Source organism: Emydura macquarii, unplaced genomic scaffold, assembly GCF_026122565.2.
Source record: "Emydura macquarii macquarii isolate MOO-44397 ecotype Brisbane River unplaced genomic scaffold, CSIRO-AGI_Emac_v2 contig_1790, whole genome shotgun sequence".
NCBI classification, from domain to species: Eukaryota; Metazoa; Chordata; order Testudines; family Chelidae; genus Emydura; species Emydura macquarii.
In genome coordinates, this window is record NW_027131927.1 from 24,135,572 (window position 1) to 24,279,750 (window position 144,179).

The following is a 144,179-nucleotide window of genomic DNA, read 5'->3' on the forward strand; positions in this document are numbered from 1 at the left end:
CTAGCACCACGCTGCTCACCTGTCTGCTCTATACTGGGAGGTGAAAAGGAACAATGCATGGAAGCTAGTGCTGCTCTCTCTGAAGTCAGTGGGAGTTTTGCCTTTGACTTTAATGGGAGCAGGATTGGGACCATGCAAACCAGCTGGTGGCAGAATGCAATGGCTAAAGCATAAGGGTGATGCACCCTTTATGAGGCAGCAGAGCAGCATCATACTGGAATCACGTCAGATCTGACACTTGGTCATTTGAGCCAGTGCAGGGCTAATTTGATACTTTCGAAAAAAACTAATATTTTAAGAATGGTGGTTTTCCTGTCTGCTCCAAATTTAAAGCGCTGCTTCAGATTTTAGCTCCCATTACTAGCACACATTCGCCAAATGGATTTAAACCTGAAAAACAACCCACATGCCATTGTCACAGGGCTCAGTGCTGAGACAAGCAACAATGGGTTATGCACTGGAGAAACAAACTGATTCTGATGGACTGATTGATTTTGCCAACACTGACCAAAGTGATCAGAACAGAACTGCATTAGCAGGATAAATATTACAAGATAAAAATAAATCAGTGTTTGAAAAAATACTGGTGGCTGTAGAGAAAGAGCTGTAGCCTCTTTTTGGGAGAGAAGCGAGTTATTTGCAGTTTAATCCTTAGAACCCTAAATTGATGGAAGCAGATTTTAGTTGGCTTCTGCCTTCCCCTCCACCAACATTCCCACCTCCTCTCCCTTCATCTTGCAAATAACACCACTCCCACCCTTTTCACCCTATTCTTTCACCTGTTCTCATGAACACCACTTGCCTCTTCCCAGCAAGCAAAGCCCCTTGCATTCCATGGCTGCAGCCCCTGCACTGCCAGCTCTGTTACCTACCTTTGCTCATGCTCAAGCCCTGGGCACCTTATCCTTAGGGTCTGGCTATCCTCCCCTGCTAGCTCTCAGATTGGGATCCAACAGCATGGGAAGGCAGGACAAGTAATGAGCACAGGTAAGAAGAAAAGAGGCAAAAGTCTCCCCCTTTTTGTGGGAGGTGGGTCTGGGGAGAAAGCAGTGGTTCCAGCACGTCAGCTATCCTGTCAGACGCCAGAAGATATCAATTCCTTTGATTCTTGAATGTCACCATATCTTCCCCTTCTCACCCTTCATTTCTGTGATGTTTAGTTAATTACCGTATTTCCCCATGTATAAGATGCACCTTTTTTCGAAAAATTTGGGGTCTAAAAACTGGGTGCATCTTATACAGTGGTTTTAGATTTTTTTACCGTAATACATTTTTTTTCAAATTTCAGGCCCCAAAATTAAGGTGCGTCTTATACATGGGAGCATCTTATACATGGGGAAATACGGTAGGTTCTAAATTTACCTTCCTTGAGAAGAGGCACCAATAAAAAGTAAATAAAGAACAGGATCCAAAATGAGAGAACAATATCAGCCGTGGTGATATTTAGTTTAAAAATTAGCAATCTGTATATAGCTATAGTGGAAAATGGCCAGAAAGGAGGAATGCAACTAAATGTCACCAAGGGCATAAGCTGAGATAACTTCAAGAGAGAGCACATGAAGAAATGGGATCTGGGGGACATTAACAAGAGAGGAGGAGGAAGAAAGATTAAGCTTGGGTTCCTTGAGGGCCTGGTCCAAAGCTCAACAAATTCAGTGAGAAGACTCCTGTTGACCTCATTAGACTTTGCATCAGACCCCTAAATATCTGTCAGATAGCTGGAGTGCAGAGTCAGAAAAAACATGTGACAAAGAAGAAGTGTGTGATTCACAGTCTCAAAAGCAAGTCAGGAAGGGTAAGCACAGACGTGAGGCCTTGTAAGCCAGTAACAGCTCTGGTGAAGGCTTCCTTGGTAGAAGAAACAGGACAAACAATGGGTTAGGAGGTATCAGCAGCAGAATGCTGAGTGACATAAGGAAGAATTCCAGAATGAGCAGGCTCCACACAGCAGGTCAGTTCAAAGCCACTCAGTAAAACCCTCATATTCAATGAACTGACTAGTGTGTCAGACACCCAATGCTGTTGACAAACAGATTCTTCTTTAGTAGCAGAAGCTGTTGGTTTTGCACCAGGTGCATCTGAGTTCTATCATCCTCTTTTTGTTGCAATCAATTTGAGAGACCATCATTGCCATATACAGAGGTACAATATGTTGTATTATGACCTTCTACATTGTGGCATGATACATTTACCTTCAGAAATGAAACAGTTCTATTACTTGGCTGACAGCATTGGAAAAAGCCATACCTAAAACAAGTCACTTCCTATAGTGTTGTATATGGATGTCCTTACTGTGTAAACACAGTGAAGGAAAGATAAGTAATTTAGAATGCAGAGTGGAGAAGCATAGACAAATGTAACTGCAAAATAGAATTGTCCAGTATTTCCTTTTAACCTAAAGTTTATTTTCAGACAGGCCATGCTTATTCATGCTTTTCTTTCACCTCCAATCACATAGGAGACAGATAACGAAAGCACCAATGACAGCGCTGGTGATGGTAAAGGTGGTGATACTGGAAGTGGAAATGGCAGCGCTAAAGGTCATGCCAGTAGTAATCCAAGTGCAAGCAGCCCGAAGAGTGAACCCAGCGGTACCAATGAGAAGTCTGGCAATGTCAGCAGTGAAAGTGGCAGTGAAGATGGCAATGAGATGCATGATTTTAATGATGAGCTCATGCAAGGTGATGGCCCCTCTGACAGCTCTGAATCTGATGGCTCTGTCAGTAGTGAGACAGGTGAGGGTGATGATTCAAACTCTGATAGTGAGAACAAGGGCCGTGGCCAGACAGATGATACCAGTGATTCCAAGGAGTCAGGCAGTGAGGATCATGAAAGCACACCAATGAGAGAGAGAGAGGGTACAGATAGTGACAGTGACAGCGAATCAGACAGCCGCGAGAGTGACAGCGAATCAGATAGCCACAAGGGTGACAGTGAATCAGACAGCCGCGAGAGCGACAGTGAATCAGACAGCCGTGAGAGTGAGAACAGTAGTGACAGTGACAGTGAATCAGACAGCAGTAAAGGTGACAGCAAGCGCGGTAGTAGTGAGAATGCACCTAATAGTAATGAAAGTAACGGTGACAACAATGGAAATGTACCCAATCCAGAAATTCCAAATGACAGTGAATCTGAGGAAAATGACAGTGATAGTAGCACAGAATCAGAAGAGGAAGACAATCAGAGTGCAAGTGAATCACAAAGTGATGGCAGCGATAGCAATGGCTCAGATAGTGATATTAGAACCGGGGAAATGAAGACCTGGAGTGATACTGACATTAATTTATGGCAAATGGAATATCTTGAGGTAGGAGGGAAGAAAAGGACTTAAACAAAACACTAAAATTACCCAGACATTTTCTGAATGGTAATAAAAGAAATGAAGCAAAATTGGAGCAAGGGTAGAAGAAAAATGTATTCCCTCAATGCCATGCAATTTAGTAAATAAATGAAGACAAATCCTGTATGCCTTTGGTAAAGAAACTTTTTGGTTGCTGTTATTTTATTAAATTAAATTGTACAGTTTAGTCAAATGAAAACTAATGAATGTTTGAAATGCTGGGATGATTTAGTCAAAGTATGATCTACAATAACTAAGGGCCTGATTGTGATACTTCCACTTACCATGAGTAGTGCCACTGAAATCATTGGGGCCACTCATGGAATAAGGTGCTGTCTGACATGCACCAGTATCAGAATGTGTTGCTAAGTTATAATACTTGAAGTCTTATAAATTGTCCCTCAGTCTAGGATAAAGTGCACATTGCAGGTAATATTATTATTATTAAACATGTATATTGCAAATAGTTAGATAACACACACACAACTTACCGTGTGATATTCCTGTATGTTGCTGGTAAACACACATTCTCCATTTAATGACAAGTATATGTAACTTCCCCCTTTTAATCCAATCATTTCAAAATTGCATGTTTTAGAAGATGAATGATGTACTGTTATCTGTAAAATAATTTTGTTTAATATAGTCTGTTTACCTTCTTAATGAGAAGGGGTCTTGGTCTTACTGGTTGTGTTAAAAGAATGGCATAGAAAGTTTGTGGTAAAATCAAAATTCTTGGTGTTTCATTAACATTAATCATTTTACAACACCTGAAAGTGCGCTAGGCACCTCAGAATGCAGATAAGAACACAGTCCCATCTTAAAACGTAAGGCCCCGATCCTTTAAATATTACTATTAAATATTTCTTTTAGGACAGAGCCCAAAGGCCTATGCTCCATTGTACTGGGCTCTGAACACATACAGACGACACAATCCCTGCTCTTAACATGAATTGTCCCCTTAAACTCAATGCTATTACTGTCCCACACTCTAATTCAGGAGTACAGGAGTCAGGATTTTGGCTGCCTTCACCAAAAGGGAAGGGCCACCAGGACTGTTCTCACCCTCATAAACCATCAGAGTGGTTTGGAATATCCAAACCAAATGGGTTGTTTGAAAGACCATCTCATCCTTTGTCTAGCCCTGCACTTAGGGTTTGTTCCTGCTCCCATTAAAATGTAGCTATTGGCTTAAATGGGACCAGAACAGGGTCTTTAATGTATGATTTACTCTGCAACCTGTTCACATGAAAGTAACAGGCCATTCATTCTGTGAGGTACTAATCACTCTCAACTCTTGTTGATCTCAGTGGAAGTTGATGGTGCTCAGTGAGTCGCAAGGTCCAAGTGGAGGCAATGGCTGATATGAGCCCATAATGCATATAGCTAACAATGGTCTGAAGATATCCAGGTCTCACTGGAATAAAAAGGAAGGATGCAAGGAGTATTTTCAGGATGGGCAATGCTCATGTCTATCACTTGCTCAGATAGTGACATTTTAACAGAAGACATTATCAGATGTTTGGAGGTTGAGTTAAATGCAGGTTCAACCTAAAAAAATACCATAATTGTTTAAGGCACAAAAAAAAGGTTTGTGACATGAAGCCACGGAGTGTAATTTTATTTGAAGTTCAGAGGAAATGACATCCCATATTATCTATCATAACAGACAGACAATTAAAAAACAAACAAACAAACACAAATCAACGAGAAAGGAGGAATGCCATTTATGGAAAAAGGAGTGAAAACACAAAAGATTTGACCCAGTGTCTAGGGAAGTCAACTCATGTCTTTCCACTGACTTCACTGGGCTTTGGATCAGACCCAGATGGAGCTAACACAAAGGAAAGCCAATTGTACAATAAAAAGAGGAGAGAAATAAAGGGAAAGAAAAATCCAGTGCCTAGAATAACTGAGTTCCAATCCTGATTGAGGGCTCTAGGTGCTACTGTGGTGTAAACAACACTACAGTAAATTCACTCCAGTACAGAGGGGTATCCAATTCATTATTCACCACTTCAACTGTTTTGTTTAGTCCAGAAACCCAATACCCTGCTTTCTTCTCAGTATGGGTATCTCTGGAATCACAAGGAAGAAGTCCTGCCCCAGGCTGTGGGGGAAAACAAGATTTATTTTACAACGTTATTTTAAAATTTCACAGCTCTCTCTGCTTATGTGTCAATAATTAGAAACTATGAACAGAGAATAATATAAACAGAAAGAATATGACTAATCACCTAATAATTAACACTTATTCAGCACTTCTCATGTTCAAAGCATTTGACATTCATTAACTAATTAATCCTCAGAAAAAAATTATTAAGTAGGTAAATATCATCCTCCTTTCAATGATGGGGAAATTGAAGCAGAGAAGATTTAGGGTAAAATTTTCAAAAGTGCCTAAGTCTCAAAGTAACTGTGGCCCAGATCCCCAAAGGTATTTAGGCTCCTAACTTCCAGAGCAATCTGATTCTTTGAGGATCTGGGCCTTATACACTTAGGAGCCCAAGCATTACTGAAAGCCCCATTTGAAAATGTTACCCTTAGTGACTCACCCACTTGACAAAGGATGTTGGTACCAGAAGCAGGATTAAAATCCAGAAATAAGGAATTTCTGACTTCCCGCCCCAGATCAGCTAATAATAAAAGACTGGCAGAAATCCCCACCACTGAAGCTGTTGTATGGCTGCTTGCTCAGAGGGATTCTTGCACACAAAGCCGGGATTCCATAGCACTGTGGGAAGTGAAACAAAAGTCAATACAATTTAGAGCTACATTCAGTTTTGGCAGAGTGCCGATAGTGTGTTTCCCCCCATATTTCTGCTTCCAGATTTGTATGCCTTTTACTTTGCACAATAGTTTTGTAATGTGGAAACTAAAGACTCAATTCTCCATTTGTCCCAAGAGATCATCAGTGCACAAATGGAAGAGAAGTTCAGGAAAGTTATAAGTGCTCCCTACCAAAGGCTTTTTCACTGGCAAGAACAGTTCCACCCAATAATAATATTTCATAGACAGTAATTTCCATTAGACTGGAAAGCTCAGTGCAAATGATTGAACTGTGTCGTTTTGGAAGTGATCACACACAATAGATGAGGAAGGAAAATATATCTCAAAAATGACTTTGGCTCTGACCCTGTTCCCACTGAAGCTGATAGAAAAACTCCCACTGACTTCCATGGGAGTAGGATATTGTGTTAATTGCAGTTTGTTTTTATTTGCCACACTTTTTATGATCTTACACAGCTTCTGAGAGACATGGAGCTAAATGCCTGGAAAAGTTATTTCAAGTGCTTTCCCTCAGTGATGTGCTGCTAATCTCTTAACACAGGACTCCTACAATTTCTTTCCGCATGGCCTGTACTAAACCCAAAGTGCCATGGGTAAATGCCATGCAGAGAGATGGACTGAGGGATAGGGGGAATCTATTCATTCCTTTTCCCAGTTAAACAAAAATGCCTTCTCATAAAAAAGAAGGGAAGTGACACTACTTGGCAAAGTAAACTTCTAAAGTGCATTTCACTGGAATTGTTTATACTTTTTCCTGAAAAAGAAACCTAGCCAAATGCCATTCTTAGTTACATCTTTGTAACTCCAGAGCAAAGCTGCTGAAGTCAGCAGAGTTACTTTGGACTATTGATGTTAAACCTGAGAGTTGAATTCAGCCTACTGAGTATACTGAGAGCATAACTCAACATTGTGTAGCGTGAAGTTGGGGAGAAGGGCAAGAACTCTTTGGGGGAGTTTGGAGATATCCTTCACTAGGACATCACTTAAAAAAAACTCCTGCAATTTGATGAAATGTGGTCCAATTCAAAGGTGAAATATTTGCACTTCAGGCATATTTTTATGAGCTGAAGAACTAAGTCATCGCCAGCGGGGATGAATTAGCAAAGTCCAAATGAAGACAAGGAAACCATTCCAATCTTCCTTTCAGTTTGGTGGCAGAAGAGACTCCCTCACAACACATCACTGCTTTTCCCATTGAACCCTAAAATCCACTTACTTGGAATAAACCTGGATAAAGAGCTAACCCAACCAAAAGGCATGTGTGTTTGGTATTTACTTACATTGGCTAAAATTTTTATCTATCTGCCTGCCTGCCTGCCTACCTACCTATCTATCTGCAATACTAATAAAACAACAGTACTAATAAAATGTAACACTATATAGAACTTTCTATAGTCAATCTATTTAAACCTCATGACAACACAGCAAGGCAGATAGTATTATCATCCACATTATACAGATGGGGAAATTGAAACAAAGAGGTTTTAGTGACTTGACAAAAGTCAATGTCCAATCCAGGATTTGAACTCAGGAATTCCTGGCTCCCAGGCCCAAGTACAAACCTCTAGAGGATGATAAAAGAAGGGAAGAAAAACACCATCACCCAAATTGCTGTATGGTTTTCTCTAGCACATGCATCTATTTGGCTCAAATCTTGTTTAGCTTTTACTTTCCATAAATAAATTTAGGGCCTGATCCACAGAAGGTGATGGGAAAGCGCCCAGTGAGTTTGACAAGATTTGGACCAGGGCCTCAGTTTCCAGATTTATTGTGTAAAGCCGGGCCCCCCACATGGGGGGGGGGGGGAAAGGAAGGGTACACTTTCCTGGGACCCGGGGGGGCTGGCCCAGGTTGCAACCCCCATGGGTATGTGTGTGGGAGGGGGCTTGTGTTACAAGTTTGTACTGGGCCTGAAGAAATTATGCTTGGGCCCTGGTGTAAAGATAGCACCTGTGAAACAAAGAGATTTCATCCTGATCCTTTTCAGCGTGTTCTCACAGTGTGGTTAAAGACATACAATTCCTGGAGCATAAATGTACAAACTGTCTGCTTGTATGACCTGAAAATATACATTAACAGGAAACAACCCCTGCCTGAGTATGACAGGGATCTGGCCATGTGTGTGGGTGATACTCTCTCTAATTGTTTATACCCATAACCCTGTATGTATGTGAATGGCATAAATTTAGAAACCAAAATAAAGCCTTAGCAAGATCTTTCATTATATGAACACTAGTCTAGTCATTTTGGAACCACAAAAAGCTTTTTTTAGGGAAAACATCCCTCTAGAGGCTAACGGAAGTGTGGGGGTGCTGGATTCCCGGTGACACCTTATGACATCATTCACCCTGTGAGAGTGCTGATTGGTCACCACATCTGCAGCAGAGTTTAAATTCATGCACTAGTAGAGGAGTCTCCAGCTACCAAAGCAACACGGTGATACAGGTAATTAACTGATCCTATGCCTTTACGAGATCCAAGTGCAAAAGCTAAGAAGTCCTGAAGAAAGCCTGGGTGACGTGCATACAGAGGTAACTATTTTAATTTCTTTGGTTTATTCTGCCAGTGTAGTAAGTGAAAAATGAAACAGCATGTACATGTTAACAATTATCGATCAGTGGTTTAGAGAAAAGCACAACAGAACATCTCAAAGAGGAAGAGGAGCAATCGGCAGATTATTTTCTTAGGAAAAAGCAAAAGCTCATCTCTCACTTTCAGATCTGTATGCACTTATTTAAGATAGTAAAATAATGTAGTGTTTCCTTCCTAGAGCACATTTATCTGTTTGTTTTTGTGTCACATGTTTATCTGATTTACCCCGTGTATAAATCTGTGAGTAAAAGTATTTTTATATGTGAGGCCTTATACTTCTGATTTTTTCTGCCTTGGGGAAAAAAATCCAGCTAATTTCTGACAGAGCTGTGATGTTAGATTATTCCATGTTTAATAGACTCTATGCAAAAGGATATATCTGAGACTAAGACACTGTGGAGCAGATTCTGCCCCCTTTACTTTCATTGCCTAACACTGTGCTCCACAATCATTGTGTAGTTAGATGCTACTTAGTGTGAGTCAGGCAGAATCAGGCCCTCTGTTAGTTTAAAAGAGTGAAAATGTGTTTACTTACTTCTTGCAAAGTTCATGGTTTATGTTGCACCCGAGGGTTTAATTTTGAAATAAAATGATTACTTAAATCCACTCCTAAATCTGTTCTTTGTGAAGAGTTAGAGTGATTCAGTGAGACTGGATTTGTACCTTCCAGTGCTTAGCTATCCCATTCTAGAATTTTGATTGGGAACCACAGATGATTTTGTGCCAGGCTCTGTGTGATTTTCTCTACTATTAATTTAGGATGAAAATGCAAGTGTTAAGACAAGGTACTAATAACATTAGACAATATTGGTACTGTGGCCATGACCTTGTGGTACTAAACTTTTTAACAAGCTGATTATTAGCATTGGGTGGCACAGCCGTTATGGAACTAGCGGATGACAAACTATTTTGCACTCTGTCATTAAAGTTTAATCAAGAAAAATCTGCACTTCACTAGGTATCGTCTATTCCAAACCAAAATAAAACCTAAATTTGAAATTTAACTGAATCTTTATGGCCCAGCTTCAAAAGCCACTAATGACTTTGGGTGCCAGACAAGAGCACGTTAAAGGGGACAGATTTTCAGAGGACAGGTGCTCAGCACTCTTTCCAAATCAGGCCCTTTTAAGGTGTCTCAAATTGGGCACCAGAACCAATGGAAGCTTTTGAAAATCTTACATGCTTATAATCAATCATCCTGAATTGTAATTAGGAGCATGTATAAATACCTTTTGTAACATCCCTAACTTCATTGCAGTTACAGACACCATAATCAATATGAAGATAGTATTCCTGTTAATCTTCCTCTGGGCTGTATCCTGGGCTTATCCTGTAAGTACTTATTATAAAATCATTAAAACCCCAATGCTCCGCATATTAAGTATGCTCAAGACATTCTGTACGACTTCTGTTCATTCATAATTTGTCTTTTCAATATATGTAGGTCCCCAGCGTTCACAACACCCATTCCAGGAGTTCTGAAGAACAGGGGGTAAGTAGATTATCAGGTGTTTTTCAAAAGACTCTATTTCAGCAAATAGCTTGTGAAACAGTATTGTAAAGCAGACCTAGTTTCTGGTTAATTGTGCTCAAAACACTGCTTTAAAATAGCTATCACATCTCTATATACATTTTTTCAAAGTCATTTAAATTCATAAAGGTTTCAGCCAATTCTACATACACCCTCCCTGCCACACACACACATGTGGAGATGATAACTGTGATAAATTGCAGTGCCATATGATAAATGAATACGTTACATGCTTTCGGCCATCTCAGCCACGTGCTGCCCACTAATCCATTCCCACGGGATTTACTGTAACAATCCAAAGATCTGAACAGCTTTAGATAGCTGCCATTTGAAATTGGAATACTGGCAGAGGAATGTTTCTGCCTTCACCACCCAAATATGGAATTTCTCCCTGATCTTTCCCCAACGCAAGGCACAGGACAGGCAAAGTTCAGCCTTGGACCAGTAACTATTTTTCTAGATGTAAAATGTCACAGCTTTGAAGTTTGGCAGCTCCCAAACCTGCAGCGCTACAAATGGGAACTTTATCTACTGGAAAGAAGGAAGTCCCATCTCCCCCGGTCAGCAACCAATCATTTCCTCTGGAAGCTTATACTTTCTAAAAGTTCTAAAAATTGGAACGGGTATACTCCAAACCACTAGTGGTTTTGGTTTTCCTGAGCCCAAAAGCCTCCCACAGTTTCACAAATCTCTACCAATGACATTTAAGATTATAACTCTGAATCCTTTCTGGATATAATTTTGAATGATCACTTTTTTGTAAAAAAAACCAGACTAGTTCATCTGAAATGCCAGCCGCATCTTTGGTAACTATAAGAAAAACAGTCCTTTATTTTATTCAAACTTAAACTGAAATTACTTCAATATAAATAGTCTCAGAGTGCTCCAAAATGCATGAGCTTTTATTAAAACAGAGTCATCAACACACACCTCTCTTTTACCCAATAGAAACGGCAAAATGAAGCATAATCAAATGTTTGGGGTTTCTTGCATAAGGCAAGCTGTAGTTCATTCGAAACAGATAAAAGCAGTGCAGAGGAACAGATAATTAAAAGGGTTTTCAGTGCTTTCCTGACAGACAGCCAAGCAGTAATAAGCAGTTTATTTTACACGAATGGACATAGTGTGGCCCTTACAATGGCATCAGTAAAACTGCAATAACATTTGCTTAATCGAAGTACCTTTGTTTCACCTTTTGTCCAGGACACAATAAGCGAAGAAAGTCTGAATGAGGAGGCAGATTCTGTTGGCAACAATGATGAAGATACCGACAGCAGCTCTAAAAGCAGGGAAGAAATTGGAGGAGAGGACTCCATTGCTGATGAACATGATGGCATCGTACAAGAGACTGATGAAAGTCATCTAGATGATGTTGACACAAATGATGTTGATGAAAGGAGCACTCAGGACACTGAAGATGATGACAGTTTCAGAATTAAGCAGGTTCAGCGTAAGAATTGGGCTTATCATACAGATTCTGGTGAACTTGATGATGTGGAAGAAGTAGATGAAAATAGCTATGGAGATCAATCGACTGAGAAAAACTCTCTGGTAAGTATACATAGCTCTCCTGTATGAGGCTCAGTTTCCTAGCAGATAAAATGATTCTTTTGCCAGTTGTCTGAGCAGAAAAAGTGGTTAGCAGTCTTAATTCAATCTGCTGTAAACACAGGGCTACAGCATAACACATCACAGATAATTTGCTGTAAATTAGCAGTTATCAGATCAGGCTCTGTTTTCAAGAGACAGGATTGTGCTAACTGAATTTTGGATAACAAATTTGGTTTTGGGTAAGTGTATGGGAAATAAGAAAAAGAATATGTCTCATCTGGCATTATAATGGGATTAGTGTGTCCATTAAAGACAAACAAATTGGATTTATTTGAAATTCATATATATGCAAAATTATTGCAGGAGAAATTTGACAACATGGAAAAACATAACCAAAATATAAAATTGTGTAAAATTTTATCTGAAATGAAATCCTACCCCCTTTTCTTACCACTAGATTATAATCCTTCCCATTCAATCACGTGAAAAATGTTGTCTAGATACCTAATGGATCTGTATGTATACGGAAAGCATTATTTTCTTATATCTTTACTGTCCAAAGCATAAAAACTCACAACTTATCCATGGGCCAGATTTTCAAAACAGCTCAGTATCAGCAGCTCCCATTTTTTATTGCACAAATGGGCCTGAAATCAATTACTATACATTTAAATCCAACACTGGTCCAAGATTTTCCAAAGAGTGCAGCACCTAGCAGCTACTATGGAGTCCATGTGAAAGCTCTGGCTTTTTACAGAATGGTGCAATGGGCTATATCACTGCTTTTAGTGTTTTGGACCATTACTGTAGAATACTATAGTAGTTTTATTAAGGCACATGCAATTACATGAAGAGATGGAACAAACAAAATTCCTGTGTCCAAACACCGGGAACTTCAAAAGAATGTTGTGGCTCGAGCTATATTACATCACATCATGTTCTCGTTATAATGAGTATGAGGGACCTCTGTCATCCCAAACCACATAATGCCATAAACTAAAATTCTCCACTCTCCTGCCATAAATCCATTTATGACACACATTTTAAACTAGTGGATTACTTGTTTACAGTATCTAAACTGAATTCTAGTAGAGCAGCAACTTCTAGGGGGATGTATTTTTAAGACTCCTAAAATTTTAACTGAAATAACATGACCATTATTATTTTATTTGGTGGTTTGAAATCTGATTTGTTAGATATACATTTTAAGGCATACTGGACCAAATTCTGCTCTCAGTTACACCTATGTTACATTACAACTTTTGATGGAGTAGCATGGGTATAAATGAGAATAATATTTGGCCTACACAATTTAGTAAATGAATAGCATTTATAAAATACACAAAGGAAGTGTTTACAATAATTTCTCTTTGCTGCATGTATAGGAGGATGTAAATGAGATTCCTGATATTGACAGCAATGACAATGGAGATCACCATTGGAGGGACAGCAGAGTATCAGAAGAAAATGATGACATTGAAAATGATAGATTTCTTTATAACTCCAATGGACTCGACTCTAACAACGGGGACAAGCAAAGAAGTTACCTGACAGATGAGGAAGATGAGAGCGGAGATGACACCTTTGATGAAAATAATGAGGAAGATGTTAATGGGGCAGACATTAGATACACTGTACGTCCCACTGGAATAGATGAGCATAATGCAGTTGCTGATGGAGATCTAGATGGTGACAGCAGAGCTCCTGCTATTGGGAAAAAAGATAGAGACAGTAGCAGTAGCAGTAGCAGCAGCAGCAGCAGCAGCAGCGAGAGCAGAAGCCTTGATAATGGGGAGGATGCCAGTCGCTTTTCTGATAGTGGCAGTAATGGCAGGCATCACCACAACAAAGGAAATGGAGGCAGTAGTGCCAGTGCCAGCAGTAGCCAAGAGGAGAGAGATGATTTTGATTATGAAGGAATGCAGGGTGATGACCCATCCATCTTTGAGAGGGATGGCAGCAATTCCCACATGATTCATGGTGTCACTCATTCTAAAGAGAGCAGCCAAGAAACCAGTAGGGAGCACGGCAACAGCAAGCAGAAAAGCAGCAATAAGTCACTGAAACACTCCCAGAGCCATGTGTTCCAAAATGGCGGCGACACTTTAGAAGAGGATGATAGCGCAGAGCACGATGACAGCAAATCCACTGATGCAGATGACAACTCCAGAGAGGACAGCAAGTCCACGGAAGACAACAGTAGTTCTGAAGAACATGTCGCCAGCCACTCCAGGGAGGATGTTGTTAGCCAGTCAAAGGAAAATGTCACCAGTCGTTCCAGGGAGGAAGTCACCAGCCATTCAAGTGAAGAAAGTAGGGAATCCCAAGAAGAAATTGAGGAAAAGTCCAAAGACATGGATAGTAAATCAGATGAACATAGCGGGAGCAAATCTAAAGAAGGGCAGGAAGACAGAGACTCCCAGGAGGATGGCAGCAAGACATCAGAAAGTGACAGTGAATCCACAGAAGACAAGAGCAAATCAAGCGAACAGAGTAAATCCACAGAGGACAGCGTGGAATCAGAAGATAAGAATGATTCTATTCACGATAAGGATGGACCTTCTCACAGTAAATCGGTTGAGAGCAAAAGTGCTTCACAAGAGAGCAATAGCAGTGAAGAGGGCAATGCCAGTGATTCGAATGAAATCAGTTCTGAAGAGCTGCAAGGCCGAGACAGCGAGTCTGCAGAAACTAATGATAGTGAATCCAAAGAAGTGGAACATAGTCACTCTAGAGAAAGAGACAGTTCATCCAGAGAGCACACTGCCAATTCAAGCCAATCAGCCAGCCATGAAGATGACAGTATATCAAGGAGCATTGAAATTGAAAGCAGAAAGCTAATGCTTGATGTTTACCACAACAAACCCATTGGTGATTTTGATGACAATGACTGCCAGGATGGGTATTAAAATGTACATTAAAAATCCAACTATATATGACTTGTTGGGGGAGAGATAGGGAGGGAGGGCAGGGAGGGAAAAATATTTTAATTTATTTACCATATAGACAGCATGAAGATCAGCTGTTCCATCTGAGAAATATTCTGTGAACAATAAGGGCATGATGATTCTGTAGGATTTCACTATTTCAGCTGGTGTTTGCCCAATGTGAAAGGAAATGAAAAATGATACTTTAAATATGAAAAGGATAAATCTAAGTGAGAAGCTGATTTATGATCCTAGAACTGAATTAGTACCCCCAAAAAAAAGGAAAAGCTAAATATTAGTTAGGAAAAGTGTTTGCAATCTAAATCAAATCTTGTATTTTTCAGTGAAGATTAAGAGATAAAGCTAACACAGAGATGTGTCTATGTTCTCCTATTGTGTTATTTCCATTAACGTTGTTAGGAGCAATGCCTGAGAATTAAGGAGAGAATGGATGCTTATATTTGTTACACAAATATTTGCATCTATACCTTCCTTAGATTCATTTGTCTACAGTCCAAATGAACTTTAAATTAACTGCCACTACTGCACATAACAAGCAAAGCAGATGGTCACTGCATGTACACTTCATGTGGACTTCAACTTAGTTTGTTATACAGTGTATGAAGTATCACTTCAGTATGGGATGTATGTAATATTTTGTAATAAATGTACAGAAAACGTGTTGTATCCTTTTGCATTGATAGTATTACTTTTTCAAAGTTAAAAATAATCTTGTCTGACTTCCCTAATTAATATTAAAAACACCAGAATAAAGAGTTACATGGTTTGAATTTTTACTATTAGGTTAAAATGAAATGTTATTACTTTGGGTTCAAACTGCAGTGGACAGAAACAAAGGGAGTTCTGAAACTGATAACTTTAACATATGCAGCATAGCTGACTCAGACGGACATACCACTTAAGGAAAAATAGGGCCTGACTCTGATCTCACACTGTTTTTATACCAGTGTAACTCTACTGACTTCAGTGGAGTCATTCTTGACTTACTCTCACACCAATGAGACCATATCCATACCCTATATTTCTGCTGATTTTGCAGCAGGAGGCCAGCATTTTGAAGCATCCCTCTTCAAAGTGTCACTTTCAAAAAGAGATGCTAGGTGGAATATTATTGCACCATCAGAGAATCATCATTCTCTAATGCTCCATTACCATTCTCAGATGTCCAGCATATCAGCACAGCAGCCACCGCTAAATGCACAGGGAGTGCAGATCTCTCTATGCTAGACCAAACCAAGGACGGTCCTGTGCTCAGAGGTGCACACACATACATACTCTGTTGACCCTGACTGACCCACCTCTGTTCAATCATTATAATTTAAAAGCTTAGCAATCACATAGGGCTGAATTCTCCTATTGCCAGTACTGGAAGGTAGAAAGACCAAGAGGAGTACAACTCTGAACATGACCGAGGATGTGGAGTTTTCTTAGCATTTTCTTCTCTCCATACACAACATGCACCTATATGGACGTGCTAGTGACAAGATGAACCTGTGCACAGAAGATGACAGCCCTTCTGTATTCTGCTCACATCCTCTAATGTTGCTTAGGAGAAGGAGGACAACAGGAACATTCGGAAGGCTGGGGCAGTGGACAGAAGGCATGATGGGGAAGCTGGGAGGAAGGGAGCAGTCAGGAGTGTGACCACACATTGGTGATAGAAGAAAAAAATGGGGAGAAAAGGAAAGGGAGATTAATGAACAAGACAAGGGGGAGCTGAGAATGCAACTGGCAAGGATTGCTGTTTGCCAGAGGCTGGGAAGGGCTGATGGGATGGATCACTTGATGATCACCTGTTCTATTCATTCTCTCTGAAGCACCTGGCTTTGGCCACTGTCAGAAGACAGGATACTGGGCTAGATGGACCACTGGTTTGACCCAGTATGGCCATGCTTATGTTCTTAACTGGGTTTTAGTAATGGTGCCAGGGGTGGGAAGGGAGAATGAACAAAAGGATGCTGAAGCTGGAGTGAGTAGGAATGAGAGTCTATCGGTGTGCTCGTAATGGTGTTGCAGGCATTAGGGTGAGAGGAGGATTACTGGCTGATCTGGACTGGGAGCTGGCGATGGTGAAAGGGAGAAGGGCAAGGAGGCTTAGAAGTCTGACCAGTCTCTCACCTACCTTCTATTTCAGAACAGAAGTTCTTCCACCTCCAATATGTTAGGAACTTAACTGTAGAGCTGTTCTCCAGCTGCGACATCCTGGCAGGTTCAAGCAGAACCTCCCTAATTGCTTTAAGCCTATGTTGACATAGCTGTTCTCACAACATCAGATTCTTCATGGAGGGCAAGTAATGCCCTTGTTAAATCCCAGCAGCATGTCTAAGTGTTTGTAGGATTGGGTCCCCTGCAAATACTTGTGATACCAAAGAACCTGGAAAGTTGAGCAGCCTCAGTTACATGCATCCCAAAAAAACAATTAAACGCATGGACCTGCGGTATGGACATGTTTCCTAATGAAAGCACATCAACTGGGTTAATTTTTGTAATTAGATGTAAAATTCTGAGGTGATCACACAGCAGTAAGAACTCTTGCTTACATGACATTCAAATTCAGTAATTGCTCCAGTTCTGAGCAATCCAGATCAGTCCTGCTTGAAATCTGGAATTAAATTCAAGCTTCCAGGTGCATGGAGACAGGAATGGGGCCAGCTCTAGAACAAATGGCTCCCCATGTGAGGAGCGTCTTCGTCACCTACCCCCACTCCATTTGTTAAACTTTTGAATACCTTATTTTTTATTGCATTTGTAGCCCATTTCACGACTTTGATACACGATTTACATGCATGATATATCACTGTTATGTAAGACGATAAATTTGCATGCTAGGATCTGTAAGTCTGTATTTATTCATGCCATATATAAGCAAATAAAATAAATTCATTTCCTCTAACCTTATAGAAACTTTTTATTTTTAAGAATAACTGAAATATACTAACATCAAGAAACTGAACTGTGCACCACATTGGGCAGACCAGTATTAAATAGTGCTACAGTAGGTAGTTCTAGGAGGTTAGTGAAAAATGAATCCACATATGGAATACATGAAACATTTTACTTCAAAACATTCTATTTTCCCTTTTGTCACTAACAACAAAAACAGCAACCCAAGCCCTGCACCCCAGGTGGTCGCCTGGGTCGCCTGTCTCTAAATCTGGCCCTGGACAGGAACATATGTAAAATACCAGCAGATAAAACTGATAAATGTTTCACCTTGATGTAAAATTCATGCAAAGGTCAAGAAGCTGTAAAATTACATTCCAGTATCTCAAATCAATCCACAAATACAGTTTGAATTATGAAAAGTCAGTATAAAATAAAATAGCTCTTATTTTGTTAACAATTTGTTCACATTACAGGTGGAGTACTGATCCCTTGATATGGAGTCATTATTTGCTGACTGAGCAAAATATGTTGCTGTGTAATTTACTTTAAGCTCAAGCACAGTCATCAATGGGAATATACATATGCTTAAAACAAAGCATGTGCTCAAGTGCTTTGCTGAATTGGGGTATGGAATCTGGGTTATGGGACTACAGAGTTTTATGGATACCTCTTCCTCTACTTTTGTCTCCTGTAAAATGATTAAGCAACAAGGGCCAAATTCTGGAAAAGAATGAAAATACACAAAAATGTCATTGGAATGTATGGGGAAAAGTTTGGAAGTGTGACATACAAAAGCCACACTGAGCATAGATCAGCTGGCCATGCCTTTGGTGTGCCAACATTTCTCTGTGCCGGACTATGTGTAGAGTTCACAGGGATGTGCTCTGTGCTGAATATGGATCAATATAGTCTCTTGTGAAAAGGTCCCTTAGAATTAACCAAATGTTAGATCGTTTATGTCTCTCTTTTAGACCATCATTCAGTGAAAAACAGAGAAGAAAAGAAAGAGATATAGAGTGAAATCCTGGCTCTGCTGAAGTCAACGGCAGTCCCATGTCTAGGGAGGAGTGATGTAAAATGGTGGGGGGAATGATCAGGTATACGCAAATAAAACATTTGTCTGCTACATATTGGCCTGTGCTGTGCAGGAGGTCAGACTAGATGATCATAATGGCCCCTTCTGACCTTAAAGGTTATGAAAATTCATGCAGCATACAATGTTAGGGCCTGTTGAAGTTAATGAGAGTCTTTCCTTTGACTTTGGATTAGCACAGGAAGTTGTCTCCATGCACTTAGGTGCCTATCTCCAAGGGAGGGGTAGGCTTAGCCCACACCAGTTGCCTACCTTTGGATAGGAACTGCCTACTGTGATGGCTTTTGTGAGTCCCGTTCTGAGGTACCAATATTTCTCCATTCATTGTACAGGGACCCTAGGTTCTGTGAGTCACAATCATTTTCCAGGTGCCTACAAATTAGGTGTGGTGATAGTCAATATCCCCATGCCTAAATTTCTTTGTGACTCTAGCCCTGACTGTTTCACATAGCACATAGCCTGTTTATTTCTTCATCTTTATATAACACAATACATAAATTAGTTCAGTAGTTTGTATTATATACACAGTAGACAGACCCTCCCTTATTCATATGTTTTGGCAACGTAGATTTATAAATTATTAGTGGACAGATGTACTTACACAGATGCATGCTGATACAGTTCCATTTAAATTCCTCTGGAGCCAGTGGTAGGTCTGCTGGGAATTAGAATAGATCTACAAATTAAAGAACCAGAAAGGAAGTTAATTCAATTTTAACGATTTATAGTATAAAAAGCTATACTTAATTTGTGGGCTCAAGTACTATCTCGAGCACTGAAAAAGCTCTAATTGACCGTCTGGTTTTACAGGATCTGACTTTTTGTTTACAAACTAATCAAAAGAGACTCTCAGACAAGTGGTGGAAAGTAATTAAGCATCTAGCTCAGGATACAGGCTATGTAACTGTATTAAAAACCATGAAATGTTTAAAAACATTGAAAAGTGAAAAAAATATTGATTAGGTGAAACCATTTAATTTAGCATTGTTATTTAGAAATATGTCACTGTAGGAAATTGTACTGTGATTTCTCAGATACCCAGCAAGTGGCGCTGCTGTTCAGATCAAATGATGCAGCCCCAGCTACCACGCTGAGTTGAGTTATAGGCCTAATGTGTAAATACCTCCAACACTCCTGGACAAAATAATGCAATGAACAGAATGGCATAGGGAATGGGATTTTTTAAATTTCTGAATTTCTCCCAAATGTATGTAATAATTTCAACAATAAGGACATGAATCTAACCTCCCGGGAATTCTAAATCTGCAACAGGGTATGCAGGACCCTATTCAGTTTCCTAATAAAAATAACCAGCCTGACACAAAGCGGCTTTAGGATTGGGGGATTGCAAAAGTTGCTGAAAACTACCATTTCATACCCACACGTATGTGACTACCACTCAGCATTCATGAGCTGGACTTCAAAATCTAGACCAAATTGGTTTGGATGTTTGAGAAAAAAGTAGTAAGTTTCTGTCCTCTGCCTCTTCTTTTCTCTCTGTTCCTCTGTGGTGCCCAGATAATACAGTGATGGGTGACAGTATAAAACTCTAAAGCAGAATATGCGTTAGTGGACAGAACACTTACAAATATTATTTACCTAGCTCTTACAATAGCCCTTGGAAATAGATAAATATCATTTCTTCATTTTATGCATGGATAGAGTGAGAATCAGAGAAGTTAAGTGATGTGCCTAAGATCACATAGCAATTTAGTTTCAGAACATGTGTAGAACCTGGGGTGGAATCCTGGTTCTGTTCAAGTCAGTGGGAGTTTTACCACTTAATGAATTGGGGTCAGGATTTCACCCCAAGAGTCTTGACTCCCAGTCCTATGCCTGTAGGCCATAATGTCTCCAAGTAAATGAAACAAAATCTCCAGGGTTGACTCTGCTCTCATTTACACACTTACACGTATGGATTAATTCCCACTGAAGTCAGTGGAGTTATATCAGTGTGACAACAAAATCAAGCCCTAAATCTCAGTCTCCCATCTGTAAAATAGGGGTACTGCTGCTTTATTTTGACTTCCACAATTTCTCACCACCTGTGTTTATGCAAGAGTATACAGCATTCAGCTGAAAATAGTGGGGCCTGTACTGAATACTGTAAGGCTTGAAGTTGTTTTCAGTTAACAAGTTGTAGGTCGAAACTCATTTAAATGGTTAACGAGCATACCTGATCCTCCAGGACAATGGCTAGTGTAAGCATCCGATGGCTCAGGAAGCCAGATGTCTTCTTAGTGATTCTAATTCCAATGAGAACAGCACATTTGCTTTTAGAATTTCTGTCTCACCTGCCACCTATCTGTAAGGACCACCCCCTTTGTCCTCCACCTTTCCCCCGCCCCGAGTGTAGCCCTAGGATGCTTGATGTAAGTAGAGTGATTAAAGTGTCTCTGCATGTATGTAACGACCATTATCACTGTTAAAACAACGAGAGTTCTGTGGCACTTTAAAGACTAACAAATTTAATATTTGTAGGCATAAGCTTTCGTGAGACTCAGCTCACTTCATCAGATGCAGAGGTAGAATGATACAGTAAATAGGAAACATAGATATACAAGTGCATAGAGAATAATGTGGGAGGTGGATGAAAACCGGGTACTTGAGGGCTAATGACAGTCATTGAGTAGGAGGTGAGAAAACTACAATCCATCAGTGATCTCCCAGAAAATATCATCCTAGCCACTATGGACGTAGAAACTCTCTACACCAACATTCCACATAAAGATGGACTACAAGCCATCAAAAACACTTTCCTCGATGATCATGTCACACCTCAAAGCTGAACTTTGTGACTTTGTCCTGATCCACAACTACTTCAGATTTGGAGCCAATCTATACCTCCAAGTCAGTGGCACAGCTATGGGCACCTGCATGGCCCCACAGTATGCCAACATTTTTATGGCTGACCTAGAACAACGCTTCCTCAAAACTCGTCCCCTAACACCTCTTCTTTACCTACGCTACATTGATGACATTTTCATCATCTGGACCCATGGGAAAGAGTCCCTCGAAGATTTTCACCAGGATTTTAATAATTTCCATCCCACTATCAACCTCAGCCTGGACCAGTCCACACAAGAAATCCATTTCCTGGACACTACAATAAAAATAAAGCATGGTCACATTAATACCATCCTATACCAAAAACCAACTGACCGCAATACGTATCTTCATGCCTCCAGCTTTCACCCTGGACACATCACACAATCTATTGTCTACAGCCAAGGCTTAAGATACAACCGGATTTGCTCCGATCCCTCAGACAAGACAAACACCTACAGGATCTCTATGAAACATTCCTAAAACTACAATACCCACCTGGAGAAGTAAAAAAACAAATTGACAGAGCCAGACGGGTACCCAGAAGTCACCTACTACAGGACAGACCCAACAAAGAAAACAACAGAACCCCACTGGTCATCACCTACAGTCCCCAGCTAAAGTCTCTCCAACACATCATTAAAGATCTACAAACTATCCTAGCAGATGATCCGTCTCTCGCTCAGGCAGTGGTCAACAGACCCATCCTGGCTTACAGACAGCCCCCCAACCTGAAGCAAATACTCACCAGCAACCATACACCCTACAAAAAGTCCAATCCAGGAACCTATCCCTGCAACAAACCCCTTTGTCAGCTCTGCCCACACATCGACTCTAGTGACAACATCACTGGTCCTAACCACATCAATCACACCGTAAGGGGCTCATTCACCTGTACATCCACTAATGTTATATATGCCATCATGTGCCAGCAATGCCCCTCTGCAATGTACATTGGCCAGACTGGACTATCACTACACAAAAGGATAAATGGACACAAATCAGACATAAAAAATAATAACATCCATAAAAGTGGGAGAACACTTTAATCTCCCAGGGCACACTGTCACTGACCTGAAAGTTGCCATACTTCTCCAAAAAAACTCCAAAAACAGACTTCAAAGAGAAACTGCTGAGTTAGAAATGATCTGCAAACTTGACACATTCAAACTGGGTTTAAACAGAGATTTGGAATGGCTCTCTCATTACAAGAGGTAATGGCTTTGCTCACCCATTCTCACCTCCTACTCAATGACTGTCATTAGCTCTCAAGTACCTGGCTTTCATCCACCTCCCCCATTATTCTCTATGCACTGGTATATCTACATTTCCTATTTACTGTATCATTCTACCTCTGCATCTGACGAAGTGAGCTGAGTCTCACGAAAGCTTATGCCTACAAATATTAAATTTGTTAGTCTTTAAAGAGCCACAGAACTCTCGTTGTTTTTGCTGTATACAGACTAACACGGCTACCCCTCTGGAACCATTATCGCTGTTGTTCTCTCTGGATGGGACAATGTCTGTATTTGTAAGTGAATAGATAAAAAATTTAAAACGTACTATGTAATCGATAAAGCATATATAATTGACCACCGTAATACCATGAAGTTGAAGCTGATTTATCAGACTTCCCAGTATTGTGAATAAACCTCTTCAGTATTGTCTGTGCTGCCTGATTCTTGGATAAAGGTACTGTAAATCACGAAGGATTCTAACTATGAGAACTGTGCAAAAATCACATTTCTTTTTCATCCATCCATCCATATCCACCTATATTCTGAAAATAACATTAACTGTTTCATACATGATGAAAAAGAAAGTTTTATAAAACCACTGATGTGTTTCTGTCTTTTTAAAACCTTTACACGTCACAAATTTGTGAGCAGTTTCAAGAAACCGGCATGCTCTCATCCAGAAGAATGAGAAAAAGACTAATATAGTCTTTTTTTTTTTTTTCCCCAAAACTATTGAAGGAATGCTGAAAAGAACCCTGGCACGTTGTTGGAAATATTTGTTAAAGATTTCATTAAGAAGATTACAGGATGGTAGCAAAATACCACACACCTCAGTATGCTACTGTTCTTTTTTTGGTAACCAAGGAGACAATGCTGCATCTGTAACATAGGGTAGTGATACTCACTCTTTAGTAAAACACTTTGAGATATACTGATGAAAAAGGCGATATAAAGTCATGGTGTTAATCCTTATTACTACTTCGCATAGCACTTACTGCTAGAAGCGTCCCACTGAAGCTTATTTTCTATTTCCTTGCTTTGACTGTAGTGGATCAACAACCCATAATCATCAGCACTACTTCCAGTAGTCCATACTTGGCAGTAAGTGCTTGCAGAATCCAGTACAAAAGTCCTTCATGAAGACATGCACTGTGTCTGAAAAAAACGTTACATCCTTTAACCTTTGCCTAGAGCTGTGGCAGCCAATCAGATCACTCTGTGTCAATACTCATGTCACAAGTTATGACTATTACTTGTTTAAAAAAAAAAAAGAACTTTTACAAAGGGATATAAGAAGTATGCGTTATACGACACCTGTCCTAGGGATCTTGGGAACAGAAACACATCTAGATACTGTGGGGCATTAAGGATAAACATCTGCCTGGACATTGTTTATACCCTCACACCTAGCTGATTCCTGGAGAACCGAGTTGAAGGTGGGCTGTATACCTTGCCAGCCAGCCCAAATCTTGCAAAACAGCTCAGCCATGTGCTTTAGAAATGAGGTCATGCAATTTGATAAAAGGTAATTTCTCTCCTACTGCTCCTGAAACTTAAAAGGAGTTTCCACCCTTTGGGCCTGATTCTCCTCTCGTTTATACGGGTGTAACTCCATTGAGTTCCACAAAATTGCTCTTCATTTGCACCAATGGGAAAGGAGAATCAAGTCCTTTAGGTCAAATCCTACAGTCCTGACTAGTCTTTCTTCAGACAACACCCTCTACCATCACCATAACCTGCAGTGAATGGTTTTATTGAATGAGGATTTGGCCCTTTATTTGCAGTCACCTAATTTATGCCCCACTCTTGTAATCAACTCAGACCCCTATGGGCAAACACCTGTGCTGTGCAGAATAATTACATTCAACAGTCCACAGGGATCCCATTCTGGGACGGGTGTCTTAATTGCTCCACAATGTATTCAGACTTTGGAATATTAAATAGCTCTGATACCACCTGTTACAAAGCAAAGAGCCCACCACAATTCTACATCATTTCTTGCTCTCTGAAGAAGAATCAAAGATTAACCCTTTTGTTTGCACCATATTTCAGATGCAATTCAGGTTTCAATCAAAGAAGAAATAACTGTAATGATTAAAATTGCAGAAAACAAGAAGTTTGGCAAGATAGTTAAAGCACTTCAGAATTTTGACAGAACTTTAGTGATTCCATGAAACTATCCATTTTTTACTAGAGGTAGCTGAATATTGGGTCTCTTTTTTTTTGTGGAAAAAAATTGAAATGCAAAAATGTTCTTCTAGCTCCATAGCTGGTCAAAATGTGGTGTGATGGTTTTGTGAAAAATGTGTCACATTTCTTCCCTGAGTAATTTTGATCATTTCTTTGACCAGCTCTATTTTTTAACGGATAACTTGAAACTATTAATTTAGTCCATCCAGGATATCAGGTCTGACTCTGCTCTCACTGAACTCAATAGCAAAAACTCCGTGGACTCCAGTGGGAACAGGGTTGGGTCCTGCTCTTTAAAAATGTGTGATTTTTTTTACGAGAGCTAAATGCCATTATTACTGTGGCATACTGCTCTCAGGGAGAGGAGCAGGAGATGCAGTGGCTCTTTGAGGTGAATATACCACAGTAATGAGGCCACACCAAAATGGCAGGGTGCACAGTAAGCAGCTTTCCCACCTCTGTCATGGCCTCTCTTCTGACAGTGTTACATTTTTTTCAGTTTACATCTGGAATGGAGAGCAATAAGCTTTCCCCCCCTTCCCAGCGCACAGAGTTCTAAATATGGTCCAAGTACCACAATGCTGTGGTCTGATCAAAATGACAGTTTTCAAACTGGTCTTTATTGCACTTGGTCCCCTTTCTCCTTCCCCACCATAGCTGGGAACTGTATTTTTAGGAGCCAGGAATGTGGCCAGATAAAATTAAATGGGGATGAGTAACTTTCAAACTGATTTAGCACACACAGTGACTGTCACATACGCCCCATTCCCTCACTGAGGGCTTTATTTTTTTCTTATATAATTGCATGGGCTTGTGGTCATCAAAAAATAGGAAAAGGGTTTTTGAACTTTTTTTATTTTTAAAATCATGGTCACTTTCTCTTTTTTTCTTGAACTCCAAGCTACATTTTTGGAACACCACAGGAATGCAGTTTAAAAAAAAGAACTTTATTTATTTCAATTTTTAAAACATCTCTCCCTATTACACCTTGGGAGGTTATGTGTACTGTTTCTTTAACTTTGCAGCAGGAAGTCAGGTGGGAGGGCCTGAAAAAAGGATCTAGGCAGAAGCTGTACAGTGAAGCAGGAAAAGATACAATATTGTCATGAACAATGCTGTTTTCCCTATTATAATAAATTGCCTTGTTCAGTATTAGAAGAAAGTGCCTATGGCTTCTTACCATTGTCATGTGACACTCCTCAGTCTATGTCCAGAGACCATTTCCCCCCGTAAATAAAAAGTAAAATGAAGTTATTTTCATAGGAAATGTTCAAGACTATTTCACCCTCTACCTTCTTTTCACTCCGCTATAAGAACAACTAATAAGCTCTTCCAGAGACATTTAAAAGTTGCGATTTACAGACATGTCAAGTCTCACTCATTGGGTGTGAGATTCACTCACCAGCATGCTATCTCATTTTGAGTAAATATGTAAAGATTTAAAATATTTTTACTCAGGTGCTGAAAGAGACCCCGGGGCTTAGAGCTTGGAAAGTCACTTTCCAGACTTGTGTACTACAGTAACCCTAAGGGCCACATTCTTTATGCATGCAAGAGGAGAAAGAGGTTATGCGGTGGGTGGGGGTGTTGTGTATGTGTGAATACTTGACAGTCAAAAAAAATATGAGTTCGTCCAAAAAACGAGCAGGACTTGATTGAAAGTTTTGAGGTTCTGCAAAATATAGTTAACATTTAAAATTTAAAAATGTTAAAAATGTAGTTTCCGCCTTGAAACTCAGTCCAGTTTCTGAGACAAAAGAAGACAAGCTGACTGCAGATTGCACCACCATGTTCTGGGGAAATGGCAGTGAAGCAAGTGGGCAAATTTTCAAATGAGCTCAGCACGTTGTGATACCGAGTTCTTTTTGTAAATCTGGCTGTAAGTGTCACAATGTGAGTTGCTGGGTGCTGCACTCTTGAAAATCTGCTCCATAATCCCTAGTGTGTGATTGCTGGGAATCTGCAGGGACTGATTTGCTGCCAAGTGCTGCTAATGGACTCTGCAAAGTCTGGCTTCTGTGGCTAAAGATTACTGGAGATTTTCCTGTAGCTGAAACAGTAAAGGTATGTGTTTCTTTAGGTGGAGATCAAAAGTTTATCCTCATGACTAATGAGTCAGAGATCATTACAACGGGAGAGTGGTCACTAGTTGTAGTTGTTCACTTGTGAAAGTGGCTGACCCTTTAACCTCAGTTTAATGGCATTGCTTTTAGGAATGCTGTCCTAAATACGCTCTTAAGTATGTAAAAGTGCAGGTGTAAAGACAATTTCCCTACCCTATCATCAGCAATTACCCTCATATTAGGAGGGACTCAATTGTTTCCATTCACTTCTGTCACCCAGTATGTAATGTTAACATATTTCAAGATTTTAAATAGCTAAAAATAGCATAAAGTTCTTCATCAAAAACACTTCAATGGTCATAAGTAATTTTAGACGCGGGCCATCGATCTGTTTTTCTGGTGGTATTTCCTCTAAGTCACCACATCCACACCCTTGCATGAATGCTGCTGGGACATCTGTGCCCACATTATTTGACATATGGAAAAAACAACTTGAAATATTTGCAAACAGCTCTGTTTTGTTAAGAGTTTGTGTTTCTATGTTACGTTTCAGGACTAATTTTGTTATTAATTTATCTAGCAAACACAGTACTTGGTGCTTTAGGCAGGAATGCAGGATGCATCTATATTTTTCAATATTTTTCTAACTTTTCAGATTTTTTGTTGTTGTAAATATAATTGAATACAGAGATTTAGCCAGAAATAGTCATTGGGATTTTAAAGGGACACTGTCTGGTCAAGGCTGGCTTTGTAAAAACAAGAGTTTACAAAAGCTTACACCAATAGAAATATTTACATTACTTTTTTGTCAGTTCCAATGGGGAAAGCTACTTTGAATAAATAACGACTCTTCTGACATGTTTACAATTCAATCATTGCAGCACAATGCAAACCTCTGACAGCTAGAAAGGGAAACCTGAACAGAAATAGATTGAAACAGACCAATTTATTTTCACTGCCTAAATTGAGAGAAACACCCCTGTCCATAGCATAAAAGGTGTTATTTCAATTCAATATCTGCTTTATTAATAACGAAGGTAAATACATTTGCCAAAATATTGATTTATTTTAGAGGGACAAGGTAGCTGAGATAATATCTTGTATTGGAAGGGACAAGTTTTCACCTACAGAAGTTGATCCACTAAAAAGAGATTACCTCACCTACCTCGTCTCTCTCATATCCTGGAACCAACACGCTACCACAACACTGCATGCAACCACTGATTTATTTTAGGTATTTCTAATGCACTGATTCTTTGCACATTTACACTGGTGTAAATCAGGAATGATTCCACTGAAATCAACAGAATCACACTCATGTAAAAATGGAGTAAGCGCAAGGAGAAACAGGCCCCAGCATTTTGAACTTGCTAGTATCCCTTTAAGCTAAAAAGCAGTGAGAGGTTGCAAACCCAAAGAGCTGATCAAGCACATTTCATTGATTTATGTTTATTTGCTTAACCTAGTTTAATCCTCCTCCAAAGTTTAGTTTTAGCATGTGTGTGTGTAAGTATTCTGCCTGCAAGAGCCCAGAAAGCACAGTGCTGAGTGAGCCATGTCATTTTCTATTATACTGTCTATGCTGTCTTCCTGCTTTCTAAAACTGCATCCCAGACGTGTTTGGTCTGGTATTTGTTTCTGCCAAGTCGTCTGGGCGTGGGGAGAGGTGTTAAGAATAGCAGGGACATATTTTTTTGCCTTGCTCTGCAAAATAAAGATAAGGCATTTCCTTTGTTGAAGCAGATATGTTATGACTTCTCAACACAGATATTGACTGTAATAGAATATAACAATTGCTGAACAAAAGTCATTTGACCGTGATAAAGTCAGAGCCTGACCGCTGTAAGCATTTTACACATAGCTGGAAGTTTTATGACTTCATATAAAATATGCCTACTTTTCATCAGAGAGGTCTGGTTCTTACTTAACTTTAAATACAGCTCTGTTTTCCTCATAGAAAAAGACAATGGCACTATGTCCCAAATAAAAAGTCAACAGAACTGATCATTTGAAAAACAACTTATTATTTCACGTATTTCCAAAGACCCCTTCATGTAGCCTCTGAATGTTCAGGCATGGTACAGTGAAATATTCAAAGGCTGGCATTTAACATTCAGCTTTAAAATGTGCACGTACATCAGTTGCACTAGCAAACCCTGAATTGCTTGCACAAAGGATAACTTCACATAAAAGTGGTACTTGCGTGAGCAATTGACAGCTGTGCCCTCACAAATGTAGCCTCATAAAAAGCTTTTTTGACCCAAAAGGTTTTTTTTGAAAGAAATGAAAATTTTTATAGAAAGTTTTAGTTTCCTTCCAAGTTTTTTGGTTTGTTTGTCAGAAACCAATTTCTTTTTCAAAACCCAGACATTTTTTAAAAACTGTTTCAATAAGTGTTTTGGGGCTTTTGGGGGCGGGGAGGGAGTTATTGGCTTTCCCCCCTCTTTAAAACTAAAACAAACAAAAATGAAGGGGAAAAAAGCCTTAAAGACAAACAATGGATGAAAAACCAAAAAATTACCAACATTTCAAAAAACAAAAACATTTTCTCTTAAGTCACATGGATGCTTTGGAAAAATCCAACCCTAGATATCTAAATATGGATTTAGGGGCCTATCTTAGGCTCCTTATTTTTGAAAATTTTGGCTTAAATGCTTTAATCCAACACAAGGCCTACATTTCATTCAGTGATGCACAGATCTTGTGATTATTCTTTGTACAAGGAGGAATTTCACCAATACTAAGCATAATGAAGATTGCTGGGCCAAATTTATGTCTGATGCAAATTGGCCATGGGTTTAATCCATGAGTGAATTTTCTTCTGTGCAGTTTTAAAACATAAAACTTGCAGAGACTGTACGGTAAATTCACTCCTTCCCAAAATTATTTTCATACTTTAAAGTAGCGGAGTTAATAAGTGGTTTGCCATCCATATTATTATACTATGACACCCTAAAATACATGGTAGAAAAGAACCACAGTTTGTTTGGTTTTTTTTAGCAGAAGTGATTAAATATCTACAAACAAGCACAAAGTTTATAACTGAATGGTGACAACAATCCTCTTCCATTTGAAACCCTGCTGTTCCTCAGCCGGGCAAGCACTCCCTAATTTTATTATGGCCTGAATTCTTTCCAAACCTATATTTTTTCAATAGTATAATGACTACTTTAATTTTAGGGTGCTTATTATATTTGTACATGTATATGCACAATGTGCAATACCTATTTTTGCCAAGGTTAATGTCAGCTTAGCAATTTTATGTCTGTACTGGGCACCAGGAAAATGGCATATGCCAGTGTTCTTGTCTGTTCAGAAAATCTGGACTGTGTAAATCAAAGTGCAGTTTAGTAAGAAATGTGGCTATATTAAAAGAGTGCATTGGAAGTACTGGAGAAAGGAGAGTTTTACGTCTAAGGCACTGGGCTGGGAATGAAGACAGCTGGGTTCGAGTTCTGGCTCTGCCACAGACTTCTTTGGGACCTTGGACAAGTTGCTTAATCTCTCTGAGCCTAATCCACAGTCCACTGAAGTCAGTGTGAGCCTTTCCATTGGCTTTAATGAGCTCTGTTCTCCCTCTGTAAAATGGGGATAACATTTTCTTTTTCTGACCCTTAGTCTGTCTTGTCTATTTAGATTGTAGGCTCAGTGGGGCAGGGACTGTCTCTTACTACATGGGTGTACTGCACTTTGCATATGGGGACCTGAAGGCATTAGTGGAATATAAATAATAATTCTTACTCAATATATGTTCTTCTTGCGTATTCTCAAGTCATAGCTTCCTACAGGAATTGCCAAACATATTTTTTACTCCTGTAAGGAATACAGAGACAATGCATCTGTGCAAGCTGGAACTTTCAGCTAGATTCAGTTTAATAAAAACCCTAATATTCTAGTTTTAAAATGAAAGAAACTTTTTCAGGAATACAAAACAAAGCACCAAGGCTGAAATTCTGACCCTACTGAAGTCAATGGCAGTTTTATCAATGAGGCCAGCATTTCATATTCTGCTCTCCTTTACACTAATGCCCTCTCCCCCCCCCCCCCCCATTGAAATCAATGCACTGTCTGCCTTATTTGATAGTGTAGTAAAAATCCATTCTGTACAAGTGCTCTTCAAAGGCCTGATCCTGCCCACACGAAGGTCAATGGCAAAACTCCTATCGACTTCAGCAACAGCATGACAGGGCTATATGTCAGGTACCCATACCAGGCGCCCATATTCCTGGGGAGATTGAAAGCACTCACAGTGCATGCAGAGGCAAACAGGTACACATTATAACCACAGTGTGACTGTTCCCAGTGGTACCCAGGACGGAGAGGTCCCAAGGTTGCCTTTAGCATGAAGCAGTCTTGTCAGTGCCTGTTGTAGATCAGCTCCCCAAAACCAACAGCCTCTGGCAACACAAGCAGTCCCCTCTAGGCAGGTTTTGTTCTCAGGCACCCACCAACTCCCGAGTCCTCAGAGTCTTCTCTGCAGAGTCCATCCCCTTATCCACTGGACACTCACAGCATTACCAGGCCCAGTGTGCCCAAAAGAACAGAAAACACCAGCTTGTAAGATTCAACTCAGGACTAGCACTTAGCTTAACACCACAGCACTGAGCTGTATATGTATAGTGAAAACAAGGATAAATGTATTATCAAGGAACAGAGATTCAAGTGATAGTGACTAAGAATATCAGAAATGAATGGTTACATATAAAACAAAATCATAACATGTTCTCTAGAGACTAAACTTAACTAACAAATTAACCTCCTGTCTAAAGAAACTTATCTTACTCAAAGTCCTCTCCAGCCAAGCCTGGTTGAGACCCCTCTTTCATGAAGCAAACACACTCTCCGTTTACTTCCTAGGTGAAGGATAAGAGGTTGTCTGCTTTGCCCACCCAAATACATTAGAGCAAACCTTTGATGTGCATCTCAAGATAGGGTCCCCTTCCTGCAGTTTGCTTCTTCCAGTTACATTTCTCTTGTAGCCCATATAGATCATTGTGCACACACATACCTCCTTAAACTCTCTTTTATTGTTATTTCATCCTTCCAAATCACCCCATCTAGCTGTCTGTTTCTTGAACCAGTTGCCTCCCGCCAGATAGATTGTGAGTTACAAGGAATTGCTTCCCGTACAATGCCTAGCACAATGAGGTCCTAACCCTTAATTGGGGCCTCAAGATGCCACTAAAATATGAAGAAATGTATTATTAAATTTCCCAATTGTTACAGCTTGCTAGTTGCTTGCATTAAAATAAAGTTATACAATAAAACTATTTTTTGTATAGCATCTTTCACATAAATGCTATTCCAAAATTATGTAGCAAGTTGGCCATATGCAACAACGGAAGGACATTATGAGATATAAATAAGGAAAAGGAGGGATGTTTTCAGATGATTTTTTAAAATAAACAGGGATACAATGAGGGAGGCAGCCTCACTAGTGCTGAAAAAGTGGCTATTAAGGGGAAGACCAAAAGATAATTCAGCAGGATTAAGAGTCTCCCTAAAATTTTACCTTTCATTTACAAGCTTGGATATTTCACAGAAAAATATAGGTTTAAAAAAGTGTCTCAATCATAATGCCAGGGAATAATTTGGTATTTACAAATTATATATCTTCAAGAAAAAATACACTCAACTTGTATTTCACATAGGTCTTTCTATAATAGAGATATTAATTAAGTGGAAAGCAGCCTACAAATTTCAAGAACAAAAGGGCAAGAATTTCAGATTCCATTGTGGGAGATTAGTGGGGTTTAGTTTAAGACCTTGTGAAGGCATACTTAAGTTAACTGTATTTCAATTGGTTGTTTGGAGCCTCGAACAGAGAGTTTAAATTACTTCGAGGTACCAGGCTAGGCTCATATGCCTTGGTACTCATGAACAAAGAACATAAATGCTATAATATTATCAGATTTTTTTTCAAAACTTCTTTAGCAAATATTCCTAAAGTGTTACTTTCTGTTAGATCCTTTACTGCAGGGCTCCAGCAAGGTATGTGGATAGCTTTACAATAGGTTTTCTGGTAAAACTCAAACTGAATTTTGATTGCATGAAATATAAATGCCTAGAGATGTATCTAGAATGTTTTGTTTAAATCTCAGTTAAGCTTATAGTGTGTTATTTGTATATGTATCTGACTGTAACACCTAAAATTGTATTGCCACTGGAGAAAGGAGCTCTTTTTGGTGACTATAATCCCTTTGCTCGTTGATCAGACATACAGGGTTAAGCCATGCACTCTGCACCATGCCTTCTGTAGGGGGCAGGGTAAAGCCACACCACAGTTAGAGGAGCAGTGGGAGATTGTGCTTCAGATTGGGCAATCTTTCCTGGGACTGCTCAGGCTTCACAGTGGCTGCACACTCCGTGTCATCCAGAAGGGTGGCTCAGATTGCTCCCCTTGGTGCCGGTGCATGGGGAGGGGGCAGCCATGACCCAACCCTCCCTGATGGATTTCCTTCCCAGAGGGAACAGGTGATTGACCCCTTCCAGGTCCTGCTGTGCGCTGGCATAAGCACTGATCACAATCTGGTCCACAATAATACTTTTAATGATGCACTTTTCACTAACTTCTGCAAGGGTTAAAAACACTAAAAGCTCAGCCTGTAGGGTCAGCGTTGCTGACTGTGGACTCTTCCTTTTTTCCCCCTCACCTCAGCACCGACGCAAATTTAGAGCATAAACATGATGGGTTCTGTGGACTTGTACTACGTTAGGCTTTAGCCACACCACCTGGTTCTGTGGCTCTCCCTTCAGCACCTGGATATCCAGTAAAAGGGACACCAATTTTAGAAATTATTTGAGCTGGATGATCCTGGGCTGCAGAAAAATTCAGATGTGCTTGATTTTCCTAAGTTACACCCCTCCTCCCAAACAATTTACTTGGTCCTGATTCTCATATTGATAAAGGCCCTTGGACACTTGAAGTGAGAATCTGACCCAGATGTAATTACATTTCCAACTCAACTATTCTGATCTTGGTTTCTTCCAGAAGAAGAATCTGCTCTGCTCGATTGGCACCTACAGCAGGACATTAATATTATCATCCTTCCCTCGGTGGCAATCCCACAGAGCCAGAATAGCCTTTACCTAGCAAAGGAGGACATTTGCTCTCAACCCTGGTAATGTCTTGGTTTTGGCCTGGCTGTTGCATAGGTTGGTGGTTTAGTTCTTTTGTTAGAGCAAGGAGTATTTTTTCCAGCCACATAAGGAGAGTTTCTCTCCCTCCTGAACTGGGTAGTAAATACCTGTGAGGGGAGGAGAGCCCATTATTATGAATTTTCCACCTCACTGTGGTTTTCCACAGCTTGGACCCTGTGTTAACAGGAAAATATATAACATGGTTTGGCCCATTTCAGTGCTGAATTACTTGGCCAGCCACAAAACCAAGATCAGCAAACTGATGAGGCTTTTTTGGTCTCCGGTGGCACAGAAGGCCTGAGACCTTGTCTTAATAACTGAAGCCTACATTTGTATAGTTAGTGCTGTATCCATGGAGAACAAAATCAGTCGACTAGTATTACAGATGCTCCCACTGCAAATAAAACCTGTTGATGACTGATAATATACATTAATTCGGCAGACTGGCTGTACTTCTGAGATTGTAATACTGATGTAAGATTAACATCCTGTAAATGTTAAAGGTAAGAAAGATCACACAGACCCTAGATTTTGCAATCAAAGAGGAGACCTTTTGGGATTATACACATCATAAAAAGTTTGGCGCTCCCAACAATATTTTTTTAAAATGCATTTTCTTTTCAAAAGGCTTAGTGAGATTAGCACATGAGAAACAAAGAGGATTTGCATGAGACTTCTTGTAAACAGCCTGCTGGTTGCCAAACAGAGCTCTCACACTAATACCACTAATGCCTAACAAAGAAAAGAAATAACAGATTAGGTGTTCTCACAGGCAAAGTCCACTTTTAACTACACTTCAGCTCCACCTATGAATTATGTGGTGGATACGGCAATGTAACTATGATGCTCTGTTTTGTGTGGACTGCACCTTTAAATTTCTAGGAATTTTGCCTGTGTGTTGAGACAGCAGCCATTTAGATTTCAAAGTTGCTGCAGCCTCCTCAGATCTCTCTCTCTCTCTCTCTCACACACACACACATACACACACACACACATACACAGTTGTTGCCCACAGAGACATTACTTTTGTTCCTTTTTATTGTTATTTTAGATTAAGGAAAACAAAAGTAACTGAGACAGAAAGGATATGACTGCTCTCTGGCAAAATACGGAAAATCATAAATTACATATGTGATAGATTTGGAGCGGCCTGTAATAATGTATGAATAATATATCTTGACTGGGTTCTGGTAATGTTTACTGTCAGCCTAGACTGAGCTAATTCAAAATCAGGTTTGTCGGGAAATGCACATGGGGTATGTGTGTGTGTGTATCCTTATATACACTTCTCCAGGAACAACAGAAAAGGCATTCACTTTGATGTCTTGGCTTGACCACCTGTGCAGCACTCCAAACTGGTTTTGGGCAGTAAATCAAAGCCCAAGAAGACAGAACAAAAAAACTGTGGCTGGATTAAAGAAAGGGACTCTTTCCCTCTCTGGGCAGTTATTGTTAGGGGACAGGTAGGCCCAGATCCCTAGAGATTAGGGGTCTGGGATAAGCCAGTCGTGCTTAGGACTCCAGGTAAAATAGACATGCATAAACAGACATTCTATTGTTTTAAAAATCCTTTTCTCTTGTGTTATGCTTTGTTCTTACTGTTAAGATTAATCTTTGTTTTCAGAAGACTGCTTTGGGTTACTGTATTTGGATTTGGGTTACTGTATTTGCTGGTGACAAGCTCCTAAAGGAAAAACTTGCAGATGTCACCCCCAGTCAGACCTGCTGGGTAAGCACAGTAAATACACAGAGTATGACAGCCCAGGCTTCAAGAGTGGAAGAAACTGTGGAATTCCACTTTGAGAGAGATGAAGGAATGAAAAGAAAGGGGGTGAGAGGTGCAATTAGCCCTGTAACCATGACAACATTGCTGCAGGATGACAAGTGAAACTTCTGCTTCACTTTTGCTTTTTACCAGTAAAGATTGATCTCAGTTTTGAGATCAACCCCAACACATAAAAAAGGAGTAGCTGGCTGTATTTGTAATCTGGAAAGTAGGCGGGCACAAGTCCTCCCACTGCTAAAGGTCTCTCCCCCTTAAAAGGAGGAGTCACTGGACCCAGGACACAACTAAGTTTGTGGGATAACTAACGAAAAAAAGAGCGGTCGTAGGGGTCACAGGTTTAAACGAAGGGAACCAGAAAGGGGCATGCTGGGCATTGTTTGTCACTTTTGTCAGTGTCCTCTGGAAACCTGATGGAGTAATAGAAAAGGAAGACGGCAACAGTAGGATAAGAACCTAAGCCACAGAAAATAATAATATCCACTTTCAGATGTCACCAGCCTGCGCTATGAAGAAGACACTATCCTGAATCAACTAAACTCCGACACATCCAACGTAACTGAGACCCAGATTCTGCACTGGAAAACAGTTCAAACTGGAAGTGGGGCAGATAATGAAAAATACTCTGTGAAGGAAGGTCAAGGAGGTTAAAAGAGGAGTGGGAAGTTGCTTGGTGCACAAGAGGAGGAAGGCAGTGTATCAGATAGTTTATTAACAACAATGTGCACATAGAACTTTCTCCTTGTTCTGAACAGAATCTAAACACACTTTAAGACTAAGGACTTAGTCAGCAGCTCCCTGTAAAGTCCCAACAGCTGCTAATAGGGTGGGTGAAAAGGGGAGTTCTGCCACTTTGCTACAGCAATTCAACCAGCTCTATTAAAATGTGTGCTCTGACAAAGTGCCGGTCTGTGCTGATCAAATATTATTGCTCTGTTACATTGGTTCTCAAACTGGGGTTCACAACCCGCAGGGGGTTGCAATGTGGTTATGTGGGGCTATGAGCTCAGAGCATCGCCACGCGCAGAACTGTGAGCCCAGACCCCAGCTAGGCACAGGGCTGTGAGCTTCTCTACTTCCTCTGGTGGAGGAATATGGGGGGGGCGTGAGAAGTGAGGCACAGATACTGCTCCACCCCTCCCAACATTCCTCCATGCCTGGGGGATTCGGGGGGGGAGTGAGGAGCAACACCAGGACTCCCTGCATCCAGGTCACTTTCTCCACTTGGGCTGTGCTGTCAGGCAAGCATCAGGAGCTGCTGCTCTCGGTCCTTCTCTTAGGCAGCCCAGGTGGGGAAAATGACCTGGATGCAGGGAGTCCTGACATTGTCACCCTTAGGGGGCTGTGAGGGGGGGGAGTGAGGAACAGAGAAGCAGCTGCCGGTGGGGAGTGAGCAGCAATACCAGCTGCTCTGTGCATGCAGGTCAGTTTCCCTAGGTGGGTGCAGGAGGGAGGGTGCAGGGGCAAAGGGCAAAGGAGGAATGGGGAGCCCATGGGGGCCAGGAGCAAAGAGGGAGGGGGGTGCCCACAGGGGCAATAGGGGGAGCATCCACAGGGGTCACACTCAGAGACTTGCTGAGTGAAAGGGGTTGCCGACACAAATGTTTGAGAACCACTGCTCTATTATATGTGAAATAGTCATGAGCACTGATAAGAAATAACATACTTTCCATTTCTTGCAGGAAGTAGTCCCAAGCATGAATGTTCTGTTTCTGTTTATGAGCGTTCTAGGTATATCCTTTGCTTCTCCAGTAAGTATGACCACCCCAACCGCCCCCCCCCCCCACCATTAAACGACACCAGAATTATTGGTATCATCCAGCAATTTGCTTCTTTGTGTATGAGGGCTGCTCCGTTGGCCTTTATATCAGTCTAGCTGCCACTGAAATCAGTGAGAATTGGTGATTATACAAGGACTTCATGATCTCTAGTCCTAAAATGGCCATCCAGTCCATAACTTGACTGTGTTATGCTTCCCTTTTTTTACACTATAGCAAGATTATGTTTATGATTCTGCCTAATGCTTTCAAATAACATAACAAATCATTTTTATCTGACTGATGAACATTTTTAAAATTTCCACTCATGTCTTTTGTGTAGTTCAGATATTCTTATTTTACTAATATCTCCTCTTTGCAAAAAAAAAAAAAAAAAGAAAAAGAAAAAAGCCTAGCAGATAAATTGATGCTTTCCCCCATCTCTAACTATACATCAATTTAACCTTTAATTTTGAAACATGGCAAGTCTTCAATCAAGCTGCTCCTTTTGAGGCAATAGCACAGTCTGTCAGAGGGAAGAGAGTGCATTACAAATCTGATCAAAGGTTTCCCCGGCCTTGTTACAGTATCAAAGAGTCTTCTACCTGTCTGAAACTGGGGCAGGTTTCATTACCTTTTAGCTAACTTATTTCTTTTGTGAGTCTTAGGTATTGTGCCAATTGCACTGCATTTCCCCAACCTTTCAAGACTCAATCAATCCTGCAATCCTCACCCAGGTAAAACTGGAAAAGGACTACAGGATCAGGCTTATGAGGCCAGATTCTGATCTCAGCTACACAACTGTAAATCTATTTTCACTTTAATTTGAAGCAAAAATGAGTAGTTTGTGCTTTCAATGTGCCTAATGTTTTAGTGGAATTGCAATTATTTGAATAGTTTTCAGCAGTATTAGATGTTTTGCTGAACTGTCAGAGAAGTTCATTTTGCCCAGAGCTTAATGCTGGCTAATGTAAGTAAATTGAAGTCACATAGGAGCCAGTTCAGCAAGCTGCTTAAGTCCATCCCTAGTCAGCAAAACACTGAAATGTGTGCTTAAGTCCATTAAAGTCTGTTGGACTTAAACACATTTCAGTACTTTGTTGACTAGGGATGGGCTTGCTGAATCAGGGCCAAAGAAATCTAGATTTTCACCAAACATTGGTAATTTGGCAGGTGACTATTACATTTCCAACAGAGATGGTAATTAATTTGCATTTTAAGTGGATTTTTCCTTTAGTGCTCTGGTACTTTACTATGTTAAGCTATCCTATTCCTTCATTGTGCTTTAGAAACATAATATAGTTTGCACTGTGTCTTCTCGACAGATCAAAAGAAGTGCAAATCTGCCTGGAAGTGGCTATGAGGAAAATGTGGCCAATATTAATGCCATGAATGCAAACAAAGAAATCTTAAGCAATGGCTCTGGGAATGCTGGCGGGAACCAACAGAATGGTGAGAATGAAAACTACGGGCACCCAGAAGGAGCAAAATTCAGTAATTATACAAGAGGACCCAATCAAACTGGAGAGGTGCCTCCAATGGATATTAACAATCCACAAGAGGCTTATAAGGATAAATCCAATAATCAACTAACCCCTGAAGACCCTGAGAATACCCACGGAAGACAAAGCATTGATCAAAATGATGAGCTCCACACAGGGAAAGGAATTAACCACTCTCATTTAGACCTACATGTGAACACAAACAGCAGTGAACAAAATCAATTTGAACATTTGACAGGGAAAAATAGCATTCATGGCTCAGCATGGGCAGAAAAAGGTCTTGCAATTGAGGATGCTGAGGTCTCCACTAACAAACAAGATGTCAGAGAATTCCACAATGACAGTGGCCTTAATGTAGGGAAAAAGGATGATGAGATATATAACGACCACCATCATTCTGACAGCTGTTATTTTAATGATGAAGACATGCAAAGGATTGATCCTGGTAATGCTGGCAATAGTGGTGACTCTAACTCTAATCAACAGGGAGAAAGCAATAGTGACTCTGTGCAATCAACTCCAAAACATTGCAAAAGCATTCCCAGTGAATCAAAGAGTTCAAGTAAATCTGGTCATGAGAATACTAGCGTCTCCAGTGATTCCAGCAGCCCCAGTGAATCCAGCAGCTCCAGTAATTCCAGTGAATCCAGTGAAGTCCAATAAGTCAATAGTGACATTCCAAAGACATCAGATACTAGTAGCCAGGAAAACAAAGAAAAAGGCAATTGTCTACAAACAGGCATCAGTGAAAATAATTATGATTATTCAAATAACTAAAACTAAATTGGCAAATGGTAAAAACCACACCTGAAAAGTCACCCCTCCAATAATATCCCACAGTAAGTATTATAGATCTCTAAAAGACTCTACCTAATTTGTTTTCCATAAAGAAAGAGAGTATTGTGTTGCATAAAGAAACATATTTTGCCCTCTCCATTTGCAGCCTGTGGTTCAAATTCTGTTTTCACTGACACCTGTGCAACCCCAGTGACTTGAGTGTTACTTGCAGATGAACTTGTTTCAAAGTCAAATAATTCCAGAACATTTCAATGAAATTGTGTAATTGTGCCTTGTAGCCTAGCACTGCAGAATCATAGCATATATTTAATATTTCAAAATTTCTTTACACGTGTAATTTCTTAATCAGAGCTACAAGAAAGATTGTTGTTTACCATGCTGTGTAAAAGATATTTCCTACTGCCGCCTTATATCACTCTTCTCTATAATCCTTTATTCTCTCCAGCTACTCTTCAGTGTCATCTATTTGTTGACAGGCAGGGTGATTTGCTGACATCCCAGGGTGATGTGCATTAGAAAGAAAGAGGTGGTATGGGGGAATATGTGAATTAGCTGGCGGCATCAGTCCAGTCTCTACTGAGTCTATCACATCACAGAAAGCACATGTGGCACTAAGCGATACCCACAACTTTCTGTGCTGTAATTGGCCTCTGCAGGTCAGAATTGAGACATATTAGAGGAGCAACATGGTGGGGACTGTATTACTGAGATGGCTACAGAAGTTTGGCCTCCAATATAATAGTTCTCCATAGTCCTATTACAGATAGTCTTACAAATGTTGTTAAACTAAATGTCTAGGCAGTTAGATCTTGGAGAAAGGTTTGATCTTGTGTTGCCATTCTTTTTTAGAAGTTGTGAGTATTACCAGTAAAATTGACTTCCTCTAATGGACTTTTGATTACTGCACAGTTACTTAGGTGCATAGATCCTGTTTTCAGGATATACCCCCATAAAAAACCTGAAATCATTACCAGGTCAGAAAAACATCACATCCAAGGTTGTTCACCTGGCATCTTTATGTGACATCAGTGTGAATTGAGGATGCTGAAAATTAGACCAGTGCTTCCTGCTTCAAAAGTCTTACAATCTAATTATACATCAAGCAGACAATGACTGATAGACAGTTTGTGACAGAATCAAACAAGAGGGAAAAGTGGGGAAGGAAGAAAAAGATTGACAGGAACAGGATCACAGTGCTACTCAGCTATTGTACATGCCTCCACTAAAATTAATTTGGTTACGGTAAATTAACTCATTTCCTGTAGGCATTTCTATATACTATGGGGGAGATTGTGATTCTCTTTGTCACACAGGTAAGCCGTTCTTCATGGGAATTCAGTGAAACTACTCAATGAGTAACTGCTTGTTAAGTTATTGGACTGGATTTAATTCTATGACCTATGCTATGTAGGATGTCACACTTAAATAATCACAACGTTCTCTTCTGGCCTTAAAATCCATGAGGCTGTGACAATTTATAACAGTGCAGGATCTGCCCCTTTGAATTTGAATAAGAGATTCACAATCTGCCCATATATTTGTAATGACCATCATGAAAAACGTGAAAGATCTGTCTCATATATTCTAAAAGATGATTATAATAAACAAATCACCCTCTCTCTCTTTCATGAGTGCTTGTTTGTTTTTGTTTTCTTTTCTTATTTCTGGAATTGTGGTTTCCTTTCAGAATAGCTCTAGGGTGTGGAAACACAAACATATAACAAAGCTAATGGATTAAGGCTGTCAAAATGACAATCACTGCCTTGACCTGCCATGAGAGACAGAACAAAAATTCATTCTTCTTTCACTAGGCTACAAAAATAATAATTAAAACTCAACATACAAACTGGGTCCCCCAAAGTGATACCCTAGATTTAGCTTTTAAAAGCTTTGGCAATTAAAAAAAACAACATGTCACTTCTCTGCCAAGTGTATCAATTCCAGACACTAACCAGTCCATTTATAGTGCTGGCAATAATTTTCAGCCACCTTTCAGGCACCATGCATCGAGACTACTGGAAAGACCAGATGCCACTAAATAGGATTCAGATTTTTAGAACCACTCAACACTGATCAAACTCTGTTCCCATTAAAGTCAATGGAAGATTTTTTTTACTTCAATGGGAACAAAGTTAGGCCAACACCAAGCACTCAAAAATCCCACTCTATGCTTTTAAGATGTCTCTTAACTAATGATGGCCAAGAGATGAAAAAAAATGTATTAGGGATCCCATTCTGATCTACAATACTTCATATGAATTATCCCATGGTTGCTGATCTTTTATATTACCCAGGCTTAGGCTTATGCATTATGCCTAATATTTCATCAGTAAAATTCTTGTTAGATCTGGTGAAGTTAATCGTTAATGACATGCACTGACAAATTTAGTCCTTTTTCATGTTTGTAAATTCGCTACAAACGAATTTGATTTCTGTTAATACTATTACTATTTATAAATTACTGATCATATAAATGATTACTATTTATAAATATTCACCCAGATAGTTTAGAGGAAAATTGTTCACTTAAAAGTTTTCCCACAAAATATCCAATTAACTATTTATTATTCATGATAGGTCACCTAAATGGCATGGTATTGTTTCTACTTCCTGACTGGTTGACAAACATTTTAAACAGGAGAACAAATAATATTCTTGCTCACACATGAAAACTCTTGACGGCAGGCAAATATAATAAAACTATCCATAATAAGAATAGCCAATCCCCAAACACTGGTGTGAAGAAAAACACCATCACACAAATGTTTGCAAATTGTGAACAACAAGGAGCACAAGGGGCATTGAACAGCGGTGCAGAATCCAGTGTTTGTGAAATCTGTTTTGCAGGGTTTGGTCAGCTCTAAAAATGAAACCTGCAGTGAAAACTGGAGAATGTGGAATGATGCATTAGACTTCGACTATGCTAACTCAACTAGTGGTGCTTCCTCTTTTTTCCTAGCCAGTGAGATACACTTACAAAACCAAAGGTGTTGAGTGTGATTCCCACTGCCTCTTCTCATTGCAGGTGCAACAGGCAGTTGGTTGGCACTTACCCTGGAATTAATTATTAAAGACAATTATTTGGTTGTTAGTGTGACTTTAGAATCACCAGACAATTTGCTCTGAGCCCAGAATAAGCTGTATCTAAAATGCAAGAGAGTATTACATGTATTAGGGTTTTTTTTTAACATATATCAGTGCTCTCTGCTGGAATATAACAGATACCACAAATTTATGCGGGTTATGCATTAGTGTGTTGGAGCGGAGGATACTAATTTTGAACGCTACTGATGCCACCAATATATAGTTGGCAATTGTCTATGGTACATACATATTTGCGGCCATGGATCATTACATACTGTGGGAGGTCTGCTCTCTCTAATCATCACTTCATCAGCATCATAGCCATGCTTAGAGAAGAATGCCTGTGATGATAAAGAAATAACTGAGCAACACGGCATTATTTCTGACATGGAGGATTTAGGAAGAGATGTTCAAATGCTACTGTGCAAGGAAAAGATCGAAAATCATATTTGGGAGGCTAAGAAGAAACTCTTCAGATCAGCTATATATAGTCTCAGAAACAAGTTCATGTTCTTCTACTTTTCCAGGCTGCATTGCTCATCTATAAGATTTTATATTGCATTCTGTATTGCTCACATATAAGATTTTGTATAGCAATGGGACCAACCATTAACATAAACATCCAGATTCAGATTCCAAACCCATCCAAGTATGGGGCAAATAATCATTTGTGCTAAAAATTTTGAAACTTTCATGCAAATTTTCCCAAATACCCAGTGGCTAAATGAATCCTCACAGATAAAATTCATGACCAGAACTGGTGTGATAGCAGGTGGGGGGAAGTAGCACCCGAAAACCTACTGAAGAATATTTTCACAAACTAAAAGTGCTGAGGGATATTGCAAGGATAAGTCATTAATGGTTCTTAGTTGCTTAGCTACTAAATTGAGGGCAGATAGAGTTGGAGCTGATTATTTGTACTGGAAGTGCTTTATTTGCTATTCTGCTCTTTCAAAGTTTTAGTTATCTACTTAGGGAGCAGAAAGAATTTGATGTGACTTAAGTGACCAGTCCCAGATAACTGTTGCAAATAGGTCTGAACAATTGACATATTTAAAAGAAAATTAGGATCCGCGCACAAACAATTTAGTAACCAAAACAAAAAGATTTAGTTTGTAACAAATATGCTTCATAACAAATAGTTAGAGCAACGTTAAATGTGAGGCCACAAATCACAGTAAGCAGAACCTAGTGCTTTGGGACCATATTGTATCATGGATTGTCATTCAGAACCTGTACTGAAATCAGTAAGGAGATCTACTTAAGATGGTACAATACTGACATTCGTTTCCAAAAAGATTCAGATTATTTTTTCTCTATTCAACTAGATCTATTCAGAATCGTGCATCTGTTGACTACAATGCAGTGGGATGCAGGAGAACTGGCTGTAGGCTAGGTTGAGGGCGTCTCAGAAGTTAAAAATGGCCTTGCTTCTGGGAATGATGCCCCAGCAGCACAGTGGTTTGGCATGTCCCTTGGGTACATGGATATTTTTGTGCCGGCCCATCTCTAGCTCTCACATTAAAAACATTCTTTTCTGCCATCGAGAGTTTCTCTAACCTGCTTTCTTACTCTGCCAATTGATTCTGTCAATATAGAGTACATACAAACACAAAGGCCATATAGTTTTCTGTTTTAAAGGGTCTTCTTTACCTCTTTTACCTCCCCACCTCCAAAGAAAAATTCTCTTTCCTACTAAATTATTGCATGAAAAATGAATGATTTTGTTGATTAATGATGTTCCCCACCAATATATAGACATCTATAACTGGAGTATTTAATGTGACTGTTCAACATATTGCTGGCTATGTATGTTTCTTAAAACATTAAAACATGTACCATGACAGTTAATCATATTTATTTTACAGCATAGTGTTCTTGTTCAGTAAATTTCTTTTTTGCTATTATTTCAGCTACTACTGCTTTGAAAGCCCAGGTGCAGCCAGTTCAAACAGCTTCTGTCATTTCTGTAATTATTTATGCGTAGGTTCTGAAACTCTCAGCGATGGCTGCTAAATCCATCTAGCGAGGCCATTCTGTACATTATCTATTATAGTATGTATGCAACACTTTAAAAACCTGTTTTTGTTGGATAGCCTTCTATTGGCACCTGCACTCTTGACCAAAACCTGAACGAGATGCTAATCCAGCAAGTACTTGGGCACATGCTGATTATTTAAGTGTTTTGCTGGATCATGGCTGAAATGTAAATGTTCACTTGTAGGAAAATTCTGACTCGTATTTTAACACCAGAAATCTTTTTTTTAAATGATATTTTTTAAAATGGGCTCCTTTAATTATAAACAAAAATTCTTTCCCTCCATTATCCCCACATTCCCTGGCTCCAATTCAATTTAACTGTAAAGAAAAGCATGTGCTAAAATGCTTTGCTGAATAGGTACTGTTGAAATGAGCTACCTGGGATGGCGACCCTCCCCCGTCTCCCCCCACCCTCACCCAACACCACCACAAACAAGTTTTGAACATTGCTAGTATTGTACATTTTGGTATTTGGGGAGCAGATTTCATAAAGGCCAGTCTCAAATTTTTGTTTCTATGTGGTGTTATTGATTTTTAAGTTAAAACTGAGCAACCTAATAAAATTAATCAGACAGCACTCCCAAACTATTAGAAAGCCATATAAATGTAGACCCAAATCTTATTATTAGCTTGATCTCCATTATCTGCCAAATATTTCTGCAGGAAGCTGTTTACTTTCATATGTAAATTAATAAGCTAAGATATCATTTTTAAAAAGAATGGGAATATGCAGTTTAGCCCCCCAATTCAGTGAAACATCTAAGCATGTGCATAACGTGAAGCATGTTCTTACGTGTTTTGCTGAATCAAGAGCTTAGAGAAGGTTATTCTGCTGATCAATTCTTGGCAGAGAAAGGAAGAGGCAACATACTTATATGGCTTCTATCAATCGAATGTAGTATTTTATATTATAAACAAGATGACTTGAGACCAAAAAGTGGGACTATGGACTTGTCTACATGACACAGCAGTGCTCACTAGAATGATGTGATTTCTAAAGCTCACCGATGTGCTGTGCATTAAATGGCCCATGTAGACTCTGTTGTAATACAAACAATAGAGTTGGATAGTACTTGATTATGTAGTGCAGCACTACACTACCAGCACTACTATGTTTGCTGGCAGGGTCCACACGAGCCAATTTGCACACAACACGTTGGTAAGTTGGCTCTAGTGTGCATTGGTGAGTGCTGTCTAGCCCTAAGCGTAGTGGCTGCTGAATTTAAGTGGAAAGATGGCTACCTGTCTACTCCTAGAAGATACTGTCAGAGTAGCCTGTTGAGGACCTCTTCCATTAAACCACCCCGATGGTGCTGAATGAGAAACGAATGGTCTTGCCGCACTATGTTCTGAGTTCAATTATGTGGAAAATAAAAAAAGTTGTCACTGAGAATTTTCCATTTTTAACAAAGGATGGGGACAGTTCAGCTGTTCATAAAATTCCACCATTCGGAAACCACAGAAATAGCACACGGATTTCCACTCAGAGGCTAAATGGCACATCTCTTCAACTAGAGTTTCATAAAAGGTGAAAAGCAGCTGCTACGCCTGGATTTTTCCCTCCTTAAGCCTGCTGAGTTGGCACCAGATAACAGGGTCTGCTTTTGATTTTGTGGGTTTTTCTGGGCTGAGGCTTCAATCAAAACCCAAACCCGCTCTAGCTCTGCCTTGTAATTGAAGTCCTTTGTAATAGCACACTGTGTCTCTGCTAGGCTTTGAAATTCATACTTCATTAAAATGAATGGCTAACGTTTACATATCTGTGAGTGCTACCATGACAGTCCACTTGGGAGCAGACTGGGTATCACAGATATACGCACTAGTTCACATGGTAAAAGCAATCTTGGACACCCAGAATGATGAAGAAAGTTCATTTTTTATTAATAAATAGTTAGATCTGGAGGAAAGGTTGTAACCTGGAGAAAGACCCAAAAGCTGACATTTTCAAAGGATTCTAAGCAAGTTAGGTGTCCAACTCCCATGAAATTTCAAGTTAGGTGCCCAATTTACTAGCTTAGGCTCCTTTGAAAATCCCAGGGTAAATTCTCAAGAGCTTCGGTTTTGAGATGATGAAGAATAAATAAAATATCTTCTTCTCGTGGATCCTAGTAATAGTAATTTGAAGCCATATTATCAAACTGGGCCTCTGGTTTTGTGAGGCCCGCTTGACGCACCCTGATCTTGACTTTCAGAGCAACAGCAGTTTCCACTGATTTCAAATGGAGTTGGGGGTATTCAGTACCTTTAAGATGCAGATCCTAAAGACCCTGCACTCAGGCCTGTTTTTATATCAGAAACAACTCATGCCACTTTTCATAATTTGGAACCTTGTACTCCTTCTACATTAGTAATCATCACCAAGGAACTGATTTTCTAGCCAGTGTTGGCAAAATGCACAATTTTAGTACCACTCTTGCAATATTTGTTGTGTTTCTTAAAGCTCTAGCTCCTGGAGGCATGTGATTAGGTGACAATCTCAGCTTTCATTAAAAAAGGTTTCATAAAACTCAGTTTTCATAAAAAAGCTTCTAGTCCTCATGATTCCAGAGAAAAGCTTGAAAACATGATCCAAGATATACCCTAGTGACCCAAAATCCAGAAGGCAAATAAAAAGAACCCAATTTAAAAAAAAATCATGATTTTTAAGCCAAGCATGATCTTTTGGGGGCCTGACATGTTTTGTAAATTCTTGGGGTTGCAATACTATAATCCTGTAATTACTCTAGCAAAATTCCTATTAAAATCAATGGGAGATTAGCCTGTTTATCAGGGAATTTGCAAATAAAGTGTGTAAAATGAAGTTGCCTCATTTTAAACCATAAAGGGCGTTCCTCTTACTCTTACTTCATTAATTCAAACTTTGGCAGCTCCCATTTTTTTTCTCACTGTCTACATTCCATTTAATTTTCTTCTTGTTTTCTTCTTGTTAATGTACCAAAGATTTCTTGCCTATAATGGAGTTGCTTTACAGTAGAATATGTCAGTTTTTAAGGAATGAATTAACACTTTAAGTACTTAATGGAAACCGACCCATTTTTTGCTCTACCAATTATGCAAAAATACTTCAGTCATGGCTAGAAGTTCTGTTCTATAATGAAATCAGTAACTCGTGACTCCTAGTTCCAGCACCTATGTCCTCATCCAGTCTTAATTTTCCCTCCCAGCTCTCAGTCCATACCGTGCTGCCTTTTCCTCCTCAGCTACAAGTCCCAGTCCCTGCTCCACTGCTGTTCCTTCCCAACTCCCAGTCTCCTGTCACATGGCTGCCAACTCTTGAAGTTTTATTGAGTGTCTTATGGTATTTGGTGTACTTTTTTTGAGCACCCCAATTTCTGGAATCAGTTTATTATTGGAGAATCTCACCTTTCATGGTTTAAAAAAAGCAAAATCAACTAAAAACCTGAAAATGTGAACCCCAAACAATCCAGCACAAGAAGGTAAACGAAAGGAAGACCAAATTTAATATATCTTAATTCTCCAGATTTTTAGAGCCCTGACTCATAGTTTTGGAACTCTTTTGATTGGCAATACTGCTATTTTTCCAGCCAATCTTAGTCTCTGTCTCTACTCAGGCTCTGCTGAAATTTTTTTTGCCACATTTCAGTGGTTTTTCATGGGAATAGCGAAAGACCCATCTCTGACACCATGGCAATCCTCCTGTCAAAGTTCAAGTCACTGCTACAAAGTATGGTGGTGCTAGAGGTTGTAAGAATTTTTTTAACATGGGCAAAACCAGTGTATTTTCCCCTACTCTCATTCTTGAAAACAGCAGAACTATTTTTGCTGAAACTTCTAAAGAAATTCTACCTGAGGCAGACACCCAGCATGAGAAATTACAGCCCAAATGGTTAAAGCCTGTCAAGTTATACACATTTGAAAACAAGGTCTTATAATGGGAACTGTCAGGCAACCATAACTGTGTCACTACCAGCTCCACCTACAATACACAAGGCCAAATCATCCCCCCTACCACCCTGTGGCTAGATAGGGACCTGCCTGCAGTGGAACCACTGTGACTCCTCGGCTCAGCAAGTGACAGGATATGGGGACACAGCAGAGTTCCACATCCCCTGCTTGCCATGGAGTTGTGAGGTGTGGAGATTTAGAAGGCAGGGTAGGGTAAGGAGTGGGGTAGTGCCAGTGGAGTTACCAGCCATTCCATGGAGGAGTGGGTTATTGCAGCCTTTTAATTCCTCTATCCCTTTGCCTTGGGGGAAGGATTCCTCCTCTGCTGGACCCTGTGGAACTCCTTAGAGTGTAGCTCAGGTCTTAGGCTGAGCGTGTTAACCAGGACTTGCCCCATAAGGCCTGGTCTATGCATTAAAGTTAGGTAGATGTAAGTCGCCTTGTGTCAACCTATCTGTGCATACAACTACACTCACATTTGTTTCCAGCCAATGTAAGTGCCCCATTACAGTGATGCAGTAAAACCACCTCCCCAGATGGCATAGAGGGTGACCGACTGAGGTCAACACAGTGTGTGTGTAGACACTGCATGACATGTATCGACCCTAACTGTCCTCCAGTCGCTGTCCCACAATGCCCCTTTCCCTAAGACCGTGACTGCTCTGGTCACAATTTTAAACTCCATTGACCATGGGTCACAGAGACCAAAACCTGCCCCTTCCTTAAAGCCCCCGGCATGTTTTTTAAATGCTTTTTCCTAATTTCCCATCTTAGTGACTGCACAGAGCAGCTCATCTTTACTGTATGCAATGTCCCAATCGATCAGGCCTGCTCCATGCCCACAGATCGGTGCTAGATGCACTCCTGCCTGGACTATGCAGGAAATGTTGGATCTCCTCGGCCTGTGGGGAGAAAAGGCTGAGCAAGCACAGCTACAGAGCTGCAGTAGAAACGTGGACATCTATGAGCAGATTGCCTGGGGATGCAGGCAAGGTTATGAGAGGGATCAGGAGCAGCGCTGCATGAAAGCCAGGGATACCACAAGACCAGGAGCCAAAACAATAGGACTGGTGCTATGCCTCAAGCCTGTTCTTTCTACAATGAACCGCATGCCGTACTTGGCCAAGACCCCTCAGTACTTTGCAGACCACTGTAGATACCTCAGCCGAGCCTGAGACAGAGATTCCTCTGCTGTGGACAGCAATGAAGAGGAGGAGAAGGAGAGAGACAGGGCAGGAGACTCTAGCGGTGCCATGAGCCAGGACCTGTTTGAGGCTCCACCACAATCAAGCTAGTCCCACCAGAAGAGCACAGATGAGCCTGATGAAGGGGAAGGGAACTCAGGTAAGTGGGTGCATGTATTTTTCCTTACAATGTCCCATCCCCAAGTTGACAAGACAAAAGGTATCGACTTCTCATTGTTCTATTTGTACAAGAAGTGGTAGTGGTACAACAAACAAAGGTAGAGTTGGCATCTGCTTTTCATCCTCCTGTTGGGGGATGCAGATGCTAGAGAATCATGTGTCCTGCATTTGCAATGTTCATGAGAATTGTGCAGAACTCCATGGGCTCCATGCTTCTGTCAGAAATGGCAGACACTGAAAAGTGCCACACAGATTTGGGAGACTTTTTTTAAAAGGTTCAAGTAATACGGACTGAAGGAAGCTGTGTGCTAGAACTTGACCCATAGCTCCCAGAGATCCCTGGGCTTCTCATTACTATTCCATAAAACATTGCAAAAATGTCCCAGAAGGCATGGTGGTGGATGGCAGCACATGACACACTGATTTGCCTACCCATGCTGCATCATGTCTTATAGTGACATAAGCAGTCCTGGTGAGGTCACACAATGTTGAAGCAAGCAGCCACATATGCGCACGCCCGAGCAATATACAAACATCAGCAGCTGGACACGGAGATAATTTATGTCCACCACAGTAAGTAATGTAGACATGACCTAAGACACATGGTCTCAGGTATTAAGAAAGTGAAGGTGTGTTCAACATTAAAGCTGTTTCTTTCAAAGGCAGCTAAAAAAGTCACACACCCTGCTCCGATTGATTTTCAGTGGGAGCTGGATGTCTGATTTCTTCAGGCACCTTTGTAAATCTCAGCCAAAAAGTTCATGGTACCTTAACTCACCTAAGAGACTCAGGACAACAACATCAGGACCAGCAACCTTCTCGCTGGAATGTTCCTGCCCAAAATAAATAAAACAATTTTTAAAACCAAACTTGACCTTCCTAATTTCCAACCTAGATGTTTACAATGTAGCCCAGGGAAACCAGCCAGTACTGAGGAATTTTAAGTGACATAATCTAGGTTTTCCTGTTAGAGGGAGTTTTCCAGTTTGTCCTGGATTCAGAACATTTGATGCTTTTCTTTGGCTTTTTTTCATTAGGTGGCATTCACGTGTGTTTACTTTGCTGGTTTGGAGAGTATCCATCACAGTGTCATCACCGTGGCATTCATACTAGGTCTCCCTCTCTGTGCCTAGTCACACTCACTGCTATCTTTCTTTCAGCTATCACAACTGATATCAGGGTCTGGCACCTGATTCCCCTACTGCAGTACTGCTATAGGATTTCTGGGAATTTGCAGAAGGGCATCTCTGTAGCTTCTGCTGGAAAACAGCTGCCATCTAGAATTGCTACTATTTTATCTCATGGTTTTCTTTTTTTTTTTGCTTTCTTGGTTGGCAGTCTCATCCTAGGATTATTTCATTTTCAGGTTTAGGCTCCTTTGTTGTATTTTACAAGAGGGCAAAATACTTTACTATGTGTTTGCATCCTCTGTCCCAGCACACCCAGTGGAGGCTGCGTATGGACTGGGCGTGCTAATCCTCTTGAGAAGTTGGACCAGTAGATACAAAAACCGGTGTTATGAATGATGATTCAGACTCACACATTTATGAATTTCCCTTTCATCTCTACAAGCCACTGGGAGTCAGGCAAAAGGAGAGATTCCAGTTCTTTGACTTGGTTCAAAATTATAAGCTTTGGCCACAAAAAACAAAATAAAATCACAATGGCTTTGCTCTATAAGTGTGTGTGTATGGTATGGTTTGCATGGTAGCCCAGGCCATGGGATTGCACACTTTGTTATGGCTGTCAGGAATGCATTCTATGTGCATACTGTCTGGTTTCTGAATACTCACCAGAAATGAAATTACATTTCTCATAAAAAAATGCACAATGAATATCACAGGAGGCTAAAGTGAAGTGGGGTAAGAGGCACTATTGCCTCTTTAAAATAAAATAAAGAGAACCCTGCAAACAAGCACTCACAATGTATTAACAAGAGCGCTCCAAATCTCGAGGTCCCTTACTGGCTTCTTACTCATTCTGTATTCAGGCAAAAACCTTAATTATGTCTTAGTCAGTGGAATTTTGCCTGAGGACCAGGATCACATTGAATAGTACCATACCTCATAAGTAGTCCCACTGAAATCAAGTAAGGAATGAGCTAAAACTGAGTAAAGACCGCAGGTTTGGTCAGATAATAAAAAAATAAATAATAGTTACAGTAGCTAGTGCATTATGCTTTCAAAGTGTGGCAGGGAAAAAGATGAAAATAGAGATGGTCCTGAACTAAACCCCCAGATTTCAGTACAGTTTGGGTTCAAGTTTGAGAGAGATGCAGCTGTTCAAATTGATCCCTATTCTGTATGAACTGGTTTACCCCTCCAATTGTGGCCAGTTCTGCCAAATAGTTCTTCAGATGTCTAGATCCTTTATCACTGTTTGGGGTCAGGTGTCTGTGGCCATACGAGAAATGGTCTAGTTATCCAAATTGCTACACTTCACTGATGCTTATAAGTGTTTACAATGGTAGATCACGCACCTCTTTCATAACCGTGGCTCCTGCTTTCAACTAGGCACTGAAGAGTCATCTATCTAACCTGTCTGGAAGCAAATGTGAAGCACAAAGGAGACTGCATGACTGAGCTGAACTTCTCTGTCAGCAAGAGTTGAGGAGCCCTGTCTGCCCCAAACCAGCTTAGGGCAAGGATGCACTCTTTGGCACTCTCGGAGGCACTCTCTGAGGCACCGTCGGCCCAATCACAGAGAGCGAGGAAAGGAAACAAAGGGAAAAATAAAGGGCGGCAGGAACGAAAAAGAAGGATGAGGAAAGAGAGTGTGGGAAAGGAGAAAGGGAAAGAGACAGCAACAGAGAAGAAGGAGCCTGATCCAAAGCCCACTGCAGCCAATGGGAGCCCTTCCACTAACTTCAGTAAGCTTTGGATCAGGCCCCAAATAAAAAAGGGCATTGTAGGGTATGTCTACACTGCAATGTAAGCCCAGAGTTAGCAAAACTCAAGTTAGTAGGTGCTGGGTTTGCTAACCTAGGGCTTGATCATCTATTCTATTGACATCCCAGAGAGTCAGAGTTTAAGGTCAGAAGGAACCACGAGATCATCTAATCTGACCTCCTATATAACACAGGGCAACCACACCACCCAGCATCCGCACGCTAAACCCAACAACCAAAATGATACCAAAGTATTACCACTCATAGAAGACTAGACTATCATGTGCCACAGACAAAAAAAAAACAGGAGGTACCAAGGTGCTGCAGTGTCCCAGGCCCCTGTAATCGTAGGGAAATGGAGAAGTGACATATAGCAGATAATTCTGGCAAGTGACCACATGCTGCAGAGGAAGGCAAACAACCCCTAAGGTCACCGCCAATCTGACCTTGGAGAAATTCCTTCCTGACCTCACATATGGTGATCAGTTAGACCCTGAGCATGGGAGCAAGAACCAGTCAGCCATGCACTTGAGAGAGAGAGAGAGAGAGAGAGAGAAATATTGAAGGCCTGGGCGCTCCCCATCCAATGTCCAATCTCCAGCTGTAACCATGCTTCAGAAGAAGGACATTATAAAAAAACCACCCAGAATACATTTGCAAGGGTGGGGTGGGGTGGGGTGGGAAGGAGAATCCCTTCCTGACCCCTGCAGGTGGTCAGCTGAAACTTAAGCATGCATTTAGGAACATAAGACAAACCAGAAGTGAGCTCCACATGTACTGAGCACTCTACCATCACAAGCAACCCCATTTATACAATTGCATTTATCCAGAAGGGAGGGGTGGAAGGACATCTAACAGAGACAGGAGTGGGTTATCCAGAGGGAAGAGAGAGGGGATCCGTAATGAATGAACTATATAGAAATCAGATCTGATCCAGAATGGCAATTCCTATTAAACCTCAAATCTAAGAGCCTTGACTCTCAAATTAATGGGTGATGCAGGTGCTCAGCACCTCTCAGGATTTGACCCTAAGGGCACGTCTACACTGCAGTGTGTGTAGGCAGACAAAATAGCAGTGTAGACATTGCGCTAGCCTGAGCTGCCATATCCACACTGCTATTTTTAGGGTAGTAACTGGAGTAGAGATAGCACAAGTCTGTCTGCCCACTCTGAGAATCACAGCTCCCTGCTGCAGTGTAGACACACTGTAACAGAGAAAATGCCAAGAGGAAAAATAAGCAAGAGAAGAAAAGACCCAAAACAAATAAGTATATTTTGAGGAGAAAAAGAGAGATTGGATTTAGAGGGTAAAAATGTTGAAGATTGAAATATGTATTAAAGAAACATCCGTTTGAGGGAAAACACGTGTTGAAAAAGAAAGAAAGAAAGAAAAAAAGATCCTCAGCTGGTATGAATTGGTGGAGTTCCACTGAAGACAATGGAGAGTGCTAATTTACGCTAGTCCTGGATATAGCCCATGGAGTGAAGGAAAACCACCAATCCCTTTGCTCTATTCAAAAAAATCCCCACACAACCCTCCAAGAAATAAACAGTTCCATTTTTAAAATTGGTATTTATTTATAATTATTTAAATGAGTGTGACTTTTGCCTGAACAAGACCCTAAAGAACATACAAAAGCACATATGTGCACAAAGTGTCAGTGTGTAATATACATCTTCTTTGTATTAGATAACTTGTATCAGACACACCTAAGAATGGGTCAGACAATTCATTCTGTATCAGGTGTCCATTTCAAATATTGCTAGTCTACTTTGCCCAGCTAACGTGCACATTTCAAGCCCCAACATCCACAAAAAGTTTAAAATCAGCTCTGCCCTGGAGAATTAGGGGTAATAAACATACCTACTGTTGCCTCCCCTTGTCAGCATCTCAACTTCCCGAGACAAAAATATCTGTCTTAATAATTCAGTTAATAAAACCCCCTCTTTCAAGCAATGTCAGTTCATCCTTCCTGCCACTTGCTTCCAGTCTGATTTCAGCCTGTAGTTCAAGGATTTCCTCTCTCTTTGGAGGTGTGCAGTACCCCCCTCTCTCCACAACTGCCCATATTTGACCCCTCTAATTCACCTAAAAGTCACCCAAAAGGACTGCTTTGCATCACTAATAAATGACTGAAGCATATCCTGTACATATAGTTACACTCATTCTTTGCCTTTTTGTCCCTCCCTGTATCAGTAATAACCACCAGGTTTGGCTCCTCGAAGCCAATTATAGAATCCAGCCCTCCGTATTTTGCCACTGAAGTCTTAGCACTAAACAGATAAATGTAACCCCTATCTTTTTCAGATACCTCAACCACTATCAATCAACAATCAATCAACGTGACCATTACATTGGGAGATCAGCATCTGATAGAGCAGACAGCTGTTTAAGTGTGCTTTACTATTTATTGAAAAGTTAGCCCTTGGTCTGAGACAAGCCATGCATTCATGCCAACACTGAAGTGCTCCACGAGTGTTAAATCAAGACCAGACAGTGCTTTGATAGAAGACCACCAACGAAAACTTAAGGGTTGTTGGAAGTGGTGCTAGTAATTCAATAGGTGGTCATTTACTCTCTGAGTCAGTAACGAACCAATACCCTAGCATGGTGTTAAAGAGCACCGCTGCAGTAGGTGGCATCTTTCAGATGAGCCGTAAAACTAAGGTCCTAACCACTTGTGGTCAAAGATCTGAAGGCATTTCTTCAAGAGTAGGGTTGTTAACCATGGTGTCCTGACCAAATTCTAACTTGAGTAACTATATTCTGCCTATTTAGCTCTCCCCCTGTACTTCCAATTGCATAAGCTGTTCTTCACATTAGGTCCTAAACAGTTGTTTAGCTTTGCAGTATCCAGGGCCCCCACATGGGGGGGAAAAGGGTACATTTTACCAGGGCCCAGAGGCCCTGGGGTGGCCCAGAGGCCCAGCCCAGGCTGCAACCCCCATGGGTATGTCTGTTTGAGGGGGCCTGTGTTACAAGTTTGTACGGAGCCCGAAAAAATTATGCTTGGGCCCTGGCAGTTAGCCATTAAACAACTGCCACGTTTTGCCATAAAAGTGGCTGCTTTTCAGTAGTGGGTCAAGTGATCTCTGTATAGTTTATAAAGTGCTTTGTGATACTTTGAATTGAAAAGCTCTATCTATACACAGTGCATGATATCCAATGATTATTAATGGTAATAGTTTTCTTCCTTTTTTTCTATAAAATGGCAAAATGGGCCAGATTCTCTGAAGGTGTAAATAGGCATAACTATGGTGAGGATCTGGCTTCATATAATATATATGCTGTGTTTAATTCATATTCACAAGTTATACCTACACAAATGAAACTATGGACCCAATAGTCCTCTCACACTAGCTTTATACCACATTTACACTGGTGTTAAGTGAACAGAGAATCAGGACTGTTGTGTTTCCATTTCTTTTGTATATAACATTTCCAAAAAAGAAAGAGAGGAAAAAACCCTTAAAACAGAATTCCCAATATTTATTTTAATTTATATCCAGAACATTATTATACATTTCAGCATCCAAACCCTTCATCTCACCCGAGACCTTTCATTAAACGAAACTATACAAACCTCTTGGCAGTAGAATAGAGCTTTATGTTTATAAACTAAATCTGTGTCTAGAAAAATGTTGAAATTTGGGGGTTTTATGGTGAGAGTCCACTTGCTGACATCACACAGGCAAGGTGATGATTGGCTACTGGAGGGTAAAAAGAGAGTTTATATCCCAGTAGGATGACAGTGAGCAAGCAGAACTACTATTAAATCTGTGTCCACTGACTTTCTATATAGCTGGTATACTTCAGGACTGCAAACAGGTAAGCTTTCATAAGTTTAGTTTCTTTATATGTGGTATAAATTGAAACAGACCAATTTTTCCACCTGTTTTTCTAATCTGTTGTTTCCCTACTTCTAACTGGATTGAAAATGTATGCTTTGGATACTTTGTAAAGAAGGTGTGAATTTACAGCATGATTGTTGTGATAAAGCTGAATGAAAGGGTAACTAGTTGTGCCATAACTAATTATAACTTATTATCAGCTACTCCAATATGAGACAGAAAATGTGAAAAAAAATAAAAATGTCATAAGTGAAATATATTCAAAACCCTCACTGAACAACCTAAGGGAACAATTTTTCCTGACTCTTTCACCTGTGTTTAATACAGCCTGGGGGAAATTTGCAGAATGGCAGAAACAGATCTTCCCACAGCTTAAAAAAATTAATACAACTTATCTTATTACAAACATAAACATAGAAATGATCCCCAGACCAGAGTTGTTAGGTGCTCTATTTTGTATATTACATACCAGTCTCATTTGCAAGTTTGGGGCCAGATCCTCAGTTTGTATAAACCGGCATAGCTCCACTGAAATCTACAGACTACACTGATGTATATCAGCTCAAGATTTGACCCCGTATGTCTCAAAACTTAACGAAATAAGCAGTTGTGCAAGTTATGGATATGTTTGCTTTCAGGATCTGTGTGCATTTCCTCTTCCAAAGAGAAAACTGCAGTTCAGTGAAGAACCATGACAACCACATTAGAACCAAAATCAGACCAATGCAAGTCCTGAAATGTCATGGACTACAGTGTAGTTGCACCCACTTGCACAGGGTCTGAATTTGGTCCCTAGTGTTTAGAGCCCTCTGACTTACTTTTACTGGGGAGGTAGGTGGGTGAGTGGGAGGAGGAGTCCGGTAAGATTCATAATAATCTTACCACTAAAAGGCAATTTCTCATCAGCTTTGTGCTCTGAGAGTGGTCTCAGATTTCGAGGATTTAAAGAGAAAATTGAATGGGAACTAGAGCTGTGCTTCTTGGTTCTGTTGCTACAGAACAAGGAAGAGGACACTTCTTCACTTGGTGACACAATTGGGTGGATCTGGAGGGTGCTGTATGAAGAGAGTAGTAGATCTACTAGCCAAAGACTAGCTGTCTACTTATTCCAAAGACAGCAGATAATGGAGTCAGCTGTTCCTCAGAAACCCTATAGCAGGCCACTATTTCACCCTGAAGACAACTAAAAGTTAAGAGAGTGATGTCCAGAGCCTGTCAAAATCCTGAGGTCTCAAGCAGGTTTGAGGAAAGGTGCAATAGACCATTATTCAGATCAGGTGGTTCAGGGGTCTGAATATCATTCAAGTATCAGGATCTTCAAACATAAATATTACTTAAGCCCACATTGTGACCTATCTTCTCATTGTTAATCAGCTGATTACAAGGCATAGAGCAGTTTATTATTTGGATGGGAGACCTATGAGGAAAACCATGTTGTGGTGACGTTAGCATTCTTACTATAGCAAAACCTCAGCCTGAAGTCAGGAAAATTGTAATACAGGAGGTGCCTTCGAATATAAAAATACACTCGAGATGATTAGTTTCCATGGAGACTTTCACAACGGTGGAGGAATTAGCTCTAAGGAATTGGCCAAATTCCAGGGTGGGTAATTATATGCTACCTATCTAAGTATTTCCTTCTGAAATATCAACAGTATACATACATTCTTGACTTCCTGAACTAACGTGTTACTGTATTCTGTTGACATTAGAATGTGTTGAATAAAATAAAAGGTGATTCATTAATATTTTCATGAATTAATGTGACAAGCTTGCTCTGCTATAATTCATGTGGTGACATTATTCATTCATGAGGATTCAGGCAACTGCCATTTTATTTGTGAAAATGAGTGCAATTCCCAAAGGTTTTGTGACGTCTATTATGAGGGAGGATTATTTGTCCAATAACTCAAACTAGATATACATTATTCATCGTAACTACTCACTATTCATCACTTGCTATCCTCCTGTTTTAAAAATATTTCAAGTCACTCAATCAGGGAGTGACTTAGAAGACCAGTCAAACAAAGGATTAGTTCACAAAGAAAAAAAATGATAGAACATTGTTCACAAACTATTTGGTGAATACTTGCAAATGACAACTACATTCAGAGATCAGAACTGGTTAATGAATGATCCATCAGAGAAAGAAGACTAAATTCATCAGATAATTTAACTGCAAAGAATTTGACAAGTTCTAGGGGCATGTCTACACTGCAGCTGGGAATGTGCCTCCCAGCCTGGATAGACAGATTTGTGCTAGCACTCCTCTAGCTAGCGTGTTAAAAATAGCAGTGTGGCTATTGCAGCATGGACAGCAGCTTGGGCTAGCCACCTGAATCCATCCCAACCCAAGCTAGCCTATGCACAAGATCCAGGCTGCTCTTTTTGGCACACCAGCTCAAGCAATATTAATGTGTGAGTCTGTCTACCTAGACTGGGATTCATGCTCCTGGCTGTGTAGTCATAACCTAAGTGACATATTCAACCCCCAAAATGGCAGCATTTTAGTGATGGGAGAAGAGAAGAGAAGATATATATATATATAATTTGTGTGTCTGTCTGTCTAAATGTCACTAAGGGTATTTCTGGAGGAAAATACTGTATAAGTCATTATCCCAAGAGTTCCCTTGCTGTGTTGACGTTCCATAAATGTGAAGTAAATATACTGACATTGCCCTTCTTGCTACTTCCAGAAAATACAACCATGAGGACTGTACTTATCTTTATCTGCCTTTTGGGAATAGCCTGCGCTTTCTCAGTAAGTAGCTTCAACAACTGACTAACTCTTAAGATCATTTATGAGGCGTTAGAATACCACTTTCCAGTGACTTTGCCTTGCTGCTCTTTTTAAGTAGAAGAAGCATTCATTAACGTAACCTTTTCCAACAGGCAAAAAGCTTCCGTAGAAGAGCAAAATCAGATGACTCGGAAGAAAATGCGGTATGATATCAGCCTTGTTGGATTATTTTAGTGTATTAAAATTATGCTCACTTGTTTCTTAAGACCTGAAACCAAAATCGATTTAGTTTTTTTACTTTTTCGCTAGGTTTTCAAGAACAGATATCGATATTATTTTTACAGATATGCCTATGGGTATCCACCACTGAGAAGAATTCAGGTAAATGCAGCTTTTTAAAAGAAGTTGGCTCCTTAACAATTGTAACATTGCCTGGTGCATTATGATCCATACATTTAATGTAACTAGACACCTACTGGACAAAACTGATTGCCAATTTCAGATGATTTAGTTATTTGGAACAATTCATATATGTTTCCATCCAGCTTTGATATAAGCAGGAATAATTCCATCGACATCACCTGAAAGCAGTGGAGTTAAACACATTTGCACCAGGACTGAATTTTGCCTGGGGTGTTCCAAAGCCAACTGTTAGGATGGTAATTTGTTCTTATTAGGCTGGGTGAACCTAAAGATTTTGTAAATCTCTTAAATTCTCTTTTTCAGTCTGTGAAATTTTCTCCCTATAGTTTAAAATGGAGCAAGGTGATTTTTTTTTTTATAACTGATTCAATTTTTATAAACAAAAGCCTATGGGTGTAATCCTGACCTCATGGAACTCAATGGCAAAAATCCCATGGACTTCAATGGGGCCAAGATTTCATCCCAAAGGTTTCTCTAGCCAAAATGAAGCTCTACCAAGTATGCTTGAGAGACAGAAACCTCCAAAAGCTGAACTGGCACAAGTGTGCTTCCTCCAGGATCAGATGCTCAGCTGATTTAAATATCATCATAGCTCAATGCAGCTAGAGCAATGTACAACAGCTGATGAGCTGGCCTTACGGGTGGTGTACACTGGGCCTGATTCTGATCCATCTGTAGTGGTGTAAATCAGGATTAACTCAACTGAAGTCAGAAAAGTTATACTAGTGTAAGTCTGGAGTAAGTGAAAGGAGAATCAATCAGTTTTTTCAGCCACCCTAACTTATGCCCAGGTCTGGCCTTTGGTGTTTTGCTGCCAGAACAAAACACATTTTTGCACCTCCCAAGTGGCTGAGTTTAAAAAAAACAAAACAAAAATACAAACAACTGGGTCAACCAACCAAGCAGCAGCAGCAACAGAGAGACAAGCAATGTGGTGCCCCCAGAAGTTGGCATCCAGAGCCCCCACCCTGGTTGCCCACCCCTTAGGCTGGCCCTGCTTGTGCGTCACTGACTATGGGATTGGCAGATATTCAGAAATATTCAGATGCAGGAATGTCCCAAGCACACCTTTCTCCCCGGGACCATCCTCAGCATGACCCCTGAACTGGGAGCTGCTGTAGGTAACAGAGGAGAGCCAGTGAATTCCCCAGGAATTCCCCACAGTATTTTTACAGCCTTTTATGCTGTCAGAGCCAGTGGAAAGGAGTTGTAGGGCAGTCATGAAAAGGGCCAGGTTTTCAAAAGGGCCTGGCACCCAGCTACTCCCATTGTGACACTTCTGACCAGATTTACAAAAAAAGAGCTCAGCACCACAGTATGCTGGGATCTTTTGAACATCTCGCCCACAATAGCCATGTTCCAAAGACATTTGGTCTGACTCACAGAGGCACTGATGCAACACATCTCATTTAAAAGAGACTCACTGTCATACAGGATACAATAATTATACTCATTTTAAAACAATAAACGGAGGCCACTTAATTCCCAGACCTCTCCAGAATTGTGGCCAGTACAGCTGTATGGATTGCATCCTGCCTGACGGTATGGCCAAGAATAGGACATCATCTACCTCAGCATGGCCCCTAGAAATGGCGCATGCTGGCGTGGGTCAGAGTACAGGAAAGAAGCATGTGTAATTGCATAATGCATCATACAGCAAAGGAGACTCTATTGGAAGAAGTAATTTTGCTTTTAATTGAAAAATATGGAAGAAATGGCAGAATTTACTATAAAGCTTTTTTTTAAAAAATGTAGCAGTTTGAAATTATTTTTCATGGACTCAAAATCTATCCCTTTTGACTGGAATGCAGTTTGATGCAGAGGTACAGACACAGGTTTCCTACGAAGCTAAAAATGCTCTTCCTTCTGGGAATGATGCCCCAGCAGCACAGTGGTTTGGCATGTCACTTGGATACATGGATATTTTTGTGTGGGCATATCTCTCGCTCTCACTCACAATGTCAGACAAGAATCCTGTGAACGCATCTCTTATCTAGTCCCTCACTATGCTGAACACAAATGTCAATGTACAGAAAATACAAGCTCCAAGGCCAAAAATGCTTGTGAGCTTCCAAGATATCCCTATCCCATTCCTCCCCCCACCTCAAGAAATAATAGTCATCATAAAGCCCTGTATGGAAAGCTAATGATTTGGTTCCCAGAGAACATTAGTAGAAATGTTTACTGCCTTTATAAGAATTCTTAACATATACAGACAAAACATTACTTACACCTGCAGTGAAAAATTGAATGATGAGAAACCACAAAGTACATCAATTCTACCCAGAAATCAATGTTTACTTACCTACTTCATGGAAGGCTGAGAGTCTAAATTAGTGAAGACCAGATTCTGATATCCTTTCTGCCTTTTGAGTAACACCTTATTCCACAAATGGAATAAATCAATGTAATGACTGAGCAGCGCCTTGAAAATATTCAGTGCTATGTAAGTAATGGGGTGAACCAGGGTGCTAAAGCTCAGTAGCACTGAATGGTGACAAGGGAGGAGGAAAACCCTCCCTCACTAAAACCTATTGTCCAAACCCTCTCTTCTTTTCCATGAAGTTACTGAGAGAGTCTCATGATATAGGACAGAGGCAACGTTGTTGGGGATGAAAGATGTTTGGCACAAGATTTTCTGTAGAGAGAGAAGCGGATGTACAACGAAAATAAGAAATGAAGCACACGCAGCAGCAGTGGATATTTTCAGTCCAGCAAATGGGCAGTTTAGTGGGCTAAACATCAGGTTTGAAATGTTTAGTCTTCCAGGAGGACAGATTCAATCAACTCCAGGCCAGTTTGGCCCTGCCTTCCATCCTCATGGTACATAATCCGAGTCCCACAAAGTTTCAGACTAGACCTTCAAAATCTGTCTACTGCGTGTGGACTTTGAAGGGCCTACGATGCTTTTTGAAAGGATATAGGATGGTCACTGCACAAAATCATTTTGCAGCAGTGGTGTGCTGGCTGGCTGCTATGCTCCACTCTGAAGGCCACTGTCATTCAGCAGCATGTATGCATATAATAGATGCTTTGGGATGAAAGGCGTCATCCACATCAGCCATTTTTGTACAAGAATGTGGTCCCTTGAGAAGCTGGTAGAAACATCAGTATAACTGTGGATTAGGTCATGCATGCACCTCTCAAGGTTCCATTGACATTACCCTTCTCCACATGACTCTCCACCACTCTCTGCATCATAAGTTTCATGTTCATTGTCACAAGATCACCAGGATCCTTTAAACTGCCTGGCTAACCTTGTAGATCAGTTATCCATGCAGAATCTTTTCTGTACTTTATATATGCAATCCTCAGAAGCACACACACAATACCCATGGGCTTTGATGAGAGCTTCGTGCGTATACCCGGCTGCTGAATTTGGCCTTATAAGTGTGCATATATTGTGTGCCTTCTGCATTGTTTGGAAGCACAGAAAAGAAAATGCTCACAATTTTCCTTCTATTTAGGGAAGTGACTCATCAGAAGAAGAGGGAGATGGCAACAGCTCAGAGGAGGAGGAAGAAGAAGAGGTATGTAACATGCGTAGCCATTGTCAAAACAAATCAAGCAGCATGAAAAAAAAATGGGGATAGTCTGGACTCTGTGAATGGTCATGGTCAAGATTGCTAACTGCCCACAGGTTTCCATTCTGGACTGCTGCTATGTTTTTTAAGTCCTGAGTCTGAGACACAGTCCAGGCTTTCTGGTTCCAAAGGTTTAGAAATGGGCAGGGCTTGATACAATTACAGAAACAGACCTGCCTGAGAAGATGAAATGTTAATAATGTTCAGCACTTCCATTGTGCCCTTCCTTTAAAACCTCTTTAAAAGAGCACTTTATTAACAACTTTGAGAGACAGGTAAGTATTGTTACCAGCTTTTTTACAGACGGGTAAACTGAGGCACTAACAGTGGAAAGCCCTGCTTAATCATTAGACCACAAAACTAGGTATACTGCATTCAGATCAGGACAATAGCAATTCAAGAGAATTATGAAACCAAACTCTCCATTCCTTAGAGAGTCTGTGGGCCAGATCCTCATGTAAATCTGCAAAGCTCCATTGACAATAAGGTAACTATGCTGATTCACACTAACTGAGGAGCTGGCCCTATGCCCAGTTCTTTTGGCTGTATGTGTTTGTGTGGGAGTTTATGTATAGTACCATGCAATCTTCTGCACTCTTCTTGGATTTGGTGATTAGTCGGTCCTTATTTTACCTACATGGAAGTTATTCTCCTTATTGGCACATCACAAAGTTCTGCAACCTAATCCGTAAGGGAATAAAGTGATCCAAAAACAAGAATAGCCCCAGGGTTAACTTATAAAACAAGTCCATCAATACAGAAAAGGGAACACAGAGTAGAGAGAAGGCTTCCAACACATAACCATGGGGTGTATTTGCAGTACTGGGAGTTAAGCATCCTCTCTTTTTACTATTTACCTAGATTGTGTTGGCTCCTTCAAAACTGATATAATCTCTTGTGTAAATATGTATTTTGGTGTAATACTATTTTTGGAAATGCATATTTTGACCTGGACAGGCAGTAATAGCTTCTTTGCTACCATTATGCTCTGTTGGGTCAATGTGTGCTTAGACACTACTGTCTTTATAATACTGAATTTTTGGCCTGACTGACTGTCATGGGTTACAAAGATGCCATTATACATGTTGTGCTTACCTGGCTTTCCACACACTTATACACTACCCTTTGGTGTTAATTAAACAGGTATACAGGGAAAGAAATATATCACATTCCTAAATCTACATACCGAAAATCATATAATTTTATTTGCAAATACTTAAGGTTAAATCCTGGGGCTTGCTATATGAGTGTATAAAGCCCAAAGAAAGCTCAAAATCTATATGTCAAGTTCATGGGAGGCAATAATTATCTGAGACCTTTGTGCATGGAGACTCTGCAGCCTATGTGCTGTGATCTCTGCAGCTCAGTCAAGGGGAAATGGGGGAACATTAAGCAAGACAGGGCACCAGCGTTCCTACACAAAACATAAATCTACAATCTTGAAACCCCACAAGCAAGAGGACAAGCAGTGGGCCTTACGCACCACTCATCTCCACAGCCTATACTAGTAACTGTGGCCCAGCTAACCAGATATCCTGATTAGCTAAGTCTGAGTCCATTCCTCAGTCCTGTGGGGCTTTCAAGAGGAGCAAGGTGTACCTTCTTCGCTCTGTTCCCATAAATTTGGCCTTTCATGCACATTGTCAGCAAACCAGGATTCTAAACAGACTAACTCATTTGAAATTTATTTCCTAATTGGTACTTTGTTGGCAGAGATGAAACTGGAACTGTGATGGAGAATAAATTATCCTCTCAGTCTGAAAAAAAAGTAAAATATATTTTAAAATATATCTCAACATGCCCCTTGTGGAGGAGCACAAATAGCTTAAACATTATAGGCTAGCACAGCTAAGATTTTCCAAAGTGAGGAGTGATTTTTGGGTGCCCACCATGAGATGTTTTAAAGGCTCCTGATTTTCAGAACATGCTGAGTACCTGCCCCTTGAAAGTCAGGTCCAGGATCTCTCAAGTTGGGCACCCACAAACTGAGACACCCAGAACCATTCATGAGTATGGAAAATCTTAGCCTATATTTACAGATGGGTCTTATCTTGAAAGGACTTCAACATGGTCTTTGTTCCTGTAGGCACAGTATTAATTATGGGTTCATTGCAGTTGCCATCAGGCAGGTGAGCATTTAATCTCTAATTTTGTGCTTACAGTTATTCACAAAAGTAAAATGGCATCCACAAAAATAAAGGCCACATTTTAGAAAGTAGACCATCAACATGTACATTGTGTCCATATTCATCTTTTAGGTATAACACTGTCCTCTAAAAATTCACTTAAACAGTTCCTCTACTATTTACCTGACAAGACTAGAGTCAGGTTTTTGTCTTTCCTTTGACATGAAGACAACCTGGAGCAAAGCTAGAATCTGAATCCTGCAACTGTTGTAGGTGTTGGTGACACAGTATAAACAACTCTGGCTGGAGAAACCCAGACTCCTGAAGGCATAAACCCAGGTCCTGGCTGGTTAAAAAAACAAACAAACAACTCTTTAAATTCTCCTTTAAAGTGCTTTTACTTGTAACTCTGAAGTCTCCATATGAATTTTGTTTACATGATTCGAGGTTTCAGATAGTCATTTCTGAAGTGAACCAAAATGGCTTGAAGAAACATTGACTTTATTCTCAATTTAAAAAAAAAAAAGCAATTTGCAGGCTAAGACAATTCTGTGGCATGTTTTAGCCTTAAGACAGTGGAAAGAAAGATAATTTATAATGAAAAGGCAGAACCTCAGCAATGGCTATATAAACAGCATAACTATGATAATTATTTTATGGGGTCCATGATGACCTCTGATTCCTATCCACACAGTCAACCACACCATGCAATTTGGTGGCTCTTTCAACAGAGTGGAAAATAACAAGTTTTAACTGGGACTAAATTAACCCTTAAATTAAGTGTTTGAGTTACCCAAGAATCTTCCTTGATTCCTCTTTAGATACTGAACAGTGTGCTTCGAAGGTGATCACATTAGGCTCTTCTCTTTAGTATCTTACTACAGTTCATGTAAACAACGTGGTCCTCACAAGGTAGGGGGAAAGTCTAAGAAATTTTTACAGATTCTAATACTAGCAATTAGCTGTATGCAAAAATAAGAAAAAAAAATTGAGCCAAGCTTAAAGGAGGTATTACTAAGAGAACCAGCACAAGAACTATGTATCTATCTCCAATTTAAGAAATAGGTTTCTCTCTTCCCCAATCGCAGACTTGAGAACAGGTGAAACTAGCCATCAGTAGCCCCAGAAGCCAAATGTGCCTCTTATTCAACAGAGTACTAAAACTAGATACTCAGCTCTTCAGTCCACTTTTCAGAAAAACAAGGGACTTCACTTCCACCCCAAGGATAGAATCCATCACCATACGTTTAATTTTTTTTTTTCCTCCGCAGAAGAAATATCTAGCCCTTTTGGTAGCAAAATAGATCAATACATAACTGTTTTATTGTTATGTATCAGAAATAGAAAACAAATCTCAAAAGTCAGTCTGACACAAGTAGGCCCCCTATATAATCTTTATTCGTTCATTACAATTTTTCAATCTTCCCTCTCTGCTGCTTTCTCACTGTGTCTTTGGCTATGGCTACACTGACGGCAGCAAAGTCACCGCCGTCAGATCAACTTCTCTGGATCGACTGAGCAGTCAGTGAAGACCCACTCAGTCGATCCAGAAATCAACATATTAAGACCACCTTCTCAAGTGGCGTAGCGCTGCGTCGATGGGAATGTGCTTCCCATCAGCGCAGTGCAGTGAAGATGGTGCGCAGAAGAGAAGCAGAGAAGTCGACGGGAGTTACGCAAGTTTTTTGCGTAACTTATGTAATTCCGGTCAACTGCCGCCGAATCTCGGAGATAAGTGTAGACAAGCCCTTTATTTTTTCACTCTTCTGAACTCTCTGATCCACTTTGCACTTAGTTTCTTCACTGCTGTATTTTCATCTGCTTCTTTTTCCAGAGAAACTCCAAAGCAGAAAGCAAGCCCATTAATATCTGAGTTCAAATCAAACTTTCAAACCCACTATGTTTTGGTGCATTTGAAGTTAGATAAAACAAGTTCACCCATCCCTACTTCAAAGCTTAATTTGATTCTTTCAAATTATATACGTTGTTAAACAAGTAACCAGAACAAAAGCATTCAGCTTTAGTCACAGAAATTTAATTACAAAGGAAGGATGGGGCTTGTGTTTGCTTTTCACTGAAGTCTCAAAACAAAGTTCCTGGGAAAATACAAAACTCAAAGTAGTCCCAGTTTTCCGAGTAGAGTTAGAGTTATTTGGGACTTTGTGTGATTGTGACTGGGAGCTTAGTGGTCAGTTAGAGGATCTCTATATTAAGATATGGTCTACATTGTGAAAAAAATTTGAAAAACCCTCTGCGCTAGAAAACACAAAACCAAAAGTGTTCCCAATTGTCCACTGTTAAAACAGCATATTGAAATTCACACAAACTCAGAGTCTTACTTGAACTGCTCATTATGTAATTACAATTACTACATGCGCTATAGCTGTAACTGCTTGTACATTAAAGTTGCAAATGTATGTGCTGTTTTGCATAGGCAACTAACTGCATACATTCAGATCTTATAGTTTAGCCATAGGACTTACATTTCACCATAGAGATACGCAATTTCACATGCAACTGTGACTACTAAGTGGCCAGTTGTGCATGCTAATACTAATGCATACGAATAATTGTGGTAGCTGAACACACTACCTCAGGCTTCTTCTTTAAAATTTGTGCCCCTGAAAGTGAAATGATCAAAGTGCCCTCTACCTCATTGCTAAATTTGTGCTAGTAATTTGTGCCATCATTTCCTCCTGCAGACAGTTGGTCTTTTATGCAGCCTATTTGCTTATGCTTGCAGATGACTGTGCACACTCAAGTTTGAGACTGCTTTTAAAAACAGAGCTCTAAAATTATTTGCTCATGGAGTTCCACAGCCAAGACACAAATTCAGGATTCTTTGTTTTCCCTGCAAGGATTGGCATCGCAAGCTCCTAAGAAAGGGTGCTTACTTTCTGTATTTAAGACAGAGAGCAAAGACAGAAGGGAAAGAGAATTCCCTGTATTAAAATGTTTATGGAATGTTTACTACTCACACGATGGGATTATTTTTATATCTGTCGAAACTAAAGCAGCCTCTCTGACTAGCCTCATGTAATATCTCAGCAGGTGCAATCAAATGAAGGAAACAACGGAGAAAACGAAGGTGAAGAAACTACTACAGAGGCTCCCACTGGAAAGAAGGCTGTAGGCAGGAAGGGCCTTGGAAAAGGAGAAACCAAGAAGGTATCATTTGACGACTTCCAATAAGCTTATAAATACAATGAAGCCTGTGCAAGAGGCTGCCTTCCTTCTCTCCCCTCTGCCCCCCAGGCAACTTCCTGCCTAAATACACTGGCCCAAAGAATCCCCAAATATAATGAGTTTGATTTTGTGCTCACCCATTTTACATCTGTGTAACTCAATGGACTCCTGATTTACACTGGAGAATCAGGCCCACTAAACACAGTCCAGCTCCTCCTTTATCAGAAGGTTCCCATTGTAACCCCAATTTGTACCATAACCACTGATATTATTTAGGTTTCCAATAGCTCCTACAGGCCTAGACCAGGTAGGTGCCCTTACTATGATAGGCACCGTACAACACCTATATAATGACAGCTTACTAGAGGCAGGCTTTATTGTGCCTTAATGTCTTTCTGTTCCCAAAAAGCAGAGGAAATACAAGTGCTATAAAATACAGTCTGTGTTCAATGCTTCTCAGTCTAGAGCACATTCAGCTTTTTGGTTTGGGCTTAGGGACAAGTGGACGATATTCTTAGCAGTATCTATTGGGAGGTAAACATCACGAAAGACATCTCTGCAACCACAGCGTGCATGGCCTGTGTATTACCAGCATCTCAGCTAACATATGTCAGTGCAGTCAACGTGTATCTCAGACAGGCATAATGCCTTTTGCATGTTCCCAGTGCAACTGGGAGGGGCTGTGAGTAATTTATGGCCCCATTTTGAAAGCTGTATCATACTGCTTCCCAGTGGGCCAACCAGCTTGCTAGTCACTGTGGGTGGGTGTGGGTAAAAAGACATAGCTCTGCTTACTTCCCATCCATTTGCCCCTAGAGTGGGGGGAAGCTTTTGGAATACAGTCCCTTCACCACCATCCCCAAGTGACTAAGCTGCAACTGTGGCCACCCCTTATGTGGGCCATCCAAGAAGCAGGGAGGGAATCCTTACTCTCTCCTACCCACGTGTGGTCCATTAAGGGTAAGACACACCTCACCTGAAGCCGTAGGAGCTCAGGATATGGCCCCATGTTTAAAGTTTTTGAACGACTGCTTCTTTCCCTTGTGTGTCTATCCCTTCATAATTTGGAATTCTTTTGCAATATGCAACACAGGAGCAAGAGAGCAAAGGAACCGAGAATGCAGAAAAGAGTGAAAGCCCTAAAGAGGGGGGAAAGGGCAAAGCTCTAGAAAAAGGCGGGAAGAGCGAAGGTTCTGAAGATGAAGAAGATAGTGATGAAAATGAAGAAGAGGAGGAAAATGAAGAAGAGGAGGAAAATGAAAAGGTGGATGAGAATGGCAATGGCATCAATGGCACTAGCACCAACAGTACTGAAGGAGAGAATGGGAATGGTGGCATTGGCAATGGAGATGCTGAAGAGGAAAATGAAGAGGAGGAAGAAAATGAAAGTGAAGCAACAACCATCATCACTACCACAGAAGATCAGGGGCTATATGACACCACTCCTACTGAGGAGGAGATTGTTTATGATACCACCACCACCGAGGATGGTTATGACAATGGAGAAACCACCACCACTGGCTATGAAAATGGCTATGAAAGCCAAACAGATTATAACTATGACAGGGAGAATGGCTATCCACGAGGGGACAGTTACAGAACTTATGAGGATGAATATGGCTACTATAAAGGGCATGGGTATGATGTATATGGCCATGATTACTATTACAATCAATGAACAGCAAGACCGTGATTGATACTGTTAATGCTAATACTCTGCATGGCAATTGTTTTCAAGTTCTCAGGAAGGTGCAGCAAAATGTAACACGATGCCTGTAAAAAGGGGAGAAAAATCCATCTCTAATGAGTGGCATTACTGCTAACTACTAAAATGTGCTCTTTGTTAAAGACATGCTTTTGGACATTGTATACTCTACTGGGGTTTGTCAATATTTAATCCTGGTGCTGAGGAATATTGTGTGTCAGGTGGAATTATCAAATGAGTTTTGTTGTATGCTATATATTTACAGTGTGTCTATCCATTGTTTATATTAAAGTCAAAATTAATTTTAAAGCAACCAAAATGACCAACATGTTGTAATTAGAAGCAATGACTTTTAAATTAAATGCCAATTGCTAGTTTCCCACTAATGGGATCAGATGCTTAGCTGGTGTAAATCAACATAGCTGCGTTGGAGTCAATGGAGCGACACAGGTTTATACCAGCTGAAGATATGCCTCTTTGTGTTTTGAGACTGACTTCTCTCTATCTCACCTCATGCCAAAATGCACACAAAACACACTGGCAAGAAGAAATTACTGATTAAAAATAGAAAAACATCCCTAGACTCACCTCAGAAAAATTGAAGAGCCCTCTTCTAGGGAATACTCTATCAACAGATTCACAGTTGTCCTGCTAGCATTATAATACGATATGACACTGACCTAGTACAACTGAGATGAAACTGTAAATTTTGGTTTCAGTGAAAATCTTACATTGTCTTTCATTGCTAAGTTAAGTGATCATATATCAATGCCATAATCATATCAATAATCATACAATGGCCTAAATTCTTCATGTTATGCTAATGTAAATCCAGAATAACCTTCATGTCTTTACAATGTTGTTTTTGCTGTATACAGACTAACACGGCTACCCTTCTGGAACTTCATTTCATTTATATTTACTCCAGATTTACATACTGGTATAGCAAAGATAGGAGTTTGGCCATAAAATCATAGAATCATAGGACAGGAAGGAACCTCGCAAAGTCATCTAGTCCTGTCCCCTGCACTTATGGCAGGACCAAGTATTAACTAGACTATCCCTCACAGATGTTTGTCTGTTTTTATTTGCTTGTCTGTTTTAAGTGCACTTAAAAATCTCCAATGATGGTGATTCCACAACTTCCCTAGGCAATTTATTTCAGTTCTTAACTACCCTGACTGTTAGAAAGTTTTCCTAATGTTACAACTTGTCTTGTGGTTAAGGCAAAGAAAGGACTTTTGGCTTAGGCAAATAGGACCTTGTTATGAGGTTCAGTGTGCAATTCAGACCAGCAAAGGTTTGTCATCCCTGCTCTGCAACCTGGGTGCTTTTCAATGCTTTGCTGCTGTAGCTCCCAGATGGGGATGCTACCTACAAGCCTGAAGTGCCTGTGTGCTGGACAGACCTGGTTCAATAGCTCTGACCTGACCAGACCTCCTCTGGCTTCCATCAGCCTTTGTTAAAACCAGCAAGGTGACCCCAACACACTCCTGGTCTCTAGTTTTCCTAAATCCCTGTGCTCTGCAGCATCCAGCCCTCTCCTAGACAACTCAGAGAAATAATAAAGTTAGTTCGTTCCTCTGAAGACACAAACATCACAGCTTAACTTCACTGGGATAAATACACCCTTACAATTAAAACACAGCACTAAGTTGGTTTATAGTAAAAATAAAACAAATTTATTAACAATAGACAGATTATGTGATGCCAAGAAAAAGGAATAAAAAGTTAGAAAGGGTTACAACCAAATAAAAATGAAAACATGCATCTAGAAGCCTAAAACTTAATCTAGCAAGGTACAGACTTTGCTCAAGATTATTTCTCTCACCAATCTTCCTTCTTCCCAGCCATGGCTGACTTTCCCTCAGTCAGGACCGTCCAGAGAAGCACAAGATGCTGGCTTCCCTTGTCTTCCTAGGTGAAAGATCTTTGCCTAAGCACATTTCTCACCTACATTCAATTTCCAGAGATAAGGACCCATCTTTTTCATCTTACAAGAGCTCTCTTCCCTTGTGTCTGTCTAGTGCTCGATGCCAAAAATGACTTTTGTTTTTTCCTACATCATCCAAAATTCAATTAATTTATTTCAAGAAGCAGGATGATCTCATGCTATATTTCCCTTCCTGTGGGCTTCCCATTCCACTGTATGTAAATGGAGCTTCCATGGTTTTGATTCCACCATGCTTCATTTACACAGGAAACAGGTAGACATCTGCCTTCTCTCTTGTCTGGAGGGAACTTGTTTCTCCCCATTTGACCAGACTTTAGAGCATAATATAATTAAATATCCATATTTCCTCATATAGTGTTAATACATACATTTCACATTCTATAAATCAGTTGATTTAAGTTTATCACTTGAGGGTCAATCTCCCTGTCTTTGCAGAGCAGTAAATCTTTTAAATGGATTCTTCTGAGAGTTACCCCTCAATGAAACATTTATTCAAGCTGTGAGGAAGGTGACATGGAGTCTGGTGGTGAAGGAAGCTCCATGATCTTTCTTCCCCCACCTGTTAGTAAGTAAACAAAACTATTAGGCTATGTGAAAATGGATCTTCATTGTCTTTGTCTGAAGACCCAGCTGGTCAGAGAATTAAATACACATTCCTTTGTCTAGGTCAGACCTGTTTGCCAACACTGTCTGACATGAGTGGTTTAAACACATTTTCATCATAATTCCAGCATATATCCATAGCTCTTAATGTGCATGCCATACATAGCTCACACAAGAATGTTAATGATCAGTGAGTTATTAGTTTTCAGATGATACCTCACAAGGCATATTTTGTACAAAGCTCACTACAATAGTGGATGGGGTATGAATAGAGGGGTGCTGAGGGGCACACACACACCCCTTACAAAGCTGCAGGAGAGTTGGTCAGAGCCCTCTTTCCTGGACAGGGCATCTGTCACCTTATTTTATTTCCCCTTTATATAGAAGAAACCTGTTTTGTCACCTTGGTGTACAGTCTCCAGGACATAATAGCAGAGAGTATCCATAATTTCACCTACTGAGTTGTTGCAAACATTTCACAGTAACACTAATGAGCAGTGTGTGAGGTGCAATGCATATGTCAGGACTGACAAGAGTTGCTGATACAGTAGCGAATCACCAATGGGCCTCCCTGTCATAAACCTGATTTGCAAAAAAACATGTGTCCCAACTGCATGCCCAGTTCCTGCATGAAATTACTGCAGTTTTGCACATAGATACATCATTCACACAAGTGGGTAGCTCTTTGTTTAACTTTGCAGTTTTGAAAATCAGGAAGGCCCAGGAGGATTTGAATAAGCCTGATAGGGTAAGGTCCACTCCAAATTGTTGAGTGAAGGGGAGAGGCAAACATAAGCAACACAGATGCTGTGCAATCACTACTGCTTTTCATGCTGACCAATATTGTCTCATTATTCCTTTTGGCTCCTATTGGTCTCTATTTCTTATATTAAAAACAACAAGAGCCCTGCAGCACCTGAAAGACTAACACATTTCTGTGGGCATAAGCTTTCGTGGGCTGCAACCCATTTCGTCAGATGCTTATGCCCACAGAAATGTGTTAGTCTTTCAGGTGCTACAGGACTCTCGTTGTTTTTGCTGTATACAGACTAAAATGGCTACCCCTCTGGAACATTTCTTATATTGGCACTGTAAGCTGTTCGGGTAGAGACCATCTTTTGATTCTGTGTTCTCACAATGCCTAGCACAATGGGGGCCCTGATCCATTGTTCACAGTCTAGGTTATTGCAATGCAAACAAACAATAACAAAAAACGGCAGAGAAAGGAAGTGAATGGGGAGAAGAAAAGTGAAAGTACGGAGTGATATTAAAGACAGTCTGTAAGGAAAATCAGAGATCATTATTTTGAGTTTACATTAGATATGGATGAACTCTCTCTTTCATCCCAGACCATCTTTGCAGATACAGGGAGTAGTACATTGTTGCCATTCAGTGTTGTCCACGGCTTGTTCCTTCCTTGAACCCAACTCAGTCATGTCGCCACATACAAAGTCCCACCATCTAGTCAGTGATTATCTGTAGGTCAGACTGACCTTGGTTGTATTTGTATTATTTTCTTTGGCATGCTATCATCTGTCTTCTGCAGTGTTCACGCCATTGTAATCTTTTTGATTGTAGCCAATCCCGTACCCTAACTTCACATCCTACTCGGTCTTACTTTACATCAACCATCTTCCAAAGAACTTTGTTTCTACTGCCTCCTAATGCCTGTTTTATTTAATGTGGAAAGGTTAAGAACTTATTCATAGATTCTAAGCCTAGAAGGGTCCATTACAATCATCTAGTATGTCCTCCTGTATATTGCAGGCCTTAGAATGTCCCCAAAATAATTCACAGAGTAGATCTTTTAGAAAAAAACCCACCTAATCTTGATTTCAAAATTGTCAGTGATGAAGAATCGAATACAATCCTTGGTAAATTGTTCCAATGGTTAATTACTCTAACTGTTAAAAATGTATGGCTTATTTCCAGTGTGAGTTTGTCTAGCTTCAACTTCCAGCCATCGGACCACATTATACCGGTGTCTGCTAGATTGAAGAGCCCATTAGTAAATATTTGTTTCCCATGTAGATACGTATAGCCTGTGATCTAGTCATTCCTTAACTTTCTCCTTGTTAAGCTAAATAGACTGAGTTCCTTGAGTTTACCATGACAAGGTGGGTTTTCTAATCTTTTAATCATCCTCATGGCTCCTCTTTGAAACCCCTGCAATATATCAACATCCTTCTTAAATTGTGGGCACTAGAACTAGACACAGTATTCCAGCAGTGGTCATCACCAATGCCAAAAACAGAGTAAAATAACCTCTCTACTCCTACTCGAGATTTCCCTGTTAATGCAGCTGAGGATTGCATTAGCTCTTTAGGCCAGTTTCGAACCTGGAGCTCAGGTTCAGCTGATAAAAAGATGTCGGGGTCATCGTGGGTAAAGAGTCAGTGCTTTCCAGGATAGATTCCCCCACTCCAAGTATGGCTTACATTTTTTGTTCCTAAAGGTATGGTTACATTTAGCAGTATTTTCAACACATGTTGTTTGCTTGCACCACCTTACTGAGCGATCCAGCTCGCTCTGTACCAGTGACCTGTCCTTTTCATTATTTACCACTCTGCCAACTTGAGTCATCTGCAAAACTTTATCAGTGATAATTTTATGTTTTCTTTCAGATCACTGATAAAAATGTAAACAGTATAGGGCCAAGAACTGATCCCTGCAGTACGAGATTCCCTGTTTACAGTTACATTTTGAGACTTATGAGCTAGACAGTTTTAATGCATTTAACATGTGCCATGTTGATTCTAACTTGTGCTGTGAGATGCACAATCTGACTATTGGCAGTACTTAGTTTCCTCACAAAGACATGCAGAAGGCTACCTGGAACTCACCAGATAGTCAGACCAAAAACCAAACTGACCACATTATCTGTAAAAGGCACAGATGGTCACTGTTGGATGTCAGAATCTCTACAAGTTCTGAGTGTGGCAGTGATCATGAATGTCTTTAACTTAATCTTTGCCACAGTAGAAGAAAAAGACCAGTGCAACTGGAGCTAAATTTGATTGTGATAAGTTAAAGGTTATGTCTGTGAAGGAGGCATACAAAGTGATGCTTGGAGGGTATTTCAGGCCATTAATTTGTGCTGATGAAGAAGTCTCACAACAGAGCAGATGGGAATTATTCAAAGAAGCGATACAAAACACTTCTATACTGCAAGGCATAAGCAAACAATGAAAAGCTGGCAAGTAACAAAACAAGAATATTATGGGAAAAATGCAAACAAGCCAAGACCTCTGCGAAAAGCATTATGTAGAGTGGTGAAGAAACGACAAAGATAGGACAAGCATAAGTTTTGAAAAGAAGAGGCTGAACAACTAAAGGAGGAATCAAGAAAACAAAATATGAAAACAATATACAAAAAGGTTAAGTTGCATGGATGAACTATATGTAATAAAAAAACTCAAAATTCATGCTTTTTGCATTTTGTTACAAATTTGGCAATTGGCACAGTTTTGTGAAACACTGTGCAAAGCTTTGAACATTTTTTATTTAAAAGCAATACATGGCCATTTTTCATTAATAATGATCCAATTTTCAAACAAACATATGTCTTTTTCCAAGCTAAAAGGGGCAAAAATGAGTCCACTTATCAAATAAACGTGGCAGTTGCATCAAAAAGATACAGGCTTTTAACATATTTTCACTGTGAAAATTGCCATTTTGTCCAAATAGCAGATAAAGCTAAACTGGAGATGTGAAATCTGTGGGAATGGGGAGTTAGGCCAGAGATGTAAAGTGATATCACCAAAATCAAACATCACATGCTCATAGCAGAGCTATAAATAGACTAGAATGGAGGCCTAACCCACTGCCTCCTGGTCTGACCACTTGACAACACTCCCTCGTCTTTAACTTAACTCCCTTTCATGTATCTTCCATGCTAAACATGCTGAAAATTGCCACACACCTCTTATTAATAACGTAAGTGGAAGCACAAGTCCTAAGATCTGTTCTAATTATTGAACAATTTAAACTTCAAAATAGATATTTATATATTGTGCTTTCCATTTATTCAACTAGATGGAACATTTGATAGCTGCCTTTTACCACAAAAACATTTTTAGATTAAAATTACCCCCCATAGTTATCTGTGGGCACTTCTAGTTCTGACAAATTGTTTGCTAGTGCTAAGGTAGCAAGAGCTGATTGGCTATTGGAAATTATAACAAACTTCACATTTCAGCAAAGTGCACAAAGTCTACAAAGTCTGCTGAAGAGATCTTGCATTCTGAAGATAAAAGGTAATTTCCTTTGCCACACCTCCCTATTGCCTTTTAACATTTAATTTTCCACCTGGTAGAATTACTTTGTCTTTCTCTGCAAGCACAAATCTATTGATTACTGGAATGAAGCTGATAAACAGTAGCTGAACTTAATCTAGGCAGTGCATAATTTATTTAATTCATGTCAAACAGAATATAATATATAGAAATGTCTATGTACAAGTGATAAAGTATGTTTTTTCTGCAGGTATTTTATATATAAGCATTAACATAAGAATAATTAATGGACTAGACTTGTGTAATCCAGCACTGACCAAGCAGGAAAAAGGGAATATGCTAACAAGCATTAATAAATAAATTAGTTGTGTTTTTATTTACCTATATCATAGATACTTGGCACCTGGCTTTTATTATTTTTGGTCCAGCAACTAACAGCACTCAGAAGAGATAATATTAATGAAAGCTTTTTACAATAGATTAATTTAGAATGATAATGAAGTACATGCTAAATTAATTACTTCAGTTATGATTATATTTATTTCCTTACACATTATTGTACTCATTTGTTTACAACATTCCTCAGAGCCTCTTTCATAAAAACTGATCTTTAACAAGGGTTGTTTAACAATTCCTGAAATAACTAATGTTAGACACAAAACTATATCATTATCACACTGAGCTGACATATACATGTACTACACGTTGTAACCCACACACCCACCCACACACACCCCATGTTACTTTGTACTTAAACAATACTCCCTGCCATTACAGGTTTCTTTGCAAGAGACAGAACCACAACAGGGTTATGCACCGAAGGTCAAAGCACACAAGGGACACCTAGGTAAGTTAATTGCCATTGAACAGCTTTTGGTCGCTGCTGATCTGGACTGTATGAGAACCAGAGATTCAGAGAAGAACGATTCCATATTCTGTTACCAACACCCCTCAGAAATCCAGTCTGTTCATCAGAGCAAGTGTTTTACCTCTGAGGTAGATCACCGACAGACACATCTTACAGTGCTTATGATTCACTGAACATCTCTAGAAAAATTAGACTAGATGAAGCCAGTTGGAAGAAAACTTTAGTTAGTCTCCTTTTACTTCTTCTCACCCAAAAAGAAATTCACACAGGCAACATTTTGAGGTTTCAGGAAGTTCTGCCCTGCAGCATGGAACACTTCAATCGTTATGTAATACCATAATTTATATTTAAGGTAAAAACGTGTCAAATAACTTATTGCTCTATGTCCTTAGGAATCTCTGAAGATGAAAGTTTCCATCTTGTGCCTATGCCTCTTTAGCGTAGTCTGTGCAGAACCAGTGAGTATTTCTATCTTTGGCTTCTAGCTGTATATTTAGCATGGCATGAGGCAGTCACCTGTCATAGCACAGTAAGATCGGGATCAGAATTGCCAACGTCACTTCTGAAGTTTCTGCATTCTTAGGGCTCCTAAGTTAAAAACACAAAGAATCTGAAGGGTTACACCTGCTCTGGCAGGCATCTTTCAAATTCCAAATGCTTCTCCAGCCATTTTGTGAAGCAAAGCAAACACCATACATTGAACATATCCTATCAAATATCAGGATAGTTTCAATGTCACTGGTGGAAAAAGAATTCCATTTTCTTATGACAAGTCTCTGTCCATGATAAGTGCTACAGCTTTTTAAAGGCACAGGAACTGAATGAACCAAGCAATAAGATGTACTTCATAATATAGTTGTTTAATATATCATGTTAATGTCATATTTTGCAGATCAAGACTTTTTGCAGGTCTTCATCCAAAGCCCACTGAAGTCAGTAGGAATCACTCCATGAACTTCCATGGGGTTTGGATCAGGCTCATTTACATTTTATATAGGCACGGGGGAGATTAATAAAAAGGCAAAATGCTGAGGAAGTATGCGCAAATTATTAATTCCAAGTGGGTGGGATGGAACAAACATCTTTACTGTGAACTCCTATATTACTTTAATTTAAAAATATTATGGGCATAAAATATTGTTAAAACAAAAGATAAACTAAGATTAAAGTGTTTGCTCATCTTCTATGCTCAATGTTTTGTGATTTTTTGCCATGAACTATCCTTGACAATATATTTGGAATATAATGGCAAAAGCTAACATCTTAAATACATGGATAGAGTCAAATTCTGCCCTCAAATACATGGTTACAACTCCTAATGGGATTGAGCAGAAAAGGAACTACTCCCTTCGGCTAGAATTAAGGCCCATAATATGTATAAATTACTGTCTGATTTACAACATGTACAACCCAATCATCGTCAATAGGATTGCATAGAGGGAGGGACGAAAGTCACAGCAGAATTTTGACAAATGTAGTTACGGTGGTTAGCATTATCAAGTAGAGCTGGTTAATTAATATTTGCCTAGTAACTTATTTAATGCATTCCATTATATTTTTCAAACAAATTATTCAACGTACATGGCATTTTTCCATTTGTATGTATTCACTAGTAATAGAATAATGAAAAAATATTAAATATTTTGGGACATTTTTCTAGATAACTTCCACTTATTCAAAAATGGGCCCATTTTGAGGGTATTTAATTTGAAATTGTCATGTACTGGGTTACAATGACACAAAGGAAAGTAGTTAGACAATTGTTTTACCAACTGCTTTTTTACAGTAGTTTCACCCCATATTAATGGCTTTCATACTGTTCTGGTAAGTTTGTTTTTTACCCATTGTTAAAACAGCAGCAATTGGGTGTTGATGCTCCAGGGAGTTCATTGTTTGCTGGTTTAAATGCCACACAGCAGTCACTAAAGTACTTAAATGGCACAGTAAGGATTTTCAAGGAAAATTTTACCATAGATTTTGATGGGAGCAGAGTGAAGCTGATTGCTTTTGAAAATCCCACTCAATATTTCCCACTGTAAAATGTACTGTAGACAATTAGAGTACATGGCTATTTTGCTATAGGGATGAGCACACCTAACTATGCCATGGTTAGACTAGTCCTCCCTCCTCCCGTAACTGTGTGTGGCTAGACATCCCAGGGTGCTATTTCCCATGTGAGGAGGCCACGACTCTTTGCCTGCCCCATAGGAACACTATCCCTGATGCATAATCTATCATAAACCTGTTGTACAAGGCTCAATCACATTTCTGTAATGGTCCCGAACATGGGTGGGTCCTAGCTATACTTATACAGTTTTCAGCACCAGTCAGTTTCACCTGTTGCTGACACCTGTTGTGGCATTTGAAATATAATGGAAATGGTTCCCGCTACCTTCTCTCCCAAATGGACATCATGGGCCAGAGCCTCAGCTAATGTAAATTAGCATCGCTGCACTGTGGTGAATGGTGCTATACCAGTTTACACTAGCTAAGGATCTTGCTCCATGTAGTCATCTCAAGACATCTCAAGACAATTTTCACTAGCTATCCCTCAGTTACTTGAAACAAGAAGCATTATCATTGTACTTTATAGGCATCTTCTTGCACCAGCCTGTGGCATTAGAAAAACAGTTTACCATCTTCCACACTCCAATAAAGTGTATGTTCACCCACAACACTGGTCTGATTCTCTTATATCAAATCCTGTTAGATACCTAATGAGGACCAAGGAATGCTGTTAAATAAGAATTAATTTATTATTACATACAAAGAAATTATTGTCTGACATCAGATTAGTCAAGGAGAACAGGCTAACTAACAAAAGGTATCTAACATAAGCACACATCCCTGCTCCCAAGAATTCCATCCTCTTTTTCCTCTCTTCCCCAATTAGCATTCTGAACAACCTGGCACACAGCATCTCATCTAAGTCTTGCCCACCTAGTTTCCTGGTCCATGACTGGGCTTCTAAGAGATATGAAAACACACACACTAAAGAAAGTAGTAGTAGCAGCAGCAGTAGGGCTTTCTTCCACTACAATCTCTCCCAAACTCAGAGAGGGAGCAGCCATCAATGCTACTAGCCAGTCTCCACAAATGCTATGGCACATCCCTTATCCAGAAGGGCAGTCACTTACATGTTTTGTTTCTTGTGGTCCACATATTCATAAACTGCCCATTGACCTTAGCACATGTAACTGCTCCTGAGGTACTACTGTGTGATTCGCTGCCCAGAATGTCCCAGAATGCACTCAAAAACATGGTGAACCAGGTTGTTTATTGTGAATGCAAACACACAATTGTGGCACAACAGTTTTTCTGTGGATACAAACCAAATGTTGTTATAAGTAACTGATTAATGGGACCAACCAGCTAGCCAAGAGCAAAACTGTGTCTGTAAGTTACAGCGTGGGCATGATAGTGCAATGTTTTATGAAAGTCTAACTACAGCAAATTACGTTTTTCAGAACATCTGTAGAGAATCCCTTAGCTGTAGGACAGAACACATTATCTGATAGTTTTGCTCCTTTGTTCCTCTCAGGTGTTTCTGTCACACTCTGGGAAAGCTAAAGAGAACTGTGTCAAACACCACAAGGTAAACTCAATTATTATTCTAACAGAGATCTAATTTCCCTAAAGTTTTATTAAGAAGTGTGTAGATATGGGGCAGGGAGTAAGGCGGGGAAGTGTTGTATCTAGAAAAAATATATTCTTCTTCAAGTTAGCCAAGAAAATACTGGGAAAGGAAACTGAAATTTCACATCGTTTTTAGGCTGCTGTGTTGTATAGAAACGTTGGAGGGTCATTTCAGAACAGGATGGAAGGGAAAAAGTCATGGTGAATCCCGACAAGAGTGAGGGTCGAGAACTGTCTCTATCCAAGGGCACCGGAACCTTTGTAGTAGTGGGAGGCCAAGGCCCAAGTGCCCCCTTCCTCTTTGCAGCTGGCTGATCTGGTGGTGAGCCAGCTGCCCTCTCTTCTGGTGCCACAACAGCCACTGGTGGGTGAAAGGTGTAACTGCAGCACCTTCCCAGCAGAATCTACTATTCTGCGGGTGAGGGGAGGGAGGCGGAATCTCATGGGAACATGAATTCTGCATTTACGTTTCTTATGTTAAAAAGTGGGGGGCATGGCCCCTTGGTGCCCCTGCCGATTCCAGCACCAGTGTCTCTATCATCTACCTGGACAGGACCAATTTACAACCTTTAGATTTTCTCTACACTGAATTCTATTGGATCTTGTTTCTAAGCAAGAGGATTGGACTCTCTCCCTTTTTACTACAAATATAGGCTCCAATTCAGCAATCCATCTCTATTCAGCAAAGCACTAAAGCTTAAGCTTTTTGTTGAACAGGGAAGGACTTAAGCACATGCTTAAATGTTTTGTTGATTCAGGACTGTAAAGAGTGTTCATCCTGAATCTTGTTTCTACAAACAGGTTATACAGTCAAAGTATAGGCACTAGTTTCCTGAGCCAGAGATGAGTAGATTGACAAATGTTTTAGAGGTCTTAGGCCCAGCTGTTGATAAGGGGGTTTACTTAGGGTTGTAGGGGCTACATTATTAATTGCTTATAGCTGAATATATAATTTGATTTTTTATTCAAGAGTAAGAGAGAGTAAATTTGTTGAGGCAAGGACTCATCGACTCAGACTTTAAGGTCAGAAGGGACTGTCATGACTAAGGACTAGTCTAACCTCCTTTATGCTGCAGGCTGCAGAAACTCACCCACCACTCCTGTAATAGGCCCCATGCCTTCTTTCGTGTTTGTACAAGGCACAACTCATTTTGAGCACTACCAGAAATAAATAATATAAATGGAAGAAAAAAAACTATTACCTCTCACAGGAACTAAATTATTTATATTAAAAATCATGCAATATCCTCCTCTTATTTCAATCAATTTGGATCTTAGACAAATTTAACTGGTTTGTTTACCACCAATGACTGAACTCTTATTTTGCTTAATAGATAAAGTCCAAATTCTAAATGAAAGAAAAGACGAGAGTTGAAAACAGATCCATAAAAAAAAAAAGAAGACAAACTAAATATTTCCCTAAGCAGATGAACATTGCCATTATCCACCCTGCAATGATATTCTGCAGAAGACAAAATATGCCCTCTTGTGGTCATATGGCTGTCATCATCACGAGCCACTTCACTCAGAGTGATAGGAACAGACTTGATTGAAATAAACGGAAGGCACTGAACTGTAATTAAAACAGAAAGCTTCCTCAATAATATTTAAGATTTTAAAGTCATATTTTGTTGCCCTAGATATTGGTGAGAAGCCATAATCTCAGATCCGGGTATTATATATTTAAGTATGTGCATGCATCTGCAAGACGAAAAAATCAGACACAGATAAAGGTAAGAGGACTCTAAATTCATATTTCTTTTGTGTGTTTAGGTAATAGGATAGGAGAATTGCACCTGAAGAAATCATGATTTTCACTTTGTCCTTAAAATCCAGTGGTTGAAGAGTTGCCAACACTTAATGGGCAATTTAGCACTTTGTTTATTTTTCATTCTCAATACATTCTGTTATATTTTCTGATTTCTCTTGATTACATTGTTATATTTTGATTGCTCATGATTAATTGTTACCAGAGATGTTTGCAAAAACAGGATGGAGTTCATAGCCCTCCGAAGAATTAGGGAATCCTCTATTTTTGACATCAAACCTGCTTCATGTGGAAATTAAGATTGGTTTAAGAATGGAAGTGTACTGTGCCTGTTTATTTTTAAATTGACTGATTTAATGCCAGGAAGCAAGAACTAGCATATGACATTACTATTTATTTTATATAAAATTATCCTGTGCAAAATGTATTATAAATTCAAAATGCGGAAGTCAAGGTTAGTTTTTTGAATAATTGTACTGAAGTCATTGCACATTTATAGGTGATATAATGATTGGTTAATAATAAATATGAGATTAGTTTGTATTGAAGCTCACCAATTAATACAGCAAACCTACAATTCTCACAATATATTGCTCATATTAATTTGAAAGTTAGTCACAGGTGGGGGCTAGAACCAACTTTCTTAAAGGGCCATCCCATCCACCCTTTGTAACCCACCTGAGGGTGAAGGACTGAAAGGGCATGGAGATTGAACTACCTTCCTTGCCTCCAGGTCAGACTGGATGCCCATTAAGAGGGCAGAGTGGAGAAGATTCCACTGCCACGGTCTGTGCTGAATGTGTTCTGGGAATAAATACATTATTTCACTTTCCAGTACTATCCAGATACTAAATTCACAATAAAAATGTGTGTGTATGTTTGTATATGTAGATAGATACAAAACATATACATATAACGTGTGTGTATGTTTGTGTGTGTGTATCTAATGTTGCATCAGAATATCTACATTCTCAAATCAAACTAGCCATCTTACTTTTAAACCACAATTTAGAAAGAAGAGGAAAATAATAAAAGCAGTGTTTCTACTCACCAATTTAACAAGGGAGTTGAATTAACAAAGCTGACAGAAGACTCCAGGGCCCAAGAGAGAGGTGAAGACCAGAAATACATTGTTGAAAATGGAATTGACAGAACATCTGTTAACAGAAGCATTTCTGATAGCAGACAGAAATTTATTGGAGTTAATGGAAGCAGCAGCAGCTGGGATATCCATCATCACCATCATCATCACTTAGAGGTCATTATACACAAAGATGGCAGTCAGATTACTACTGGGAATATTACTGCTGACATAGAGGGCAGTGGTGACCTAGATTTTCTAGACCACATTTCTGTTAATGACCACCATGCCAGAGCTAGTGGCCATCAGGATACAAAGGGCACTGGTCATGCAGAAGTTTTGGGGAAAGTAAAAGACAAAGATGGAGCTGGAGTAACCAGTAATTATGAACCAGAGAGTACTGGTTATAATGACATTGGAGAAAAAGATAAAGCCAAGGACAGTTATGGTTCTAGAGATATCCCAAAGAAAGACAAAGACATGAGTCAGGACCCAGAAAGGAATGATTATTCACACAAAGATGGTACCAAAAATAGAGAGCCTGGCAATGAGGGAAGTGGTTACACAGGCTTTCTGGACAAAGAGGAAGAGGATGTTACCACCAGCAATGGGAATGCCTATCATGATATAAGTCTCAATAGTTCTACAGATAGTCCAGAAAAAATGGAAGATGCTAGAGTTGATGCAGAAGACACAGAGGATTGTCTTCCAAACACAGATGAAGTTAAGACAATTAAGGGGAAGTCTAGCAGTCACATGGAAGGACCTGGTTTCACCAAAGAACATAAAAAAGGTGATCTTGATATGTTCAGTGGGAGGGCTATTAGCTGTGCAGAAGAACCAGATGTCACTGAAGGACATAAGAAAGATGAAGGTGAAGGGAGCATCATTAGTGGGAGGGGTAGTAGACCTGTGGAGAGACCTGGTTTCACCAAAACACATAAAAAAGATGGAGCTGATGTTGATAAGAGTAATAGAAATGCCCATGAGGGTAAATTGGGAATGAGTTATACAGAAGCTCCAGAAAAGGGGAGAAACAATACTGGAATTAGATTTAGAGATGGCAAAAATGATTTGACAGAAAGAGGTACCAGTTATAGTAAAGATCCTGGAAATGGTGCCAATATTAAGACCAGCACTAAAGTTCCCACCAGAAAGACAGAAAACATTGCTCACAAGTATATTAGGGGCAAAGATGATACTCCACTCCATGCATCTCAACACCGTAGCAAACATATTAATAAAATTAAGAAAACTGATGAAATTCATAGTTTTTATGTCCTTGGTAATGATGGAAATGTTATAAAAACAAATGAGAAGAGCAAGAAAAACAATGCTGGAACGGACAGAATATACACAGCCAAGGGATATCAAGGGAATGACAGAATCTTGAGGAGAAAGGGCATCTGTCATGATAAAAAGGACCAGTTAGCTAAGAGCTTCCGTGGCAACAATGACGATAGCAGCCAATCATCTGGCAGTCAGAAGTCAAGCAGGAGTGATAGTCACCGGTCCGATGAGGTTTACCAGAACCATCAGCCTGGCAGTTACCAATCAGCCCAGGGTATTCAGGATGAGGAACGTGGTCTGTCAGCTGAGAGCAATTTGAATGACAACCACAGCCAGATGGCAGAGCAAGGAACTGATTATTCTCACGAGCACTAGCCAACAGGAACAGTTTCATTTACTGAGGTATCAGTCTGAGAACCATCTTCCATATGCCAGCAGGTCTCACACTGAAAGTGATACTGCCATGTCAAAGTAGGATATGTGCTACTAGTAAAACATGGGCTGCGATCACCTGGCATGAGGGCTGCTTTAGACTATAGTATCAGAATAAGAAGCCTTTATAACTACATTAATAATATTAAACATGGCACACCAACTACTTTTGAGTTTTTAGTTACACAAAGGTAAGTTTTAAAGTTTGAGAGCCACTACTATAATAGCATAGCTATCATATAATATATAGGTTGAGTAGTTTATTGATTTGCTGTAGGTCAAATATGTTATGAAGTAATGGAGCAAAATCCTAAAATACACCATATTTTGGCGTAATATGTTGCAATTAAATAAACAATAAGAAAAGTCTGTCTTAGTTATTTCTTTTAAAACAAAAACATTATGTGCACTATGGAGAAACCATAATAATTAGCTAAAGCTGAACTGACATTTGTGTTTGAAGAGTAAATTAATTTTGTTTCTTATTCATGAACAATACCGTGTGTGTCACTCTTTGGACACAGAAGGAATTTTCTGAAAAGTTATAGAAGAATCTCCTCATTAGTTTAGGAGTTAATAGTGATTGAAACCTCTGAAGCCATTCCAGACAACACCACAGATTGAAAAAGATGAATAATATAAGAACCCTAATCCTGTAAACACTTACTACCAAAAATGGTGGTTGATTCTGTGCTGTGTCTCCTGAGAGGAACAGCGCTGAAGATGCAGCCCTAGGAGAAGGAGAGGGTAAGCATGGCTTTATTCTACATTTGTGCCATCTGGATTCTGGCCTGCTGTGGTGGCCAATAGATTCTACCCTGGCACACCCCTGACATCAGAGTCTGCGAGGCTAAGCAATTTAATAATAATATAAAAATAATACAAAACTCTTGTATAGCAGTTCTTTCATCAATAGATTACAAAGCCTTTCACAAGAGAGGAAAGTATCATACCCCCATTTTATAGATGGGGAAACTGAGGCCACAAAGTTGCAATGGCTTGCCCAAGGTCACCCAGCAGGTCAGGGGCACAGCCAATAACAGAACTCACATCTCCTGTGTCCCACCTAGTGCTCTATCCACTAGGCAACTACAGAGTGTAACTAAGGCTGCTTGCATTGGCCCGATGCTGCTCATGTGTTGGGGATCTTGCTCCTTTCTGTCTCCTTTTCAGAAACCAGAATGAGGCCTAAAGCAGGGACCACAATCAGCTCCACAGTGTCAGCAACCAGAACATGGGTGGTCATTCCCAGTGGTTAGAGCAGCAGTCAGTCTAGTGGTTAGAGCAGGAGTCACTAGTTAGGGATTGGAGCCAAGGGTCATAACCAGGTTACCAGGACTGAGGCAAGACTGGATCCAAGGCAGTGTCAGGCTCTATCAGAGCCATGGGCAAATGTTCTGAGCAACCACTGGCTTAAAAGTCAGTCTGCTGACCCTTCCAACTATTCAGGAGGTACAGACAGTCAGGCAGCCTGCTCCAGGCTAGTTATGCTCGTTAGGTTGCGTAGAGACTGGTTTTACCGCAAGCCTCGATTCCTGACACACAGTGCTTAGAACCCAGAGTAGTACCGCTGACTCCAGAATATTTTGAAACTTCTCAGTTAATGCTTCAGGTGAGCATAAGAGTATGATGTACACCCTTGTGCTAGTGAGAGGGATCCGAATACATTGCAAGTTAAAGCACAGCAACGTGTTAAAGCACAACAACTTTGACCATGAATAGGTTCCTGTATGCTTCAATCTGGGAATGCATTTAGGTCCTTTTCAGTAGCACTGGAAGCGTTAACTCAGAACTTGCAAAACATTGTGGCGCCTGCTCTTCACTTTGGAGGTTTATCCAGGAAAGCCTTGTTAAGGCTATTTTCAGAACTGGCTCTGGCCTTCCCTTTTCACAGAAAATCTGTGAGTTTTATGTATTTTTTAGGTTGGGTTAGCTCTCTAATATAGCCCAAAGATGGCTCTGCAGCTATTTTACTACCATCTATTGGCCATGCTCATAGCCAGACTTCAGGCTCTGTGCTGTTTGTGGGCAGGTACCCTTCTGATTTGGAGAAAACCAGAGAGGTAAAGAAAAAACTCAGCCTTCACTGAAAATAAGTATCTAGCCCTTTTCCTTGCAGAAATAGATTTGAAAATATAAACCCATTCCTGGGATTGCAAGGAACATACAGTCACGGTTCAGGGAAACTGCATCTGTCTTTTCCCCCCATGGTTCAGCAAAGGCTTCCAGTTCCCCAGCCATCACCTTTCCTGGGCAGAGTCTCTCCCTCCTGATCTGGGTATTTCCAGGATGCTCCCTGCCTACACTGTGAATTCCCCAGCAAAGGGGAAAGTAAGCTGGCCTGCTCTGCTTTTCTCCTTGAAGACAGTAAACAGTGTAATTGCCATGGTGAAGTTACCACACAGCTCTTCCTAAACAGACCATTTATTCTTATTACAGAGAAAATATATTAAAACAATAAAAAGAACCTACACGCATGCAAATAAGCTTGCCAGAGATCACTCCAACTCCACAAGGACTCTGGCCAGCAAACAGTCCTTCAAACCCCACCAAGGGGATTTTCTGCCATCACAGGTTCATAACAACTATTAGCTGAGAACAAGCACACTTATGACTTCGAGAGTCCCTCCTTTATGCCTTTTGACCTTGGGAATAGCTAATTCATAGACAAAGGCTCCCTCCCCAGGGTGGACTTTTGAAAGATCAGGTATGGAGGTGGGCATTTTTATACAATGAGCTACAAAGAGACTTACATTTAATTCAGTAAGGTTTGTCCAGGATAGTCCAGGCAATTGCCACGCCTGTCACACATACAGCTGGCTCCAGTTCCTCAACAGAAGGCTGGGAAGGAGGGTCCAAGAATCCTCCCCCTCATCTCATGCACAAACTTTGTGTGGAAAATAAGGCAGTTAAATTTGGAGTGTACCTCACAGAATCATCTTTCTAGCCCTCCTCAAAGGCTGTAGGCTGGCTCTGCGCACACCAGTGTGGTAAGTGACCACAAGTCAGGTACATTATGAGACGAGGAGCAGCAAACAAAATGGCTTCACAAGATGCCCCAAAACTGCTAAAGGTTCTGTCAGTCTCCTTGGCTCTGAAACCATGGGAGCTATTCCCTCTGCAGTAAGAGAACAAACTTAACCAGGCTAAGCCTGTCTCTTTCCCAGGATTGCCACCATGAATTAACATTCATTAATCTTGTGTTTTGGCCTGTCTTTTGATTTTTGAACACCGCCTACCCCCGTGTGTGAGTGACAGTTACCGTGTCACCAACTGTCCCAGATGTATACAGGAAGGTGATGCTGGCCTCTGAGCTCTCGCTGCACGCCCGATGATTCAGAGCTTCCAGTTTCTCCCTAAACTTCTAATGAATTTTGTGCCCCAACCCAGCACCACATCTACCCCTTGCCTCTCTGTTCCTGCTACAACTCCTGGGGTTCTTGACCATCCTCAGCCAGGCCTGAGAGGGGGCAGCTGCAGAGGGGTCTCCTTCTCTACCTTCTCAGCTCCCAGCATTTTTCACTCCCCAAATTCCCTATCCCAGGCCTGGTGTTGCAGGGATGGGTTAGGGGCAGACTGACCCATCATTCACAGGAAGGGAGGTGGAGAGGGAGCTGAGCTGCTGGGATCTTGCTTCTCCCTTTCCCACTCCCTGGCCCCCAGAAGTCTCTGCACTCCTATGGGGAAAGTTCTGCTTATTTCCTCGAGCAGCCCTGATTAGCTGCTGTTCCCCAGGAGGCGGGTAAATGGGCAAGGTAGCCAATCAGATGGGGTTATTCCCTCCTGGCGGGGTTGAAGTTCCCTTGAGGGCTGGCGCTTCTCATATCATCCTGAGACTGGCTCCAGCAGGGGCCAAAATCCCATGACTCACAAGAGTTGGCAACACTACTTTCCCAGTGGGAGAGTATGCAATCCAGCCCTGTGTGGTTGCCAGCAATGCTGGGGGACACATGGAACATGGAGACAATGGGGGAGAAAAGGATTCTTTTCTGGTTCTTTGGCTTGTGTCGCTCAGGGAAGGTGTTTTAAAGAGGCCAAATGCCAGAAATGCTTGTCACACACTGATAATTCGGAAATGGAGTTTAGCATGAAGGAGGAGGAAGAATGGTTCGGTGGTTAGGTGTTAGTTTGGGAGACCCAGCTTCAATTCCTATTCTGATGGGAGCTGTATAAGTACCTCAGATAGGCCACACAACAAAAAGACATCTTTGGAATTTGTAAACACAAAATTCCTCTGCCTTAGTTTTTTTTCCCCTTCTCCAACCTGCTCCAATGGAAGCAAAGGATACACACAGCTTCACTGTCTGTTATAGATAGTCATTGGAGACGCCGTCACCCAAATCACTAAGATAATGGTTACAACAATGAAAGATATAGAGAGCAAGGTTAGGAGTTTGCACCTTCCAGAAGAGACTGTCAGACCATCCTGGCTCCTTTCTGGTTCCCCCCGCCATCTTTGGATACTGTTTATATATCTCACTTATTTCCCATCATGCCTTGTCAGTACAAGCTTGTCAGGCTTGTTGTAAACTATGTGGAGTATTATAAAGAAAGAAATGTGATCTTGCTGGATATCCCACTGCTACAGTGAACATTCTCCTGTCAGATCAAGATTATTATACAGGCCTATCAAACTAGAGTTCCTTAGTTGACAATTATATGAAATACTATGGCGCCATCTCGTGGGAAATCTGTGAAACTTTCAAAGCAAAGGATTTTAGTTAAATCTCAATTCACATAGAGCTCTCAAGAGCTCTTTAGTGTTTTAGGACAGGCTTTCTATGCTCCCACAACACACAGAGGCAGAATAGTAAGTAGTTCCTAATATAGCACAGCTTCATTCAAGATGCATTTGAAACTCTTGCCAAATTCGGATTTATTCTGCTTGAATCAAGGTCCGACAATTTAGTCATTTTATATAAGCTATTACCACAGATTCCCTGACGCATAACAATCTATCCTGGAAGGAAAGAGAATGGATTTTTTCCTTAAAAAGATAATGAAAAATTATGTTCTCTCATTAGTTTTTAGGGTGTTTACATTATACACTCTTAAAAATTTTAATCTACCTTTAATTAAGTGCTACTTACTCAACTATATCGATTGCCAAGTCCCTGCATCTCCCATTGGCAGCACCTAGATGTTCTGGTTCACAGCGATTCTATCTGCATGCTTTTGCATGGAAGAGAAATATAAAGCCTTAAGATAGCACTTAATACCCACTGGCTTCTAGCATTGCCAGGTTTAGAAGTATTTCAGTTTTCTAAACCGATTCAGTCCATCACTAATGCTGCACACTCAGCATGTTTCTCAGTGGAAATTCCAATAGTCCATTACAGTATTTCTACTAGTCTGTGGAGAAACCAGAAGCTCAAAAAACCATGTTGCTGTCTTCCAAAATCTAGTTGCCATATGGATCATATAGAAGCCAGATGAATAATTGTAGCTGGAATTTCCACTACAGCTAGGATCCGTACTGTATTTTTGGACCTATGTATACTATTAATAGGAATAACTAAATTAAAAATATTCTTATTAAATATTATGGCTCAGGTTTTCAGTCATGCCCAGGAGACTGTGGTCACAGCTGAAGGGATTGAGGCCACCTGGCTGTAATGCCCTGTTCCTGGGACTGGTTCTGCATCAGTGTTTGCCCAAATCTATATTATAGCAGCCTCAGGGCTGCTCTAATTGACGCGTGTCTGGCTATGACTCCCCCAAGGAGTACTCTGCTAGCCAGGGATGGCCACAATGCAGTGAATTCTGACCTTGGCACATGCCTGCTCTTCCCTTCCCTAACTCATATGCAAGGGCTACAAGAGGGTGGCAGAGAAGTTTCACCTAAGGAGACATGGCTGCCTTTTGGTCCTTGTGCACTATAGGTGCAATACAGAGGGAACAGAGTGCAGTTCAGGATTTAGGCCTCTGCATTTGGGGCTTACTTGCACTTCTAGGGCACAATGGTACAGTGGGTGTCAAGACACACTGCTTCCCCAGAAGCCCTGCTGAGCACCGTGCCTCACAAAGACACAACCAGCCTGATTCTTCACTGCCTTGTGCAGCCATTTGCAACTGAGCCAAAGGGGTGTGTATCCCTGCCACTGACATGAGAAAATGGAGAGTTCTGCTCTGGTTGCCCTTCACCCACTCTTTGCCTGGGTGCAACTGACTCCACCATGCCATCAAGAATCAGCTCCACTGCCTCCAGGAGCCTGCAGGAACAGCACAGCTGCTGCAAGCCCCTCCCCAAAGGGGCAGTGGCCTCTTCCTTCCTCTGCTCACTGATGCATAAAGGCTGTGTGGGGCCTTCTCTCCATCCCCTTTGGAGAGCTTTGTCCTGCTGACAGGCTATCCCCATGCAGTCACAGAGCAGGATGGCCACTGTGCCTGGCTTCTGCATGGGAACAGCAGGGAGATAGTGGCATGCTTTCAACCCCTTCTGCACCCACAGAAGGACCAGGCATAATCTTGCTCCAATGAGGATCTTGAAACAGCATGAGAACCTTAATAGAGTAAAATGCAATACTAGTTCTTTAGTGGTTTTGATCATTACTATAGAATACCATAGGGTTTTTTAAATAAAAGGGCTTATGGATAAAATAAGCCCTACTGAGGAACTTTCGCACAAAGCTTGAAGTGAGCCTTTTATGTGATTAGAAAACAGTTCAGTTAATCGCTCCCCATTCTTTTATGTTGGTACTCATCTCCACACTTTTTGGATGTGTCTGGGACTGCAGACTCACAGGAAAGCCTTTCCTCAAGAGAGTCCAGGCTTAAAGACCCAAGAGTTTCTGATAAGCATCCAAAGTGTTGATGTTTATCAGAACCAACCACAAACTCCAAGCCCTTTGAGGTTCACCCACTAGTAAATACTGACCAACACTCTGTGTTCCTTGGCAAGTTTTATTCCTAGAGTTGTAAAACTATATATACACACACGTGAAAACCAAACAAGGATTTCCGTTTTGTGTTTCCTCTTGGTTTATTGTAGAGAGGGATTGAACTGATTCACATTCTGAAATTCTGTCTGTTTCTGTTTTATGCAGTGTAGATCGTCTTGTGGGTCTGCTGCTGTATTTGCTAGCTAAAGATTGGCAGGTCAAGCAGGTCAGACTATAACCCACTATACCAAATTCAAATCAAAACAACATTAATGTGACAAGTATGTCTCAACAAACATGCCAGGAGTCATGCTCAGCCAGAGCTCCACCAAAACAAGTCTGGCCTATTTTCACATCAGCTCCACCCACGTCTTCATGCACTTTTTCCATTTTGCTCTTCTTATTTCATTTCCTCTGGTACCAGTGGCTGCCTTGTCTAAGTCTTAATGTACAGGATAGGCATTCAAATGTTGGCTTTTGTAAATTTATATTCCCTGCATGTTGTGCTTTGTTGTCACCTATGGTACATAGTTCACTCCTGCAAGCACCTCAGGCCACAGACTGACACTTTATTCTGTGTTTGCACAGCACCCATACAATGCGGCTCCAATCCTCACTGGAGCCTTTGGACACTATCAGAATAATTTGCCCCTCCAACACTCTCATGTGTAGGAGGAATTCTGTTTTTCTTAAAACCCCAGTAGTCTCTATGAGACCTGGGAGTATCCTCCAAAAAGCATAAACACATGATTTTCAGAAGAGCTCCACTCCCTTTTATACCAAAATGAACTGTCAGGTATTTCAACAGTGAAACCCAGAAACTCAGGTCTCACCTTCCTGTGACCTAGAAACTGTATTTGTATTACATCCTCTGTACTATGTTAAAAGAACATTAAAGTTGCAAATTCAAGCACCCAAAAGTTAGAAAACATCAGCATGTGCAACCTTCATTCACATCCCTGGGCCACATGCATTAAGATACAATCTTTAAACTACATGATCACATCATGTATTTTCCACAGCACCTTCTGCCTCATTCAGAGCACAGATGGACAGTGCTCAGTGATTGAGCAGCTGTTCGTTTTTTTTGTTGTAGCCTCATTGTTTGAGGTGTGGCCTATGCCTGTCCCTTCCAGAAGATCCCCACTTCAGGGTGTACGTAGGGTCCCAGGTGGGTGGAGCTAGCGTTTGCCGTGATGCAGCAGCTTCACTACTATCATTACTCAAGCTAGCTTTGATGCAGATCAAAAGCTAGATCAAAGCTAACTGTGATGTCCTGGGTCTTGAACCGAAGCCTGGCAGCCCCCAGACAGCCACCGCCTCCTGACCACCCAATGTCTGCTGAAACCTGGTGGGCTGAGAAGCTAGTAGGACTATAGCATCAGGCACCACCCATGGGTAGAGTGATCAGATAGCAAGTGTGAAAAATCAGAACAAGGGGCTAGTGGTAATAGGTATCTATATAAGACAAAGCCCCAAATATCAGGACTGTCCCTATAAAATCAGGACATCTGGTCACCCTCTCCATGGGGGCCCTGATTGGAGGATCACCCAGCTCCACTGATTGGTCCAATTGCACTATTTAGGCCAGAAGCAGGTACAGGAAATTTGTCTGAGCAACAAGGTAGTTTCCTGTTGTGCCTTCATTTGACCTGCTTGTGGCTGCCTCCTGCACCCAACCCTGATCCTGATTCCCTCTTGGCTCCTACCTCACCCCTGCCTTTGCTCCTGTTCCCACCATCGCCCTGCTCCATGTTTGATCCTGGCCTCTCCTCCAGTTCCTGCCATTACACCTCACCTCCAATCATCAGTTATTAGTCCTGGCTCTGACTCTGGCTTCCGACTTCTGACCCTTGGCTTTTGATGTGTGGCCCTCAGCTTCGATTCCTGGTTCTGACTCTGGTTTGAGCCCTGGCTCTGGTAACTGACAGTTGACGCCGGTGCTGACCCTTGGCTTCCTTGGATGCCTGCTCCACCCACCAGACCATGACTCCTGCCCTGACTACTAAGCCAGACCGCCTACATTCTGGTCTATAGCACTAACTCAGATATGTCTTCCCATGCAGTCAAACTTCCCGATTGCAATGTGGACATAGCCTGCAGGGCCTTCTTGTTGGCATCCTCAGGAGAGAGGCCAACAACTGAACAATCCTGGGCACTTTCCTTGCCACATGTTCTGTACTGCACATTTTCAGCCTCCTGCCATAGCAAAGATCTGCAGTAAGAAAGAAAAGCCAGTGGGTAAAACACTTAGCAAAGTAACCCAAAATTACATGGCACCGTTCTTTCATCAAGGACCTTGGGATTTGTGCTTGTCATTCACCAACCAAATGACAGTTTTAATTAGTATGCAGCACACATTTCCTTTTGCTGCCCATAAAATTACTTCATCTGACATCCTGCAATGCCCCTGTTGCCCTGATGACATCAGTGACAGTGTTACCATAAATAATAAAACTGGAACTCTCACCTCGCACTCTGAACAGGATACCCTACTATTTTGTCAGCCTTCTCACAGCTCTTCATACAGAACTCTGTATGTCCTACAAAACTGCATAACCCTTTCTAGCACCATTTTACAAATGAGGAAACCAAGGCAACTGAATGATATGCAGATGATAAAATTATAATAGTTTAGATTTATAGCTCATAGCCCCAAAAGTCCAACATGCATCACAAATAATTTTAGACTTTTTTCAGGGCATTCCTATGTTTTAAACAATTAAAGATAGACAGTTAAACAAAGGCACTTGGTTACTCATTAAGCAAGGAATTTTCCTGAAAGGTGAAATATCTTTGTTAGAGACTAGAAATCAGTGATACCTCACTAAGTGCTCTACCCTGTGAAAAGTTGAGTGCCTTCTGAAAGTTGAATGTCCTCAATCGAAAGCAATGGGAGTTGAGAACTTCTCAAATTTTGCAAGAGCTTCTCACAGCCGTGAGATCCAAAGTTTGGGCATGTTTGGGTCCAGGATTTTAGTTTAGGCTCATTTCTGACACACACTAAAGTTGTAATGGAAAAAGCGGACATTAAAGTCCTTGGGAGACAGGAAAAATGAGTCTGATAATGGCCTGTCATGTGAATCAGACTTGGGCAATGTGACTTGTGTTTTCCATGATGATCCCAAAGTGGAAGTTGCTTAAGAAAAGTAGGCAAATTCGTAGATGTGGATCACAGCTGTGAAAACCAAGTTTCCTTGAAGCTTGCATGATCAGAGAGGTTTTCCAGTAATGCTGGAAATAGCCTTCAGCTGACAAGGTCAAGATGGCATCTCACGTACACTTCACAACTGGAGAAAACCTGCTTATCACAACATTTTTATTTTTATCCTGCTGTGCAAATATTTCCAAACTATTTCTAGATACTGCTAGCATGCCCTGAGGGCTCTTCTCAGTTACTGACTTTTAAACAATACCTAGTCTACTTGCAAACACAGATCAAAATCCTGTCCTGCCCCAGAGGGGTGTGCTGGGATGATGCTGGGAGGGTAAGAAGACCAACACACCTGCTCAGCACCAAGACTATTCTTGGAGCGTTCTTCTGAGTGCTGAGGGAGGGATTCTGGCTAACGTGCAGACATTCTCCAAGCCTCAAATGTGTGATGTCCAGCTAGATCAGGACACCTATGTGCTTGCACTGCTGTATTCAGCAGCTGCTAGAGCGGTGTGCTGGATTGCTCTGTTTTGACTGACAACTGAGGTGTGCTGTACAGCACAGACCACCCCTGGGCTCATGAAGCCATCCTGCCCCAGGTCAGCAGCTGGTTCAGAAATCCAACATGAGTCACCTCTGCTTTGCCTCACCACCACGTATACCAATGGAAGAATTTTAACCTAGAGACTTTTATCATAAAGAACCTAAAAATCTTGCTGGTCATCTTTACAATGCAAATACATCTCACTCCATGTTTTAAAAATAAATGATCATTGTAATCATCTCTCAACCTCTTTAAAACCCTTGGGGCTTCTCTGGGGCTTATTGTATCTACTAAACCAGTAATGTACCTGGTCAATTATTAAAATAGAGCAGGAACTTGTGCAACTGTGGTCTTATGCAATTTTCCCAGACTGGTTAGAGCCTAACCATAACTGGACACATTGCGACTTGTGCAGTGACCCATTCACCATCCAAATGCCAGCTTTAGTTACAGTGGAGCACTTATTTCTCTTCACCTCCACTGCCAGTAAAATAGTTTCATTTGCTTCCTGCCACTGTTGTTCTAATACGATCAGTGTTGCTGTGAGCAATGGAACTGGAAACCTCTTATTCTGATGCACGAGTTTAATTTATTTATATATATGAATGATTCTTTCAATAAATACCCCAAATGAGCAAGATGTATTATTTTTATTATTATTAGTATCTTACATGTCCAAACCCTCCTCTATCTCTAAAGATTGCTGAAAACTTTACAAATTGTACAAACCCTCTGAGATTTTATTCATTTCGTTATCTGATAAAACTTTTCCATCCTAACCAGAATATAGTTAATAAAGTAGTCTTGCAAGTCCTTCACATGGGTTGGAATTCATATTGCTTCCTTGCCTCTCTCTCTTTATCTTTCCATGCCTTATAAAATAAACCACATTAGATTAAAAAAAAAAAAAAGGTGAACATTTTTAATTTTCAAAAAATTACAACCAGATTTTCTCAGTTCTTTGTTCTGCCCAACTCCACCCCCAAACCAGCTGTCTATAAGATACTCAAAACTGGCTTTAAGAATTCCCCCAGAATGCTGGAAGTATAGCCAAGAAAGTGTTGCCAACGAAGAGCCTGATTCTGTAAGTTGCTGAGTGCCTCCTGCAAGGTAGTTAAGGATGCTCAACACCTCACAAAACTGGTCCCTCCTGGTGTATTTTTTGGTCCTGCTTGGTCATAAAAGTGCAATATTAGCAGTCACTGGCCAACAAGAGTGTCCATAATTTGTGGCAGGAGGGCAACATGGGCAACTCGCCAGGAGCCCAAGGGCCACACCTAATTTGCATATAAGATGATTTAATGAGAAAGCAACGCACACAAATAGTAGGCCTAATTTCCATTGTGTCACACTGGTATTCTGCCAGGGTAACTCCACTGACATTAATGAAATGGAGTGGAGAGTCAAGCCAAGTATTTGCTTGTGTCTTCCATGAAAGGATGATTAGAAACTGCTTGTCATTGGAATTCCCAGTAATAAAATTCTACAAATGAGCCTCAGCTGACTTTACCTGCATTTTAGGACTCCTTGGACCATCCCTGGTATATAAACTAGTTCATGCAACTGAGGGATTTATGCTCTTTCTCCTAATCTTGGTACACTGCGTACTATACAGATGGTTTGCTTTTTTTTTTTGCTAAATGAACACTAGTGAAAAAAGGACATGTGTGATAGTATGTCTGTCATACTTTTATATGTGTTTTGTATGTCTGTGAACTATAATATATGAGACTATCTCCTTCCATACACAGGCCATATAAGGTCAATGCAAACTACATATACTTACCTATATGTCATATATGTTACATTTATTTTTGTTCCAGATAGGAGGTGGCTTTTTACTACCAAGGTAACAGCTAGGGTAATTGTACTGACACTAGAAACATAAAGATCAACCCAGAGATACCGAATAGGTATCTGACAATCACTGTTATTGTTCAGATAGAAAAGTTAATGCTTCATTAGAAAATATGGGTGAATTTATTATCCCTTTGATGAGCATTACAATAGTGTATGCTCCCCCTCCATTTTTCCATCATCTTCCTCTGTCTATCTTGCTAATCCTTAGACTGTGGGTCTGATCCAATGCTCATTCAAGACAATGGGATGTTTTCCATTGATTTCAGTGAGTATTGAATCAGGCCCTTGTGCTGTTTTTATTAGCTAATATGGTGCATATTGTGAAGTGCATAATTGGTTTTCTTTCTTCTTTTCTTCTAAACAAATCCAGTGACGGTTTTTCTTTAAGTTTTAAGGGACTCCTATCTCACCTCTGCACATAAGTATATATTTTAAATCAACAAGAGGACATGAAATATTATGTCAATGACATTTGGTCCAGCTGGGTTATTCTCAACACCTCCACGTTGCATCTGATATGTTGTTACTTGTGGGTATTTTGAATCAGAAAGCCAGACTGTATGAAAACATGGGTTGCAGACTTATCCAAAAACCAAAAGTAAGCTGTAATTTACTGGAAGAGAAGGTCCTCTTTAAACTTACAGAAAGGGGCATATATAGATTCCTAGCAAAAACATGTAATGATTCTTTGTCACCGTCCACAGTGGCATCCATTTGCCTTTGCCAATGTGGAATCTGTCATATCCGTCACATGTTTGACACAGTTGGTTTTGGTCAGATCATTATACCACATCCTTGTTGGGGCTTTCTCTTTCTACTTCCATTGTCTGCCTCATCCCTCTTCCCCCCACTTTTGGAGAAAAAGTAAACTTTCCATTTTGCTTTTATATATTTTTCCTCTTAAATATATTTTGTCTTAGATTTTGCAATTTATTATTATTATTTATATCTATTACAGTAGCATCTAGTGGCCCCGGGACTCCACCATGCTGGTCACTGCACAAGCATATGATCGGAGACAGTCCCTGCCCCAAAGAGTTTAAAGTGTAAGCAGACAAGAGAGACAAAGACACTATTATCCTCATTCCTTACAAATCGGAGAAGCATCTTGCCCAAGGTCACACAGGAAGTCTGCGGCAAAGGCATGAACTGGACCTAATCTCCTGCATCTCAGTCTGGTTCACTTACCACAAAATCATCCTAAACTTACTCTACCAGCACAGTCACAATGCATAGGTATATGCTGTCAGTTCTATGTTCTTTCTCCTAATTTTTTTTGGAGTAAATTATTACAATATAAATACAACTTCATCTCTACACCTTTTCTCTAAGAGTTTTTGAAGTTCTTTATGAACATTAATTCTCACAACATTCCTGCTAGGTAAGTATGATTACACCATTTTTCAGATGGGCAAACCGAAACACAGAAAGAGTAAGTGACTTGTTTAAATTCACATAGAAATCCAGTGGTAGAGTCAGAAACGGAACTCAGTTGTCCCGACACAAAGTTTCTTACTCAAACCACTAGGTAGCATTACCAGCTAATACTCCCCCTTACCCCATGCAGTCAAAAGTAACTTTTGGACTCTGAGAACAGACTGTGCAAAGAGCTGTGGCAGAATTACCAAATCATAGATGAATGTGAAGAAACAACTATTCAAAGCCAACAACTGATTTGATTCATTTTGTCTTTTTTCTCTTCTGATTTCACATTGACAAAATTGCAAGCTGTTGAACAACAATCTACTAATAATATCAAAATATTTATTAAATATGTGCCATGATGGTACATGGTATTGTTTCCTAATTGGACAAGCATAACTCTTACAATGAAATCTCTGATACAAATTCTCCTATTTTGAGTTCAAAACCCTCTTTCCATGAATATTGGCTAATAGTCACTTAAAAGTAAAAAATGTATTAAAAGTAGAGCTGGAGCTGATTTAGCACTGATTTTTCCAAGCTCAAGCAAAGATAGTGTATGACTTTTAATATTAAGGCAATACAAATAGTGTCTTTGCACCCAATTATAGGTCTCTGTAGCTATAAGGCTGTTTTCAGGATGCTTAAGAATTTCTCAGGGAGAAGAGCCCATTTCGTTGGTTTGTTGCAGTCGGACACTGGAGTTGCTCTCTCACAGTTTCCACAGGAAGTGCCAAAGAAATGTGATTCTCCACAATTTTTTTTAAAATAAAATTACTTCTGTTAAGATCTTGATTGGATTTTTAAACTTATTTCTTTTTTCAGCAGGACAACTGAACAAGTGAGTTAAGGAGAGTGGGGAGGTGGGGTAGAATCTGGTGGAAACCAACACTACATCTTTCCATTTTAACACCAGCCCACTAAGTGAAATGTAGGGCAAAATCTTTTTGTTGTCTGGAAATATTCCTCAAATGGGCTGTTACAGCCATACTAATTCAGGCTGTCATCTCATCCCCTGTCATCAACTAAACAGGGTTGTGCCAGGTCAGTGCTGGGACATGAGGTGACCTGGAAAGCCAATACAAGTGTCCACAGGAAGTGGTACTGGGGATTCAGTAGGTGCACTCTGACTCAGTACAGAAATAATGCTCCAGCATGGTGTTAGGGGGGCAACATGCCACTGTAGGTGATGCAAAACAAGGTAATGACCACGTATAGTGGTTAGGAACCCCTTTGCACTTTTCAGTAGAGTGGAGGTGTTATGCCACTGTCTGGCCAAGTTCCATTAGCGTACTGGTAACTGCATTCTGCCTACTTAATATTTAAACTCCCTCTTCACTTTCAGCTAAATAAGTTTTTCTTTAAACTGTTGCTCTGTATTGTTAAACACCCCTGCTTCCCCCAGCCAGGGGCTAGAGCACTAGGTAAAATGAATCCTATGGTGTATACACAATCTAATTTGTAGGTCAGCCAGTAAGGTGTGATAGTAAATTATTATCCCTTATTATTTTTCTGGATGAAAGATGCTATGTTATTTTTAGTGCCCCAGAACTCCAGTCTCTCTCATACCAGGGGGGAAAAAGGTATTAGTTAAAGAATGAGCAAACTTAGGAAAGATTTACACGTACAGTACAAGCCAGTCACCCAGTATTTAATGTACTGTACCACAGCTTTCTGTCTAGTTTTGTGATATCCTTTGAAGAGGACTTTACTGCATCCACTCTTTCTTTCCTAACTTGGGCCTCTATCCTACAAACTTGAAATTAATGCAACTACTCAACTCGCTAAAGTGATGCACACGCATCAGTTTTTGCAGGACTGGGAACAAGGCTCTTACCAGCCCTATCCACATATTGTATTGATCCTTTCAAAAGCAGTATTTCCTCAAATGGACTGACTGGCTGATTCTGGTTTTGGAAATGCCAAATTGGAAATCGATCCAACATGTATGGGACACTCCAATTGACTAAGTTCAAGCCCTTGTTACACAATGACAATGACAGAGGCTCACGCAGTACCAGTAGCAGTGAACTTCTGTAAAATGACTAAACAAAGCAGTGTTGCAAAAAGTTGCAGTTTCAAGTGTCTTGCAGTGGAGTCTAACACACACTAGAAACAACATTCTATGCCTTTAAAAAGAAAAGAACCACCCAAGTTTAGAATATTTGGAAGCGTCATAATAATGATGTCATTCTCCCCCCACCTGATTTACATCAAACACCCAAATTTAAGTTTGTCCCCTAAAATTTGCAGAAGTTCATTCAAAAGGTCAAAACAACAAGTTATTAAGAGTCAGTTGGGAATGGATCCCTTGAATAGGAAATGGGATTAAATAATCTCCTAATAATTTGTCATTTTGACTTTTGCACATATTTTTGCAAATTTTAGAGGGCCAATTTAAGGTTGGGTGGATGTTGTAATATTGTTTTGGGGGATCAGAGGGACCCAACTGAACCCACTGGCAGCCTTAATTTTGAACTGAGTTTTTTGTTCAGTAATTTCCATGTTTTTTGACTAAGGCAGGGTTTCTCTTCTGCAGACTTTAGGAAGTCCATAAAAAGTACGTGTGGTGGAGAGAATTATACATAGGTAAGAGGTGGGGGAGGGATAGAGTGGGGACTTTTATCCATATGGAAAACTTTAAGGACTTGAAATGTTTTATTGTATCTAGAGAACGTATATCTGGAATGTTGTTGATGTGGTTTTCAAACTGCCTTTCCCAGTCCCCCTGTACGTCCCAGCTGGTGGTCCCCTCCATCTAATCTCAATCTAGAGAGCATGGGTTTAGAGTCTACATATTATAAGGTATCTCTGCCCAGGAGTTCACTAGAGAAGTAACTGAAATGAGTAATGGAATTGTTTTTCCTACGCTATCTCTTTTTTAGTCAGAGAGGGGCCTTCTGGGCTCCCAAAAGAGGGGTGGGCAGATGTGGACCACCCCAGGTGTTCCTCCTGAAGCTCTTTCTGGGTGGAGGAAGTAGCCACATGGATTCTTCCTGGAGATTTGAGGGAGGTGATAGATGGAACCCAGCACCGAAACAGGCAGCAGGCCATTGGTCCTGAGACATCAAACTGTTGTGTAAGTGGGAGATCTGTGGCTAAAATGTGCTGTAGTGGAGGAGGAAGAGGATTGGACCATGTACTACAAACATTATGAGCAGATGTTTGAGAACATTTCTGAATGTGGGCTGCTGTCCATGCATATTAAAGAACCTAGAACTCATCCCAATTGCAGGTGGATTCTGGGTTTGATGCAAGGTATTTGCACAACCTTTGTGCCAACCTATGTAAACCACAGCCAGGTTTGTCCAGACTCCTGCCAACTGAACCACTGGATTCTGTGGAGCTCTAGCTGTGACCTTCCCCACTCTCCCCTTGTTTCCAGGCCTCCCAGTGACGAAGGCTGAACTTTTATCCAGGAGCATATTTAGCTGCTGCCCTTGTACAGATGACTAACTGCTAATAGTTTCACTCCCACCTACCTCCTTTCCACACAGACCTGAAAAAAAATTAAAAGGGAGAAAACTGCTGCTATTCTTGGTGTTGTGCTTAATCATTAAACCAAACCCACACTGGGAAGGACGGGGAAGAAAAAAGGCTTAATTATGAGCAACACAACCAGGAAGGTCATTGGAACCTGCCAGGAAAGAATCAATGGGGCTGTAATAGTCACTAGTCAGTTGTGCGTCAGCATGCAGCAGCCGGGATGTCTGGACTGCACTGATCTTTTGAGGCTGGACTCAATTTAGGACTGGATTTAAGGATACAAGTCCTTTGGGCAGGAGGCTAATGTTTAGCAAAGGGCCTGAGTATTGTGAGCTGGAGAATTGGAGTGAGGTGAACTGCAGAACAAAAATGAGGGGAAAACACAGCATCCAGAGGGAACTGGATGCAGTGAAGGAGCGTCACCCGTCCCTAGCCGCAAGCTGGGAAAAGTTTTAGATTTTGTTTTACTGGAAACAGCAAAACCACAATGAAATCAGATTCAAAACACAGACTAAAGCAAGCTTTCTGTACAGGGAAAGAGCAGTCATTTAAAACCTCCCTGTGGTTACTCCTTTTCCCTTCCAAGATCTTGATGATGGGTATCTTCTTTATTCTTTTATATTGTCTGAGTTTTCCCTTCATCCAATTATCTTTGATTTTCAACCCCCTTCGAAAATATTTCCTTACTCTCTTTCTCTCCCTTTCTCTAATTCAGTTTCTTCCCTATTTACTTTTACCTTCATTGTTGTCTCTCCCTTCCACCCTCCTACCAACTCTCATTCTAAGTTTCCCTCCTCCCCCTTTCTCCAGTACTCCCTCTCCCTGCTCCATTTCCCTGATCCTTGGTCTTCTTTGCTGTTCATTTCATCCATGTCGGTGCTCTTCATTCCCGTTTCCCCAAGTACATTTGCACCCTTACTGGTTTTTCCCTTAATTTCTCCATTGCATTTTCCCACCACCATGGCTTTGCACTCTGGGTGGCTGCCCCACTCTGGTTACAGCCCTGTCACATCCATGCATCCTATTAGCACTTTCCACTCTTTTCCCCTTCCACTGGTCAGCTTCCCCATTGTCTCATTCTGCCCTTACTTAGAGGTTGCAGAAAGCATGGGGATTGTTTAATGAAAGATGTTTTATAAACATCAGTTGTCATTAGTGAACAGCAATATCTTTTTTTCAATCTTAGTTTTTGTCCATCTTCTCTTCTTTCTATGTTTATTTATATCAGGTTGTCTCGACATTTATAGGATTGGGAATCCACTTTTTAAACCAAAACAAAATGAAAGAGAGGAAGGATGATCTTGTGATTAATACCCTGGACTGGTGTAGGCCCAAAGCTCACTTTTGTTATATTTGATTCTGTCATTAAGGGCATTGAAGTGCCAGACCCTTTCTGGTACATGACAAACCACTATAGCAGTTTTTCTGAGGCCTTGTAGTCCAGCCTGGCCTTCCAGTTTGTGAGACAGGAATCTGCTGGCTATTGATAACTTTGTTTTCAAAACCACCATCTGGTCATTCATTATCCTGTTTGTAAAGTTACCAAAGATCCTGGTTGTGCTGAGTACATGTGTTCTAAAGTTGGTTGTGAAATTAACATCAGCATATGTCCTGGAATAGAGAAACCCATTGTTAAATGAAATTACTTTTGTTATAGTAGAAATGTTTTAGATAAGGAACGATGTTATCATTTCTGAAGGACATCTGAGTCTATCAGCCATAAGTTTTAGTTGAATGTTAAGAGATTAGTGCATGAATGGATGAGTGCGTATGTGAGACTAGGGAGTGATGGAGAAAGGCTCCAGCCTCGAACGTTTAAGAGAAGAAGAAGGGAGTGAAGATAACAATTTTTATGACCAGCTGGCCGAAGAATGCCCAACCTGATAACCCTGGGGTCCACCTCGAAGGACAAAAACAAGATGGACTGTGATAGATAAGAACAATGGTCATGCTTGCAAAATATGGGTGACTGATAATCACACCAGGATGCAGAGGTAGCATGACAAAATTCATAGAGTGGCATAAGAGCTTACCCATATAAAAAGGGGATGAAAAGAGGAGGTCTTTAGGTTTGGTTCTACAATCATCCTCCAGGAGCATCTGTGCACACCAGCAGACCCCTGCTCCCTCCCTCATGACTTAGCCACCCGGCCAGTGGACTAATACAAGCAACTGAGGCTGGTAACTATACTCCATCTCTGTAGAACTTTGTGTGTGTGTGAATGTATTAAAAGAAATGCATTTTAGAAATAGATGAAACTGCATTTGCTGTAGAGAATTTTTGTATTCACAATAAACATGGCGTATTGCCTTGTCCCCCTGAATAAGATCCTATGTTTATTTCATAAGGATAACACTGGGAATCAAGAGATCTGGGTTCAATACCTGGCTCTGCCACAGACTGCCTGTGTGAATTTGAGCAAGCCATTTTATCTCTCTTTGCCTCAGTTCCACCTGTAAAATGGGGTAATAGAACTTTTCTCCCACCTTTTGTCTGTCTTGTCTATTTAGACTGTAAGATCTCCAGGGCAGGACTCATTTTTCGCTAGATATATGTACAACATCTAGGTGATACTGTCATACAAATAATAATAATAAAAAGAGTGAGAGCAGAAGCACATCAGAGAGCTTAGTGGGTTGGCAATTCATTAGTCTCAGAGTTCTCCTGACTAAATGGATTCATTCATACTGCAGTAACAAAGGCATCATAAAGAATCAGCCTCATCTGGATTATATTTGCTTATTATATTTACAGTATTTAAGAAATCCAAAGTTTCATGGGCTAAGGGTCCCTTTTTTGCTGTTACTCCTCTCCAAAAAGTGACTAGAAGACAATATTGAATCACAGTCCTCTTCATTTGCACCTAAAATTGATTGCTATATAAATAACGTTCTTGTTAGCTATAACTTCAAGAAAAAGCTGGAACTTCCTTACGTATGAATTAAAAGCTGCAGGTTGTAGGTCGGTCCCAAGAATTAAAAACAAAGAGAAATGTAGTTGTTGTTTCACCCTCAAACAAACTGGAGTGGCTATTTTCTGAGCTGAACTGTCATATTTTAGCATTTCAGGGTCCTACATCTCCACGTAGCCTTTCTTCAAATAGTACACAGGGAGGGGTCAGCTTAGATGTCTCAGCATCAGTTGTATGTAGGCTCTATGGAACCACCAGTTTTAACTTCAACAGGGTCCCCATAACAGGTCTCATTTCCACAGTAGATAAGTTGAGATCCATCTTTCTTACCATACTGTGTTCTTTCAGATTAAGTTTTAAAAACCATGGGCCTGTTCCTTTTTCTATTAACTTTAATGTGGTAAGACATGGTCAGGGCCCAGGGTTCCTTCTGTCACACTGGCTCGATTGGGGGTGGGGGTGGAGGGGGCATTTATTATATTGTTTAACATCAGTATGTCAAAATCATAATAATTCATATGAGATATGCCATGTCAGGTACTGTTGGAAAGGCTATAACGTGCTAAGTGAGATGATGATGTTTATGTTCATGTGTTATGTTTGATATATCTGTATTTCAAATTGTGTTGTCTGGGCGACACCCCACACAGGATGACTGCAGCACTAGTCTGCTTAATGGCCCATTAAGAAATTCACAGGTACAGGGAGCCCAGGGGGAGAAGCCAGGTATATACCTGATGAGTCACCAGGACTTACTCATCTGGACTCCATCTTATTCCTGTAAAATTCCACCAGCAGCATAGCACAGGCCAAAGGACATAAAAGACAGCTACACGACATCCATTTGTCTTTAGTCGTCTTCAGCCTACCGCCTACCTCTGGATAAACAAATCTACAACTGAACTGAAGCTGTGAAACAAAGGACTGAGACCCATCCAGGTACTGGATGTACACCAGAGGAACTGTACAAGCCTGCAAACTCCACAATTCTATTAGAAACCTGATATATATGGACTTTCAAATCAATTGTATGCGTCTGATTGCTTTAATCCTTTAACATTTCTCTTATAGTTTGTTTCTTTTTTTTTATAATAAACCTTTAGTTTATTTACTAAAGGATTGGCTGGCAGTGTGGTATTTTGGGTAAGATCTAACCTTATATTGAACTGGTTCTGTGGCTGACCCTTTGTGGTCAGGAGAAACCTTTTTGGTAAAGAGCATAGAGTTTTAAATAACCAATCTCTTTACTGGGCCTAGTGGCTGATTGGGAACCAGAGACTGAAATGCAGTAAAGAGGGCTGTGTATATTTTTATTTTGGCTTCTTGATAACCAGTGTGGGGAATCAGAAGCACTGTTTGTGGCTGGTTGGGAAGTCTGACTTCAGTGTCATCCACCAGTGCTGGGAGAATCTGCTCTCCTTTTACAGCCTGCCCTGACCTTGGCATTTTCAGGTGGATACCCTAGGCACGGATGGGTCACACCTTCCCTACACCATTATAGAGGGTTCTGTGTAATAGTGATCCATCGAGATGCACTTTCCTCCCAAGAGGTGGTTGTATGATTCCAATCCATATACACTTTGCTAGATGTTTCAGGCAGACAGGCACTGTAAGAGTACGGCATTATTACTGGGCCAAAATCTGAGGGGCTAGCTTAGCCAAACTCCTCCTATTGTCCTTAATAGGAGCTTGCCTGAATAAGAACTCAGTGAAAACCTTGGGATTTGGTCTATTTTATTATAAGAGGTACTTAGAACAGGCTCATTGCACTCCAGGACCACACATAGTACTGTACATTGAACCTAATTAACATCTTTTAAAAATGCTCTGTACATTATTTGCTATGTTAGGCATTCATTGCCTGAGCAGCTGTCTTGATGCAATTCATCCCTGGTATAACTACTGAATTCAGTGCAGTTACATCAGGGATAAATTTGGCAAAGGGCATCAAGTTTAAATGATTATGAATGAAAACCATTAACAGATCAGTTAAAGAACAAACTAAAGGAAAGAGGCTGCAACAATTAATCATCCCCCCATGAAGAGAAACTACTGCAGTGGAAGAGACATTCTTCAGCTCTCTCATGAGCAGCTGATTATTTAGTCATTTCTTTCTTTAGGTTCACTGACTCGATTGATCTTAGACCAGTCTGGGATAATGTAGGTTTAAATCCATCAGCAAAGAGTGTTAAAACTGAAAGTTGGCAAATTTCAGAGAGGAAGTAGAAAAGGAAAGATAGATTGTTGCACAGAGATTTTGACCTAAGAGAATTCTCTCCCCTCTGCTCTTTCTGGAAATTATTATATAGGATAGGAAAAGCAAGAGAGCAGGTAAAGTTTCCAGTATGATCAAGAGAAACCTGAGCTTTGGCAAATATCCCTGGTGCTCCATGAGCATTTCAGTGACCTTGATACACTAGCTTTTTAATGACCAATTCATGATGGATACAAAATATTTATTTAATATGACTTCATCTTTCCAATAGACAGTGTGTTAAACCTTGGGTGGCTAACTATTTCATGTTAGCAGCACCACATCTGTGCAGACTTCTATCACATTCAGGACTGTTCCTCTCATAAGTTTCACCCATGAAGAAAGGATGATCTGGTGCTTTCTACTTGGTGTGTAGGTAGGGTGACCAGATAGCAAGTGTGAAAAATCAGGACAGGGGGCTGTGGGTGATAGGTGCCCATATAAGAAAAAGTCATGAATATCGGGACTGTCCCTATAAAAACGGGACATCTGGTCACCCTCTGTGTAGGAAGATAAAGGAGCCCATGAAAGAAAAGGGCAATGGAGAAATCATGATGGCCAAATCCATGCACTGAAATAATGTCTGGGTTTTAAGTAAAGTGCTTACAGCCAGCATTTGGATTCTTCAAGTACTGCACAGCAGGAGGAGTGTAGGAATACCCAAAGACATTTCTAAGGAGCTTCTCTAAGTGAGACTCAAGATATCAGGCCTTTGCCTGAATCCTGGAAACCTCAGACCTCTGGGCAACAGGCTCACCCATGTAATACTAACCACTGGAGTCAGTAAATATTGTTGCAAGACTTTAACCTTTAGAATCCTAACCCTGGTCATAGGATTGTGGACAGGAAACAAAGTTTCTTGCCAGCACTCCTGTGTGTCAGACCTTAACTACAGAACTCCAGTCTGACCCTTATCTGAGTTAGCCATGACCAGATGTGTGTGCGACCAATGCACTTGGTGGGGAAGGCAAGATGAGAATGGGTACTGTGACTTCTCTAACAATGGTGCCTGCCCGTCAGTCCAGCCCTAACTCCATGGGAACTACTCACTTTTTCACTTTTCTCCTGTTAAGAGACAGTAGATTTGATAGTTCCACAGCATCAACCATAGAACACTAAGGAGTGGGGGAGCAGCTTGAAATATTAAAAGAGAAGCAACCGTCCATTCTTGCTTGGGAGTTGGGCTCCATTTACAGAAAAGGGAAGGGGAGGACACAGCAGTGAATTGGGGCTCCCCCACTGGACACATTGAGCCCCCTTCTGCAGTTACATAACTACAGATAGCTTCCTGCCCAGTACATAAAACTTCATCATGTGCAAAGGGGGTGTTAAGTGGAGATACTTTGTAACTACAATTTGACACGTTCTGATGTTTCCTATACAGTGAAACATTCTGAGGAATGCACATGGTCACAACTCACTGCTGTAACGTTTTCAGACTTGTTTGGTTTTGAAACCAGACAACTTTTTTCCCCTCCCAACTCTGTGGATCATTATTAAAACATTTGAAAGGAAAGCCAAGGCAGTTACTATTTTACCACAAACACAGAGGCCCCACCTCAATGGAATTTGATCTGTTTTCTCGAATCCAGGCAGAGGATTTTAAGCTAATTCACCTGTCCCAGTGAACATGCCAACATGGATTTGCCAGCAAGTCTGTCTACTGGATACAGAGGCTGGAGTGTGGAGGGAGGCGATGTGAAGGAAGCATAAGGACATAACACAAGAAGAGCCAGTATGAAGGCTTTTGGACTGCAAGCTCGCCAGCATTTCTTATTCTGTGTTTGTGTAGTACCTAGCATAACAGGGCTCCAATCCAGATGGGAGCCTTTGGTAACGTATAGGCCAGACTATGATATCCTTACTCACACTCAGTAATAACTTACTCCAAAAGTGAGTAATTACTTATAGTGAAAGCCATTATTCAGGGCAAGTAAAGGTATTGCTATCTGGCTCCAAATGATTAAGAAGAATAATCACTGCAGTGGAAGGATCCAGTGACAAATCCCACAGACCAGTGCTTCAAAGCTAATATTTTCTGACTGTTAATTCTACTCATTTGTGAATTCTCGCACATATTGTAACTGGGGGTCTATCAAAGGGAAAGGGTAGAGACAGTCTTTACTTTCAGATTTTAGCAAATAAATAGCTGCAAATCTTAAATAGTGAATCCTCCACATGGGGATAGAAAGTCAGCACCTCATGAGCACTGAATGATGTATCTATCCACCTTACACACCGTATTTTCATTGTAATAGTTTATATTTGGTAATTACCCTCATGTGACAACTGTGAAGAATCACAGAAAAGGTCACTTTCTTCTAACAGTGAGCAAGGAACGTTAATAGAATAAGAAAAACAGCATCATCTGTGAGATTAAAAATAAATAAAATAATAATAATACATTTGAGTCTGTTTTTATTTGCCATTTGGTTTTTAGCCTATAGGGCACATTTGGGTCACATTTGTGGGCTTCTTTTTATAACCAAAGGGGGGGGCATTTAGAAACATACTTTTTGGGGGCAGGGGGAAGAAAGCTGAGATTCTAAGTCACATGGCTCCAGGAGTGAGGGTATCAAGAAAAACGCCAGATATTGAGAATGGACAATACTGTACCTGTAAACTATCCTGTTCCTTGGCTACACTGTAGGACTTCTGCCTTAAACCTGCCTCAGTTCCCTCCTGTCCGGATTCCTGCTATAGAAGTAAAGAAACACTATCCTCACTGATATCCTTACATCTAAGCTCTGCCAACTTTATTACAGCTCTGCCTCCTCCCTTCACTCTTGACTGTGACTTTCCCACACTTCCTCCTACATTGTGTCAAGTGATCTCACTCTGTCTTCATAATTTCCTTCTTTCAGTTCGACTTCCACCACTAGCCACCTACTCTACATCTACCATCTACACGGAAAGTCCCCTGTCTGTATCCAAGCAGAACTGAAGTCAATGAACGTTTTGTCCAAGTATGTTCTGCAGGATTTGGCTTCTTATCCAGTCCCCAAACTCCTAAATTTTAACTCCCATTAACAATGAAAAATATAAATACAACACACATTTGGAGCTGATGAGACGCCTGCTAAACAAATCAGATCACACCATATTTTCTGATCCATCTCATCCTCCCTCCTTACTCTATCTTATGGTTAATTAAGTTTCAAACAGTACTACATTAACACGCATTAGGAAACTTTTAATACATGCCAGCAGGGTCCACAAGGACCATTTTGTGCTCAACATATCGGTGCTCATTTGAGTTTACTCCACAGCTGGTGAGGACTAAGGCACTGTGTAGATAAACCCACAACAACAATAATCTAGTTGACAAATTATCTCTCCGGTGCCCATAAAGGCCCTAATAAAAGGGTTTCATACAAAAGTGTCCTACAACATTTCTTGTGAGGGAACAGCTATAAAAGACATCTATAGAAATGCTACAGAAAAAAAGGAGAAGGTGAATGAGGTAATATCTTTTATTGGACCAATTTCTGTTGGTGAGATAGATAAGCTTTTGAGCTACACAGAGCTCTTCAGGTCTGAGAAAGGAACTCAGCATGTCACAGCTAAATACAAGATCGAGCAGATAGAATATGTGCTAACTACTTACGCTAAACTAAGGGACAATTCAAGGTGAAGTAGCCCATTAACATACAACATAAGGGGGGTTAATGGATTACAAATTGTTGTAATAAGCCATAATAAAGGCACTGGATTTAAGACCCATGATTTTTAGTGTCTAGCAACGTTACAAATTTAAGCTCCCAGGCCCATCTTTCAAAAGTGTTGTCAAGTTTCCTTTGAGGATGAGGACAGCTAGAAGAGATTGAGAGTGATCGCTCTGAAAAGTGTTTGCTCACAGGTGATAGGGTGTTTTTGACTCATCATTCTTCTGTGAGCTCATTCGAGAGCATAGTGATTGTCTGGTTTCACTCACATACTTGTTACTGGGGAAGTTAGTGCACTGGATGAAGTACGCCACCTATTACGATAGGCATGTGAAGGACCCATGGATCTTGAAAGGTGTGTTGTGGGTTTTGTTGATCATTGTAGCAGTGGAGATGTCTGCAAGTTTTGCATCTGTTCTGGTAGGGTCTGGTACTACTTTGAGTTGGTGTGTCTTGGTTTGTGGGGAGCTTTCTCTGTCTCTATTATCAACAGAAGTTGGTCCAATAAAAGATATTACCTCATCCACCTTGTCTCTGTAATATCCTGGGACCAACACAGCTACATCAACACTGTATAGAAAAGAACATTCTTCTATCCAGTATGCAAGCAATTTTTTCTATAGAAATTCTATCACTACAGATCATAACTGAATAGTTGTGAAGAAATGCGAGTGTCATTTCTGGATCAAACTTGACAACCCTCTTCACTATTTTGAAGACAGTTGTAAGCTCTCAAAATCCCTCCCTCCTCTTCCTGAAGGCAGAAACTTCCTTAATCTTTCGTAAAAACATGAATTCTTGTGACAACATTTTAGCCATACTAAAAAGCTGCACACTCTCTAGGCCAAAAATATCCTTTGTATGATAGGGGTACGTGTATTTTACATAATATCCCAACAAATAATCTAACAATATCTAACCTTTTGGTTTAAATTATTTCATGCTTATAGGATCACAGGAATATCAGGAATGTCTCCCTATTGAGAATTTCAAAGAATTTCCATCACTTCTACAATGTTTTTCCGATCAGGTAACTAGTTAATGTTCGTAAAGCATTTGGAAGATGAAAAAAGCAATAAAGTGTCAAGTTACTGACCTCAAGACCCTGATCTTGCCTGTTTTCTCCATATAGAAAGCTCTTTGAAGTCAATGGAGTTCTGCATGTGGAGGGTTTTCAAAAAATGCCCCATAATCAAGGTCAAATCCTGCTCTCCTTACTCATAAAAGACTCCCAATTATCTCAACTGGAGTTTTGCCTAAGTACGTGGAATCCATTGGTCAGTGTGTATTGCACATCCCCCTTTTGTGTCTGATCCACAGTGTGTATTGCACATCCCCCTTTTGTGTCTGATCCTCATCCATCTTCTTCAAGGATAGGAGCAGCAAACTCAGCTCCCATCCACCTATGAGTGACATGATCCTTTAAAAAGTTGGGCCCAAGCCACAAAAATTCAGACCTGGATCTGGGATTTGAGAGCAGTTTGATTCAGCATTTAACGTTGGCCCATTACAGAAATACAGGCCATTGGTGAAATTCAGATTCAGGGTTTCACCCATTTGGGAATGTTCCACCATGGCATTTTTGTTCAGATCCCTCTCTAGGCCACTGTACTATGGACCATAATTACTGACATATGAAAGATCTCAACATGAACATTTTGTGGAAAGGAGGAATATGGCTATGCCTGAAGCCTCCACTGAAGTGTGTTTGGGATGATGAACCATCTAGTATGTACACGGAACTTGTGGAGAGAGGCACTGGAGATGCAATCCATATTTAGATTAGATTTAGACTAGATTCCATGGTTTCACTTTGAGGCCAAATTAAGTCTGGCACTGGGATTCAGATTCACTGTGTCTAATGGTGCTAAAATGTCATGATATCACTAAAGTTGCTGTGCTGTATCCATTGCCAAAGAGGGAACTCAGCTACCCATCTTTGTAAGGCTTGGCAGAATATGGTTTTTATTTTTTACTAATTCTGATGGATTCTATCGATGTTTATTTTTAATAATTGTTTTAGATTTTTATCAATTTAAATTTCACAGTTGCAGGAAATTATGGGGGGGGGGTCACACAATAATTTATTATCAGTAGACAGATTCAAAAAGTTAAAGCTTTTGTTAAAACACAAGCTGCCAACATCACATGTAAAATATACAAAGTAAATATCCTTAAATCAAACTCTAGAAGTTCTCAAGCAGCATTTTTCTTACTTTGTCTCTCTGTAAATTTCTATTGTTATCAATTAGAAAGATTATTTCCATGTGTGTGCGAGCAGTGAAATCAAGGTTTACTGATATTTAATTGATAAAAATTGAATCCTGCAGCAAAGGCAACCTCATTTAAGCATCCCTAAACTGCAGAAGTTTTGCAAGAGCAGCTGTTTTTGCAAGATTTTGACCATATTTGTAAAGAAACTGGGAAAAAACCCCAGTTCATCTTTACATCTGACCTAAAACCAAAACCTGTGCCACATCCAGAGATTCAAATCCAAAAAAGCCCCTCTGAACTGGAATTCTAAATGTTCTGGTTTGAGATACTGGTTCTTCCCCATGCTGAGTGGCTGCACATAGGGAAGGAGTCACTTGTGCATTTCCTAGCAGCACGAGAGAGAGACAGAAGGCTGCCAGATCTGTCCAGCTGAGATTTGTCCGACCTGGAAGTGCAGAACTGGCATCTCCTGCTCTGGCACCACTTCCATCACCATCCTAGCTGCAGGGTGTCTGTCTGTCTGAGGAGAGTGTCAAGGAAGTTGGTGCTGGGGACAAGGCTGAAGCATGCTGTGCTCTATCCATTCCCAGATGATGTATAGTCCCTTGGGGGCCATTACCAACAGGTGTAGGTTACAGCCATCTGGAAGTTAGGGCCAGTGCAGAGGTGCCCTGAGAATTACAGAGGTGTAACCAGCTCTCTGGTAGCTGCCTCTCCCCCCTCCGCCACTTACACTGCCCAGCAGAAACTTGGGGGCAATGCCGCAGGGAAGCTGGGCCAAAGTTCTCAGAACAAGCAAAAGCCACGTTACTAGTAAGTGAAGCGAGAGTAATATGATGAACAAAGAATGAAATGATCACACAAATCCAATAGGGCCAAATCATATGGAGTAGTTAAATGACTTCCTAGGCCTTCATAGCTCCCTAATTTTTCACTAGAAGTTGATAAAACTTGTTTCAGGTAGAATTGGGGATTAATCAGACACTGTAGATGTCTAGCTGTAGAACGTGGTAGCAGCTGCAATAGCTGGAGGGTAATGTCTGGAATGACCTCAAACAAACAATTCAGGTAGAATTAGGAATTAATCAGACCCTGTAGACGTCTATAGAACATGGTAGTAGCTGCAATAGCTGGAGGGTAATGTCTGGAATGACCTCATAAAGAGCTGCAGTGTGCAGAGAGCGGGATTACTGTAGGTTGAAAGAGAACCCAAAGGCTGCCAAATTCAGTCTTTGAGGTCTTTAAGGCAGTTTATTGACAAAGTATGCAAAAGTGCAGGATGCAAACACAGATGAGCAATATTTCATAGTGACACACAACAATAACATACACACTATTTTATTGCTATTTATATGTGGTTAGTCTGGACTTTGCAGGACCAGAGGGACTCTAGCAGGCCACCCATGGATCTGACCAGTTCAGGGCTTCTGACTACCCTGCTGGCTGCTTTTCCATTCCCTCCTATCCAGCTAATTCCTTACCTCACAAATAGTCTGGAGGACTAGCATGGTCTAATAGCCCAGCCTAGCATTCACAGACAGTTTTCTCTCTCTAACCTAGACTGCTGGCCTGCTTTCAGAAGTCATTATACACTTACAGTAGATGATTTAAAAACAGACAGCATCAGGTACCTGTCTGGCAGCAAGTGAATTAATAAAAGTCAGGCAATCAATAGCGTCTTATAAACAGCCATCACCCTAGGCCAGTCCTAGACTCCGATTAAATTCATAAAACAAAATTGTGTGTGTGTATTCTCTTAGATTCACATTCAGTGGGAATTCTGGTCTTAGAGGGAAAGCAGACTATTGGAGTTCAAGTTTACTGTGCAGAGCTAAAAGGAGAATTTGTTCCACACAGCCTGAAGCACCAAACCATAAGCCATGCAGCAAAAATTTCCATAGCTGCCAGACACACAGCACGCCTTAAATGATGCAACAACAATCAAGCTGAGGAGACACAAAAATATGTATTAAAGTTTATGGTACTAGAGGAGCACATCTTATTCTGACTAGATTCTTCTTAGGACAATAAAATCAATGTAGTTTATGTGAATGATGTGAGCTGCAAAAGAAAACGCAGACTCCAGCATCATAATCCTATACATTCTGCTCCCTTACACCACACACAACAACATTCAATATCACCTCCATCCAGGAAGGCAGTTAAGCAAATGCTTAATCTTAAATGGTTGAGTAACCCCCTTGACTTCAAGTGTTTTATAGTCTGTCTTGACCTGAATGAAATTTGAAAGCTCATGGCTGTTTGGAAGACTGAAGTAAGATTAAAATGTGAATAAATAAATGGGTAGTAGCAGGATAAAACTCACCTGCTTCTACCTTTGAGCTATGAGAAAACACATGTTCCTTAGTTACCTTAAACAATTTTTCCAGTAATAAATTCAAGTGTTTTATTTAAATACTTAATTACATTCACAGCTATGTCAGAAAATGGCACTCTTCTTGAATTCTCACCAGCTTAAAGACATCATTGCTAGTGATGCAGCAGTTAAATTATATTACTGGAGAATATTTGAGGAGCAAAAAGCAGTGGGGGGGAAAAAAAAAAGGAAGCAATATTCCTGCTTAGAAAATTTTTTCCCAACAGCAAATGATTCAGTCAGATTTCTAGCTGTGCCTTTGAAAATCTCCCTGTATGTTCAGAGACTGCAAGGTGGAGTCACCGCTTAAGTGGGAGGTTAATCTACAGCATAAGGCCTTGATCCTTCAAGCTGTTCCACCTAGGGAAAAGTCCATTACCTGCTCAGAGGCCTCAGCCCCTCATAGCCCCAGTAATCCTGCTCAGGTGCTGAGAGTAATTTGCAAGATTATTGGGGCCATGAGGGACTGAGGACCATAGCTATCTGAGTTAAGAAAAGGCTTTTTATGTTGCTTTACATTTCTTCTTTTCTGAATCTGACCTACCAGCATCTTTATTCCCCCCCTTAACCCACCCTTTGCTTCTCCTCAGATTAGGAGTGCAAGAGAAAGGGAATGGTTATTACAACTATTATCCATTTTGTATACATGATAAAAGTCTATAAACTACCTAAGAGAGGAACAATATTCTATATACTTTCTGCTTTGAGGGAAAGACTATTTCAAGCTTGGCGTACTGCTCCAGCAGAGCACTATGCAAAAAGGGAAGGTTGTACAGACCTTACGTGGTAGGAGGTATTTCTGTTTCCTCTTCTTATGGCTGATGACAGAACAGAAAGCAGTCAAGTGCCTCAGCAAGTACTAGAACCATTAGCATGGTTGTTGCTAGACAGGAGGAGATTATTTCCACCAGGTTCTACCCATTTGTGTTTTAAGCACTATCTGATAAATGCTGGCTGGCTGCCTGTAACACTTGTCTTTTCCTCTTAATCAGTTTTTGTTTCATCATGAATAAACAAGGACTTTTTAACTACCAAGAGTGGCTTTTGCAAGCATCTGTCTTAAAAGAAAAGCCTAGAAATGTCTTTTCCCTATTTCTGCTGATCTGGAGTTAATCTGAGCCAGGCATACTCATAGTCCCATGGTGCTATGTCATGAAAGTACTAATAGCAACCAAATTATAGTTACAAGCTACTGGATCTCTGACTATCATACACTGTTCATTTTACATTGGCACATTCTGATTTATAATGAGTAGCCCACTACACACATGCTTCTGAAAAAGCCCAGAAATTGTTCATATTTCCATGTTTGTTTGCTGTCCAGGAAGAAATATTTTATATATGATAAAGCCAGATTTAACCTTCACACACACACTCCTGTTGATAATCAGTACAAGTGTCTCCCTGCCCTGTATACATACTAATGATGTATTTGGTTCCAAATCTTTTGGTAGAGAAATAAGGTTTGGTTCGATCAAGAAGGTTGGTGATTACTCTGCAACGCCTGTCACCTGGAACAGCTTTCCTTTATTGCCTCATCAGAACTCCCCTGTTTCAACTCTTCAGTGGAATCATGTCTTTACTCTCTTGCCTTTGGCTTTTCATTTCTCTCTGGTGCTAGTTATTTAATGCAGTGGTGATACTATTTACAGTAGTTTTATGAAGCATGGTGGTTACACTTTTTAGGAAAGATGATTTATAAAAATAGTGTTGTAAATTTAACACAGAAAGACCAAACATGCGGAGTTCCTCTCCCCCTCCGAATGGAACAGATACACAGCTGGCATATAGTCCAAACTTAACCCTCTCCTGGATTTTAGGTTTACTTAGGAACGGGGGCAAAAAAGATTTTGTAGGGCAAGTCTTCAGATAAGCCAAACTTGAGAAGAAAGCTTAGGCTAAGTTTTATTGTTATTTGAGTTACTAACTCCCTATGCCCAGAATGCTCCAACTATTTTTTATATCCTGCTATACATCAAGCTGCACCTGTTAATGAGACTCAGCAGCAATTACAGTGCAGGGTTCTAACTCTTGACTACAGGACAATTCAACAATGCACTCTTATGGGGCTAGATGCTACCAATCTAGTAGTGACAGAGAAAATAAAGTTCCTGGAGTCCAATTCTCCCCTTTCAGGATTAGGAGCAATAATTTACCAGATCCCAAGGACCTTATTCTGGGCCAGATTCTGCTTGGCCTTGTCATGTGTGTGCAATAGGGAAGAGTGCAAGAAGCTCCCCACCCTTTGAATGGCTGATGTAGGGATGAGGTAGAATTGCATCCCCTGCACCACACACCGGCCAGCTGAACTGGCCATCCATGCAAGGGGGAGTATGCTGTACCTCAGAATGATGTGTAGCAGAAGAGGTACATTCTTCTGTGTGCCTAGGAGCTCCAGGAGGTATTTTGCCTCCCTGTGCTCCCTATAGGACAATGTGGCTTTGTACAGGCCCTTACTGTGGGCTATGCCTAAATGGAACAATCTAGCCCCCACGTTACCAAGGCAACCATCCACTGATGCCAATGAGGGATCTGCCTCGCTCAATGAAAAACCGAGTGAGCCCTTCAGGATGTACCAATAATAGGACATGTCTAGAACTCAGCCTCTAAGGTACATGGTTTTAGGAAGGAAGTGACTTATGTGCTTGTGATTTGATTTTTCCTTCTAGGTTTCCTGTCAGGGAGACAGCAGGCAAGCATGGTTACAGTGATGAAATCTGCCTGTCACACCAGGCTCAGCCCAACACTGCCCAGGGTTTGTTTTACAGTGGGATGATCAAGTTTTTCACAGACAGAAGGAGGCTAGTTCTGAGGGTACTCAAACAGCACTCACTTATCTTGCACAGTTGCATATCTGTTCATAAAAGGAGTAGTCTGATCCCTTACTACCCACCCTAGTAGGAGAAGATGACACATATCACAGTCCCCTCGAGCTGTGTTACAAAGAAAGACTAATACTGTCCTAAATATTACATGACGATAACAAGAGAGTCTCTAATCAATCTTAGTTTTTTCTATTCAGCTTTCATGTCTTCAGGGCTTTCCCTGTCGGAGACCTGCCAGAGTGTCCTGCACCCCTTTGATCACAGAGCCAATGAGCAAGCAAGATCTGAAAGGATAAACCAGCTCCTGGACACCAAAGTGACAACAGAAATGTACAAGACCCTGGTCTGGGATTTTTTTTAAATACTGAGGGAAGTGGCAGAAGAAGTTCATGGAGAAGGAAGGGGATGTTCAAACATTTGTTGGGAGGTCTTGAGGTGGGGAGAAGGTGTAGAGAGAGGCGGGCTTTTGGGGAGAAATTAAGAACAGGATTCTTAGCCAAACAATACTTTAGAAAATGCCAGTCTTCAAACCAGGGCTCTGGAGGCTGTCCCTCGGCTCAGAGCTCCCGAGACGCAAGAGGCCGCCACCTGCCACCCCACCAGAAGCTAGCGGCTGCCACCTGCCTCCCCCCCAGAAGCTAGTGGCTGTCACCTGCCTCCCAGCTGGGAGCTGTGACTGGGCGGGAAGCGGGGGGGGGCTGGATGGGAAGTGGGCTGCTGCCACCGCCAGGCTACCCCAGAAGTCGGCAGCTGATGCCCACCTCCCCTTCTCTCTGTTTTTCCCAAGTACCCCCTCCCTGTGTCTTGCGTACCCCCAGGAGTACGGGTACCAAAGGTTGAGAAGCTATGGTTTAAAGAATGCTTTGTAGATAGAAGGGTAGGGAGAGGTTGGTGTGTGTGACTTCCTGTCAATCATTTTCCTGTACATACTAGAGCCTACAGAGGTTTAAAAGATGTCTTGCTACCTTCTCTATCTTCCTGCTGCTACTTCTCTACTACTGGCCTGCATTTCACCACACTTCCCACTAAAGTTTGAAAGGTTACCCAGCCACCATTGGGTCTGATCCAAAAGCATATGACACACAGGAAGAGTTGGGCAGGCTTCCATGGCAAGAGGTGCTACAAATTCCCTGGGGAAACTAGCCTCCCAGCTGAGAAGTATTTCTCAAGGGGACTCTTTCTGAGGCCAACATATATAGATTGAGTAGAACAAAACCAAACATGAACACTATTCCATAAGGAAATTCCTCTCGGCTTTATGACAGGGCTATTTATGCCGCCATCCGGCATATGTAATGTTAGGGATGTACTGCCTTCTCTGCTGAATGAAAGCCAGAAGTGAACTAAAACACAGCTGTCACAAGTTAAAGAAATAGGGGAGGATACTATTGGTATTGTTAAAATTGTAGCTGCTTAGAAAGACTTATAACAAAAATGAGATAGGACATATGATTAGTTTACATACTGAAGTCAGTGGAGCTATGAATGTTAACACTAACTGAGGATCTTCCCTATAGTATGGAAGTATCACTCTTGTCCTATTATTGGTGTATTTGAAGAACACTGCAAAAGAAGCCCTTTACTAAGATCTGAATTTTCTGGCTATTTATCTGCCTTGAGTATATTCTTGCAGATAAGAGCCAGAGCTAATGGAACTACATATCTGAGTAAAATGACTGGTGAAGTAGGACTGTTTTTTGGGTTTTTTTCCCCAGGATCAGAGTCTTAGGTCCCAATTCTGCAAACACACATTTGTTTACATCTGAACAGCCCATTGGCTTTAACCCATGGGATAATTCAATGGCTTAAAGTTATGCATCTGCTTAAATGTTTTGCTCGTATAGGGGCTTAGTGTGAAAACTTCAAGAAAATAGGATCTATTTCAAATGTGTATGGGAATGTGAAAATGTCCCCATTTTGAGTACCCCAAATTTCATTGCAAATATCTTACCCACCTACCTTTTTTGATTTTTTGCAAACTTACTGTGATTATTTTTCCTAAAATCTGATTAATGTCTGTGTTTGCCCAGCAATGATATTTTTGGGGTTTGTCTATACCCATGCATAAGAAACATCATATTTCTCAATGGGTTATGTTTTTGTACAACTTTTTGCAAATTATGCATGATCAGAGTTTGGGTTACCCAATTCATGTCACGTCAAGGATCATAGCACAAAATATGCCTGTGGTGGTATATGTTTGATCTTCCTAAAACAACGTTTATAGGCAGAAGGGAAACAAGTTTCTTCCAGTGAGCAAACTGTCATTATAGGTTACGGCAGCCTTTCCCAGACCATTTACTTAAACAGGAAGGGAAAGAGACGTCTGCTTCTTTCCTTAACTTTACAAATTGTTGTGAAATGCATAAACCATAACCCAAAAATAACTTCATTCTTATGCTTCAATTTACTTTCAGTTTTCTTCCTGTTATGAAGTATAATTGTATGTTAATTACATTTTACTGAAGAAACATATTTTTTATTGTGCTTTCCTAAAGGTTGCGTAGAGAAAAAATTCCTACCGCTGTTTAAAAATTCATATGATATCCACTTTCATCGGGGAGCCCAATCTTGCCATCTGTACTCAGATGAGGAGTCATTACACGCTCAAGTAGGCCCAATAAGTAGTAGTAATCTAACTGCATGAGTAAAGGCTGGAAGGCTTGGGACTTGGGTACCAACCCTGTATACAGTTACTCCCAGGAGCAACCTTGTGCCCAGGCATCAAAAGTGTTTGCAGGACTGATTCCTCTGAAACCAATTCTGTCAGTTACTCCCTGAAAGCAGACTCCTATAATTGTGCAAAGCCCCGCTGACTTCAGCAGGGCCCTGCATAATGATAGGGGTCCACTCATGTGGAGAAATGCTTACAACCAGATTTCTAATTTCTATATATTGTGCTATGTGGATTACATTCATGGCTGATGCACACAGTCTTCTACTCTAATTTTTTTACTCTAATTAATTAATTACTCTAATTCTTTTACACTCTTTTTTACAATTTTTTTTTACTGAAGGGATTCAGGACATGCTTATTCACTTGATTCATAGAAAGAAAGAAAAATCTCAATAGAATAACACACTAGACAATGGAATGCAGGGTATGGTCCTGTTGCATCAGCAAGATATGAACTTGATGAATTAACTGGTCTTTCAGCTCTAATTTCTATCCTTATCCTGTCTTTTAAAAAAGAAAAGGGGCAAAGAAGAAAGAGTTCTTTGTGGATCTTGTAATTCCACCAGGCTGGTGAGGGTTGTGGGAGAAACATGCTTCCTAGAAAGCCAGTAGCTGCAGTGGCAGCAATATGCTGGATATTGGTAAAGATCCCTATGGCTCAAGTATGCTGGTAGCATGTAAATAGGGGCAGTGCACAGCTGCACCACCCTAGAGGGAACACTAGAGGCAGTTTGCTTCTGAATCAGAATGGCTCCTGCAACATCTCAGTTGAGCTGATTTGAAAATTTTCTGGTGGACACTTTTCTACTGGAAAATGCAGATTTGATGGAGTTCAAATAGCCCTTGGGAACACATTGATTCCATCAAAACTTGACCAAGTCCAAGCACCCCGGCTCCAGAGATGTTTGTTGCTGAGCTGCCTGCTCCCTGGAGAGTTGGGCTGCACGGAAAGGCAGCTCTTTGAGAAGCCAGTTCTGCAATGCTCTGGGCTGCTAGACTCCCCAAGCAGACTGGTCTGCTATTCAATAATTTTCTCAATGATCTGAACAAAAATGCAGAAATGCAAAAATGATCTGAACAAAGTTCTCTACCAAATGGGGCACTATATCTGGAAAGAAGTGACTCTGAAAAAGATTTAGAGGTCATAGGGGATAAAATAATTGAACATGAGCTGCTAGTGTGATGCCGTAGGGGTGGGAAAGAGTATTAACACGATCTTTGGCTGTATAAATAGCAGCTAGTGAGTAAGAATAGGGACGTGATTTTACCTCTGTATGCAGCATTGGTGAGAACATACTGGAATACTGCATTTGGTTCTGGTGTCCACATTTTAAAAAGGATGTTGAGAAGACACAGAAGAGAACCACCAAAATGATTTGGGGGTTAGAAAATATAGCTGAGTAAAAGATTTAGGGAGCTCAATCTAATTATCTTATCAAAAAGATCAAGAGGTGACTTGATTGGTGGATAATTTATCTTCACGGAAAGAAAATACCAAGTACTGCAGATCTCTTTAATCTAATGGTGAATGGCATCACTAGAAGCAATAGCTGGAAGCCAAACATCTTCCAGTTAGAGAGGCATGATTTTTTTTTTAAAGAGTGATTAGCCATGGACACAAACTACCAAGGGAAGTGCTGGATTCTGTCTCTTTACATCTTCAAATCAAAACTCAGTACCTGTGGAAGATATGTTTTGATCAAATAAAAATCATTGGGCTTATTATAGGGCGTAACTGTGTGAAATTCTATGCCCTGTGATATACAGCATGTCAAACTAGATGATGGTCTCTTCTGGCCTTAAAACTGATGAATATATGAAAGCAGTATTTAAGGAGCAGCCCATATATATTTAAATGTGTTGATTGTATAGGTTTAAGTGATTTACTAGTTTGATCCTCCAGTATTGCTAATTCAGCCCTAGAACACTCTCATCTCTTGAAAAGATTGTCATATGTGTATCCCTCTGCCCTTTGTATAGCAGCTATTCCAGTGTGTAACAACTAAGTGCATAGTCATTCTCTTCCTTTTTTCTTGTTGTTGCTGTGGGTGGATGGGTTAGGAAGAGGAGACAAATCAGCACAAAGCAAAATGGACAGACAATTGTCAGAAGGTGCTGTATTGGCAAAACTGATCTAACCCTAGGACAATTGCTATCCTAAGCCTCAATTAGTAATGTCTGCATAGCCACATTATAAACAACTCCCTTCTTCCCATATCTCCAGTGTGCAATCTGCATGTGTGTGTGTGCGTGCATGCACCTCTCCTGTTCCCAATTATGCCTACAGGATAGGACTTCCAATAAAAGGAAAGCAAACTAAAACCTATGTAGGTGGAATACAGTTACAGAACCAGGTTATTTTTATTTATCTTGTGCCTGAGTGTTCTTTGCTTTCAGTCTCCATAATGACAGTAGATTACTGTAACAGGGAGTTAAAATATAATGCTATGCTGCATTTGAAGTTGATTTGTCCTGGGCAGATATTTATGCTTTGTCCCTTTTGCAGATGGTCCCTAGTCAGGATCCGATTAGCCTTCGTGTCTAGGAATGTTCAAATGGTTATTCCATGGACATTCATGATGAGCTCTTTGTGGACTTCTTTATATTAATAGTCACCACTTAGGGCCAAACCCTGGACTGCTTATAGACAGAACTTTCACTGAATATGGGACCTCTAGGTGAGTAATAATTGTAATATCAGGCCTCTGCAGAAGTAGGATAAATGTCCGGCTTCAGCTGATTTGAATGACTTGCTGGCACACAATGCGTAATGTTATCCTATGTAATAGGACTAGTTGGGAGGGAAAATTGCCCATATTTTTTTATTTTTCAAAACAATTAAGTGAGTTTTTTTGTTTTGGTATTGCGGGGAGGGGCTTAACTGGTTTGAAAGGTCAAATCATCATGGGAAAATGCACTTACCATAGAACACAGGGTAACCCAAGAATCCCATTGTTAAATACCATGGTGATAGAAGTTTTAGGATTATCTAATATAGATAATATGATCAACCAATGGAGCATTATTATTATTATGTATTTGTATCGATGTAGCACCTAGCAGGCTCAGTCATGATCAGGCCATATTGCACTCGGCGCTGCACAAACATTCCCAGCCCCTGAGCAGTCAAGAAGAGTTTAGGTTTCTGAGGTTAGCTGTTTCGTTACTGGGGGAGCGATGAGTGAGAACAGTGCACTACTGGATGGTCATAGTTCCTGTTGTTATCTGGAACAAAGATGGATTCGCCATAAAAGCAGTAACAAAAGGTGCAGGTCTCATGTATAGCATCACTTTTAAAACACCCACAGTTCATTTGCTGGGATGTCTACATTGCAGCTGGGAGCATGCCTCTCAACATAGATAGGCAGACTTGAACTAGCTCAGCTTGAGCTAATGCACTAAAACTAAGAGTGTGAATGTTCTGGCACGGGTGTCAGCAAAGACTAGCCACCCATGCTCTGATTCAGGAGGTCGGGTGGGCTTTTGCTTGGATGGCTAGTCCAAGCTGTTGCCTGGGGGACAACATGCCAGCTGCTGTTTTTAGTGCGCTAGCTTGAGCAGAACTAGCATGTGTCTGTCTATCTAGGCTGGGAGGCACCATTCCCAGCAGCAGTGTAGATATACCCTCTGTTTCAATATCTACGGACAGTACCACCAGTTTCCCTGATCAAAATATGTCCCTTTGTGTTGTTTCCAAGACACTTGGCCTAATTCTCCTCCTATTTGCATCTGTGTAAATTGGGAGTAACTTTACTGACCTCAGTGGGAGTTACACTAGTTTTACACCAGAGTATCTGGGAGCAGGGGCACAACCAGAATTTTCCTGAGGAGAGGGGGGCCATGTTACTGCCAAGTAGCAGAGGTTTCTATTTTGCTGGAGGAGGCAGCTTGAGAAGCTGGGGATCTGGGGTTCTGGGAAGTAGGGAGCTGGGTGTGGCCTCTGACTGTCCCCCTTAGCTACCACCTCGCTGTGCCCCTGCATGGGAGGAGAATCAAACTTGCTGTTCAACATCTGTCTCTCAATCCCACTGCAAACAATTTAAAAGTACGGGTCTTCACACCAGAAAATCTCTGTGCACTCATCACAGGATCTGAGGAATGAACAAAATCAATTCAGTGCAGGAGCTGACGTGTTTGGCTAGAAAAAGAATATCCATCCATATCCCATGGGGGAAAAAGACTTGTCCCTTCATTACATCAAGAAAGGCTACTCAGGCACTGCTTTGAAGTGCACAAAATGGATGTAGTCACAGAAGCTGCTGTAGCTAATCTAGTCTGACCCCACTAGTAAATTTTGATAAAGTTACATCCCTTGTGCCACAAGAATGTTATCTAGCTGATTAAAGGAAAATTAAATCACAAAAATCAGTATTGTCTATTATTTATATAGTGCCATAGATCTATTCTGAACTTTAAGGTAATTAACATACATACAAGACAAGGTCCTTGCACTGAAGAGCTTCCAGTCTAAACGCATGAGCAGGTGTATCATACAATCACACAGGAAGTGCTCCGCTGAAGCATGTGTGGTCATTATCAGGAATAGGCCTTATAGAACAAAACAGTTTTAAAGAGTGAGCTGAAGCAGTAAAGGCACTCGGCAACTTACTCCAAAAAATTTGCATCAGAATTTCACTTGAATCCACGGAGGCTCGTAAGATGACAAATATCGAGTGACTTCACAGCTATGCAGAGCAACTGAACACAAATGGCCTACAAAGTTGGTTTTACATTTAAAAATACTTACTGTCTACACAAGATGTTCTATCTGTGTATTAAATTTCAAAATAGAACACACACAATTCTGATGTATCTCCTACTCTGTACTGAGGCCCATATGACCTCCATATTATAAAACCAACATTGTTTTTTTATATTTATGGTGAAGCAATAGATTGATTCTACCAAAAAAAATGCTTGTAGTTTATTTGACTTATAGCTGGTTCATATGAAAAATACTGGCCAAAGTAATTCTGTGCTCAGCTGAGTTACATTTAAGAGCATGTGAAGAACAAATTAATTCATTTGGAATAATTCATTTGCTAACACTTTCCACCTGTGACAGAGAAGTACTACTGACACTATTGCATTTTTCTGTCTCAATAGAGTCCAGTATCAGCCTAGAACAGGCCATTGATAAGACACTGCAATAATATCTGCCTCCAAAAGGTTTTGAACAACATGGATAAAATACACAATCAGAAAACTTTAATCAACCTTCCGCTGTAGCACGGGGCATGGTTCACCTGCTGGTAGATTCTCTGTATCTTAAAGTCTTTGATTTGAGGACTTTAATAACTCAGTCACAGGTCAGAGGTTTATTACAGGAGTGGGTGGGTGAGGCTCTGTGGTCTGCATTATGCAAGAGATCAGACTAGATAATCATATTGGTCCCTTCTGACCTTAGAGTCTATGAATCTATGTAAAAAAATGAGTGAAAAGTCTGTTTTAAAAAAAGATTGTGGATTATGAGAATGTTGGGTCATGGGTGATCCCTCAGACTCTTACACTGCAAAACTATACACTGGGTATCTTCTCTCTATCTCCAACTCCTCCATGATTTTGCATTGGGTTCCACACAGCTGGTTACACCATTTTATGTTCCAACCTTTCATATACAGTAGGACAGAAACATGTATGGTCATTACGGCTGAGTGAATCAGTTTGGATGAAAGAAGAAACAGCCTGAAACTTCACCCAAAGCTCCTTAGGAGGTTATATCGTCAGCTGGTATAAGTCAACATAACTTCATTCTCTAGTCATAATTTCCAGAGGTGAAGAGAAGTCATTTGACATCAGTGTGCTAAATAAGATTCAATAAACAGACAGCAGCACTGACATGCTCTGACTTCATGCCTCCCAGTGATTAGTTCCTAGTGCTTTCCCCCTACATGACTGCCTTTCTCATGTTTAATCACCAGGCTCTAAAGCAAACATGTTTCTAGGATTTTCCTTTCTCCTTAATGTATACCTACTGTTTGTTTTCCTTTTCTGTATACATGTGCCAACCACAGTTTGCCGTTTGCTTTGCCAAATTTATATTTACATACTCAACCAATAATCTTTCTACATAGCTAGCATCAAATTATATGCAAAATGTTCTCCTTAAATCTGGATGTTATTATCTTAGTTGGTTTTGGGAAGCAAAATTCTCTCCTCTAAAGTTTCCCCTCTGAAGAACATTTATAAGGAAGGTGGGGCCTTCATAATAATGTATTGCAGACAGGTACAGCTGGTTGAAAATTTTTCAGTGGGAAGTGCTGATTTGATGGAATTAATGCATTTTGTGGGAACATGTTTATTCTGTCTAAACTTTTGACGGAGACCAGCCAGGCTCGGGAGATGGTTTCCTGGCAGCCCATCCTGCTCCCCAAGAATCGTAGCTTCCTGCCTGGTGGGCTGCCCAGCTCCCTGAATGAACATAAAATGACCATTGCCCAGTTCTGTTCATTCCCTCTGAAGCATCTGGCACTGGCCACTGTTGGAGAACAGGATATTGGGCTAGATTGGTTCCTACCCCTGCTTCCCAACTGCCTGCCTTGCAGGCTGCTTGGCTCCTGGCTACCAGGGCTCCCTAGCTTTGCCCAGTTCCCTAGTTGCCTGGCCAGCTTGCCAGCCATGTGGGGAACTGAGGGGCTAGCTGGATAGCCCAGGCCATGGAACATTTTTTGATGCTTCTGCAATGAAATATTTCAGAATTCCAAGCCTGTGAAAAATTTTGACTTTTCATCCTAGTTCAAGGCCTTTCCCCTCTCAAAATTTTTTTTTTCAATTTGTCATGGAACAGAAATTCCTTTTCCTCACCTGCTCTACTTCCAGGTCTCATTTTGACTTAACATACGTTGTTTTCAGTTCACACTTAGTTCCCGGGCAATGTGTACAGGGCAAAATATTACCCATAAAATCCAATGAAACACCTTCATGCTGTGTCTGTGTTTCTACTTCTACTTCTGCCTTAAAAAAAGAAATGCATGCCAATTTTAAAAATGTAAAAAGTTAACCAAACTTCCCCTAAATCTCAATCCATAGATTAGATTAAATATGAGTTTGGGAAAGTTTTGGGACAGTTCTTACTGCATGTGAGCTGACCACCTTAACCGACTTAAAATCTACAGAACCAAGGTATGGCCATGGAAACTTCCACCAGTACATCCAATTTGTCTTGTGTCTTCAGCTCCAATATTAAAACAGTACACTTCAGCATGTACGCCTAATGCTGCAGTATCTCTTTCTGTATCTTTCAAGTCACAACACTCCCTTCACCATTAATCACCAAGAAAAATGAGAGAATCTGCATGTGACTCAGAATTAGGATGATAGGACAGGGTGAAATCAAGGACTCATTCAATGAGCTTTGGTTCCACCACAAAATCAGACTAGGTCCCTGGCAAAGATGCTTCCTCCCAACTCCAGCCCCAACTCTTTAATCTTCCTTCCCCAACCCTAGAAATGGCTTTTTCCTCTGTCCCCTCCCTGTGAACTCCTCCCACACGCACACATACTACCCGGAATAGATTATTGGTGTCTCACTGACTCACTGCTGCCTCAATTCACCTGAGACAACACTAGGCTGGGATCTAGAGCTGTGCAAAATGTTCACCACAAAACCTGAAACCACACAAAACTCACTTCATTACTGGGTTTGTGACTAGACTCAGAACTTAGACGAGGTTAACTAGAAAGGCCACAAACCATTCCAACAAGTCTGAACTGATCACAATGCCCCTACCTTAATCTACCCTTGGAGCTTGTAGACATACTGGAAGTGTCAGAAAGGACTGCAGACAAAGGGTCTCGCATACAGATAACCACAACTACGTGGGCCAGTGTTCAACAGGTTTATTACAGAACAAGGGCAATTTTCCAGATTCCCAGCTCCAACTGTTAGCAGGGAAGCATACATTTAAAAAGATTTGAAAAAGTCTGCCTCATGAGACTTGTGGCACCATCTTGAAGACTAGTTCATCCCCATGATAAGTGTGTGCCTACATTGCAATCCGGCAGCTGCGTAACTGCAATGAATGTAGACATGCCCAAGCTAGCTTATTTTAGCTCCCTTGAGTATTGATAGAAGTAAAGCTGCAACATCACGAACTTCAGAATGGACTAGTTAGATCAAACTAGCTTGGGTATGTTGCTGAGAAGGTGGACTTAATACGTCGATTTCTGGATCGACTGAGCGGGTCTTCACTGACCACTCAGTCGATCCAGAGAAATCGATCTGATGGCAGCGAATTTGCTGCCGTCAGTGAAGATGTAGCCTAAGTGTAGACATGGGGGTTAGTCTAGATGACACATGCGGTTCCTTCTGACCCTAGGTTCTATGATTCTATCACCTTAGTATAATATGCAATGTGCTGAAGGATGGTGGATACAAATGTATCTCACCCGCTGCCTTGTAAAGGGTCAAATGCACGCGTGTACCTAGCATACTATGTAGACTTGCACACCCTTGACTTCCTGCATCATAGCTCTGGAATTAAAAATAAACAGAGCAGCACCATACTTTCATCTAATATAGTTGCAGTTCACTGAAAAGGATAATTTCATTAATCAACAGCTTCAGAACGTGGGGCATATTCTGACCTCAGTTACACTCAGTAGCATTACCTCCATGTAACCGAAAACAGAAACTGACCTCGTCCTTCGCTTCCACCTGCTCTTTGCCATGCTCTCCTGTTATCTTTTCTTCCTCCCGTTTCCCTGGCAGCATGATGGCTGGAAGTTTCCTTCGTGCTGTGGCAGCAGTGATGAGTGCAGCTGAGAGTGGGCACACTCTAGCCCCAGACAGTTATTTCCATTGTGCTCTGCGAAAATGTTTCCTGCAGTAGATGAAACAGACATCTTGTGACTTTCCACAGTTTCACAACAGAGACCAAGAAAATCCCTTTCCTCCCTTCCCCTTCTGCAGTTTCAAAAACTTCCATTGTTCCCCTTTTTTCTGTGCTTGGTGGAAAGAGGAAATGTCACCATGAGGACTGAAACGAGGGAAAGAAATGAATTCAGGAAAGTGTGTGTATGGGGAAAGAGGGGATGAGGAAACAATTTTTATGTCACTGTCATTTTTGTAGCATTCCTTCCCCCCTCCAAAAAAACCCCAACCAACTCAAAGCAATTTCCCAGCACTGTCAACCACCTTCAGTTTTCTTGGAATTAGGGCCAATTCTGGCAAGATGCTAAGTGCCCTAAAATTCCATTGACTTCATTAAAGGGGAGATTTTCAAAAGTACCTAAGGGATTGGGGAGCATAAGTCCTATTGCCTTTACTTAATTCTGGGGCGTTATATCTGCTGTAGTGCAGAGGCTTTAGGATTGATCCAAATGGTAGCTTTGAAGCTCACCTCAGTGAGCACTGATGAGCGCTTCCAGCAAGGTACTGAGTGCCAGTCTGCTGCAGGATTGCACCCTTGTTTGGTCCTCAGTACTTGACCCAAATGGCATCCAATACCTAAAGAGTCTCTAATAGGATACTCAATTGCCCCACTGAGAACTTGGAATTACCTGCAGGTAACAGGGGCACGTTTTCTATTTGAGTTCATCTATAATACTAATGCAAACTAGAACCAGAAGCCTAGTTCATGTATTAAAGTCAATATGTTCAAACATGCGTGCCTAAAGTTAGGCACCTAAATCCATAGTTAGGCACCTAGATGAAAACTATGTAATTTTTCGACCAACTTTAGGCATCCAAGTTTGATTTTTTTGCCTATTTTTGTTTGTCATGGGAACAAAAAGCTGCCCCCAGAGCAAACATGTATGTGTAGATTAAGCTGAAAAACAACTGAAAAACACATATATACTGAAATATCTCGTGACTCATTTTCCACACTAGCAACTGAAGTGACTTGAAAATAACATGACATTTCAGAGTCAAATTCATCTCTAAGGTTACTCCATAGACGGCTGTATTAAATATGTCAATGGGGAATAAGAATTGAAGAAATGTCTTGCATGGACTTTTGTAGCTGGTATTAAATGTAAACAAGAATAGTTCAGGAGGATTAAATTTCAGTAAACCACAGACCTCTTGATTCTCCATATGCCAGTGTCTGAGCCAGCCTTTGGGCCCCACTAAACCTAATTTTAGTTCACAACGCCTCTGCTTTGTGGAACTAGAAATGTACAAGAGAAAAATCTCAGCTCTCGTATTTTGAAAAGTTTCTAGACCTTTTCTCTTAAAAAGGGATTTGAAAATGTAAGCTGATCTTCAAGCTTGGAAGGAGCAAGCAGCTGGGCTCAGTGTCTGCAGCAGCAGGCATGGATAGAATCGAAGATCACACACAGACACTTTTAATGCAAAATGACTCCATTAAATTTGGGTTGTCTCCCAAATAATCATCTCCTAAGATCCTTGGGTAGGGTCTGTGCATTGTGTTGTAATGAGCAGACCTTCCCAAAAATGCTAAGGCATGCTCTGGAAAATGTAACCCAATTGTAATCAGTCTCATTCACTGAATAAGTGTTAAACAAAACCTGCCATGCGCACAAGTTGTCTAGCCTGACACACAGGCATGCTTGGAACGGTGGAGGGAGTGACTGGGGAAACTAACAGACACCCTTATTGTTATGGAACTGCCTCTATATCCACACAATATTTTCCATCTTTTTTTCCATCTCACTTTTTTTTTTTTTTAAAGTAATGCTTGAAAGTTACTCAGGACACAAGTATCTAGAGTTTGTGCAAAGTTTGTCCAATTTGCATGGAATCTCGAACAATCTTGAACTTAGCCTGAGTCAGAGATTCCGGAAATACAGTGAATAGAGATGGAGGATGTTCACCCAGCTACAAAATTCAAGAACCCAGTGCAGAGATCCTTTCCCTTAAATTTTGGCTACTTCTCTGAACTGAACCTTGGAACCTTTTGGAGATTGCCTATTACTAATAAGAATACAGCAGTGTGATGGATCGTGCACATGAGAGGGCCTATGATCCAAAGTGACTTGTAAATAAAAACAGGATAGTAACATCACCCCAAATGACTCTGAAGCCAGCATAAAGACCATTTGAGTTGAACATTTAGGATTAGCCATAACTTGGCAGTAGTCATTTTGCATTAATAAAGGTCATTCTGATGCCTGAGAGTGTGACACCCTTGTCACATCATTACAAGCTCTCAAGGTATTTGGGAGACCACTTGGAAAGTTATTTTATTAAATCAGCCTGCAGGTAACAAGGTATGTACAAAGCAAATGAAGAAATATGAGGGAAAAGAAAGAGGAATAATCTAGGTATAAATTGGAATAATCATTTGCTTTTCTATAGTATCCCCATTCCCTACCCTTGTCCATTTGTATCTTGAAGGTATTCTACACTAGAGCTGCAGGGGTAATTTCCAGCTCAGGGAGACTTGCCTGTGCTAGCTTTGATGGAGCTAGTGCTCTAAAAATAGCAGTGTAGCTGGAGGTGCCAGGGCAGCGAGAGGGGCTAGCTGCCCCGAGTATGTAGCTAGGGTTTCAGACAGGATTGTTCTCACGGTGGCTAAGGCCCTCCCGCCAACTGTGCAGCTTCAGCTATAGTTTTTCATTCTTAGCGCGCTAGCTTGACAAACACAAGCATGGATGTGTCTACCCTAGCTGTAGATTACACCTCCAGCTCCAGTGTAGACAAACCCTTAGGCTACACACTCTTGAGGACAAGGATTGGTTTTGCTTTATGTTTGTACAGCACCCAGCACAACAGGGTCCAATCCTGACTGAGGCCTTTGCTTGCTACCTAGGGTTGCAAGCCCTCCAGGATTGTCCTGAAGTATCCAGGAATTAAAGATGAATCTTTAATTAAAGATTGTCATGTGATGAAACCTCCAGGAATATGTCCAATCAAAACTGGCAATGCTAATGCTACCATGATGTAAATATTTACTTCTAATAATAGTCCATTTCACAGATGGTAAAGGGTCTTTGTAATGCTAGAAATATGGGCCCTGATTCTCATTTACACGAACGCCCCTACTGCTCTAGCAGTATCAAGTGACCTTAAAGTGGATGTAAATTATATGGTTTAAAGGGACTTTAGAGTAAATGTGAATCAGGCTCATGCTTCTCAGATGACACAATGAGAGTCAAAACAACACCCAGATTCTGAATCATGAGGCTTATTGACATATTGCATATAAAGAAAAACAACTGGGACCAGCATTTTCAAATATAAGTATATAAAGTTAAGCACCCCATTTAGATGTCCACATCTGGAGTTGTGTGTTTAACTTTGTGCACCCACATTAGAAAATTCTGACCTGTGAATGTAATAAGTTTATGTTTTCAGACACAAGGATCATTGGTGCAGTTTCTTTTCCAAAGTGTTCTGCAGCCAGTTTTTCTCTCTCCACCACTGGATGTAATTAAACAAAATAGAAAGAGCGCTCTTCAGGAAATAGAAGCAGATGTTACAGTATATCGAGGTGTTTGTTGTCTGTGCAAAGGTAAAAACACTAACTGTAGCTACAAACATGTCTCCCGCTCTGGGGCATTTGTTAGATAGGAAATTCAGGGATATTTGGGATATATAACATAAGACTAAAAAGTGAGGCCCTTTCCAGCAACATTTCATGCCAAGAAGCAGTGCAAAAATGTCTTGGCTTCTGTTTGTTTTTCATATAAACCACTATTTACTACTAAGTCTGCTTTTCTTTGGGAAGCTTTGACCGCAAAGACGTTATTTACAGGAGCACTGCCAAGTGATTTTTTTTTTAAAAGTTTTTAATTTTGTTCTTAGACACTTAGAGATAACATGTCTTCCCCTCCCAGTTTTGTCCTTTTCCATCTGGAAGACATTGATCTGCATCCCTCCCACTTCCTCTTTCTTATGGGGCACAAGCCTAAAGGGCTTGACATTGTTTTTGTTCTGTTATTATCATGTCCACCATCAAGTGAAGATGTCATCAGTGAGGTCAGTGCAGTGTCTGGCACAGGAGTTTGCTAGTTAAATTAACTGCCCTCTGGTGGCTGGGTGGTTCCCCCCTCTGCAATAGAACAGCCAGGTTCTTACAGGATCATGAAGTAAACAAAGGCTGTAATTTTACTTCCTGGTAACAGTGCTTTAATTTTAAAGCAATTAGAAGGAATTGTAGGAACAAAGGGTATGCCATATACAATCAGACTGCTGGTCCATCTGATGTGCTGTCTTGTCTCTTTCAGTAGCCAGTACCTGATGCTTCAAAGGAAAGTAAACCACACAGCACTTACAAAATAATGTAATACTTTAAAAAGGGCAGAAAAATCTTTCATGAGCCTCTTCGGGAATGAACTCACACCCTAAAGCATGGAGAACTGATTTCTATGATCTTTACCCCAGTTCAGTAGTTTATAATAGTTTATAGTATAGTATAGTATAGTATAGTATAGAAAATTTGGGGCTGTTCCCCTAAACAAGGTCTGAATGGCACTCCCTCTTGCTCAGTCAGCTGAAAGGGGGGCACTTTATTTGCAGGAGCTTTGTATTTGCATGAGTACAATTAAGTACTTAGTATAAATTCACTGTATATGGAGAAGCACACCTAAGTGCTGAGCATAATGGGAAATGGTTAGTATGGTTAGTTTTGGGCTACAAACCACTTTTGTGTTAACTGCTGGGGTAATGAAATGTTGTCCTTCGATTGTATGAACAGATGTCAGCAGCACTGTGCTTAGCCTGTTCTGATGAAAAATTCACCCTAGACTAAACAGCCCAACAAGGGTAGTGGATGGATGTTTCAGCATTGTAAGAGGAAAGGAAGGGGTGATAAGCCTTCTATTGAGATTGCACTAGCTCTGGCAAAGGGCTATCCTCAAGCATGGATTGACTATCTCCTCCCATTGTTAAAAGGTAGAATTAATGGTTCCTCTTGAAGTCTTCTGTTTGTTAAAAGCAGGGACATTGCTCCTGTGTAAGCAGAAGGTTTTCCCATGAGCTGAATGCTGAAATTCACTAAGATCTGAATCATTAGAGGAACTGACAAACCTTGACTGACAACCAACAGAGAGGAGTCAGCAGTGGTCAGTACCTGCAGCCGGCAGGAGCCAGGAGTGATTGGCGCCAGCAGACGGTGGGAGGCAAGAATCATTGGTGCCAATAGAGGTGGTAGAAGACAGCAGCAGAGGAGGCCTGGTCAAGCCTGCATCTGGCAGGAGCCTGCAGAGGGGGACTGGCTGAGCCCCAACTGAGAGGTGGACATTGCAGCTACGATGGTCAGTACAGGAGAAAGCAAGAAGGGAGAGGTGAAAGACATGTCCATGTACTCTGAGGTGGGTTTGGCTCAATGAATTCATGAATTCTGTTTGCACTGTTTCCCAAACCAGTGCTGTATTACTTCCCTCCTGTTGTTAAAATGTTTACTTTCTACCCTCAGACTCTGTGCTTGTGAGAGGGGAAGTATTGTCCTTTGGGGTGCCCAGAGAATAATGTGTGATTTCCCAGTGACTGGGTGGGGGCTCGAGCCAGTTTGGTATCATTGACAGGGACCCCTAGATATAGAACCTCGCCCTTGCTGCTGCCAACTCTGTCTGGCAGAAGGGTTACACTAACAACCAGAAACTTTTGCTACAAGTGATAGCTTTTACTGACATCATGAGATTAGTCCTCATGCAGGCAGAGCCATAAGCACTGAGTTAATGGAGCTGGCCTGTGTGGGGATGGTTAGTTGGTAAAGGGGTCCAGCATGAGTCTGAAGATGCACTTCCTGTTTATGCAAAAGTATAGTGAAATAAAAAATAATCATCATAAGGCAATCTTCTCTCTTCAAAGACCACTGCAAAGTGACCCCAAACATGCTGAATAAGTTCTGCTCCAGCTTTATTAGATAACTTCCAATAAACAAACAGCCACATGTTGTCGCTTCCATGAGTAGTCATTTCAGAGAGGCTTCAATGTACATGCAAACCACCCAAAGGAAAGCACTGAGTTTAATGTAGAGATGGGCTCAAGATAAAAAGTTCAGCTCAAGACCTAGATCTAAACATACTCAGAATCTGGGTGTATTTTGAGCTCAGGTTTTGGTTCAGGCCCATGTCTAGTTTAATGGCATATAAAAAAGAATGGCATTGATACTAGCACAGATTACTACTCAAGACATAGCCAGAGCATCTGCATCATATAGTATCAGACAAGACACCTATGTCAGATAAATCAGAGAGTTCTGATGGGAAACACTCCATCAGAAGAAAGAAGTCATTGCACCTCAGAAGAGAGGGAGGGAATGTTGGGGGAGACGGATAATGGTCACATCCATAGGCAGATCGGAATTTCCTATACAGGCCAGAGGAACTATTGTCAGCTCCTGTCACTGTATTGAAGACCTAGCCCATGATTTTAGAAAAAGATAGCAGGTTGCATACAGAGGCATTGCTAGTGAATTTCTACAATTAAAAATAGCCATGTTTTAACACTCTAACACTACATTCTTAATGTTATCCAAATAGAACTAAATATTGTTAAAAGATCATGTGTCAAGACAAGAGAATGGAAGATCTTGCCAGCATGTAATGAATTAATTCCCCTGCAACTGCATTTTGTATAGTCACCGTCACTTTGTGGAAGCTCCACCACCATGCAGACCCCAGAGAGCTGTTTATGTTGCACCTGTATATAACATCTCATGCTCTCCAGATTTAAGCATTTTAAAATGGTAAATTAAAACAGCAAACTGATCCTTCCATTCCATTCTATCAGCCAGTTTGCTTCTGCTTTCGGTAGGCACTCAGCTACTACACAGCATATAGGAGTTCTCAGAGGAGGGAGACCTTTGTTATTGCTGTTTCACGATGATGGATAACCACAAATGACAGACACAAGACAAGTGCTAAATTTAACACAGCTTTACACAAGCTGATCTTGAATGAAAATATAGCCATTTACTGACAGTCACTTTATGTCCTGTCCCTGGATTACAGCAAAACATCAGTGTTGATCCTTAGTTCTTACGAAATCAATACTATAACCTTGAGCATCTGCATAAACAACAGAAACAGGCTGCCTGCTCAGCCCCCAAAGCAGTGCTCAGAAACGCTGCCATCTGGTGGTAGTTTGGAAATATAACTTGCTGACTGTGAGCACCCTATTTGGGGTCATAGGGTTAAACTTGCGAGACCAGCAAATACCCCAGCAATCTTTATCTATAAGTAACAAATGTTAATTTATTCAAATGAGTGCTTACTGAATAAACTGCAGTGTGAGTAAAGCTGTAAAATATCTGAGTTCTGCTATTAGCACAGCCAATTTATGCTGATGTGCTTGTGAAATTAATAGATTCTGGTCAGAAGGGACCACTGTGATCATCTAGTCTGATCTCCTGTATAGCATAGAACTTCCCCAGAATCATTCCTAAAGCAGATCTTTTAGAAAAATAAATAAAATAAATCATTCATAATCACTAACATAACAATGCTTTTATCAGGTTTAAAAGTTTGTTTGTGTTCTTGGGTCCTCTACAGATACTGAAGCAATTTGCATAATAATGTGGGTACCATTTAGATCAAAGATTGGTTCTCACAAAGTGGAGGCCCACTTAAACTTTGAAGGACAAAAAGTCATATTTATTTTTTTCTGTGCAATGTAGTATTCATTCCTCCAGTTCTTGATTAATGGATGAGCTAGAAAATGTGGGTTTCACTGAGCTTGGCATGGAAGGCAATGTACTAATGGTTAAAACAGGATTACACATTGATTTGCTCAGCATTAAGTACAAGTCACTTAATCTCTCTGTGCCTCAGTTTTTCGCTCTGTTAAATGAAGGTAATACTTATCTGCTGGGGGATTGTAAGAATAATTTGTAGAGAGTTTTGATATTCTTGGACTAAAGGTGCTATGCTGTTTAAGGGCCTGACACACTGAAGGTCCATTTAAGTCTATGGAAGTATTTCTATGGACTACAGTGGTCTTTGAATCAGTCCCTAACTGCAAAGAAATATTAATTATTATTAGTTATTAATATCTAGTTTTTCCAGTTTCACTATTAATTAATGTTCAGGCTGAAACTTTCAAAAAGGGTATCTAAAGTTCGACTCCTGAATCCACATTTAGGTACCTAAATACCTGGGCTGGTTTTCAAAAGTCCTAAATCAGCAGGAGACACAAGGTGATCAGCATTTTTGAAAACCAGGCTACCCAGAGCCTAACTTTAGGCTCCTATTTTTGAAAATCTCAGACTAAACAATATTGTTCCCTTAACTTCTTTATTACATGTAAACCTTCATTTATATTTGTAGGTACTTTAGGTATATTTTTAGGTACTTAGACTAAATACTGAATGCACAGGATTGAAAACATTAGTAATAAACTACAGCAACTTGACTTCAAAAGTGGAAATTCTTACAAAGTGATTAAATAGTTTGATTATACACTTTTAGAACTATTACTCATGTAGCACTTAGGTCACACTTATAATGCATCTTACCTATCAAAGCACTTTACAAACAAGAATTAAGTAAGTTTCAAAACATACTTGTGAATTAGGGATTCACAGCAATATTTCTAAGGTCCCTATATTGCCATTCGTGGCCGCCATAAGCATAAATTATGTGTGGGACTTTCAAAGGTTCTCCTCATTGGTCTAACTTTTCTCCTATTAAGATCAATGGGAGCAGAGTTAGGCTAGCGCTGAGTATTTTTGAAATTCCCTCCCTGATGTTCAAGATGTGCTTTGCACAGTATTTCTAATAATTTGACAGAAGAGTTTATTATCTTGAGTCTGCTTTACATTAGAATAATTAGATTAGAATAATGGGTGCCTGCTAAAGTCCTGTTAGCTAGAAGTGCTTAGTAAGAAACAAAAGATGATGCCTTGTCACAACTAATATTCTAGTGTGCACCTGTGTTTAATTAGGCAGTCTGGTTTTGTCTGGGATCAGAAATAAAGACAAAGATGCCATTTTCCCAACAGGTTAGAAATTAAAATGATGTTTTGCTTTCTAAAATACTATTTGGACATTAGTTAGCCATTGTAGGTGAGTGCTTAGTGATTCTTCAACACACAACAAACTAAGCAGGGTCTGCCTAGGGCAATACATTTAAGGAGGCTCATCAACTGGCTCAGGCCACATCACTCTTTTACAACCGTGGAGTTTCAATCCACTCTGTCCCTTACTTTCCCCTACTACCGTTCACTCTAGAGCAGTGGGTTCCTTTAGTCCTAAACATGTCCCAGAATCTGACTGTATCTGCTTTAAAACGTAATTACATCAAAGTATTCTGGGGTGTATTTGGCACGAAAGGCACCAAATGTAAATGAATGAATTGACATCAGATACACCCCTAAAGGCAGAAATGAAACTGGGAAGGATCCAGAGGAGTTGCTGGGCTGGTTGAAAAAGAACAGAGAAATATGGGAGATGGTAAAAAAAAAGGTTTTGCACTGATGGCTCCAGTAACTCTAGGGCCAATCCTCCTTGTCAACTTTCTGGAAGCGAAATCCTTATCATTTATATGCACATGCATCACTGAAAGAAGGTTTTTATCCTCCATGACATCATCATTTATATGCACATGCATCACTGAGAGCAGAATTTGACCCATTCTTTTTTAAGTGCAGGTGTTTATCCTCCATGACACATTAACTAAGAGTTTTTGTCTCCCAAGCTTGGAAGGAGGAATAAAAGACTTCTGGACAGCTGTTGATTTTGCCTTAAACAAAACAGAACAAGTACGTGCCCTGAAGTCCTCCCACACGATACTGAATGATGTGTATTCAACAGAACTACTAGTTAATGATATTGTACATAAGTAATGTTTTAACCATAGAGTAGCTTTTGTTTGTTTTCAAAGCCACAAAACCAAAGAGGAAGTATAGGAGAATGTGGGCAGGCTGGTGGCAAGAAACCTCATGACCTCATCCTTTCTGCCTCCTGGGGATTGGCTGGTTGATGTCTGGGGCAGCATTTAAATTCCGAAGGCTGCAGATGTCAAGCAGTAGAAGAGGAGGGAAAAGGAAGTCTGAATACTTTCAGAGCAAATTGGCTTGAGCTGCTGCACAGTGAAAGCTAACCACACTCCTGTCAGATTCTATTCTTCTGATCCAGACACCAAGAAAGGTAAATGCACATTTCATTACCTACCATCTGGTGCTGTATTAAGTTTTTATTCACATGAAACTCAGGCAGTAGAGTTTTATATATTCTAGTTTTTAGTTCAACTTTAAAAACATTCTAGTTCCTCTATTGAAGAGTGACCCTGCAGAGCAGTAAAGTTGTCTTAAAGAGGGCTGCGGCACACTATGTTAAATTACAATTTTAAATCTATTTGTATGTCTGTACAATTAGGGATGGGGGAAAGAGATGATTTAAATTCTTTCCACTAAGTCAAATGCTGGAAATTTGAAGCTGCCACTTGAAAATAAGAGTTTACTCCCAAAATGTAACCATTGACATGTCACATGTCACTTTCTTCTGGCAGACTTGCAGGGCCTAGAATGAGGGCCCTAGAGGGGATATTTTACTTTTATTTTTTAACAGTTGAAATTTAATTACTTCTAGTACAATATCTGTTTAATGTGTTGTTTAGAACATCTGAACAGTCATACTGGATCAGACTAATGGTCCATCTAGCCCAGAATCCTGTCTTCCTACAGTGGCCAGTGCCAGATGCTTCAGAGGGAATGAACAGACAGGACAATTTATTGAGTGATCCATCCCATCCCATCCCCAGCTTCTAGTAGTCAGAGGTTCAGGGAAACCTAATGAGCTCCTTCCCAAAAAGCAAATATCTCTGCCTCAAACTTTCTTTTCCCATGGGTGTTTTTGTTTTTGGTTTGGTGTTTTGTTTCTTAATTTATCCTTAAATACCTAATCAGATACATTTTTGTACAATGTTTTCTATCAATTCTTCGAAGCTCATTTACCAGAGTTCTCACAAACTGTTATAGGGGAACAGACACAATCATCTGGTCAGTTTTTTTCTATTTCTAATCACTAACTAGACGCTGTCCCGTATTCCATCAGGAATCATCAACTTCTTATATCACCAAAACTATAATGTGAACTTGATATTTCTTCTTGCTTGAAAACATAGCCTTTTGGCTTCAAGTTTCTGGAAAGATTTGATCTACCAAAAAAGCAGCTTCTGTTCATATGAATTGATTTTTGCATTCATTTTATTCCAACTTTAATTCAAATTCTGTTCTAACAACTAACCATAAAGGGAGACAAAAAATAATTTGTCTTGCTTTCTCCATTTGTTTATATGAAACTAAATCTATCCTTTATCAACATTTTGCTTTTATTCCTAAAGCTTTTCCCTCATTAGCACAAATCACCAGACTGCAGAACAATGTTTTGTGAGGTACTGAACATCCTCAGAGCCTAGCTTAGCACTTTGAAGTATCAGGTTGTAAATTCTTCTGACACTTGAGTTGAGAATGAGTAATGAATTAAAAATCTACACAGCTAATTCCCTCTAGTGTGGGATTATTGAGATTCTGCTCCCCTCCTCTGATTAGCAGAAGGTGCAGAGTGGCATAGAGAGAGAGGCTGGCATGGAGAGTTTGAATCCTCAGTGGAAATGTCAGCTGAGCACAGGGAAGCACAAAGAGCCTACAGTATGTTTGCAATTTTTTGCTATTGTCAGCTCACAGTTACAACATCTGTTCCAGGTAAAATATCACAATGAAGATTGCAGTGCTTTGTTTGTGCCTCATCAGCATTGCCTTTGCATTACCAGTAAGTAAATCATACATGTAACAAAAAAGAAGAAAAAAGTTGTATATTGCATTCACTGTTAATGTATGATGCAATACTGAAAATCTCTTTCCTCTCTTCTCCTCAAGGTGGGTAAATCAAAGCGTCATGCCATCTCAGAGAGCTCTGAAGAAAAACATGTAAGTTCTTTTTACAAGTAAACTTCTATCTTTCATTTACTTTTTATTTAACCATCAGCACCTCAGTTTTGCTAAATTGCACTTTCTGATGTACTCAATATACTCATAGCTGTTCACAAAACATTACCTAACTTGAATTTTATGGCTAGATTCTCAGCTAGTGTAAATCAGTCTAGTTCCATCGACTTCAGTGGAACTATGCCAAATTATACCATCTGGGTATCTAGCCTAATACCTTTAAAAGATATGCCCTTGCATATCTTTGTAGATCCATTTTTTTAATCACAAACTTTTAAACTCAAACTATTTTTTAAAATGACAAAGGAATTACAGCAT

At 40.5% G+C, this 144,179-nt stretch overlaps 3 protein-coding genes and 3 long non-coding RNA genes across 7 annotated transcripts in view; 4 read left to right on the forward strand and 2 right to left on the reverse strand.

Moving 5' to 3' along the window:
• Nucleotides 1-4,926: 4,926 nt before the first annotated feature.
• LOC137159199 (uncharacterized) lies at nucleotides 4,927-118,383 on the reverse strand. 2 transcript variants are annotated; one of them, XR_010921581.1, is made up of 4 exons: nucleotides 118,340-118,383; nucleotides 19,333-19,407; nucleotides 5,896-6,074; nucleotides 4,927-5,450 (listed from the first exon to the last, which is right to left on the reverse strand). It is a non-coding gene; the product is annotated as an uncharacterized lncRNA (long non-coding RNA). The 2 variants fall into 2 exon arrangements; XR_010921583.1 differs by lacking the exon at nucleotides 118,340-118,383 and adding an exon at nucleotides 23,791-23,925.
• DMP1 (dentin matrix acidic phosphoprotein 1) lies at nucleotides 10,001-14,713 on the forward strand. Its single transcript, XM_067557387.1, has 4 exons — nucleotides 10,001-10,054; nucleotides 10,167-10,214; nucleotides 11,457-11,804; nucleotides 13,190-14,713. The coding sequence occupies exons 1-4, from the start codon at nucleotides 10,001-10,003 to the stop codon at nucleotides 14,711-14,713; spliced, it is 1,974 nt and encodes a 657-aa protein (XP_067413488.1).
• On the forward strand, nucleotides 32,961-39,208 carry LOC137159200 (uncharacterized). Its single transcript, XR_010921584.1, has 3 exons — nucleotides 32,961-33,039; nucleotides 37,654-37,722; nucleotides 39,054-39,208. It is a non-coding gene; the product is annotated as an uncharacterized lncRNA (long non-coding RNA).
• On the reverse strand, nucleotides 39,391-65,595 carry LOC137159201 (uncharacterized). Its single transcript, XR_010921585.1, has 2 exons — nucleotides 65,508-65,595; nucleotides 39,391-39,924 (listed from the first exon to the last, which is right to left on the reverse strand). It is a non-coding gene; the product is annotated as an uncharacterized lncRNA (long non-coding RNA).
• IBSP (integrin binding sialoprotein) lies at nucleotides 59,869-70,898 on the forward strand. The gene is made up of 6 exons (XM_067557388.1): nucleotides 59,869-59,922; nucleotides 60,054-60,104; nucleotides 60,211-60,282; nucleotides 63,792-63,854; nucleotides 69,083-69,202; nucleotides 70,314-70,898. The coding sequence occupies exons 1-6, from the start codon at nucleotides 59,869-59,871 to the stop codon at nucleotides 70,896-70,898; spliced, it is 945 nt and encodes a 314-aa protein (XP_067413489.1).
• A 23,526-nt stretch (nucleotides 118,384-141,909) lies between the features above and the next one.
• SPP1 (secreted phosphoprotein 1) overlaps nucleotides 141,910-144,179 on the forward strand; it is an 8,931-nt gene continuing 6,661 nt past the window's right edge. Inside the window, exons 1-3 of the mRNA XM_067557150.1 lie at nucleotides 141,910-142,062; nucleotides 143,619-143,685; nucleotides 143,793-143,843. Of these exons, the coding sequence (XP_067413251.1) occupies nucleotides 143,632-143,685; nucleotides 143,793-143,843 (105 nt within the window). The 5' untranslated portion in view covers nucleotides 141,910-142,062; nucleotides 143,619-143,631. The remainder of the gene's footprint in view (nucleotides 142,063-143,618; nucleotides 143,686-143,792; nucleotides 143,844-144,179) is intronic.

Bases quoted from the DNA above. Each gene is read 5' to 3' on its own strand.
- DMP1 (XM_067557387.1), top strand. From the start codon at position 10,001: ATGAAGATAGTATTCCTGTTAATCTTCCTCTGGGCTGTATCCTGGGCT. The intron at 10,055-10,166 runs GTAAGTACTTAT...CAATATATGTAG, and splicing joins CTGTATCCTGGGCTTATCCT to GTCCCCAGCGTTCACAACAC. The intron at 10,215-11,456 runs GTAAGTAGATTA...CCTTTTGTCCAG, and splicing joins GGAGTTCTGAAGAACAGGGG to GACACAATAAGCGAAGAAAG.
- IBSP (XM_067557388.1), top strand. From the start codon at position 59,869: ATGAGGACTGTACTTATCTTTATCTGCCTTTTGGGAATAGCCTGCGCT. The intron at 60,105-60,210 runs GTATGATATCAG...CTTTTTCGCTAG, and splicing joins ATGACTCGGAAGAAAATGCG to GTTTTCAAGAACAGATATCG. The intron at 69,203-70,313 runs GTATCATTTGAC...TATGCAACACAG, and splicing joins GAAAAGGAGAAACCAAGAAG to GAGCAAGAGAGCAAAGGAAC.